A 142,517-nucleotide genomic window follows, 5' to 3' on the forward strand; every position below is an offset into this window, starting at 1 on the left:
CGCCGTTAACCCCAAATTTGCAGCCTTTCCTTCACCCTGGAGCAGTGACGAAGTCTCAGTGGTGCTTTTTGAACAGTGTGGAGGTTGAGGCCCTTTCAGGAACAGCAGTGTATCATACAAGCATTTGTTGAAATAATATCAGCAGCTCAGCGGATTTGGAGATGAAACACAGCCGTGTCCAGTGAACAGTTGGGGTCTAGAAACTGGAGGCAGCAGCAGCTCATGTGAACAGCATCCATCAGGATTCCCTCAGGCAGCAACGGGACCAAATCGCACAATATGGAAGTTGTTGTTTTCCATCTGGAAGACAGCTTCATGTATGCTGTTTATTGGTGATATTCTTCACAGAGTAGAGCAGCTGATTAGAAACATAAAGCAGGAGCCGAACCCCGGCCTGCCGCTGTGACGTGTCTCTGCAGGAGAAACTCATTAGAGCTGAGTAATGAGTCTCCTGCTAATACAGCAGTAGAATTATGCTTTCTATCACAGGCTCTGTGAGTGTTTGACATTTTTCTATTTAATTAAACACGCAATAATCTGGACGCAAAAGGTTCTGGAGTTTCCATCGATATACAGTGGAAAGAAAAAGTATGAGAACCTTTTCATGGTTTTCTACATTAATTTGTCATAAAATGTGACCTGATCTTCATCTAAGTCAAGAGCATGAACAAATATAATGTGGCTAAAATAATAACACAAAACCAGACAGTTCCTGTAGCTATGGATCAGACCTGAACATTGTTTAGTTCCTGGTGTAGCTGTGTGTTCTTTCCAAAAAGATGCTATGGAACAACTCGAAGAGAGTCACACATGAGACGTCCAAAGAATATGGCAGAGCTAAAGCAGTCCTGCAGGAACTTTGTGTTATTATTTTAGGCATGTCACATCACATTTGTTAATTTGTTTGACTTGTAGATGAAGTGTGTGAATATGACATCGGTGATAGCTCAGAGCAACGCTGTTGTTTTATGAGAGGAAGATGTTGTTTCTGCCGTGAACATAATGATGCTGATGGATCCTCAATGATCTGCAGGAAGATACTACTTAACAGATTGAGGTGAAATGCACTCTGGATAATACACTCACTACAGGGTGATTCCGAGTGATTTTCATGCCATGGGAAGCTTTTTAAATTGGAAATTATATTGATTGTTAAGCTCCATGGCACTCGTCAGCTTAAGAGTCCAAACTCAGAAAAACAGGAGGATGTTAAAACTGGAATTACTAAACAGGTGATACACACTTTAACACACCTACAGTACACCTGTAATCCCAGAAAAATGAAACACAGCAAAGGTACTTTACCACCTTTGTTTTCAATTTGGGTTTATTAAATTATGGTGTGTACTGTACTTATGAAGAACCAAAGTCCTACAGTCTTGAAGACTGTGGCGTTCACACTCGCTCACTCCAACCAAACAGGTGTAGACTGTGACAATACACTTGAGAGAGGGGCCTGTGTGCAGCATTAGGCACAGCAGCTGTAACATTATAAATGATTTTAATATTCTCTTTCTATGGGAGACGTATTCACTTAAAGGCTTTTTTTTATTCACCAAAAGGTCAAAATCTGCAGTGAAATTATCCTGCTGTGCTCAGGATGACTGCAGCATCGTCAAAGCTTTCTTCATATCTTACTGACAGCATAGAACAGAAACTGTTTGCTAAAGTGAAACACATTATTTCTTCTGATAAGTTTTTAATTTTTCTTCATAAATGTAAAAAATGTTTGGATAGATACGTGGACTAAAACGCAGACCTAACTATATTGTAGATAAGCAGAAAGACACACTCAATGGAAATAGTCAAAGTATTTGTACAGTATTTGTGGAAGTGGTCCTGGATTTGGGACAGTTTTTTGCCCACACGACTGATGATATTTTAGAAGAACAGATTAGAACAGATTAAGACTGAGAACAGCATGACATATAGACTAGGTTTTTACTTCTTATGTGCGCCAGGTGGCACGCAAATACTGCATGAGTTCCTGTGAGCTCACTGAGATTACCTGTTTGAACACGACAGCTGATGAGCAGGCTAAGGTGGACCGCTAACACACGCAGAGAGTGGTCTCAGGACAGAAACAAGACTCTCCCACTGTGAGTTTCTGATGCCTGCAGCGTCTACACTTCAGCATTATTTTGACCTGACAGGAGGAAACGCTGCAGGAACGACTCCCAGAGATACCAGTTGTAGGGAGGCAGAGTCACAGACTGTGAAATCGTCTGTCGTTTGCTGTCACTTCCAGTGGCTCCAGTCAGAGTCTGGAGGCTGGCAGGTCAACCTGCCTGATGTCACTATCACACCTTGTCCCCACAGCAGACTCCAGCTCCTGTCAGACAGCCAAGCCAAGAAGTGCTGTCATACGGAGCAGAGTGGACCTGCAAGAGGCTTCTCTGTGGGAAAAAATTAGTCAAATACAAAATGATCAATGGTCAAATACAAAATTATGCTTCAAGTATCCATGCAGCATAATAATGCAGCATCCGTGTGGTTCAACCTTTCTAGCAATGAAAAAGGTTTTTTGGAGTTAAAACATCCTGAATGAAGATAAGCTACTAGGTCAATCAAAGTGCCAGAAGGAGCTGAAGAGTTTTATCTTCTTTCAGGTGCTGAATAGAGGAAAGTGGCAAATTAAACTGTGCTGATAGGACCTATTGTCAGCAGAAATGCAATGGATACAGGCCTAATTTTTAAATCAGTGGATGTTGTGGAGCTGAGAAGATTTTATTTTGTGGTCTGTGAAGTCATGAGAGCTTAAAGAGGGTTTTATTTGACGTAAATGATGATGATGTAAATGGGGAAATCGGGTATCAGATGAAGACATGCAATCCTCATGCTCATGCTCCAAACTTTGAAAAAATAACAAGTTAGTATTTAGTATTTTACTTATGTCCTGTGGATGCATTTTATTTTGTATTATAAAAAAGAAAACTATTGAATTAACTAATTAATCCATTAATGACTATTAACAGATAAATTAATATAAAGACATAGACAATACGCTGCTGCACTGGGGTCCTTTGTACGCATGCGCGTTGCAGCAGTCTATCAATTCGAAACCCAGCGAGGGAAACATCGAACTCCTGCTCACGTAAGTTTTTACACTTTTATCCAGAGTCTCGTTTCGTCTGTCACTTTACATCTTCACTGTTAAATGTTGGAATATTAGGATGAAGTTCTGTTTATGACTGTTGTTCGTTATTTGTTAGTAGCTACACGTTTGTTTACCAACAGTTGGACGCTGTTTCTCTGTCGTCTTGTAGGAAGAGGACGCGTCTAAAAATCCTAATATTTTGACTTGCATCACTAATTGGGACAAGTTTACGCCACGTACGGCAAAGTTTTATACATGTTACGATTCTGTACACCCCACTGTAAATTTCGGCCAACATCCAACACAAATGGGAATCTTGTCTCTAAAGTGATGTCTTTGTTGAATCTTCTTTGCCGCAAAAATTATGCTAGTTTCAAACGCTTGCGGTTCGAGGAAATGTTCAGATTTTAAATTAAATAACGTGCGGTTTTATGAATGTTATGTTTTCCGAATTAATCCAGAGCCTGCACGTTTTGAAATCAACTTATATGTTGGCCTCTGCTTTTTGTTTGTGGTTGTAAAGAATCCGTACAACTTAAAACCGAATGGTTTTAGAATGGAGTTTGGCGCTACGTTCTCTTTCTGTCTTATGTTACGACAGAACAATATTAGTTCACGTGGCTTCTATTTGTTCCATTTTCCTCTCAGATTACTTCAACACTGCAGAACTCTTAGTTTATAGTCTATACACGACTGTTAAGTTACTGTCTGCTAGGTTGGTGTTAAACAGGATGCTAGTTAGCTTCTCTGCTTGGTAGTGTGTGCTAACGTTGGCTAGCAGGCTAACTAGCTAGCTGGCTAACAGTTAACTTGCTGTATGTAGGTGAAAATTCTCAGTCATCCAGGTGAAGTTATCTGAAAGCTGGAAGTCCAACTTCCAGTTAACGTGCTGTAGATGAACCTGTATGTGGTGACTGCACATGTTAATTAGTTGTTTGCTAGTCCTCTGTATACTGCATGATATGAACAGTGACAGGTTTCTATCCACTGCTACTTGATGATCCTTAAAACAGTAAGTTGCAATTAGGTCATGCTATGCAGTATTTTAAATTTTGTGTTCAGATCAGGTGTTGTTTTTATGAAGTGATATTGTTTGTGATGTAACTGGAGATGATTGACCTCTTTAGGTGACAGTTTTTATCTGTTATACCTTTGCACTGACAGTAGTGGCATGAAGCATTGACGTACTAAAAACCCTTATTTCAGAAACTTCATACCTTTGGCACCAATGACAGACTCCTGCATAAACTTTGTAGAATATGACTAATGTCTCAGCCCACCTGGGCTCCCTCTGTTCTCCTGCCTGCTCTCTGCTCTGCATGGAGGAGCTGAGCTCTGGCCTTGGTCACAGAGAGCAGACAGAGGAGAGGCTGCAGCAGAAACACAGTAACTATATTTTTTATATTTTTCATATCTACTAATTTCACTCACTGCTCTTTTGAAGTGCCAATAAAATCAGCCTGATGAGTCAGTCACACTGGTGCACCCAAACAGATTTTTCACATTTGTATGCTGTTTTTTTTCAGTTACATAAATTCAAATTCAACCCATGAAGGCTGCAAATCTGTCTGCAGACATTTTTTATTAATTGGTTGGCTTGAGTGCAGACGTCTGCCGAGACTAGTAAATTAGAAATGTCAAAGATCGGCCTGATTATTCAGCAAATCAATCGGTCGACCACTACAGTACACGCCATGTCTCATGTATGTCTACTCTGCAGCATGTCACAAGTGGTGGCAGAGCTTAACACCTTTGCTAACCTATTTTCCTAAGAAAACATTGTACTTTATTCTGTATACGGTTGTCTTATGTTACTAATCAACCTGTGTCTCAGCTGGCTGATTACTCAGCTCGTGGCTTCTCCTCTTCACTGTTCCCCTTGTGTGGAATTGCACATAAATATTTATGAGTTCTGAGTAGCTTACTCATCCTGTCCCTACCTGCGAGAGTTAAAAGACGAGCACTCCCTCCTGCTTTTGAAGTAGTGGCTGCTCGCTGTGGGATAGATCACACGGTGCATGACCTTGGCGACCTCCTGCTGGACAGCTGTATGAAGGGTCCATTGACTTTCATCTAGCTGTGGCACCCTGGTATTTCTCTTCTTTGCCTCGGTGGCTAATACATTACAGAGACCAGCCTCTGCTGCTTTCACCTGAGAAAATGTTTGCAGTAAAGAATAAAACAGAATCCAGTCTCTGCATGGTTTTCTGCTGAAGAGTCTAAGATCCAAATATAACTGTCCAGCAGGAGGCTGTGAAACCTGCACGAGTCTGTTCAGTGTTGGTTTTGCACAGGTTTACAAGTATGTGAACCTCTTGGAATTTCATGGTTCATTCTGTATTAATTTGTCATAAAATGACAAATCTGATCTTCATCTAGAGTCAAGAGTATTAACAAATATGATGTATGATATATGATATATGATCTAAAGTAATAACACACAACAAAAAAAACTCTGATCTTTCACGTCTGTTTCGAGAACAACCCTAAAAACCTCACAGTGCGAGGTCCTAGCATACCTGGATGCAGATTATTTGGAAATGTGGGACTAGAGCTGCTTCGACTGACAAAAACCACTCCAACCACCTCTTGAGTTTGCTCCGTACAAGAAGAACATGCTCACATGAGCCATACCTCACCAAAACGAGCTTTCAAAGGATCTATGATCAAGAATTGTTGATTTACAAAAAACTGGAAGGGTTACAAAGTCTGAAGACGGAAATTCACAAACAATCTACAAATGGACAGATAAAGATTTGAAGCCATCATTGAACATTTGTTCATTAACATAACATTCATGAGTCTACAGTATGTAAAACAATGAACAAGCAGGTCAATTTTGGTACAGATTTGTTTAAAACATTAATGATAATGAGCACTAATTAATCAGATTATATTCACTGAAAAAGAAACTTTGACTTCAATTAATTTTATCTTGTCAACAGCTTCCACAGAATATTGAATTATATCAGTTGAGAGCAAATATTTGAAGTTGATCTAACTAAACTTAATTTAATAAATAAACTTAAAAAAATGCTGACATAATTTAATTTAGTGGAACCTGATGACAAGATATAGATATAATAAGATAAAATATATAAAGATGAGGTTTAATTTTTTTGTTTAATATTTAGTACTGCAGACCACAATAGTTAGATTTATGGAAACTGTCACGATATTTGTAATTAGTAATATCCAAAATCTGGAGGTGTTTGTTCTATTGTAACATGGCAGGTGAACAGTAACGGGTATAGTGAAGATGAAGCTCCAGAACACCATCCAGTCTGTTACCAACTGATTTTTAATGCAGAAACACATCACAACTTACTCTACTATAGATACGTGTACAGTCCTTTTTCACGTTTACTCTGAGCTCGCTCTCTCTCTCTCTGTCATCCTGACAACACATGACAGGGACAAAGATTATGCAAATGTGCAGCAAATAACGCTTGTTCTTGGCAAATTCACAGGCATCGGGTGAAGGTACAGAGAGGACAGTTTATGATTTTTGACACACAGTCGCTGTTTGTCAGAGAAGAAAAAGGTAAAACCCCGCAGACGGCGTCTCTACACATCCGTCACTCTCTGTCTGATATGTTTGTTTCCCCCTCCGCCTCGTTCCGTTCTGATTGGCTGAAGTTTGGCAGGGAGGATTAATTCACATCTTCCTCTGCTGCCTCACTTGATTTCTTGGCCTTGCAAAACAAAATATGGCTGCTAATTTTCAAATAACATTTTACTGTTAATCTAAAGAGAAGTAATTTTGAATCCGATGTAAGTGGCTCCATAAGTCACCATCACTGTCTATTTGTTTCAACTGCAAGAACTAGGCCTAGAACCTGGTTTATATTTATTTGTTTCATATAATGAACATATCTTTTCATATTTAAATAAGAATCCTGCTATTTTTTTATGCTAAAGGTACACAAAATTCAGAGGAACAGGGAGATGCAGATGTTCTTACTTTTGTCACATTAAACTTGTTTATCATTCTAAGTGACAAAGAAACAAGTTTATTGTGTGCAGCATGGATTTCAGCAGAGCTGGAAACGAAACAAATCAAGCTGGTAAGCCGTTTAGTTCAGGAGGCATCGGGGCGGCTGTGTTGTTTGGATTTTGTAAAGCTCTGCAATGGTTGAGATTTTTCCCAATTAATTGTGAAATTGCTGCAGCATGTATTTGTGTTTTTTGTATTTACGTTACTGTTGTTTGGGCATTGCTTTGTTTATTTTGAGGTTGTTGAATGGGTTTTTGTTCCGACAACAATAAACCAACCTTCTTGGTTTTATAGGCAGAACAAACAATAGTGCTTTTCCATTATTGATTTGATGTTTTATTACAGCTGTGGAATAACTTTAGCAATATATCACACGTAGACCTATATTTGATTTGGAAAACTTCACAATAAACACAGAAGAAGTTATTGTGGAACCAGGTTTATAATGTGAAACATCTGTAATAAAGTTTTTTATTGACAGTAAAGTAAACAGAAGTATCGGTTGGAATTAATGGGTGAATAAGAGCAGAGAAGGTGTTTTCAGTGAGTGATGCACATGATTTTCCCGTGTTGCTGTACTGATGGAAATACTTTAGTGCTGTGCGTTTCATATTTGTCTAGTTTCATACTGTAATCGGCTGCCATTTTACTCTCTGTAAGGTTAGGTTTTTCTACCATAAATGTTCATTCAGTATTAATAAGTTGTCATCTTCTCTGCTACAGTAATTACAGGCCTGCTGACTCTGTTGTCTTATCAGATAAATATGGTCCCAAGTGGCTCCCAGCCAAATCCAGAAGTATCACCTTTTTTTCCAATGAGGTGATACTGTTATAAGAGCCCATTAAGATGTGAAACAATCTCCATTAAAATAATAAAACCAGTCCCTGTGGGCACTTTAGTCAGCAACTCACAAGTGTTTCAGTTTGCTCATTTAAACAGGTTTTGAAATTAATCACAAAAAGTTATGTCATAGTCATGCAAAACAATCTTTCACTGCATGAAGATGAGTGCCTCTTTTTGGTGTTGTCATATTTGTCATATTAGCTGATATTTTTAAACTCTATAATATTTTTGATGATTAAAACATACCACAGAAGGATGATTGTTATTGTTGTATGTTTTTCTCGCATTGCAAGAAATGTCACCTGATCTGGTTGAAGGGGGACGCCTAGCTAAAAATGTCTGGGTGAGCATAATAGCAAATCACCTGTATGCTGTCTATATTGTAACGCTGTAATGAACAGCTGACCCTGTTTCTCGGTTGTGATGTTTGTTTTATTGAACCTGTGACAGCTTCTTATCAGCTGCTGGTAGTCAAAGGAGGTTCATTTGTGCCTGCCCTCTGGGAGGATTTATCAGCTGCTCAGGAAAGTCCTCCACACTGCATGGAAATAAAGCTTTTAGATCTGTGTTGTGAACCTGAGGGTCAGGAGATAAGACCGATGATTTGTGGGGATGCATGGTTAAAACATATCTCCACAGCACAGACAGGGTGCATCATTGTACCTCCTCCAGTTCTTATGAATATTTTAAGCCTCTTCTGACAGTGAATCAGATGAAACAGCATGAAAATAAACTGTTCATTCTGGTCTACATTCACCATGTCTTCAACAAGACAGTGACAATGTCAAGAATAGAGGTTAAACACAGTTACTGATCAACCAGTATCTTTCATTTTAATATAACATATATGCCTTTGTCAAGCAGATTTATTGGACTATTTCTAATGTACCATTCCCCAGGTGATAACAAATTGTACATCAGTCTAACTCTTGCAGCTATATTGGTATATAGAAATAAAACTTACACCTACATTAGTTTATTTATTGATTTTAAAAGCCCAATTAACTTGTCACAGATTTGAAATGGCAGCCATCTAATAGACACAGAGCTTAGTTACCATTGTTTTGGAGCTGTGCTTCTGTGCCCATGATCAATGTAAATCCAATATTGCCTCTCCTTTAATCTCTGGTTTGTTCTCCATCACCTCCCGAGCTGTTAGATGTCCCACTTTATTCACCAGCTAGTTAACCTTGTTTGTGTGCAGTTTGATGGTGGGCAGGAAGTGTAATCTAATCATAATAAAATGGATTATTATTATTAATCTGGGTTTATCAGAGAGGGCTGAAAACAGATGCTGCTGCTGGATACGTCCAAACTGGAAAAAATACAGTTAAGGTGCCTTTAAAATGAAAACTAGGAGCTAAAAGACCCTAAAAAACTGCATAGAAAACTTGAGAGTTGGTGATATTTTAAGACTTGTGACTGTGAGGAACATCTTTTACATTGCACCTAGTCATTCATCTATTGCTAATATCAAATGATTGATGACAGCAGGTTTAAACTGTGAATAAGATTTGGATCCAGGCTTTATATTGAACTGGTGGCTGTGTGGTGTGATAAACTGGAGGCTGATGCAGCAGCCTCTTAGCAGAAGTGTTGTGCGGATGTGAGACAGTTTAAACAAGTGTCTGCGTTCATGTTCCCGTCTGTCTCTCTGTTCAGTCGACCCGTCTATTCTGTCTGCTCTCGTCCACAGAGAGCCAGTGACTAAGTGCTGAAGTGTGGATTTAAATGGTTTTTAATATATGGGGTTCTTTGAGCTCTCCAGAGCTGCTCTCCCTCGACACACTCCCTCCACTCCAGCGCTCGCAAGCTGCTCCTGACCTGATAAAAGCCCCTGAAATCACCTGCTGAGCTGTGAGAATTTATTTTTTATTTTTTCAATAGGTGAAACTGCTGGAGCGTACGCCTGTGGCAGCTGGAGGTTTTATGTTGTAGAAAATGAACCCTCAGGTTGTAGCCAACACTTAGCTGTGTGTTTTGGAGTTCACCTCTGTGAATAATTAATGAGTGTACTTTGGAAAATTGGAGATTGTAAAACAGCAATTAAATGTGTGAGTTTAGAGTTTAGTTAGTTTTTTTTAAGAGATGATGGGGTGAGAGACGTGCGCTGTATGTGTGTGTGTGTGGTGCTGTTCACCGACTGTTTACAGCATTAGATTGAAAGATCTTTGGAAGGTTTGTGCTAAATTTGAATGGAAACATTTCTATTAAACAAGTCCTTACACTGGACAAGCTGTAACCAGAATAAACAAAAAATAATTCTGAGAATCTGTCAGTTTATTTCACTAATATTTTCAGATGTATTTTGAAATTAATGAATAGAATATTAAACTACCAGTAGAGATGAGTTTGACTTCCAGAGCTTTATTATGGCTGTTATGTTTATCTGAGTGAACCCTCAGTGGGTCAGGCCGTCTTCTGTGTGGAGCAGGTCAGTTATATTTCAGTCCGTCATATTTCAGTCCACACGCCCCAGCAGTCTTGTCTGATCTGCAGTCCTGACTGCTGCACTGTGTTGGTGGCTCAGCAGTGAGCTGTCCCCCTCAGCCTCTCCGCTCCTCACGAACAAAAGTATTGGGGTGAGCTTGAGTTAGCTTCCGTGTTAATGAGCGTTCAGGAGCTGCCGAGCAGTGGGTTTTGGTGACGCTTGGAGGAACAGAAAGTTTGGCGTCTGCTCATGGTGGCCTAGCCGACATTTGGCAGGGATCAGCTGTCGTCCCACCGCAGGGATCGGCCGACTGTTTACAGCCGACTGGTGGTCTCTGTTATGTTGCTACTCTGTGGCTCATGGGTGGAAGGGTATTTATTTCCTGAAGCTAACAAACAAACCAGCTGCTGCTGGAGGCTACAGGTCAGCCTGCTGCCTGTAGCCTCCAGCAGTTATGCTCACTCTAAATCAGCATTTGAAAGATTTCTGTGAATGATAACCTCAAGGTTACTGATTTTAGCAAAACAGGAGTCTCTTGGAGGATTTACTACAGGTTTAGGTTACAGTTGGTTATGGCTGGGGCAAAGTAGAACTTCCTCTGGAGAAGTAAATCAAATTTTGAGCTTACTGAAGCTGTAACTTTTTCTAGGCCCACTTCATGGGAGAAACATGGAGCAGCAGCTAACATCAGTTGAAGACACATTGCCGCTCAAACCAGAGAAGTAAAAGAACTGAGTGAGGTCTTACATAATGCTCACAGGACTAACCTGACAGTAGAGATATAAAGATTAAGATACCAGGCATGAAAAGGGTGATTAAGTCTTTTAGGCAAGGTGCCTATTAGACTGGAAACAGCTGGGGGTTAAGTGTCATTATCAAGGTCACTTCAACATGTGGACATGTTTGGACTCTAAGCTCTCAGGCAAAGACTGGGCAAGGCAATACATTATTATCATATATTATCATATTATTATCATTGTCTCCATATTGATATGAACATATAAGATTAACATTTTCTTTGTTTGCCTTCATTTACTTATTTTTTTATCGAGTATTTGACCTGTGATCTGACATCAGTTGTTTTATTTAGAAATTTGTTTTGTATTCTTTTATCCCTGTATAATAGATCAGTAACACCAGTATAACTAATTTTGCTGTTGAAGCTGTCGCATTTTCCGGACTGCAGGTGTAGTTGAGTCTGTACACCGGGGGCGGCACACTGACTGACAGTGACTTGTTGCAGCTGTAGGTCACATCAAGAAATCGTCTGTGCTACCTTCACACACAACTGCTCTGAATTCATGAATGAATTAATCCACCTGATCCAATTCAAGCCTTTGGCTCCTCCCTTCTGGTCTCAATCACAGAGGTTTATTTTAGTTTATTTTTTCCCGGCCGGGCTTTCAGCCTCACTGAACAGTTGACTAAATGGTTGAGCGAACAGCTCGACTGCCTTGCAGGCTGTTCCCACTTTGCCATCCTTGGTCAGCAAGGTACCACTGAGGGACTCGCCAGTCAAATCTGGCTGAAATCAAATAAACAAGCTTTGACAGGAAGCAATGTGCTACCTGCTGGGAACATGGCCAACACTTTCCTGGCTTTCTCTCTGAAGCACTTCAAGCGTCCTTCTGTGATGTCGACATGGATCTGGCCTTTCCTGTGAAAGGGCTCATCCTAGTAATGAGCCGTGGAAGAAAGTTACACTGGACTTTAAACTGGACGGATCAGTATCTGTATCCTCATTATTAATAAAACTAAAGTCATTCCTATTAAACTAACATTAAATTCAGAAATTAAAGTTTTGTTTTCATTCATCAGGTCATCTTGACGCCATGCCTGGCTGCGTGTGGTTGGAGGGGGCGGGAACAGGAGGTCAGTCACCAGCACACCTGAGCAGGATTCCCATCTCGCTCATCAGCACCAGCACCGACTGTGCTAACTCAACAGTCAAGGTGTGTTTTGAGACTCTTCATTTTCCAGTTGCTGTGCTGTTACCATTAATCCTACATGATTTTAAACATTTAAAGAAGATTGCCAAGGACTGTCCTTTCATCCGAGACATATATTCTTTTATTACAAGTCACTGTTTCCACACCTGCTGAAATTCTTGATTTCTATAAACTCTGTAAGTAAGTTACAGGTCATCTTTGTTAAAGTTTTGTCTTCCCTGTTGCTCAGAGAAGCTGCTTTCTGTGTATATGAAACAAAACTGTGGAAGTATCTATCAGTCTGACGACAACAGAATCTACAGTAGCTTTTAAATAACTGTTAAAAACATCTCCATAATGCTAAAGGTATTATTCCATTATTTCTGTCCAATTGCCCCAAGTAGTTAATTTATTCCTGTTGCCAAAATTACCAACTTGTCAGTGGTGTGACTCAGTGCCACATATATTCCAGCTGAATTAACTTTCCAGCTGTTTGCACCTGTCCTCCCACCTTTTTCTTACCAACATACAAAGCAGACAAGCAAAGAGGATGTGGTTTGTACTGGTTGATGCCAGAGAAATGCACAATTAATGTCTTTGTGGTTATAGATGTTTGTGCAAAAGTTAAGTGGGAAGAAAATGTAAAATTAAATTAAATGTCCACAAACTGTGGATTGATTAAATACAGTAACAATTCATCATTGCATTTACATCACATTTGATTGTAGTGACTGACAAGGAATTCACATTTCTTAGTCTCACTGTAAATTCTGTAAATAAATCATTTTTTGCTTTGCTTTTATTTTTGTCCAGGGGAAAGTGGTTCACAAAGGTCCGCTAGTTCCATTATCAGCCAACGACTTCATCCTGAAAATTGTCATCGAAGGTAAAACTTAAACATTTTGTTTATCACATTAAATAATTTTTATGAAAAGTCATTATTTGTTGTTAAGACTTTACAGTTAAACTAGTTTTATTATACACCAAGTTTATTTGATTTATTTATTTCATACTTCTTTTTTTAGTCTTTTTAGACTGTGTGTCAGCACTGGCTGTGTCTATATAAGCAGTTCAGAGTATGGATTGTAGAAGCAGATGGAGGCCAGTGTTTCTCATTGTTGTCTTGTCTATAGCCTTCTTATCTCTGCGCAGCCTGATTAAAGAGCCACAGAGAAGCCAGGCTCTTATTGTGGCGGTGACATCCTTTCTTTTATTGTCTGACACGTCTTCTGTGTCCCCAGCTACAGGATGAACAGGTCCTCTTGTCCTGTATTGTTGGGTTATAACCAGGCTGTCAGTTTTTGGCACAGTGTTACTACACTACAGTGTTACAGTGAATTGTGGCATTTTGAGTTTGGTCTGTAAATTGTTTACTAAAGTCTTTCCTTTGACGGTTTCTTTTGTTGTAGTTTTAAAAATGTTTCTTCTCATTACGTTGCAATAAATTAAATCAATCTTGAGTTCCCTGCTGTGTTGTGACAGATTCAATATTACAAATATGTAGCTGTCATATATGACAGAGATCATCACCTGAACTCCTCATTGTCCTGATCTGAATGTTAAATCTTTTCAGAAAGTGATTCCTCCTCGAATGCCTCGTCTCAGAACTCATCCATCAATGTTGTCTTGTTCGGCAAGCTGGCCAAGACCTTCAGTCAAGCTGTCAGTCAAGGGGTACGTTCACTCAAGCAGCAAAGATAAAACGAGAACATATCAAATTGCAGCTTTTAATTTGACTTAAATTATATAAAAAATATATGAACAATGTAATACAAACATGTACAGCATCATAAGCATTGCTGATAGCCTTTCTCTATAGTCCTGACTGTAAATACTTACAGATCTGCTATATGAAACATGCATCGTATGGATCTATATATAGTCTTTGCACACAGATGTTGTTTTAATGATGTGGAAGGAAATGATAATGTTTGTGTGCACTTTGATGCTGTGTAACTGCTGAATCCTAATTTACTTCTTTTCTGTTTCCTGTTCTCTTTTGTGTCTCCTTTGTGTTAACTAATACTGGTGGTGTGTTTTTCTTCATCTTCCTAGACTTTATATGGATGTCCCATAATGCTTTGCAGAGAGGGCAAAATAATACTTGGGTTTTTTTTCTTGTTCCTGTTTCAGCTACCTATTAATACAAAACAAAGCTGATACGTTTACTAGACCTTACATGAAATTAGCATGCTCAAAACTGCAGGGAGTGTTCAAAGGGTGTTAATTATTGAAAGCAACAAACAAGAAAAAAAAAAAAGTAGGAGCATGTTGACGGCTGTGCTGCACAGGCTTTATCATCGTAGGACAAACATTCCCCCCCTCAGTAGCATATTGAGGCTTAATTAAAAGTAAGTATGAGCTGTAATGTTGCTTTTTTTTAATAGAAAAGAAAAATACTTTCCATGAAAGGAATAGTGTTTAATTTAACCAGAGACCACAGTGCAGTGAATGTTTTTTGTGAAGTCTGACACTGAGATGTTAGCATCAGATCCTATAAGTCCTGTCTGTGCTGGATTCATATCGTCTTCGTGCACATGTGGGATTCACATGAAACCATGGATACATGCAGCCAGTGATACTAGTTGATTTTAATTTATCCACAGTATATCAGCCTCAATGTTTAATGGTTCATTCTCCTGCTAATGTCTCAGGGCTACTGTAGAACCCAAATTTGGTTTAGGGCTTACGGGAGTAGATTAAGAATACAGGAAGTAAATTCAGCCTTATAATCACCAAATATAGAAACTTAAATTTCACCGGAGGGAGAACCCTCTCCAAAATAATAAACAGCTAGCTGAAAAAAAAACACAATACTGAATTAACTACCCAAAAAAATCTAAATCTTACTCCCAACACACAAGAAATTCAGCAGTAAAGATAGAGGAACAAAAATGGCAGCTCATCCCGGAAGCGCTTTGTAGCGACAAGTTAAGTTAAGTGTTTTGAAGTTGGTCTTAGTATATTATTGAGGTAGTTTCATGTCTATGTATGTTAAAATATGTTCCTGCAAGAAATCAGAACCAAAATGCACAGCCTTCATGCCCTGCGAAAATGCACTCCACAGTTAAGCTGAGACTCACGAAACAACCCTGCTGTGCTAAATCAAGTCAATGTATTTAGTGAAGTGAATAAAGTGAATTTCTCTCTGTTTGTTCCTCTGAGCTATGGTGAAGGGAGAGTTTTTGTTATGTTCCATCAAAGTCAGTAGTTAAGACTTCAAAATCACTACCTTTCTGACATTAATCTGGCACAAAATATACAACAGACAAAGTCCTGACAAAATAGCAAATGATACCAAAATAGTTGTAGGTAGAGAAGAATAGTAAAGAATTATTCTTTATCACCCCTAGTTTGTGATTGATTGCAGGTCCCAGGAGCACTTAGAAATGAGACCGACAGAGCCTGAGGAGTAACGCAGTACATGTTAATTCATTTTGTTTTACACATTCACCCATGGCGATATGTGTAAACTATAAAATGAATTTTATAAAGCAGCTAAGGAAAATGCAATATATTTCTTATGGGTCTTATGGCTTATGTTGTTTCCATCAGCCCTGTTTAAGGTTGCTGCTCTAGTCGGCTTGCTGTGCAGTAACCACAGATAAAATAATTTCAAGGGACCATACATTTAAAATGACATATTACATTTTGAAAACAGTGTGATAATATAATAATAAAGAGGTCATTTATAGTAATGAACCTAAATAGCAGCCTTGTGGCCATTTATGGTGACTTTTAGCTCAGGGTTTAGTTGTCAGGCCCATATATTTACTGTTTTCAGGTATTCACTGGATCCTGGAGGAGCTGTATGTGAGAACACAAATGTCTGAGTCAGTCGCTCTATAGATTAAATGGACATCACTGTATTAAATCGTCTGATAGAGCCCATGTGTGGAGCAGGTAACAGCAACTGAATGGGTGTTCCCTTTCAGTTGATCCACTCAGCACTAAACCGGAAATGCTTCACTGAAACCAAACTGAGTATCATCTATTATGAGTATTTCCCAAAAGTGAGAACACTTCTTGCACTGATAATTTCTTGTTGGACTTTTGGACAATGTCTGAACCTTGTTCTCCAGAGACTGCCCCGAGTTCGTACGTGAGAACATCTTCTCTCTCTGTGCCATGTCTTCCTAACATCTAAGAATAACTACAAATCTACAATATATATTTACCTTAGAAGTTGGTAGAGACAAAAACAGAGCTAAAAGAGACCTTAACGCCACTCCCAGTGAAGCACTATGTTGTACTGGAACGTCTTTGTGGGTAAATAAGCATGTTAAACAAGTTCACCATGTTTTCAACAAGCGAAGTGTCAGAATTGTTTTTGCAGTTCTTAAGAACAAATAATCCTCAGCTCATTAACTTGTCAATAACTTATCGATGTATCAAGTCTCTGAGGTGACATTCATATCCTGCAGCTCTGTTTAACTTTACAAAGTGACCCGCTGTGACAGTTTAGTTTCAGTCACCTCTCAGTTCTCTGTGAGACTGTGACATCTGTAGCACAGGCAAATATGTTGTTTACAAACAGTGAATGGACCTAAGACCTTGATGGGGACGGTGAAGACATCACGGATAATCCCCCTGTCAGCAGCATCTCACTGTGGTTTTGGTTTCCCTACAGTGGCGTTTAGATGGAACTCAAAGTCCTGTAAAGCTCAGTGAAGTCAGGAAGTCATCACAGCCTGAGCCGCTGTGCTCAGCTGTTGATCACTGAGCCCTTGTCAAGCTGTGTGTCTCTGTAACATGATTATTCAGACTATCTGCTGTCCCTTTGTCAGCCCTGAGCTGAGGCTTTAAAGCTGTCGCAGGGACAGCTGACACACCAAACAAAAGACAATCTCCACTTTTCACACCAGCTTATCATCTGGGGCTTGTTGTGACGTTTTACTTAATATCTCCCCGGATGCAACATCTGCTACTTCAATCAGTCCTCCCTCTGGGAAGAAAGATGTGTATTTATCTCTCTCTGCTCATTTTTAATCCCGATTTCTCTGCTTGTTGTTGTTTATCTTGTGTTTTCCTGCAGGATGTGGTGGTGGCCTCTGGCTTCACTGTCGGCAAATCTCCCACAGTTCATAAGGACAAGCTGCACCCGTGTAACCTGCTGCTGTCTGGAGATGACGCCAATATATATGTGAGGACCTTCATAGATTTTTGCTGTTTTCACTGAGAGGGGGAATTTGTGCTTACTGTTTTGCATATATTAAAGGTAGAGTCCTTGCATGACACATTTTATTTAGTCAAATATGAGGTGGCTGTGGAACGGCTTGTAAAGCAAATGTCCCTGAAACGCAGGGTTGAGCGACAAGACATCAAAACAATGAAACACTGGAGTCATACTGGTGCAGCTGCCCAGCAGATGTTTTGTCATGGGGATTGATAAAATATGAAATACAAAAAAACTCCTGGCTCTTTAAACGACTGTTAGCCAGAGAAGCTCTATTTCTGCTGGATGTGTGGGTAACTCAGCTCAGCTAACGTGCTAGTTTGCACATGTTGCTGTGAGCTACACCAGCTGTAGGTGTGCTTGGAGTTTAGGGCATCAGCTATTGAAGGAGAGGGTTTATTTGTTTGGCTGTTGAGTGTAAATATCAGCTTTTCATTGTGGGTTGTTTGAGCTGTGTAATTCAACTGTGTTATATTAATAATATGATAAGGAATCTTAACCGGGCGGTTGGGGACATTCTGCTACCTAATGAGCACTTTTACTTTTGGAGACCCTCAGTAAGGTTGTGACCCTGTTGGAAGGTTCACTGCTGATCTTCTCGTATGAACTGATGCATCACAGCTTCATTATCTCTATCGGTGTTTGTGTTTGTGGCATCTGTGAATTCAGTGTGCAGGCTGCGCCAGTCTGTCAGAGCATGAGATCTGCTTTTTGAGCTGTAAATTGAAGATGACTCATCTACACTCTACGTCATTGTCAGACAGACATAACACCAACAACACCTGGAGACATTCTGCTGTTTACCTGCTGATAAATTTCACATCCTCCTCGTGTTGTATCTGCAGGTTCAGCCTTCACTGTAGAGACTCCTCAAATAAGACACTGACTTGTCTCTTAATGTTTGGACAGATAAATGCATTATTGTGCAAAAAAATTCTGTATGTGCACACACACACATCAGTATGTCGCTCAGAGATACAGCCAGGCTTTTGTTTCCCTGTGTGTATCCTGTCCGTTCTGTGGAACTGATAACCTACAGCAGAGAGGAGCTCCTGCATCTGATGGGGTCTACATCAGTGTAGGAACTTAAAAGAATTTCTTTAACTACCGAGAAAATCTTAATTCAGTGGATGGATAGTGCTCACATCATTGGGGGGGAAAAGTGAGCTGCAGGCAGAGACCCTGATGAAGGCATGATGGAGTGCTTGGCGCTTGCCGACTGAGATGAATGCCGATTCAGGTTTCAACCACTGCTGCCCAGTCTATTCAATCTTTAACCAACAAAATTAACAACCTGCAATTACTGGCAAGCGTAATAACACACCTCTCTGCAACATCTGATTACTGTTGTCCTGAGTCATGACTGAATGAAACTATCCCTGACATGTCTTTGCAGCTGGACGGTTTCTCACTTCATAGAGCAAAACATGAGTGTACGCTTTCACACAAAACAGAGGTGGGAGGGAATGTTTCTATATTAACTAGAGATAGTGTAGCAGTGTATCAGTACTGAACAAGCCCTGCTCTCTAAAGCTGGAGTGTATGATCCTTAATTAACACAGATCATTTCACTCTGGAGCACTGGAGTTAAGAGCGTTGTAGAAGCCAACAGACACAAGTTGCCCTGCTCTGCATTATGCTGTATGGTGTTGTACTGCCCTCCCTTTCCATCATCTGTCTCCACTCCCATGATCAATATTTTTGTGGTTTAGTCTTTTGAAACTAAACTTGGTTTGTAATGTTTATAGCCTGCCACACTATTGACCCGGCATTAATTGGTTTCTAGTGATGCAGCTAAAACTAGAATGACCTCCTTGTGGTTGTATGCATCTGCAAACCAGTCATGTTGAAGCTTCATGCATGCTTTTTTCAGACTCATATCATGCAGTGCATTAAGTCTCTGCCATTTTCAGTGTGTACATAGTGCACTTAAAAATTTCACTCTGGAACATAAAGAGTAGCGTATACAGCATTTACACTTATTTGTTCTACCAGTCCCAAAATGCAACACATTCGATTTTACAGATGAGAAGATAATTGTGGTGCAGCGGTACAGCTGTTGGTGAATTACAAAATTAGCAAGTGTCGGAAATGTTAATTTACTGCTCACTATTGATTGAACTTCTGAGTGAAATTGAATGATTTCCTTAGACAAATGAAGAGTTTAAAGATGGAGGCTGACTATGTGAAGTTAAATGTATTAGTCTGAGGTGGTGTTCACTCAGTTTTATGTAACTTTTATTTGAGACAGTAAATACTCCTCCTCTCCTCTCTAGTCCTGTCATTTCACAGGTCTTTTTCCTCCAGCAACAGTGGTCTCTGCTGTGGTGGCTGTTCACTGAAAACACATCACTGTAACACCCTCTTTCTGTCTTTATCCTTCAGGTGTCTCGCCAGCCGCCTCCTCCTGACCCCAGATCCTCGCCAGCCACAAAGAGGAGCACCACGAATCCCACCGAGGTCAGAGTCAGAGGACTGGTTAGCTGAATAGGCTGTTGGAGTGTGTTGTAGAGGACTTGTATGTGTCAGGATGTGTCATGTCAGCAGGTGGCTGTGCCAAAGTTATCTCTGCTGAATCAGGGTGTCTGGTTTAGGGATGATGATTATGATGCAGGGGAGGAGGAGAGTCACAAGTCACAGCTTTTAATAACTGCTGCTTCTCATTATTTAGAAATAACTTATCACTTCTAACATGTAGAAATCAGTATCCAAAACCTGTTACAGAACAGAACAGGAAGAAGCTAGGAAGAAAACCTGACATTGAAATTCTTTATAAGTTTGGAGAATACATTTTTAAAAATCTTTATTTTGTGCAACACAATTAATCAAATTGTAAAAGGCAGCAGTGTCATTAAATATATTATGTGTATATATACAGTATATATGTGTGTGTGTGTGACTAGAACAACCTTCTCCTCAGGTCTCCATGAATCCCAAGACTCCAAAATATACGTACATCCGACTGGGTCACCTGAAGCCTGGATCTGTAGTCAATGTGTTCGGTGTGGTTGTCTTCTTCAAACAGCCGTTTAAGAGCCGGGGAACAGGTCAGTATCAACCCCAGGACAAAAAGTAGGACATGGTGTCATTAGCCGACTTCAGCAAGACAGGAAGGCCTGAGGCTGATGGGGAATAATTTATTTTGCAAGGTAAAGTAATAGCGTTGTAGAGCATTAGGTTATGATGCAGAAGATTTTGGTTTGTATCCCACCCCAGGTGTGACCCTGCCCCTCGGTCCTGGACCCAGATAAAAATGGGCGGTTGTAGCAGCAAGGGCATCCCCCATAAAAACACATGCCAAATCAATGTTCGGAACCTGTTCTGCTGTGGCGACCCCCGAAGGGACAAGCTGAGAGCCCTTTGATTATACATTTGAAGTCATAAATATAATATTACTCTTATCAGTGTTGAGGAACATTTAATAAAAGTTTTGCAGAAACTTTACTAAGACTTTTTATGAATGAAACTAACGATGTACAAATTCTGGACGGAAAAGAAGCTTCAGAGCAGTTACTGTTAAATTAACACTAATAGAAGGATTTCAGGACCACGGACAGAGACATTAAAGCTGGACATAGACAATTTAGAAGAATGTCTAGAAAAGTTTTTGGTTAATAGGATATAAACTATAAACCGCCTCTGAGACAGAAATGAGCTGACAAACAAAAGAGGAGAAAAACTTTGAAGTGATAAAAGCTGCATCAGCGACGGTTTTGCTTAGATGGTTATGTCTCTGATTACTCTTTTAACACACTCGGAGGTGGAGGTAGAGAGTTGGAGAGGAGCGGAATGGCAAAACATATTTTTATTTTATGTGATGATGGCGTAGTAATGGATGTCTGGGTTTGAACAGGCTGCTTGTCCGGCTTTAAAAGCTTAAGTGCTTGTCATCATCACACAGGAAGCTGGGCTGATCTAATCCACTCTTCCACTGGAGCGATGTTTAGTCATTTACTTAATTTGTCTGTTAACACACTGCAGCTGATACTATGAAGTAGAAAGGAAGCAGTTACACCTGAGGAGCACGCAGAGATTAGCGGTTAGCGCTCAAACGAGAGGAAAAAAGAGTGATGGAGATGATAACACAATCAACACCCGACTGTTCAGTTTGAGTCGACCGGCAGCCATGCAGCACAGAATGATGGAGTGTGTGTGTCAGTGTGTGTGTGTGTGTGTGTCAGTGTGTGTGTGTGTGTGTCAGTGTGTGTGTTTTGGAAAGATAATAAAGAGAAAGGAGTGTCTCAGCTGCAAACTGTCCAGAGTTTGTCATCATCTTTGTGGATCCTTGAGGCGTCTTTTAAAGTAGGCAGAGATATTAGAAAAATCCATCTGATCAGACACTGGAGAAACACACACACACACACACACACACACACACACACTCTGAGATGCAGTGCTGTAAAAAAATTAAGATTCCACCCCCTCCTGATTTCTTCTTATTTTGTGTGTATCTCATGCTAAACTATATCAGATCTAACTAAATTTAACTTTAAACAAAGGCAACCTGCAGTAAAGTATTAATGCTAAATGTGGTTTTTGAAGCTAAATGGTGACATGTAATACAAAATCACAGGGTTGAATATTTTATCACTGCTTTGTTTACAGTCGGACGCATGAAATTCTGTCCTATAGATAGGATTTAGGAGCTAAACTTAGCAGTTCTAAACTTAGGATAGACTCAACTCCCTATTTCAGGTCAGCTCAGGTTTTTCCCAATTTGGCCACTTCCAGCCTCTGTGAGCCTTGTGATGTTGTGTGAATACATCCCTGTGTTTGTCTGTCTTTCTTTCCAAAGACTTCTGCTCCAGCCTGAAGATTACTGATCAGTCCAACCAGAAGATCAGCTGCACCATCTTCTGTGAGAAACTGGAGGATCATCCAAAAATCTTCCAAATTGGAGACATCATCCGAATGCACAGAATGAAGGTCCACACTGTTTCTTTTAGTAACCATATGTTGTTGCTGAATTAAAAATGTAAATGTTATGTTGGAACTTTAATGGTCGATAATATATAAAACACCAGAAATGATCAGGATTGTTCATAAACTTGATCTCTAACTTGGAGGTCAAGGTACGCTGAGGATAAACTGCTAAATGGCGCCACATGTCTCTACACAGACCCAATTCTTCAACGACTCCATCACGCTGATCAACACCCATGGTTTTTCTGTGGTGACGTTTGATGGATCAGTTGGCAGAGACGTGGAACCGCGGACGTCCAGCCGGTCCTTCCACTTTGACCAGGATGATCGCCGGACTGTGGAGGAGCTTCGATCCTGGGCAGCTAGCCAGGCATTGTTGCCCCCTGTTCTCACAATCCCTCTGTCTGACGTCCAGCCCAAAGCTTACTTTGACCTTACCTGCCAGCTGCTTGCCAAAGCACCCATCGACACTACTTGCACTCTGCTCAGGGTAAGTACCAATGCAGATTACCGCCGTCACAGATGCCTTCATTTTCAGACTTAGTGCATTTTTTAAATATTCATTCATGACCTGTAATAACTGTATAATAACTGAATAGATGATTCACCAAGTAAAGTACAACATTCTGAGATATAATTTATATTTTGTATTTTATATCTAGTGTGACAAAATAGTCACAATAGAGATTTCAAGTGATGATGGAGTTCAGTCAGTCAAGTTAGGGTAGTTGGTTTATACAGCCACTAGTTATCACGTGACTGTTGTTCCATACCTAGGGATGCTCCAGAGTCTTTAACTTGGTTCTTACTTTAAGTTGATTAAATATGTATGTGGCACTTTGAAGTAACAGCTGTAGAGTACTTTATCTGTCACTGTAATTTTTATGAGCTGCATGATTCACATTTGGGATGGCCTGGTTCAAAACATTAATTTATTAACATGATAACAATGACAGTGTCTGTGGAAAGTGCAACCCCTGAAATTGAAGTGACGTGATCTGCTAGAGAGAAGGAGTAGCTGTATCCTGTAGCAGTATTCCTTATCTCCTCAGACAACTCCCCCCTTACTGACACCTGTCATCATTCAGTCTAGTGAACACACTGATACCAAACAACACAATGAGAAACTTTCTTTATTCTAAATAACACTAAATGACAGTTTTTGATGCACTCAAGTAACCAGGTTACTGGTATTTACGTATTTTTGATAGTTGTCACAGACACAGTGCTCCTTTTACAACACAAACTGTTAGAATTAAAGAAATCCACGTGTACAGGCCACTTTAGGTGGATTTCCGGTGGACTAGATTTAAAAACGAGGCAGCATGACACTGTGTAATGTGCTTCTGTGCTGACAGTGATAGAGTAGAGAGTGTCGGCAGCCTTTGTCCTGCACATATGCTCTGTAAAAATACAATTTGAAAACCCGGTTACATGTTTACATGGAAGCATTATCGGAGTTCTCCAGGAGAAATCTACTTTTGGAATCAGGTTTCTCTAATCCCCTACCCTGATTACGGTAACCAGGTTTCCCGTTTACATGACAGGTACTAAATCAGCTTTCTCGAGTTCCACTTTACTGTTTCCTGCTAATAAACAACAGGCCATGGTTTCAGGAGGCTTCCCTGACGGCTGTTTACTGATAGTAACCTGTTGTTTTCTTTTTCTTCATCTGTGTTAATGTGAGTTGTTCTCCTTTAAGGAACCTGCTTGCTGTTTGGTTGCTCCTTATTGCTCCAGCTGCGTTTCCTTTTAAAACCACTGTAAACCTGCATTGATTTGGAAAGAAGTAGCTCATATTGTGCTTTGTCCCTTCGAAATAATGGAGCTGTTTGCCTTCAGTCTTAATCTGTTTTGTAGTAAATCTACTTCACAGTCTAGTGGCCTCAGTGGGAGGAGGTCTCTTGTATTTTATCTTGGTCCCTAGCTGTTTCACCTGCCACCTCACTTTTCAGAACAGAAATGAGACTGTAAGTGATGCCTGGTTTCCTGCCAGTGATGCTGATAGAGGAGATAAATTTGAACAGGATTTGGCAGCGGATGCTGGTCTGCTGCCAGTCTGTTTTCAAAACCAGCTCTGAGCTGTAGCAGCTTGCTGTTACACAACAACACATACAGGAGAGGATGTTATCCAAATCATAACAGCTTTTAGTTGAAGAACAGATTTTTATGCCTCTCAGTAAACAACAGGGATCATCATTAACTTAAAAGTTTGATAATGTTCCCTGTTCACAACTGCATCACTGTATAACGACCAAATCGCACATAAATAAACTGAAGGATGAGGCACAGTTCACTTCTTCAGATCCTTTGCACAAAATGCTGTCTGTCTGTTCACAAAGAATGCATGAGTTGGAGAAAAAAACGCTAAATATGTGGAGAGCACTTTCAGATCTTCACTTCTCTAATGTGAGCTTTTAAACTTTAGTCTTTCTTTGTGTTTTTTTTTTTTTTTTTTTAGGTGTGGGATGGGACCAAGTGTCCTCGGACTCTACTGAAGGTGATAGTTGAGCCAGACGTCACAGAGGGACCATCCTCCTTCTCCAAGAAGAAAGAGAACCTCATTGCCAACGTCTTCGTCTATGACAACCACGTGGAGTTCGCCAGGCAGCTGAAGGTCAGAAACAAATTCCTAAAGGAGATTATTGCAGTTGTGCCCAAGTCAAGCGTATTCACTACTATTATAATTGTTTTGACTCAAAATTCTTCTGTCTTGCACTTTTCAATGGCCTGGGAACAGTCACTAGGAGTTTGCAGTACTACAAGTTGCTGATTGGTCAAACACAAAGCTGGGACAACTTACTTATATCAGCACTGGCTGACTGCAGTACCCACAGGGGATGTTTGACGAATGTCCTTGATGTTTGTGTTCAGTACTACAGGCCAATCAGCATCAAAATGTGTAGTTGGCATCAAGAATCCTAAGGGGGTTTACAAGGTGGCTGTCGCTTAGATGGTGGAGCAGTTGTCCATAAATGAAGAAACGAACCACATGTGGAGGTGTCTTTGGACAAGGCACTGAAACCCTGAGGTGCACAAACTTGTGCTTTGGCTTTTTTATATTCTAAATAATGTATAAAAATATCGTTTTGACATCTGTACTGAAACATTGGAAACCAGGCCTTATGAGATTTAAAGTAATTGCATTCATTCATTTATATTTAGTCATTTAACATTCTAACCTCACCACCAAGATTGATAAAGCTTGAAAACAAGTAAACTTTATTTAAATTATATCAAACTTTGCAGCTATGGAAAATACTACATTATGACAAAATGCAATCTGTTTACTGTTTTTTCTCGACCTCGGCCTCGTTACTCTGCAGTGTAGCCTTGATCTCTTTCCTGTATTTATGTTAAACCGTCACTGTCTGTTCTACAAAACAAATCAGTTAGTTTTCTGCAGCTCAGAGTGCCTCAGGCTTAGCTCAGATCAGACTTCACACAATAATCACTGTGCATTTTTAAAAAGGAGGCAATCTGAGATCTCACTTTGCTCATTTCCATCTTGTTCTTGCTTTCCTCCTCTTTCTTTGTTTCCCAGCTGTTATCGCTGCTGCAAACGGGGGCTCGTTAACATGCAACTGTCAAACACTCATTTGACTTTTTTCTTGTCCTAGTACCTGCCGTGACTCATGCTGTGGATTAATGCAGTGGTCTTGTGGTTCATAGCCACCCTGTGTTTTAAAGTTGGATCTGAATAGATGTGCAGTGACTAAAATTAATTCAAATTTCCTCAGGAAGGTCTGCATTAGTGCATATGTGAGTGTCATTCACCTTTTATATAGTTTAACTTGTAGATGTAATCACCCAGTTTACCCAAATATTTAGAAGACATAGAGTGCTGTGGTAGTGAGTTCAAAATCATTTTAGCTCTTCTGGTTATGTTATCACAAATTCTATTGGTTCTTGGTTAAATTAAGTTGAAACACGTCCCCTGTAATTGGTGTTGTAGTGTTTTAGCCTTAAAATGTGAATTTAATTTGCTTTTCCTGTAAAATAATCAACATTGTCACCAACATAATAAAAAATATTGTACAGTACACAGATCTGCCAGAAACGCATGCAGTCAGCTCTGCAAACTCCCCAAATTACACTCATCAAAGTCTTTAAATATTCGCCTGGACACGTGCTCCACCAAACTTTTAAAGACTCTTTCAGAAAGTATTTTAGCCGATTACGCAGTGCATTTCGCTGGATTGTGCTGCTCTTTAACAGTGCATTTTCTACATTATTTTAAATACTGTTGATTTTTGTCTGTGAAATTACTTTCCAATGATAAGTCCCCTGTAAGTACCTGAAAAGAGAGCAGGTAGGTCGAACAATTCTATTACATACGCCACTTTATCAAATAAGCTTTGTGTAATGTTTCACTGCAGGGTAAAAGCTCTCTTTCTTCAAATGATTATATGTCTAATAATTCTTTTTCTTTTTATTATTCTTGATGTCTCAGCACCCCAAGGTCTTTGATAATCAGTTTGCGTGGCTGTACGGTGGCTGAAGTATCAGAAAACCAGAAGCTCTTTTGTCTGTTTCCCTACAAGGACGTCTACCCTGTAATAACTGTTCGAACAGCAGAAATGACTGAATTATAGCTATGGAAACCACATTCCCTTACCTCCCGTGGCAGAGATAATCCCACACAGCCACAACCTCAGTTTGACTTTACACACAGGACTTTGAATATGTTTAAAGATAAATGAGTTTTCATTGACCTCGAAATAGTTTCAGCACCTTGCTGTTGTTTCTTTACTCGCGCTGATACATCTTTTATACCATTGTTCTCTCTAGGGTCCAACACTCTTGTTAACACACAGCAGTCCTACCAGAATTGTGTTCAGAAATTTCTCCTTTGTGTTTGCTTATAGAAGTCTTTTTATTTCAACCTTGATTTCAACTACTGAAAATAACAGCCTCAGATGTTTAAAGCCTGGAGGACTGGGATGTTGAACACTGGAGGTTCGCTGGTTTTGGCTTCACTCCAGTTCTTAGCAAAAGCTTTCAGTTGGTGTTTTCATTTCTGTTTGTGGACGTCTTATTTAGTGTAGAACCACCAGGTGGGTGCAGTTTCTTCTTTGTATTAAGTACTCATTCACTTGTGAGTCCAGACTGACAACTCCAGATTTACTGTCTTATCCAATCAGCTGTCCCGAACCCAGAGAGGTTCTAAAAGAGAAAAGCAAAGAAACTTATGATACTTGTAGTACTTACTATGCTTCAAAGAGAGAATTTAAAGCAAAAGTAGGTGGTTCTTTAGGATTGTCCAAAAATACAAAGCAGGGTTCTTTTCCTTCAGTTAAACCTAACACATTCTGGAGTTTTGATAATAAAATTGGAGTAGAGAGAAATGGTAGAAATGAGCACCAAGGTGTGGGATTTGCTATTGGAATATAATAAAATGGTATAAAGAGTCTACTTTTTGGTCATACACATTAATGATATGATGATATGATACAACATGAATACAGTAAATCCAAACACTATGTATAGTGGAAAAATATATCTGTAAGCCAACATGAAACCATCATACTAACAGTGAAGTATGCTGGGAAGAAGCTGGGTGATGCAACAGGACAGTGACCCTAAACATCAAAGTAAATCTATTACAAAATGACTTCATGATCTCAAACTAATAGAGATACTGCCGTCAAGAGAATATGTTGGAGCTGAAACAGTTCTGTGAGGTAAATCCTGGATGTTATGCAGGTCTAATCCACAGCTACAGGGAGCTGGTTGCGGTTATTGCTGCTAGAGGTAGTTTAACGAGTTATTAAAACACTGTTGTCATTACAAGTTTTCATCATCACTCTGTATATTTAATGGGTCTGTTCCTTAGACACGTGGATCATTACTGTTTGCATTTTATTAGCTTAGAAATATTGTGTTTATTGATATTTGTTACTTTGGTGAAGATCATATCACATTCCACAACCAGCATATGCAGAATACCAGGAAATTGCAAACAGTGCCATTACCTTTTTTTGGGGGAGCAGCTGTATTTATTTAATTAAATCACAGCCATTTGCAGTTAAATAATTGCACAGCCCGATATTGCTATTGTGATTAGATTAACCATGCTGCACTACCTTAGACTTAATGAGCTGCTGTGGACAAACAACATAACAAGATGTTGATGATGTGGAGACACTCGATATTAAGCAGTCAACATATTTGTGATGTAAATTTTTAATTCTGCCAAATATCAGTAGCTGAGAAGAGGGGAAGTACCACAGACTCTGTTTATTACCTGAAGCATTGCCTTTTAACAAAGCAAGCAAGTGCAAATGCTTAAGGGCAGCATATGACACACATTATAAAATCTGCATCCATTGTTTTCTTCGTATGTGGAATCTATCTACAAAAGACCTACCTCACCTACCCAATCAAATCAAAGCGAAGAGAGCATCTTCATATTATAAATACATCTCCTAGAACAATAACCTTTTCCCTAACACAATAAATCCTGCAGAAAGTGTAGCATCTACTCATTTAGGTCTACTAGTATATTTAATGTCATTATTAAATCCCAGCTTTCTATATCTTAAGTAATATAAGTCTGCAGCCTATGTCATAAATCAATAAAAGGAAAATTCTGGAGGAATTTAAGTTGTAAATTTATAATTAATATCTATAATGTTTTGAAGTTGCTCAGAAAAAATAGTGGGAGCTTTTTCTTCCTGTGGAGAATTCATCAGTGAGTTTACACTTAATGAGGATAGACGATGACTGTAATGGCTCTGATGTTGTTCATTATTATCATCTGCTTCATTTACCAATCTCTTGCCCAAGTGAAGTTAATTTCTTCTTGTTAATTTGCTTAATTATCGCTGTATGAAGTTATCGTCTGTCAGTTGCTGTTACAGAATAATTTAAATGTTGAGTCTGAGGCCGAGCGGGGTCTGTTTTACAGTTTCACTGTATAAACAGCTCTCTAGTCTGTCCTCGTGCCACACGTCTCCCTTCAACCCTGAAGGTGTTAAAGAGCTGTTCACAGTCAAACTGCGCTGGTTCATTACACAAAATATCTTTAGTCACGTCGAAACCCTGTAAATACACTTCATCGACACATTATTTAACACGAAACAGTCTGAAGTAATGAGTTTAAAGTTGTTGGTGCTAAATGAGATCGTCTGGACATTACCGGCTTAATAAAGTTTTATAACATGAAAAAAAACACATCATAACCAACTTAAAACCTCAAAACTAGTAGTTTTTATACCACACTTTGGTACCACAGTTCCAAAAGTTGTTTTTCATTGTTTATTGACCTACGTTGTATACATATTGATGACAGACCGAGATCACTTTAACAACAGAAGTAATGACACAGGTCAATAACAGTAACAGGAAATTAATCTTCTTTCTTATACATGACAAACATTTTCCCTGTAAATTAATAAAACTTGGATCCACTGCCAGCTGCTCTGCCACAACTCTCCCTTCTCTCATGTCCTCACCAAAATTGGCTAAACACAAAACCAAAGATGGGGCTTTGGGATTCTTCCATGTAAGTGTTTAGAATCATGGTTTTTGTATAATGACTGGAAAAGTATTTCTGGAGAACCCCACTGTGTATGAGATTTTAGTATGTGTATCCTACTTATGACCTGGCTTTTAGAGTATCTAGGGTTTGGTGTTGGGAGGAGTATCCAAAATCAAAAACACAGGATCAGGATTTTGGAGTATCCCTCCCAAGATTGGGCTTTGGGAGTCGAGCTTTTGCAGTGTTCTTTACTCTCCGTCTGTCTTTCTTTCAGTTTCTTTGTCAGAAGTGACCATACATACTTTTGTTCATAAATATATATCGGTGTTTATCTAGTTGTCATAATATTTGTAATTCTTTAATCAAATATCTAAATATGAAATTTGTCATTTTGAGAACTAGGAATAATTTCACTTGCTTTGACATCAGCAGTCTTTAGACTGGACAGATGGCTGTTCTTTCAGGATCTGGTCTGTTTTCAGGATCTTGTTGGACTGATCAGCTGTGTGAAAAGTCTGTTGTCAGTGCTGAGTCAGCCGCCTTCACTGTTGTCAATAAACTACTACAACATGTCTACAGTGGCGAGAAAAAGTATGTGAACCTTTTGGGATTTTCTGTTTTTCTGCATTAATTCGTCATAAAACGTTAACTGATCTTTATCCAAGTCAACAGTATTAATAAAAATGATGTGCCTAAAATAATAACAAAACAATTCTGCACTTTTTTCTCTTTGAGAGCAACCATTAAAACATCATAGTGTGAGTGGAAAAAGTGCATTAATTGCAACTGTAAATTGATTTTATGTCCTTATGTCCACTTTCAAGTTGTATCCCAGTACGTTAAAGAGTGTTATAGAGGTGATTAACAGTTGGAAGATGCTCAGTTTAAACACAATCGGCTCTGTATAAAATATCTTCTTTCATCAACTAAAGATGAAGCTACAACTCTTAACCGCAGCATAGTCGGTCACGAGCGATGGAAGTGGAAAAGGTCATCGCCGTGACCTTTGTGTTGAAGGGCTCAGGCTGACGGGTTTGTAACCTGCAGATTAGAAGCTGTTCTCACACGTAAAAAAGTGTGGGTGGGTGTGGGGGTGGGGGTGGGGGTGTGTGTGTTTAGCTGTCTACTGATCACTACTTCAGATTCCATGAGTCAGAAGTGTTTGGATTTTATTCTGTGCTAGAAACTGAGGTGTGTGTGAAAACTCATCTGAGGTGTAACAATTGAATTAATTTAATTTTAGATTCTGTTGTTCAGCTTTAATGGAGAACTTTCATGGCTTTTCAGGAAATGTTGTGTTAACTAATTTAATTTAAATGTAATAATTGTAGAAAAGAAAAACAAGTGATGTAGCTTCTTATCAGTCACACTTTCTAAACAGGTAAACAATAAAATCATTTTAGAAAAAACATGACTGAGCCATTACACGTAGACACAGCCTAAATTGATGAGCCCACAAGCTAGAAAGGGTTTAGAAAAACTGCTCTACACCAAAAGTGAAATCCTTGAATTTGCTTTGTACTTTATGCCCCTAAAGTTCCAGGCAACAGGTTGGACCAAAGCTAATTTAAGCTAAGTTAATGTTGGACTGTTGTCATACAGGTGTGTAATGTTAGTATTGAACGTAAAGCGTGGACACTTTTAAAAACAACAAACCTAATAAGAACAAAAGCAAATCAAAGAACCCTAAAGTGAGATGACCACCCTGGGACACACCAGGCCAACTGTTGGCTGTCAGTGAACTTCAGATGGTCAAGTTTTTGTGCCATCCCCCTCATTGTGGGCATTAGCTAGAGCCCTGTCGGCAGACACATAAGTGACAGCAGCAGTTCTCCTTGGTATACTTGTGTTCAAGGTACTTGACTGGTAGGTTGCTTCATACACGCTGGAGAAGTTCTGTGGACTGATGCTGTCTCAGTCTTTTCTGTCTCCATATAACCTCAGACTGACTCTGTGATGTTGAGATCAGAGCTCTGTGGGGGCTGTACCATCTGTTGCAGGACCCCATGTTTTTCTTATTTCTAAAGATAGTCCTTTCTGACTCTTTCTGTCACGACCATGCTGCAGAATGAAGTTGAAGTGAATGGAGACACCTCGAAACGTTATCTAAACTAGTGCATTTTTTTTACACTTCACAACTTCACCTTTCCTTCTTCACAATAGTTTTTATAATTAGCTTCTTTAAATAAATTAGCAGTTTATTGTATATTTTATCATAGATTTTCCAATTGTGATCAGAAGAAGACATGTTGGCGATCACTGAAATTCTGTTGCACCTTTCATAGTGTTCATCTATGAACAACTGCACATGTGTGAATGTATCAACACATGGGCTGTGATATCACATAAATACAGTATTCATGTTGAAGCATATCAAGACTCTTATTGTGCTCCAAAAACCTCTAGAACATTACACCTGCAAGTTCTTCTGCTGCAGCGGCTCTCATCTGTTATCAGTGCTGTGTCATCACATTTGGCTGACAGGAGGGTCCACACGGTCACATGAAGCCTAATCTAAGAATTAATTCAAAACACTTAGGCCCTGTAAGTCGACAAATGGGGTGTAGGTAAAATGTCACTTTGATTTGAGTTTTTCTGACAGGTGTCTCTTAACACCCATCAGTCAATTCACTTCACACTAACGCACACAGAAAGCCTTTCTAAAGAAGTGTTTGAACAGGAATATTTCCCCCAATTACCAGGCTCCTCTGGTGAATCATCGGTGATATTGTGTGAAATCGACTGAGGCGTTTCTGTGAGAAGAAGGCCATTAGGAGAGAAAGGAGCCCATTAAGATGAAAAGAGAAGCTGAGAACAAGAGAGCGAGGAGGAGGTGTGCTGCAGTCAGTGTGTGTTGCTGCTTCTGTCGCCGATTCCTTCAGAAGCACACACAGATGATAAAACATTTACTTGAATGATACTTGTTTAAGAAAGGAAGGGTCTTTCTGAACACTTAATCGAAACAACAAAATGTTAAATTTAACTATTAGTCTGTCACTCTGTCTTCATCAGCAGAAACGCTCATCTGCATGTATAAGGAGAACATGTTGATTATAGCATAGAGAACACTGTATCTCTACAGTCATTGTGCTTGAAATGATGAATGATCTCTGTCCGTCTGTTCTGCTGCTGGAGCGTTTCGTTTATGTCTTGTTCCACTTTCTGGTTAACTCAATCTCTCTGTGTCAATCCTTACCACACTGGGTGTTACTATAGATAGAAAGGTGCATTAAATAATTGTTTCTTACATTATGCAGTGATATTTTCTCAGGTAAGTTTAGAGATGCCCAAAAAACCTGGTACACAACCACAGGAATGTTGGCTGGGTGGTGGTCTCGACTGTCCAATCCATCAGCAAATGATCATCCAAAACGAATCCATTTTAAAAAAGGGTCTTCAAGCAAAACACACAATGCACAATTTTGGTCCCACAAAAATTAATAGACTTGTTTCAAACCAAACACGTGATATTAAAAACAAAGTGATGTAAAAATTGGTGATAATATTAATGTACTTAGATTTGAAATTTTAACGTATTATTTTCCTAAGACAAATTTTTGTTCTTCAGGCTACGTACTTCTGTAAATTCAGTTTGAAATAAGACGATGCATATAACATCAAGGTTTATCCTTTTTATTAGATTTACATAAGCATAAAACAGCAGTGTGGGAGACACAAGCTTTTTTCACATTCAAAACTCAAACTGCAAGAATTCTGAAGTTTTCACACAAATAAATGTAAAATTAAACAAAACCAACATGTATATTATTTTGTCAACAAGTCTTCGACCAACACACGTCTCCAAACTCTTTGTATCTTCCAGTGTGATGTTCTCCCAGGCCTTCAGTGCAGTCACCTTCAGCTCTTTCTTGGGATATCTGTGAGGGCTTAGGCTGCATATCCATCGGGGGAATGTTTGAGTTGTGCCATTATATATATATTTTTTCTATTGAAATATTGTGGAGAATTTTTAAGCCATTGATTGTTGTTCACATTGCCACTGTGATCTCCTCTGTCTGTGTTTAGATGTGAAGGAACAGCTCCGACGGCTTTCACTCATTATCTCATTTTTAGCACTCATGCTCGACCGAGTGCACATTTCCATGTCACTGAATGTTTTTGGGGAGGTCGTGCACTAATGCAGCGCTCTCTTTACTCCCACACTGCTTCCTGTTTAGTGAACACAGCTCTGAGGAAAATGAGACTTTATGTTGGCCCGCAGGCTCAAATCAAACAGCAGAAATGCTGCTTCTCCTGGCGCTTAAGAAGGCAGCAGTGCATCACTCAAACAACCCCAGAGTTCAGATCCAGATTCACACTACTGCTTCATTACACAGCTCTCATCTGAGCCTCCACTCATGTACAGATCATTTATGTAGATAATACAACTTAGGACAGATTTATCCCTGGGTAGGTGTAATGTCTGATGCTTTTATTTTCCAGCATTTTCTACTGTTGGTCTGACAGTCAGTTATTTTAGTTATTTCAGTCCCTGAATTGTGCTGAATAATGCAGTTTTTTTTTGTGTTGTGTTGAACTTGACCTCTGATGGCTGTCTGACCCCACAGTAGCCTTGAGCACCACCTCACCACCTCTTTTCTTATTATTTATGAACCAGAAAACTGAGAGAAATAACCCAGAACCTCTCTAAACACTGTTCCATAGGACAGTGTATAAAAATACATACATAATGCAATAAATGGCCAAGTGGTTTATTTAGTAGTTCAGTCCTGTTGAGTATTGATGAACAAGACAGACCTCAGTGACTCTTTGTGCTAATGGTTGTCTGAGTGTCAAAGAGACTTCTTCCTAATTAGTCTAGAATTCTTCTCGGTAATTAGTTAAGCCTCTTTTAATCAGAAAGTCTTATCAAGCCAAAAGATCTTTTACAGGAACAACCTGAGAACAAACACACCAACAAAAGAAGAGCTGATACGATTCAATCGCATAGAGCAGAAGTCACCAGTTAGTGTATTCACAAGTATTAAAAATGTTCAAATCAGCAGATCTTTGTGGTTTGACGTTTGGGCTCCACTGTACTAGTATGGTAATGTAAGGGTTGTTGGCACAAAATCAGCAGTGCCAAGATCAAAATTTGGCTTTTAATATACCACTAGTATAATATATAATATGATATAATATTCACAATATACCATATACCAGTTTCTTCAGCAGTTCATGTTCTTCTGTGTTAAACAGTTACACAATTAATTAATTGAAAATAATTATTTTCTGCCAGTGATTGTTAAATCTAAGGTCTTAGAAATCTCTATATAAATATAAAAATATAAAATAAGGTTCGTGAGTCACATCCCTGCTTCCCATCACATTATGTTTTAGCTCAAAGAGCCCCGCTGTCGAGTCAGGCTGTATCTGTTTGGCTTTTAAAGTCCATTTCCTGCAACTCTATAAAAAAGCCAGTGTGAAATGAACGTTTCTTCTTCTCAGCGAGAGCACAAGTTCTTTTTTTTTTTTGTGTGTGTGTGTGTTGGCTGTTTTATTGAGCCTCAGCTTCACGAGAAACCGTGGAAGCCCACAGCAATCTTTTGAATTTAAGGAATCCCTTTTTACTGAGCAGCCAAGCAGCACTAATACCACGAGACAGCTGCAGCATCGTCTTGGCTGTCGGGTAGTGGGCGGACGGTGGAGTGTTTAGTTTTTATACAGATCAAGTACTTACAGAAGCCGCCACAGGGTGCTCTACTCTGTTCCCCCAACCTTTTTAAAAAGAAAATGGTTTCTTTGCAGGGGAAACTGCATGAAGCCATTTTCTGTCAGAAAGGCTGATCACTCTGCGTTGGTGCTCTGTGAGTCCTACAGCCTCTATGTGCCTCCTGTTCATATGATGACAGTGATAAAGTGCCCATAATGTTAAAGGTGGCTTCAGCTGAGTGATCTGTTTGGTCAAAGAGCTCAAAAAGACGTTCACAACCCTCCAACGATACCACTGTTTCTCCTGTTGGTTGCTATGCCAACTCTTGTAGTAATGATAAGAGGTGAGCTATGAGGTGAGATGCTCTTTTGTTCTAACTTTTCATAAAAAAAAAAAATTCTCAGGTACTTTTAGTCTAATATAGACTTAGCAATAGAGAAATACCTAGAATTCTGGTTCCCAGTGAGAACTAGTTGAAAGAGGGATTCGAACAGGAAGTTTGACGACAACAGCATCATCAGTGAATAAAACACGCAAAAGGAAAAAAATTAAAAATAAAAAGTTGCATAGTTCTATCTAGAGGCTGCTGTAATGTGGACGGAAGTTAATTTACATATGGCAACAGGTAGCCCACTATTAGCACTGCTAAACAGTGGTCTGACCTTAGAAGAAAGACCTGAAATCCACCAGGAGCTGGGGAGGCGGAGGGCTGGAGTAGGGGGGCCCACTACCATTAGACCTACCCTCCAAAGCAAGTCATTTTCTTTTTACTCTGCTGCTGTGACGTGAATTTCCCCTTTGGGAATCAATAATTGTTTTTTCTAAAAACACCTACAAGTTGCTGCCAATAAATATTATACACCCCCAGCAGACTAGGTCTATAGCAGCATAACTAAAAGATGGTCCAGGGTCACCTGAGCCAGCTCTGACTAAAAGTTTTAAGCCTAGCTACTGGCGCTTATGTGGATTAAAGTTTGTTTCCAACAGAAGGTGAAGCAGCTCTAACTTTTGCAATTTGCAAAGCATCTGCAAATTCACCTGCTGTAAGCTACTGTACTTTTGGATGCACAGTGACCTTTGTCCTGTGACCAGATGACTTAGTTCAGCTCTAAACTCGGGGCTGCTTCTCTCAGCTGAATGTCTGCTCATTATTATCACACCTGGCCTCTCACGGCTACTGGATTTAATGTGCGACTACAGACAGGAAGCTCACCTGGTCCAGATCAGAGTCGACTGCCCTGCAGTCCGTCCACCTGTGTTTTCTCACGGACTCCAAGAACTATATACTCTCTACATCTGTTTCCAAACACAAACTGAGGTAAATTCTGCTAACCTCACATGTAGCTCTAAGAAAACACAGCCAGACTCCCAAGTACTTAGGGTTGTTTTCTTCTGTCTCATTCTGCTAAACATCCAGGCCCCCAGAGGCGAAATAAAATCCTGGCAGAGTCTGGGATTCTGCAAACAAAAATACTGTTTGGTCTCTTTGTTTGCTTCCTGCTGCAGTGGGACTTATATGATCTCAATAATGATTCATATTCAAATAGCATGTTTTCCTGTGTACTTTGAAAAGGCTGCTGAAGATGAAGGGAAATGAATTGTAAACATAAACCCAAAGAAATAGACGAGAGTGCCACGACTGGCTTTGCTGCAGTACATCTAACCAATATTCCTACAAATGAAGTTAAATAGTTCACTAATAAGATGGCACATACAAGGGTCAAATATTTAAAATCTTATATATAATCTGATATTTTTTCATTTTCACTTTTATTTAGGACAATATTTTGGGAGTGGGGTGTTTTTTGTTTTTTAACTTCAGTTTGTGTTGGATTCAGAAAAATCTAACACCATGTATATTTCCATTAACACCATTATTTATAATTTTATGAATTAAACTTCCCTTTATGTTCAGTCACCTTAAGAATACAAATACATGAGAATCTTTTAGAAGTCCGTATCTAAATAATCAAACGACCCACATATACAGGTGTTTTATGATTGACTCATAAGCCATTGCCCCGGTTTTTGGTTTTACACTTTCCTTCTTTCAACTTCTGAGGTAACTTGCTATGGTATGGCTTTGTAGCTACTCGCTGCTCCCCTGTGTTTACCAGCTAGTTGCTAAATGCATCTGTCTGCCTTTTGTGGCTGAGATTTTTTTTTCCTTCTTAAACTAGCTATCAAACACACTATATATCACTATAAAGCTCCAAAGACCTGATTCAGCTGCTGATTGTCTGTGGGTTCATCACTATGTGCAGCCCCTTTCATATTGTCATTTGATACATTGACTATAGATGATTTGCTGACTGCAAATTATTTTTCACTGTGGAGTTTACAATGGCCTTATATTGTGTTCAGTTCAGTTTGTGTTCTTCTGCAAATTATGTTTAGAGCTGAAAAAAAATATCTATGCAGATATGAAGAACCAACAGAATGTGAGTCCCACAGTCTAGACTTATGATCGGTCTTTTATATTCTGAGATTTGTAAATTAAAGGTCCACATAATGATACATAAGCCAGTGTAAGCACCAACTCACATAACCCCCAGTTCCAGACGGTGTAAAGGTCCATATGTGCTGATGTAAGCTACAATGACGATTAACTCCTATCTTTATGGTCCTTCACCACATGATGTGCTGTGGGCAGTGGCATCTTGCACTGTGTGAGTCTGCCGTTTGTTTTTAGTACCACTCTACTTCTCATCTGTTGTGTAGTTGGTGAACGAGATCAGTGGAGTTTGGCTTTGTTGTGTGGACCAGTCAGCAGCATAATTAACTGCAGTTCAGGTCAAAATTGACTCAGTCATTATAGAATATTCTGGTTCTTTACCTGAAAATCTTTGCTAGTCCTTATTGTCTACTTTAACTCAGAACCAGGCTGCTGAAAGTGTTCAGTGTGCCAGTCTCCAAATGCTTTAGGGACCTTTAGGGAAGCAGAGCTTCTCCTGTTTGTCACTTTCAAAGTTCCATCCAGTTATGTGGGAATGTTTGTGGATACAAGAATTATCCCAGATGATAAAATGCTTCCCTGTGGCTGTTGGCGACTCTCCAGTCCTCCCAGTGTATTTGTCCGCTCATCGTGTGCCTCTTTAGAGGAGAGGCCTCAGGAGATCAGCTGTTAATCCACCCTGACACTGACTCAAACTTCACTCAGTAAATAGAGAAAGTGGATTTATAAGAAGCCACCACCTATATCGGACTCACTTTCTCTGTCATGCTTCTGCCCTCCAGCTACAACACAATTAAATCACATGTATATCTGTTTGTGTCAGGGCCCTGCATCGACTGCACTCTGTAAAATCACCGTGAAGGTTCCAGTGAAATTTCCCTACACAGTGAATCTCTTCGACACTCGATCAGCCAAGCGTTTGTTGACGATGAGAGTGAGGACTGATTTCTGTCAGCTGCAGGCTCCTCGTGATGGAGAGCTGACGGAAAAAAAAACAAAAATGACAAACCCTCCAAAGCCAGTCATTTGAACAGCTGTTTAATCACTGTCACTGCACTGAGTGCAAGTTTAGTGCAACAGCGCCATCTGCTGATTGTTAGACCCTGATAGACTCCACACTGACAGAACTGAACTTGTGCTCCAGCATCTTCCTGTTTGTCTGTTAACTTATGAAATATCTCTAACATTAAAATAGGAATAACTTCTTATCCTTTACTGAATATTATCTTAACTGTCCCATTAGCCTGGGGCCTTCCTGAGGATCTACAACTTGCGAGCAATCCCAGGATCCAATAAGGCACCTGGCCTCACCAGCAGCCCATCAGAGGAGGGGGATCACCTGGGTTTTCACTTGCATGGAGGGACAGCATTCGGCAGGGGGATCCGGGTTCTTCCAGAAAACAGCCCAGATGTGCAACAGCTGAAGAGGTATGGGATGAAAATGTGCTCAGGCTAAAATATACTGATGAAAGCAAACCTACTTTACGCTGTAGCCTCATCTGATACACCTGTTATTTATTAGCTGTCGTTTATTTGTCCTAAGTAAAACTGCCACCACACCCCTGTTCTTTTTTGGAAATCCTTTACTGTTACGTGTGTTTGGTAGCAGCAGGTCTGGTGATTAATGAAGAACTGTGGCAGTATTTGAGGATGTTCAGTGAAATGATTTAATTTGTTTACAGTATTTGTTTGTGTGTGAGTCTCATTCTGTTTGTCTTCTTGTTTTTATTTCATCAGGGTCATTGAGGCCTTCTCAGAGGATGAGGAGACCGACATCCCAGAGTTGAATGACTCAGAGATGTATGAAGTCTGGTGCACTCCACCGGAGTCTCTAGGTATGAAACTCCTCTATCTGACTTTCTGGTGCTCTGACCAATCAACAGTAGTTGTTTTTTGTCGGTTTACTACTGACAGCGATACTCTCAGGCTGAGGAGATGATTTTTACAGTTCATGTTACTGTAGCTGTTTGCTTAGCATCAGCATATCACTGCACTGTAGCCTTGTCCTTCCACCACGTTACCATACCGACATTAGCAGGAGCCAGAAACACCACTTAGCCTAAGAACACTGTTATGGGTTTGTTTGCATTGCTTTAGACTAGTCGTGTCAGTAAACCTCCGCTTCATGTTGCTTATACTGTAACTAAATACCAAAAAGAAAAGAAGACTTTTTATACAATAAAAAAATGCCGGACAAGAAGAAGGAAAAAATGAACATCCTGACTGCTCAGATAGACCAATCACAAATGGTTGGTTGGACTGAAGGGTGGATGGACTGAAGCTGCAGGAAGCTGCTTCCATTAGCAGGGCCTTCTAAAAGCCCACGCTTCACTGGAGATAAAATAAAAAGTCCTAACTTTGACTATGACCTGATTGTTTCCACATAGACAACCAGCTTCAGCTTCAAAAGAACTCTGCAACATTACAAAAAGCTCTGTGCTCAGACCTGCAGGCCTGATGTCTGTTGTGTAACTGTGAGTGAACGGAATACTATATCTGGAGCCCAGTTTCTTTACAGGAATCCAATCAAACTTAAAACGAACTAAAACAGTCAGGTCTGTGAGGAAGAAAGATAACAGAGTTAGCAAGTGAAAAAATTATCTCCTTTAAATGTTACAGGCTTGCCTCAATTTAAAAAATATCTTTGATAAGGCAGCATCTGTTGTAGTTCAGCAAAGCAGCAACCAGCATTTAGTCAGTGGAATGTATTCTTAGAAACTGCTGTCCAGAAAAGTATTTATTATAGTATATGTATGAAGATTATACACAAAGGCAGCAGGATATGTGCGCTGAGGGATGCTGCTTGGTTAAAACCTTCTAATTATGGGTTTTCAGATCAGGTGATCTTTTTTCCTCAGCTGGCAGCAGGAGCAGCTCAGCAGTTTGTTTCAGCCTGTGTTACCTGTTGATTCATCAACTCCTGTTTCCGTCTCTAATGGTTCCCTCTGTTTTGGTTTTTAGATGGTGAGACGGAGAAGAGCAGCACAGGTATGAAACACAACACACTGCAGCTGCTTTAACTGGTTCAACACTTGTGTGTTTAGAATAAAACAAATGGAGAATGTATATGAAGCTTGTCGCCACTTACTGTCTTATTTATTTAGCACCAAATTACAACAAAGATCACCTAAAGGCACTTTAAACCCAACAAATCCCTTCGATTAAGAACTAGGCGACAGCAGAGGAGAAAAACTTCCTTTAACAAGAGCATCCTGCAAAGTTCCTCACAGGAGGAAACCATTTGGTCATTGTCAGGGGTTCCAGACTTCAGGCAGCAATTTACTGCAAAAGACTGAGCCTCCAGAGACGGTGATGTCTGTATGAAAATAGAATTATTCCTAATGGAAACAAAAACTGGAATCCTGAGTGCAGGGTGTTTAAAATAACTTTTTAATTCTAATGATGTCTGTTCAGATTCTAGGTCAAATCTAAACCATCAACAACTTAGAAGTGTCAGTGCTAAGTTATCAGTATGTATGTAATGTTTTCTGTGCATAGAGAGGAGATGCAGTCATGACATACAGCCAGTGACGCTTTCCGAAGTGAAGCAGTCTGAGCCTGGTCAAGTTCATCACGTGAGAGTCCAGCTGAGGTCCTATGAACCCCACAGACTCCACCAGGCTCTCAAACTCTACTGCAGCAAGTGCACGTCGATGTAGGCACACACACACACACACACACACACACACACACACACACACACACACACACACACACACACACACACACAGTCGGCTAATCACGCTATGCATGTTTGAGTGTTTTCATGTACACGTTCAGTCTTTATCATATTTTTAATGATCCTAAATTCTGCACTGGGATCTCAGGCAGGACGTCCCAGATGATGAACTGGTGGCGGGTCTGTTCTCTGAGGCATCCAAGGACTCTGGACCCTGTAGTCCCCCACCATGGGTGCTCTCTGGGCGGGTTGACGTCCCCGGAGATTCCCTGGGATCCTTGAAACGAGCTCTGCATATTCACCTGTCCAGTCAGCTTATTTCTGAGGGGAAAACTAAGGAGCTCATCTACCTAATGGGTAACTGGACCGACATGTTGAGCGTCTTACATAAGAGTCTATCTGGATCTGAAAAGAAAAACACAGCAGTTTTTGGTGTTTCACAGGTTCCACTCTGGAGGAAACATGTCAACTAGCAGACAACTACCAGAACATCATCCCTGTGAGGTCGTCAGGAGGTCACCTGACTCTGCTCGACCTGGCTGCACCTTTCCTTTTCAGGGGGGCGAAGAGATACTACGGGTCAGTCAGGCGTAATCATGGGAACAATTTAATGTTGGATAATGTTAGAGTGACGATGCAAACCGGTGTCCCCCATAGTCTTTTTGTCTGGGACAGCACAAAAACTCAGTGTAAATCTGACTTTAAACCACAAGCGAAGTCATCTCCAAGCATCAGATAAATTAAAACTCAAAGTGGCTCCTCGACAGACGGGTAACCTGAGGCAGAATCTGAAAAGATGAGAACCGTTAAATAGCTTTTAATACAGTAAGTGCAACAAAAACTGTTGTTGAGATAGACAGTTATTATGTGCACACGGGCATTTAAACCCCCCCCCCATCACTGCCTCTATTATGATGAAGACGTCCTTTATGTTGAGACGTTGGTTAATGAGCCTTTTAAGAGCTCTTACTAAACCTGTTTGCTCTCGGCCTCATTGTTCAGTATTACGCAGTATCTCAGACACTGTCAGACAGGTTTTGTTCAAACCTGTCATCACATTTTATTTGGAAAACAAAAGGCTCTGGAGCTATTATAAAAATTAAACAGTTATCCTTTTACTGAACTTTTATTTCTCAGTACATTGAACCTCTGAATTTCATAATTGCTGCTTGTCATCAGATCTTCAATTTAAAACACTGTGTTCTGTGATTACACCGTTTTAGTGGATCAACAGCTTCCATGAGACTGTTGTGACCTTGATAGTGATTTAGGCTTCATGTTTCTTAGATTGTCAATAGCATTTAGCAGCTTTCAGTCAGGGAATACAGTCAGATAGAGTCTGCTGAGTAGACATTCACAAAGTCACAAAGAAATCCTGCATGTGTCTCATCAAACCTACTGATGAGATTGTTTCTACCAACAACGTTAAGATGATTACGTGTTGTCTCATTGTAGCATGTGTGGGAATGCTGTCGAGATAAAGCGGGTTATATTTCAAAATAAAGGCACTGAGATCACACAGAGGCTATAAATACAGGCTTTATTTTATCGTTCTCACACTTGTGATGATTTTCTGTGTGTGTGCGTTCTAGGTGTAAGCGGTGCTCTGAGCCTGCACTGAGAGAGCTGTGTGCTGAAAGAGTCGAGGTGATTGATGAGAAGATCGTTGCCGAAGGTGAACAAGAATTAGATTTGTGTCTGTGGAATGTCAGAGGAAACAGTGGAGGTGATAACAGACAGGAAACGGGTCGTGCTAAAATGCCAGGGTTCACTGTTATTTCTTCAATGGTTTAAAATCACTGAACAGCTTTCTGTTTAACCCAGTTTTATGTGTTTGTCCTCTTCCTTCTGTATTTAGCAAGTCATGAGGGTTTCTCTGAAATAAATCTCGTCTCTCGTCTTTTGATCTGCAGCTCTCGGGGTTCAGCTGCTGCAGTTCGTCCTGCTCATGAAGCTCGAGCTGCAGGACGCCACAGACACGCTGGAAGCTTTCCTGTGTAGAGACGCTGTGAGTTTCAGATCATATTTAAAATCCTCCTCACTCTGGATCAAATGAGATTAGATCACAAGGAGAAGAGAAAATCTGAGTTCATTTGTCATTTCTGTCTAAAAATCATACACAGCACAGACTTTTGGAAGTCTGTGTGTTTATTGCTGTGTGAGCAGTTTGACTTTCATAAGATGTTATTAATCCCAGAGGGAAATTTGTCTTGTTACAGCTACTGTCAGCTCAAAAAGAAGAGAACCATAATCTGAAAAACATAAATACAAAAGAAATTCAATAAGAACAAAAGAAAATATAAATAAACGATAAAGGAGGTAAAGAATAGTTGGTTTGGAATGCAGTGCAATGAATAATGATTATGATTCAGCTTTGATTTATTAAGATAGCACCAAATCAAACCAGCTAAAGGCACTTCACGTATGGTATTACGGAGCAAAGGAGAAGCAGCCGGTAGGCTGATGTGTCGAAGGAATACAGTGAATCTCATAGAAAATACCATCATCTGTAAGTACGGGGGGTTTTAAATTCATTGAGAGTGAAGCCGACCCAATGACCAAGGATTGGTAACGGGTAGAGTCTCTGTCGACACAACAGAGTTTCAGGATTTTGTAGCTTCAGTTTTTTCTGACATCAAATAAAACAAACGATTAACAAGTGAACTGGGGAAAAACAATCAGCAGAATAATGGAAGTGACAACAGAGACGACATCACATTCAGAGAGGAACTTAAATTAAACTTAAAACATACAAGAAAAAAAACAGGTGAGATGTAATGAAACAACCTGTTGGTAACTTGTTTGAGTCTTTTCATAAGGAGTTGTTCTTCAGCCTGTTGGCGGAGGAGGCAGCGACCAATCAGGAGGCTCAAAACAGCATCAGTCAAACGATGGAGTCCCTCTGTCCACCAGGGGGCAGCACAGGTCTGTTCACACATGAACCAAACCATTTGACTGTGAGAGGTGTTGTAGTACAAACAGACATGATTACCTGTATTTATACTTTGTTAACTTGAAAATCTTCAGTATCAGAATAAAATATAAACTTTAGGTACAGTTCTGTACTTTACCTGTTGAACTGTGTCCAGGTGAGCGTCCGTGGCTCGACGTGTGTCTGAGGTCATACCAAGCAGAGGATGACGACGACGCCCAGAAACCAACCTGCTACCAGATCTGCCACACCACCGTCACCAAAGCCTCGTCCCAACAATCCGACCCTGAACCTGCCTGAACCGCCTGCAGGTTAAAGGTCACCAGTAAACAGAAGTTCAGCAAGAAAACAACTGTTTGTACCTGTTCTTGTTTTGGTTACTTCTTATTTCTTCTTCTGGGTTTTTATTTTTATTTATTGTAAAAAGATTTGTACATAAATGTATAAAACGTTTGACGGATTTGTACAAGTAGAAATTTTATATTTGTTTATATCTCAAGGAGGCTTTTAATGACGCTTTCAAAATAAAAGACTCAATTATGTTAGGTAATTGGTGTTTTTGTTTGTTTTGCTGCACGTGGTCACTTTGTGTGAATGTAACAGTATAAATGTCTTTAAACTCGCTCACTTTGTCCATGGCCAGACCTCCTCTGTGTGGTTGTGCTGTGCCATCTGCTGGTCAACTAACAGCAGGAGACACTTGATGAAGATTTGTGTTGATGCTTGTCTGCGGTTAGTCAGCAGAGGGGAACACATATGGTAAGTACAAAACATAAACATGTTCAGTTCTGTGCAAACGTTTTACGCCAATATCAGATGTGTTATTTTGACAATGGAGGGTGACTTGACTAAACAGGCCGCTGAAAAGCCCGAGGCCATTGGAAACTACAGATCCAGGTGTTTGGAAACTAAGACACAAACAAAGCCAGCACCAAAGTGGTTTACAGAAATGTCTCAGTTTCACTGTTGTTATCAAAACGAGTCAGACAAAAACTAAAACAGAGGTTTAGTTCGAACACTGTAAAACCTACATTTAGCATCAAGACCTGAACATTCAGTGAAATTCCCCTTTAAAACTTCAGTTCTGACGTTTTTCCATCAGGAATTTAGAACTAATCTTAACATTATAAAGATTTTTATAGAATCATTACAAAATACTGGAAGTGCATAAATAAATTCCTGCAGAAATATTAAAAACATTTAGTTTTATCTTCTTCTTTTCTTCGTCGTTCAGTTTCTAATCTTTTTTATTTTTACATTTCAATAACACAGATTACTGTAAATGTCTGTTGTCATGAACCTTTTTAAGAAACTAAAAAAGTCTTTTACATAAAACTTTAAAGTCCTTTTGGTTTAGTGTGTGTGTGTGTGTGTGTGTGTGTGTGTGTAAGCAGCAGTAGCAGTAGCAGTGGTGTGTGTGTGTGTGTGTGTGTGTGTGTGTGTGTGTGTTACTTGTACATGTTATTATCGGATCAGAGTCTCTTTGACAGATCACTGCCCCCTTTCTCTTCCAGCCCTCCTCCTCCTCCTCCTCCTCCTCCTCACCACCGATCCTCTTTCTCAGAGGAGCTCGGCCTCTGTTCCGGTCGGATCTCCCCACCCGGTCCCGCACTTCGAGCGATCCGAACCGTCTGTCCGTGCAAGAACTTTGGACCAGACTTGCCTGGGATCCAGTTCTCCACCCCTACCTCCACCCTCTGCTGCGGAGGATCTCAATGGTTAGTTCACAGCTTCCAGTCTAGTTTGCGGACGGTGTCCGGGGTCTTTGGTGATGCCTGCAGACTGGAGCCGCTCCGGGACTCACCGAACCCCGTGTTCACCTGTTTGATGCTTCTAAAGACTTGATGAAAGCTGTTTATGGCTGAAAAGAAGGAGAAACTGTATTTTACAGACGTGTAAAGTTGATAATTGTCGACCGATCGTCAGAACCCAGACATGGATCGATCATCTTGGATCACACGGTTCCGTTTACCGGGTTAGACAGAACCACATCATGCTGTTTCTGTTCTTGAGGTTACTGTGTTTGTGGCTGTGCAGTGAGGCCGTTGGGAGTCAACTCCACTGGCGGAAAACAAAGACGACTTTCAGTCCTCATTATGAATCCACCGCCGCTGATAGGAATGCGCACAGCCGGAGATGGCGCACCGTCAGCGGGGAGGACAATGGGGGGGCGCACGGGGTGAGTGCCCAGGCCTCGTGGCTAGAAACGGTAAACCGGTCACCCTCTGAATTACTGGGGACGCAGACATCCCGACCCGCTGTGCGTAAAAGCGGCGCGCAATTTGGACAGCACATCCGCCATGTATCCCAGGGAGAAGCTTTACGCACGGAGGAAAAGAAGGTTAGAGAGCCGCGGGGACGTGAGTGCAGTGTGGGAGAAGTGGTTAAACACACCAAGCATGGACTCATCTGCGTCCCCGGTTGGACCACACACAACCGGCAGCGGCGTCGGAGACGGAGCGCAAAACCCGGGAGGACGAAGCGGAGCGATGCGCCGCAGAACGGAGCCGCGTGGGAGGTTCTGCCCGCAGTCATGGCGCAGGAGCAGGAGGCCGGAGCCCCCTTCGGACTCAACATCAGCGACTTTGATGAGGATTACTCTGTGCCGGACTTTCCCGACTCCACGCCGTTTTTCCCGGTCAATACGCGCCCCAGACGCAAACAGATGAAGAACCCGTTCTACCCGGTGACGGCGGAGTCGTACGGAGCCTACGCGGTCCTGATCACCGCCGCAGTCATCTTCAGCGTGGGCATCATTGGCAACGTGTCGGTCATGTGCATCGTGTGTCACAACTACTACATGAGGAGCATCTCCAACTCGCTGCTGGCCAACCTCGCGCTCTGGGACTTCATCGTCATCTTCTTCTGCCTGCCGCTCGTGGTCTTTCACGAGCTCACTAAGAACTGGCTGCTGGGGGACTTCTCGTGCAGGATTGTTCCGTACCTAGAGGTGAGCTGGGGGGGTCGGGGTCAGGTTTTGCAGGTAATGCTGCTGGTGACATTATCTTCTTCGGTCGGCCTGTGTGTTACTTTCTCATCCCAGAAACCTCTAGTCTGGGATTAGACTCATCAGTTAATCCTCAACTACTCACACACCCTGAATGTTTCATATTCTGGCTCCGAGGTTTGGCTCTAAATGCTTTGAGAGACAGTTTACTGACTGAGGTCCTGACTGGTTGGATGATGTAGGAGGTGGTTTCTGCAGGTAACTGCAGTTCTTCGCCCAAGTAGCCAGAATAACTTTTATCCCTGTGTAAAAACCTAAATCAGTGCTGGTGGAAACAAATTAAAGGTGATTTATTAACATCTTCACCTGCCTCAGGCTGTTTAGTCTGAGACGTTAAGGTTAAAAACATGCACTAAATGATGAGCAGCCTGGGAAATACTCTCTTCTATCTGAGAGCATAAAACCAGTGTGCATCAATTGAGCCGTCCACCTTCCACCTCCCATTTTAAACCAGTTTAAAGGACTAATGTTCATGTGAACAGGTCACGTTGGAGTGGAATTAGGGGGCGGTGGCTCCAGACTGCAGCCGGGGCCTAAATCAGGTTTAATGTCGCTTAATGTGAAGGGTCCTTAATCTGATCTGTGTCACATCAGACTGTGGAGAGCACCTGCTGAACATGTGACGGCCTGCTGTCCAATCAGAGTGAGGATAGGGATTAATGAAGAGTCCCTCAGACTGAGATTAGACGATGAGGGGGACCCCCCTGTCTTGATCAGTCTAAATAGGACGAGGAGCTCTGAGATTAGATCAGGATAAATAGAAATAAAGAAATATGTTTGTTTGTTTCACAGCTTCTATGGAACTGACTTCTACAAACATCCTTTGTTGGACGGATGTTCTCGGTCTGTTTTCTTTCACTAACACTTCGTGTTAATCTCCTTTGTTCTGTAACTTAACAGTGTGTCAGTGCAGAAATATAAAGATCTCAGCCCCACGTCTGAATGAGAGCTAATCCCTGCAGCCATGTTCCAACATCTGGTAGAAAGAGTGAACCCCCACTCCCCCGGGGCTGTGCACGCCCTGTAACAAACCTCCCATCTTTGCCTGTCTGCTGTCCTTCGTGTTGACAGCTGCTGAAACACAACACGTGGTTTGTGAGTGTGTGAGTTATTGCAGGAGGGTGAAGAGAGGTCGCTACAGTCACAGTAATGTTTTAGTCAGTTTTAGTTGTTGATAAGATGAGATTATTATCTGATCATTCCTAGAAAAATCAACCCCCAGAGTCAAATCAGAGCTACAGTTTGGGAAGATCTGGTTGTTATATGTGGAGAATACATTGGTGATTTGATGAACTATTTATTTTCCATAATTTTAAACACTCACATGAAACGCATGATAATAATATGAAAGGCCTTGAGGATCAGGTGTTGTAGCACACTGTGCACTGAATACTACTGTTAGCGCTCAGTGTGTCTGTGACAGGGCAGCGAATGAGTCTGCAGACAAAGACCAGAGCTGTGAGGGTTCAGTCCAGACTCAGGAAAAGCAAGTAAAAATAGAAGCAGTGTCTGCTCAGTAAAATCAGAACATGTTGTACGTTAGACTGTAGGAGCTCTGTTCAGTGGGATCATCAGTTTTACATATGATTTAAAAAAAATGACATTAATGAAGTTCATTTTACTGCTTTTAAATATCTTTAACTTTTAGCAACTTAAATTTCATTGATAACTAGCTGCAAGGAAGTGTGTCCAGTATCTTCAGTAGGCTTAAGGTCGCAGGTTAGAGGTCAAACTTGAAAGTCCATGACAACAGGATGGGGCTGACTGTAAGCTGCATATCTACACATGAAACAATGCAGACTAATCGGTGCCGTGGTGCATTAGAGTGCATCAGTCTGTGTCTCACAGCTCCAACTCTGTTAATTGTTTCCGTCATCACAGAAAGTTGTTCTTTAGTTTCCTGGCTTTCTTTTCCCAGATGAAACACTTGAACAATGAAGAGTGTTGAGAATTGTGAGAACTTAACTTTAGTCTCTTCTTTCCAGGTGGCATCTCTCGGGGTCACGACCTTCACGTTGTGCGCTCTGTGCATCGACCGTTTCCGTGCCGCCACCAATGTGCAGATGTACTATGAGATGATGGAGAACTGGGCGTCCACCACGGCTAAACTCGCCGTCATCTGGGTGGGTGCTCTGCTGCTAGCGCTGCCCGAGCTGCTGATCCGACAGCTGGTCACAGAGGACGGCGACCCACCAGATGTGACGCCGTGCGAGCGCTGCGTGGTCCGGATCTCCACCGATCTCCCAGACACACTGTACGTCCTGGGCCTCACCTACGATGGCGCACGCCTGTGGTGGTACTTCGGCTGCTACTTCTGCCTGCCAACGCTCTTCACCATCTGCAGCTCGTTGGTCACTGCTCGCAAGATCCGCCGCGCCGAGCGGGCCTGCGTGCGTGGTAGCAAGAAGCAGATCCAGCTGGAGAGCCAGATGAACTGTGCTGTGGTGGCACTGGCCATCCTGTACGGCTTCTCCATCATCCCAGAGAACATCTGCAATATTGTCACTGTGTACATGGCAGCTAGTGTTCCCAGGAGAACCCTGGACATCCTCTACGTGGTCAGCCAGCTGCTGCTCTTCTGTAAGTCTGCTGTAACACCGGTGTTGTTGTTCTGCCTGTGCCAGCCCTTCACCAGAGCCTTCCTGGACTGCTGCTGCTGCTGCTGCGACGAGTGCGGCCCACCCCGATCTCCAGCCACCGCCGCCGCCAGCAACATCGACAACGAGTGCACCACCACCGAGCTGGAGCTGTCCCCGTTCAGCATCGTCCACAGGGAGGCATCCACCTCGGCCTCCTACTCTGCTGTGGGGACCCACTGCTGAGGTCAGAGGTCAAAGATCAACAGCGTTAAGCTGGTGGCGGGTCAGTTCCTTTCTGGATTGGTGGACATGTTGACATATCAGGCTACAGAGTCCTGAGATTCTTTATTACTGACAGACTAAAGACGCCACTGTCTGTTCATCCACTGTTTACAACGTTCAGAAATGAAAGAACACACAGTCAACATTAGTTCATAGATTTTATTTTAGTTTCACGGTTAACTCGAGTGTTTCTACTGACTCTGCCCTCAGAGGTAATTTGTCTTCTTTTTTCTGCACCTCTTTTATTTTATGGGTCAGTTTTTACTTGGAGTTAATGATGTTACATTTATGAACAGGTGGCGTTTGGTCTTGAAATCATTGCTTCATTTATTATAAGTTCATATTTGGTGACTTATACAAATTCCATGTAGACACATTCCACATTCATCGTGCCCCGCTGACCTGACATGCTCTCACTAAAAGACTTTATTATCTGTGCAAGCAATTAATTGGAAGGTATTAATTGGATTTGTACCAGTCCACCTTTGTGCCTATTTTCAATTACAAGGTTCTTTTCAGGAAGCTTTCAAGGAAATAATGTCAAAATAAGAGGCCATGTGATAATGTGTTACCTCAAATAGTTGCATCAGGAAACGGTTTTAAAAAGTAACTTGAGCCACAGCTGCTATCGTTATCTACAGTTTAGTTCTTTGTGTTGTTTTCTATCTCTGTGTGAGTGAGTTAAAGGGAACGTACAGTAATATATTGACAGTGGCTGTTGATGGTGTGTTGTGTCCGTGTACGTTCTTGTGAATCACCTCTGGTTAGAAAAGTGTCACTGTAATTAAAAATATTTTAAAATACCTTTTTCTGACCTCTGATGAGCATTCAGGTCACTTCAGTGTGGTCTCACAGAACAAGTAGCTAGAAACCAAACTAGAAATGTCAATAAAAAAAGATGAATTCTGATCAATAAGAACAAATGCATCATTTATTTAATTAAAATAACAACATCATTTAATTGTCCACTCTATATAGTTCAGAGGCCCAAAGCTTTAAGGGGACGTGTGCTGCATGCTGGCTGGTGGTGTAACACTCAGGTCTTCTTAATCTGGTCAGTACGATTAGTTTCTTCAAAAGGTTATTGACATGAATCTTTGTATAAGTCCACAACTGGCAGCAGCAAGAATGTCCACCCCTGCATGAACATTCGAACCAGCACCAGTCAGCACATCAGCACTAGACTCTCCAGAGGTACATGGACCTCCACACAATCACCACAACCAGCACCCGCCGCTCGGCTCACGGCCTCCACAGCAGCACTAGTTACTTATGGAAGGCGTGCGTGAAGCCGCTGGTCCCAGCTCAAGTTCCTGTGCAGACATGTCTCACATAATGGAAACTGAGGGAGAGAAAAGGGGCGGTGACGTGCTGCAAAGGTCCTGAGCCGAAATCGAAACAGGAACGATGTGGATATGTGTCCAGACCAGACGTTTTTATCTTAATTACGTTTGCACCTTTGACTTTTAGCATGGCAAATATTTTATACTCATGCTGAATCACTTCCAGAATCAGTGGCTTCCAAAATAACTCCTTCCACTTTGCAACTTATTGTTATTTTGTGTCATCTTTTCATCTGATGTCAGGTACCTGCTGTATGAAATCCTGCAGAATAAAAATATTGCCTTAGAAAAAAAACAACAAGTCACATTTTAACTCACAATTTTATTTTGGCAAAAGAAGAAAAACAGTAAAAGAAACATGAAAACCCTGAAGAAGAAGAAAAGAAGCAGAGTGAGGCTTGTTCTTGCTGTCCGTCCCGAGGACACAGTGACCATTGTTTGTACAGTTCAGACTCAACATGTCCTCATGCACTGAGAGTTACAGTCAGCACAAGAGACAAGTGAATGTTCTTCTGGAAACCAGCACTGACGGTGAATGAAGATCGGGATTCATGCACGTTTTAAAATTACTTTTCGTCGCTCCAAACACGTAGAAACATCAGATCGAGAAACAGCCTCTCCCCCTCCCTTGAGTGTCTTTTGCTGAGTCATGCTCACCACAACTCTCAGCTGTTTTGCCTCTCGCCATCGCTTTCATCATCATCATCATCATCATCGTCGTCGCTGCTGCTGCCCGCTGTGGGGAGGACACAGCACGCCATTGTCCTCGCCTCCTGTTGTCATGACGACAGAGGGAGTCTGACTCTCAGTGAACAGTGCTACAGTACCACCAACAGCACATCAAGGCTCGTTTATTCAGAGAGAAGTCGTTACTGTGCAGTTCCATCCAGATCTCTGCTGTTTAGTACATAACGAACCTGTAACTGAACCTGTGTGAAGGTTTGAACATGCAAACTGCTGACACCTCCCTAAACTGCTGCTGGAGCTTCTCTTCACATTATTTCTGTACAAGTAGTCACATGTTTCTGGTGGGAACTTTTTATCTGTGCACATTCTCTGCACTCAACACGCTGAAGGTTTGAAGAACCAGTGTGGACTTGTGAATATTCCCTGATTTGAACCAAGTACGTTGACAGACATTTACAATCTGAAACCAGAGGCTCATAAATAATGAGCATGTTAAAAATGTGTATATTTTATCCTGAATCCTGTCATGTACACGGGGTAAATCTTGTAAAATCTGGTGTTCATATAATATATAAGATGTTGATTAATTAACATGTTTGCATGGTAACATTTGCACAGTATGTAAGAAACTATATTAATCATTTACAGTAAATTAATTAAATCAGTCATTAGTTACTTGAATATATGATGAACATTTAATTTGTAGGTGTCTTTGTCCCACAGGTTTAAACATTAGCATGTTTAATAGTCTCATTATTTTTGTGTGTAGAAGTGTAGAAAACCGGATTTAATATTTTCTACATGTCCTACATTTGTTAGTTAGTGTTACATATATATATATAGATAGATATAGATAGATATAGATAGATATAGTTAATTTACCATGTTAGGCTTTGTTTATGGTGTTTGTGCTGTTAGCGTGGCTCACCACCAGTCAGCGGTCACAAACAGATTCTCGGCCTCGGATCAACGTTGTTGATCAGATCGACAGATTGTTGATGATCTCTGCAGCTCTCAGTGTGAACACATCTCTGAATGAGTGTGAAGCTTGAACATTATGATAAGAGGGAGAATAGTTGAAATGGAAGCTTCCAATCTGTTGTGCTGTTATCATCTAGACCCTCGAGAGGCACAAAACACAAAAACACTTAAACTTATAACTTATGTTATTTCATGTAATTGCATTTTCAAAATGAGCCTGTGTTTGTATTCATGCCTCTGCAGAACGACAGAACACTGTCGCCTAATAGAGTTCATCACAGAATCACCCAGAGGGGACGCTTTGTATGGAAACCACATTCTTCTCTAATCACCAGTTTGGCATTGATTTGCTCTCTGGCACCAAAGTTGCGTGTTCGAGTCTTTTGTAAATGAGGCTGGCGGACCCAGTCGCTGCTCCAGTAATTAGACAGCCCCATTCATTCAAAAACAATGGGGCAGCGGGTACACTGAGTCTCGGCTGGTGAACAAGCTGCTTACTGACCTTCTCCCAACTGCTCCCAGGACCGTTTTCTGGGATGAGACGGACGTCCTGGGAGGGCTGGGACCGCAGTGCCTGATTGGTGGACCAGGGCCAGGCCTCCACAGTAACCAAAGTGTTCGCCTTGGATGGTGCAGGCTCCATAACTTTTCTCCTGCTGGGATGTCTAAACACCAAAACAACCATAACACAACGTAAAAGGTTTTGTACCAGCCCAGTCGATGCTAGATAAGAAGTCACTAGTCAAATATCAGGCCCTCATCTTCTCACCCCTCCAGTAAAGAACAGTTAACAGTGTGTAAAGATAGAAAAAAGGTCAACATATTTTTGAACATATTTTTGGAGACAGGGTTGTGATCATAGTAAATCCTGTAACAGAGTCCTAACAGGACACTTCACTGAATTGAACCCAGACCAACGACGTCCCGGATGTGACCAGATAAGTGTTGACTTCCAAAGTCATGATGTAGCTGAGGTCCTGTGCACTGGTTCCCATTTGACTAGTGCTGTTATTTGAAAAACAAAGATGAACCAGGACCCCATTTCCAGTTTGAACCCAGTCATCACTGTAAAGGAGCTGAACTCATTTCTGTACAGTCAGTTCAACTGGCTGTTAATAACAAATAAAACCAGACAGCACATAAATAACCAGTTAGTGTTTTATTGTGGAGTTGATTATGTAGATGATGTGATTGTGCTAATTAATTGGACCAGTTTGGTCCAGATCTGGGTAAGCCGACTGATTCTTTTTCCAACATTTGTCACTAATATGATTTATGTGTTGGACCCACTCCCCCCTCCTCTGCAGTCTGACAGTGTCTCTGCTTCTAACCGGCTCTGACTCTGCAGCACTTCTTCGTAGCCTCGAGTGAAGAGTTTTAATGGAGGCTGCTGTCAGAGAGCTGCAGTGATCTGATTCCCTCTAAAGACTCCCTCCAGACGTACGCTGCAGCTCCCTCCACAAACTCTTCACATCCAATCAGCTTCTTCACATAACAAACTGAAACTCTGCAGACTGAAGTGTCACCTCCTTACGCAGTCTCACATCCAGAAAAGACAAAGAAAAGGAACTTCAGGCTGTTTCTAAGGTCCTGGTCCGCTGGAAGAACAGGATGTTTATAGTTTAAAAAGCTGCAGACGAGCTCGGTGTGTCAGTCTGCAGAAATCAAGACATAGTGTAGAGACGGATGGATTAAAAAACAGCTGGATGGCTTTAAACCTAATATGACTTAATGTAGTTCACCGATGTTAAAGACTAACAGGAAGTAGACACAGGAGACGTGGAAGTAAAAAGGCAGATTATGTATGTCAAGACTATTTTTACACTTTATTAAGTTGTCTAAGGACCTTTATTAAAGCCTAAGACAGCAGTACAGCATCGTTTCACTCAGCCAGATACCATCTATACCATCAAAGCTTCTGATGGCAGCATCCAAACCTCCAGTGAGAACTTTAAAATGTGTTTAACCCCCCATCAAAGATAATTATGAGGAGAAATGTGAATTGTGGGGGAACAAGGATCTGAAGGCCTGTCCACCCAATTATCACCATGAAAGAGCCTTTTGACAAACAGCTTGAGTTAGCATCCACAATGTGTTTGCTCCAACTGAAAACAGAAGCTGGGATCGTTTAGCAGATCGCAGCCCGGCTGTTGTTTGCTGGGAGCACATTTCTAATTGTGTTCCCCCTGACAGTCCTGGGTGGAGCATGGGGAGGGGGTGAATTCCCTCAGTGAAGCATTGGTTTGGGCAGCGGAGCGTTCAGTCACAGCCGGTGACCTAGAAATGTTGCTGCGATCTCTAATAAAGGAGAAGAATCAGGACAACAAAGCTCTTATTCTCCTCCCGGACCACAGAGGAGATTATACAGGCAGGACGACCGCGCCGGACCAGGATGCCAGAGCACAGAGGGGGACGGGTCCACCAGGAAGTGACTGTGGCTCCGTCAGGAATCAGCTGCTGGGGTGTGTTTACTGTGAGGCCTCAGGGTGGAGATGCAATCAGTCCATCTGTGATGAGTTGGACGCCCCTGATCTTGTGTCGAGTCGAGTCGCAAGTCACAAGTTTCAATCTCAGCCACCGTTAGACCCCAATAACTCACAATTACACTGTTACTGACATGAGACCAGACTCACACTGACTGTTGTAAAGATCTCTGACTGTTGTAAAGATCACTGACTGTTGTAAAGATCTCTGACTGTTGTAAAGATCTCTGACTGTTGTAAAGATCACTGACTGTTGTAAAGATCTCTGACTGTTGTAAAGATCTCTGACTGTTGTAAAGATCAGTGACTGTTGTAAAGATCACTGACTGTTGTAAAGATCTCTGACTGTTGTAAAGATCTCTGACTGTTGGAAAGATCTCTGACTGTTGTAAAGATCAGTGACTGTTGTAAAGATCTCTGACTGTTGTAAAGATCAGTGACTGTTGTAAAGATCTCTGACTGTTGTAAAGATCTCTGACTGTTGGAAAGATCTCTGACTGTTGTAAAGATCTCTGACTGTTGGAAAGATCAGTGACTGTTGGAAAGATCAGTGACTGTTGTAAAGATCTCTGACTGTTGTAAAGATCTCTGACTGTTGGAAAGATCAGTGACTGTTGGAAAGATCTCTGACTGTTGTAAAGATCAGTGACTGTTGTAAAGATCTCTGACTGTTGGAAAGATCACTGACTGTTGTAAAGATCAGTGACTGTTGTAAAGATCTCTGACTGTTGTAAAGATCACTGACTGTTGTAAAGATCACTGACTGTTGTAAAGATCACTGACTGTTGGAAAGATCACTGACTGTTGGAAAGATCTCTGACTGTTGGAAAGATCACTGACTGTTGGAAAGATCTCTGACTGTTGTAAAGATCTCTGACTGTTGTAAAGATCTCTGACTGTTGGAAAGATCACTGACTGTTGGAAAGATCTCTGACTGTTGGAAAGATCACTGACTGTTGTAAAGATCTCTGACTGTTGTAAAGATCCCTGACTGTTGTAAAGATCACTGACTGTTGGAAAGATCTCTGACTGTTGGAAAGATCACTGACTGTTGGAAAGATCTCTGACTGTTGGAAAGATCTCTGACTGTTGTAAAGATCTCTGACTGTTGGAAAGATCTCTGACTGTTGGAAAGATCTCTGACTGTTGTAAAGATCTCTGACTGTTGTAAAGATCTCTGACTGTTGGAAAGATCAGTGACTGTTGTAAAGATCAGTGACTGTTGTAAAGATCTCTGACTGTTGTAAAGATCACTGACTGTTGTAAAGATCTCTGACTGTTGTAAAGATCTCTGACTGTTGTAAAGATCTCTGACTGTTGTAAAGATCTCTGACTGTTGGAAAGATCACTGACTGTTGGAAAGATCAGTGACTGTTGGAAAGATCTCTGACTGTTGTAAAGATCTCTGACTGTTGGAAAGATCTCTGACTGTTGGAAAGATCTCTGACTGTTGTAAAGATCAGTGACTGTTGTAAAGATCTCTGACTGTTGTAAAGATCTCTGACTGTTGGAAAGATCTCTGACTGTTGTAAAGATCTCTGACTGTTGGAAAGATCTCTGACTGTTGGAAAGATCTCTCTCTCTCTCTCTCTCTCCATCATTCTGTGAAAGCTGCACAAACCCTGAAGAGATCGTAGACATGAAATATTCATACAGCACACAACAGTCCAGCTGTTCACCAGAGTTACTCGGACGCCGGATTCTGAAAGACCAGCTGATGCTGATGAGTCCTGAATATGGATGAGGGGACGTGGAAATAAGTCAGACATACAATCTCCCTGTGCTCTGGTCATCAGTCAGTCATCCTGCTCCACAATGAGCGTGTTTCAGCTCTGGACTCTCACATTCCAGACACCACTGTGTTGTATTTTACTACTCACACTGTCGTTGAATGAAACTCGACTTTTTTGTGTGTTTACTTGCACACGGAGTCCTGTTTCCCATTGTTTCTGACTGGTCTGACTCACCTGATCCTGATTCTGTCAGATTTCAACAGGTCTTTGAAAGAATTTCTCCAAATGTCCTGTATCTGGTGCCAGACATCGTTCTGTCCATGAAACCTCTTAGACAATGAGAACAGCATTTACTCACAGAGTGAAATGAATGAATGAATCTGTATTGAGTTGATTTATTTTTGGTGAGTATTGAACATCACAGTCTGAGTTGCTTTAGATTTCTACGTGTACACTTGCAGATATTTTCACCATATACTGTAAGTCCCTGTTCAGAAAAGCCAACGTATTTAATGTAATTGATATTAGAATAATGTTATCTGCGGTGTTGGTGAGAGCTCAGTGCTCAGGAGCCGTGTCTCAGATCCCTGTTGTGTGAAATCTGAAACAGCAGCAGAGACACGACGATCACAGGCGGCCGCTAGAGGAGGAAAATGTTTCTGACAGCAGAACTGAAGACAGATGGAAATCCTGCTGCCTCGAGGACACAGAGACACAATCAGAGACAGTACGATCAGTGACAGGCTGACAGGTCCACAGCCCACACATCATCATATCAGAAACATAAACTCTCAGATTCCTAGTTTCATTTGTACATGCAGGGGAATTGGTTTTAACATGATGTGAAATAAAACACAGCGTTCTCATGTAGCACTCAGAACAATGTTCTGATCTCTTTGACAAAGTTTTTAAATGACTCAACAGAAAACAGGAAGAGTGTAGTTCCCTGTGTTGAAGAGTCAGTCGAGTGGGGTCAATGTCCACTGATCATGTGTGAATGAAGCTGAAACTGAAGGAAAACACAGCAAATGAAGAATTAAATAAACGTGGAGACATGAGTCCATCAACTTAAGTATAATTATGAATGTGTGTGTTATCTACTGCACATTGATTTGACCTTAGACCCTCAAATGGGGTTTGTAACGTGTCACTACAAGCTACAGAAATAACACTTGATTAGATCGGATTTGATTTCAGGTACTGTTACTTTCATTCTGTGTTACTGTAACTTCCAGGTTCAGTCTCACTGTTGTGCAGCTCAAACATTAGTTTGAGGACAAGAAACGAAACAGATGAGTTTTCACTGTAGTTACTAATAAACGTTTTTCTCTCTTTGATTCTAAACAGGAGATTTCTGCAGAAACCTCATGCCTTATACCTCATATGTTACAAGTGATTGTTCTCATGCATCAACATGGTTTGACGCTGCTTCTGCAAACTGTTGTTTCACTCAGTCTGTATTAAAGTTCAGTTTAATGTTGTGGTGATTGAATCAGGAGCAAAGATCTCAAATCTTTTCAATCATGCAGGGAAAACTCTGAAGTTCTTCCTGGTTGCTGATCATGTTTCAGCCTGCTGAGTTCAAAGACGCACCTCCGACCCTGACAAGCACAGGAGTAAATAGGTGAGTATGTGGAACGATTGGTTCTTCACTGTGAGAAACGTCTGTTATTAAGTGAACCTGTAATTATGAAACCAGCCAGGAAGGAGTGTGAGAATCTGAAGTGAGAGCAGAGCTCTGCCTCCTCCTGCAGGACAACAACCTCGACTGCAGCATGACTGAGTCTGACTGTTTTGCAGCTTCCTGTTTTATTTGATGGACGAAAAAACTCTCACGGCCTCGAACGCACCCACTTATAATGTGTGAAAATGTATTCTCTGTTTTTAACAAGCCTCTAGTGACTCCAACTGTGTCGTCCTGAGATCTTAGAATCTCGATGAGCATCCTCTGCTGGCAGGTTGGTGCTACAGTCTGAGACCTCTCTAAATGATTCTATCCCATCATTGTGGAGAATACAGTGTGACTTTACTTTATACATTTGTTTTAAAGTAAAAGTAAACTCTTACTGTATCTGATCCGAGAAGGGCCAGAGTCACATTTACTGGTGTCATTTGCAAAATATTTTATAATATAAATAAACTGTTTAACGTATAAGATGACATCATTTTTGTAATTTCTTTAATGCAGATGAACACATCATCAAACCCATTAAACCCAGATCAGTTTGATGGTGGTCGGATGAACCAGTCTGGCTGAACATCTCGACCCCGCGTAGCACTGACAGGTGAAGTTTTCAGCCCAGTCGTCCAGGTCGGCTGCAGAGGGGAGACCCACCGCCACGTACTTCCTGTTGGCCCGCAGGATGCTGAAGTAGGCGGGGTTCAGGTGCAGGTAGTGGTTGGAGTCGTACCTCTTCCTTACACACCGGCCCTTCCACTGGCACAGGACCTCGCTGCAGAGCATGGCGGCCGCAGTCACGTTGGCGATGTAGGGGTTGAAGGTGGACGTCAGGTACTCGGACAGAGACTGACAGGCAGCCTGCAGGGGGCGGGGTTACAGGTGAGACTCAGGTGTATTAGAGCAAAGAGGAAAGGTCATTTGGGTTGAGCTTAGTTTAAATTAGGACTTGTAGGTCTGACATAGTAAGAGGTTACATGAATAGAATGTTTAAATTAATCTTTTGAAGGTGTTTTGAATATATTAATTCTTATTTATTTAGTAGCTTCTGAATTTCACACTGGATAATAACTAGTAGGTTTAGTTATAATAAACGTGATGGATTGACATCAGGACAATATTTGAATTGTGTTGAAATGTCAGAAAATGGAGGTTGGAAGTAGAAACTCTTAGTTCTAATCAAGTACAATCACAGAGTTTCCTGTGGAAAAGTGATTTGAGATTAAACACGTTTGTCTTCACAGCGAGGAGACACTGCAGCGACTGAAGGAAGCTTTCCTGTTGGTGTCATGACGGGTGCTACATGATGTTTCTACTCCACAGTGACTGAGGGATTTGAGTTGTCGACAGGGTAAAAAGACCAAACTTCATCGAACCCTTTAAGACAACACACACACACACACACACACACACACACGGAGGTGAAGACACATCTTTCAGCAGCGATAACACGTTTTCTCCTAAAAGAGGAAACGAGGGCAGTTGAAGTATTTGCTGATTAAAGCCTGGTCACTGTGGGGAGTGATGTGCACACAGCATTTTACCACAGCTGATTCTATCATTTCAGGTTACACACAGTTTGTTATCGTCACCAAGGAATCTGGGTCCTGGAAAACAGAAACACTTTTGTACTGAGACGATTTGATCCCTGTTTCTTCTGATGATGTTATGTCATGAAGGGATCACTGTTCAGCCACTACAGACAGAGGGAATCACTCTCACCACCTTTAAAACAAACAGTCTGCTGTCACCTTGTTGTTGTAATCTTTGGTTCCTCCCCACATTACCACCCCTGAAGCTCCCAGAGCTGCCGACTCTCCCACGGTGCTCACCAAGTCTTTCTGAAACACACGTAGAAGCTCTGTCACTTTTTATGACAAACATTTATTTTAATATATAAAATATGTTGACATGGAGTTCCTGTTCTTTACTTTTGTTATTTGTTCAGTTCCAAGTTGTCTTTTAATTTGCTGAGAGAGAGAGGATGATAGAGTTACACAGTCAGGACTGTCTGAGCACAAAGCAGGAGAGGCCACGGGACCCCAAAGTGGGCACTTACTGGTACCCAGGGGTTCTGACGTCCAGGTGAACGAAGCCCAGCAGCATCTAAAGAACCCTAAAATACATCAGCAGAGCATTCTGAAGGGAATCCTCACAGACTGGTTTGCAACAGAAACCAGAATGAACGTCTCCACTGAACTCCACACTTGGAATCAGTCAAGCAGGGACGGACCTCGGTCCTCCCAGCAATGGACTCTTCTCTCAGCTTCTGTTTCCTGCAGTCCATCCGACCCAGAGAACCCAGAGAACCCAGAGAACCCAGAGAACCCAGAGAACGTCTGAACCTGGATTTTTCTGGACTTGTCACAACACTCACTACCTTTTTTTTGGACATTGCACATTGTGTAAATCAACATCACGTTACACATGTCACCGTGTGTCAGCGTAGACTGTGTACATTGTGTATTGTGTGTGTATATAATAATATAGACTTTATATATCAACAGTCATCATATTCTTCATGGTAAATTTTCTTTCCCTCTATTTTTATCTTGTACAGTTTCTAACAAAGTGCATTTTTACCCTTGTATCGTTCAATTTCTGTTTGTTTAGTTTCAAACAGTATTTTCAGTATTTTAAATTTTCTGTCTTTTTTTAATCTATATTTTTATCTTTTCCACACAGACGGCCATAAAAACATCTTTCAACATCTCTGTGCATGAATGTGACAAATAACCTTGTTGTTTGGTATGTTTGAAGTGGCTGTACGTAAGAACTTAACATTATTTACACCTTGTTCAACGTCCTAGTGTTTTCTAATATCAAAGTTGTGTGTTGCACACATCATTCTATCTCTCAAAAAATGATTGTATGTAAATGTCCCTCTGCCATTTGCATGTTATGTATGTTTGCAGTTGGTTATTTACTGTTACTCATTGATTACAACTGATGATAATGATTTCTTTCTCTAGTCTGTTTTGTGATGTAGGCGGGATAAAGAACGGGGGCGTCCTCTTCCTGCAGACGTTCATCCAGGAAAGAGAGATTTCCACTTTCTACAGGTTTGTAAACTAACTTGCAGAAACAATTCTCAGATTTTATTTGTTGGGTTGAAATGTTGAGAAATGTTTTTGTTAGTAACCCTCGTCCATGGTTTCAGACGACACAGCTGCTGACTCTCAACTCTTAGAAGCATCTGAACACAGTGACCTTTGAACCCTGTCCCCATCTGGGTTTCAGTAATACTGGATACTTTATAAGCAGTTTTACTAATTTTGAGTAATCAGCCTCGCTCACCTGGCTCTGGAACTTCTCCCTCTGGTCTCTGTACAATGGTCTGGAGTAGACAAAGACTGGCATCACGTATGGACGTTTAGGCAGCGCCGCCACCCTCAGTGCCTCCTGGACACGGTTCCTAACAAAAAGTGCGGCTCGGGGGGAGTTCCTCAGGCCCAGGTGGAGGTAGACGGAGGGGAAGAGGGCAGTGCTGTGCTCCCACAGCCACAGCATTTGGTTATTCTGCTTCTGGGTCTTCACAGAACACTTTCCCGTGTACTCGGGTTCATTCCAGCCGTAGTTGAAGCAATTAGGGAACAGGTAGAAGCCCCAGCGGCGGCTTGGACGCTCGCCCACGCCGAGGCTGAGGGTTCTCTCCATGAAGCGGCGGCTGGCCTTCTGGAACTGATTCTTCGCCAGTTCAAAAATCTGCTTTGATGATAGAAATGGGGACATTTCTAGAGCATAAGCCAGGGACAGCTTCTGATAGATACGTTTCGATCCCCAGTTCTGGTCCCACAGTGGACGCCAAGACTCCCAGTCGATGACAGCCAGCCCAGGAGAGGAGTCCTGGGAGATGTAGTAATCTATCTGGTTCTGGGCCTTGGCCAGGTGCTCTGTTAGGTTACTGTTTTGGGGGATTTCTCCTCTGTAGCGCTTGCGTTTGATGACATCAACCTTCGGGTAGAGTCCGAGGCGGTCTTCGTAGAAGATGGTGAGAAACTGTCCAGGCACAGCAGCAGGCGTCGTGACTGCCTGGAAGGCCCCGGTGTCCAGCGGGATGTGGAGCCGTTGACAGCGTTCTGTAGGGATGTTCCAGATGGCCACAAAGGGGTGGTTGTGGATCAGCGGCGGCTCGGTCGGTGGTAGGGCGAGAACAGTAGTGATGGAGCCGATGGTATATACGGCGACCAAAGACAGGAAAGGAAGGACAATCATGATGGTTCTGGACAAACAAGAGCAGATCTTCATATTAAATTAAACAGATTCATTAAACTTTACGTAGCAAGAAAGACTCAAACCATCTGATGAGGAAAGTTCAGTCCACTGAATGATGATGAAGAATTCTGACCCGTTTCACAACTTACTATATTTTTAAATCTAGTTAAAGATGGAGGCCAACTAACTACCTGCATGTGAAGCAGAATAAACTTTCTTTTCACTGTTTCACCAGTAAAATCTTTTTTAACCAGATGGTTGACGAGTCTGAAAATATATTAAAATAGATAACACATAAAAATCATCTAAAACTAAAAGTCAGTTCTAAAACTGAATCGTCCAGATGTTCAGGAGACTTATTTCCAATTATTTTAATATAATAGTGAGACGACCGTGTCTCGGTTGGTAGGGGAGTCGTCGATGAACCCCAGGATTCAGCTAGATTGACTCCTGGTTTGTCCCTGGACCAGAAACTAAACCACAAACCCTTGGTGCCTTAATAACAGCCAACTATTATTATTATTATTATTATTATCATTATTATTATTGGTATTATTTGTGAGGTCCTACCTTTCTTCGGTGATCTGCGAAGACTGTTGAGTTTCTGAACTTCTCAGTTTTTCTGTTTCTGCTGCTTCATGTGTCAGAGGAAATGGTTTCTTCACATCAATCGTTATCTGATCAGCGTCCTCGTTTCTGATCTGGACTCATCGTTAGTGAGTTTGAGAAATGATGGATCAAATAGGGCAAATACAAAACCTTTTAAAAATGAAAAATTCAGTTGACATTGTCAGTTGTTCATGTTAAATGAAGTTTGTTGACTGTGCTGTGTCTCAGTGGAGATAATACAAAAACAGATGTTGTAGTGTTTCATACATACACAACCTGAATGAGGTACTTTTTTTCATTTTGGTACATTTTGCATTTCAATGTTTTCTTTTGTGCTTCCAGTGGCAAATTTTTAATGGATTCAAATCCAGTTCTTGCAAAACCACCAACAATTAGCAGAGTAACACAGTGTTGGTCAGAAACAGCAACAATGCATAAAGAGTAAAGATGACAACTCTGATTATTACAGTAAAAGTACATTTTATTTCAGCATTTCCATTTCTTTTTGTTTAAGAGTTTCTGTTTTGTTGTTGAACTTTTTCTGTGCATCCTTTTTCTTCTTTTTTTTATGCTAATGAGGGTTTATTCCGAAAGGTGGTTGACTTCTCTTCTCCATACCACACATTATTAGAATCAGTTTTTGAATTCTGTTCTTTTGAAACTGTTTTCAAACCATTTAATAGCAAATCGTGCGACGAGTGACCGCTCTGCCAACCAGAATCTGTGTTAGACCTTCAGTTTGTTTCAGGTTTTCAGCTGTTTCATATTTTTCATGTGTCATTGTTGGTGGGGAAGCAGAGACTGTCTCATCACTGTCCTCACCTCTTCCTCTTCTTAATGCATCTTATTTAGACAGAAACATGCAGCTTGTGGATCACGTGGTGAATCGTCTGTTTTCATCACGTTGTTTAACAAAAACACCACGAACATGTTGTAATAAGTAGAAGTTGGTTCTCTGCAGTCAGCTCCCCCGACATCTTCTCTTTGTGCACAGTCCAAAAGAAAACGAGAGACCCAGCTGTACTTTACAAGAGTCTTTACTTGCAGTGCATTTACATTCAGGTAACATTTTGTATGTGTTGCATAGGAAATGTTGCATATTTAGTTTCATGTTAAGAGAACAATAAGAACACAGTAACATCAAACAGTTACTGCATCGTGTGAGACCTGAAATTCACCTGAAGTCATGATTCACTTTAAACCAGGATTAGAGTTCAAGAGCTGCTACATGTTTAACTCGAGGGACCAGAAAGTTCCCAACCTGACCTGAACCCCTGCAGGTCCAGTCTGGATTAGGTTTGACCTAAGATGCCCCATGTGTCCGTTTGTGATAGTGTTTAGCAACAAATTACCTTGAATGTGCGTCTTCCCCCGAGTCCACAGGCCTTTTCTGCAGGTTCCTGGTCAAGTGTCCAATGCTTTTGTTTACTCACTGAAACATTTAGATATGTTTGCACTAACCTGAGTGAAGGATTTGCACTTTTCCTCAAGTCAGCCCTCTATTCTAAACCAACAGCTTCCATAAAAAGTAGGCAAAGAAAACCAGGTCATGTATGTGCCACATTTTCCATCCTGTTCAGTGCCTCGTCATATCTACAGTACTGTACGTCATATCAAGAGGAAATATAATGACAAACTAATCCCAGGCCTCCATATAATCACTGAAACACACTTAATCACACACTTACAAAGCTTTTAAAATAAATCAGTCCACAGTTTAACACTCTACAGTATCTCAGGTGCAGTGTGTTTGGCTGAAGTTAGTCTAATGGCCACTAGATGGGGCTCAAAGCAAACTGCTCCAGTAAAACCACTGGTTCCCAGTTTGTTTTTGGTTGTCGTAAAAACCTGGCACTGCACATTTCATAAGCATCATACAGCACACAAGATTTTCTTAATGTCACAACTTTAGATTGTGGCTGCAGTGTTTAAAAAGAGCAGCACACCAGTCGAGAGAAACTCTTTTGATGAGAGTTTAGAGAAACTCTTCTCGTTTGCAGTGTTTCTTTACACCTTGTTTGAAGAAGAATCAACTTTTGAATTGAAGAATCATGAATTTAAAGATAATTTCTGTATGTTTTCTTACTAAATCTTTTACAGTTGACTTTCTAAACAGACGTTAACGAGTGCAGCACCAGCTGAATGATGCAGAACAAACCTTCAACACATAATAATCTTTACTTGCAGCCATACTGAGAATTTGATAAGTGTTTTAAAGGAGGTGCTTCTTGGACTATCCAGGAGATAAAATGACAACGTCCTGGGTTCAAGTCGGTCTCCATCTTAAATAAAACACACAGCATCATATGACTGTCTTTACTAAATAGAAGTTCATCAGCAGCAACGCCATCAGGAGCTGAAGGCTGCAGCTGGTTGAGGGTGCAGTGCTCTCCTCTCCCTCACACTGTTTGCCCTGCTCATCCTCCCACTCTATCCTCTTCTTCTCCTTTTCCTCCTCCTCCTCCTTCCTCCATAGATCGTCCTCCCTCACTTTGTTGATGCTGTCACAGCGTTCACCCTCGTGGCCTTCGTAGCAGTGGCAGCGAAACCTTTCAGTCAACAGCTGCTGTTCGTGCAGAGAAGTCCACCCAGTGACGGTGAAGTCTGCGTTACCAGAGGAGAGGATCTGATAGTTGTCGGCACTCAGGTGGAGGTAATGGCGGGCCTGGGGGTCCCGGCGGACACAGCGGCCATTCCCTTGGCACAAGAAGTCACTGCAGACCTCAGCTGCTCGTGTCACATTGATAATGTACTGACCCAGGCGGTGGCTGAGGAAGGACTTCACCCTGGTGCAGTTATACTGTTGAAACACAGCAACACATCATGAGACTGACAGTAAAAGATTCTGTGTTGGTACCAGGATTATAATAGTTCACATCAGGTTGCACTCAGTTTTTAAAAAGCATCTGCTGATCTATCTACACTCTCTGAGATCATAATTAATGGTGTCAGATGCTGTTTAGACGGACTTCTTCCATGGAGACTGGATCACAGCAGGTTCTACAACACATGAATTATACTAAACAGTGACCACATGATGTCAACTTTCTATTGTCCAACTATTTACAGGAGCGGTTTGGCTGCAGGAAGGTTTTTACATGGAAATACACAGTTTGACAGCAGAAAACAATACACATGACGTGGATTTAAATATTCTTTGGGCGTCAGTGAATCATCAGCTGACTCACAGCCTATGAGGATCTTTTCCTTCTGTGAATCAGCTATTTAGTTTCATGGAAAGTGAGAGTGAGAAAGTGTGTTTTGTCTGATTAGAGGCAGAACAAACTAACCCCTACCCTGGATGAAGTCAGGTTTAGGTCGCCCCAGATGACGAATCCAGCAGCTCCTAAAGCAGCACTCTCCCCAATGGTGTGGATCAAATCTTTCTGCAGGAAACACACAGACGTCACATATTGAACATGAAACATGGTATTAAAACACACAACCTTTGAACATTCAGCTCGAAGAGGCTTAGGGTAAGAAAACACAGCAGTTGATGAGCTCTGTCTCCACTAGAGGACAGTAGTGAATATTACTAATAGTAATTCAGAACACCGACCTTCAGTCAGCACAAACAACCTCTGTTATCTAGTTTATTATCTATTTATTTGTCCTATACCATGTAAAACTTCTTCAAAATGCACAGGTAGGATTGAAATGTTAGTCTCTGCAGTTCTTAATTAATTTAAAGGAGCAACCTCTCAATCTAATTACCTGTCACTGTAAAGATGGGGGCCGGCTGTAGAGACTAGACTCATATTAACACGGGGTTATACTTCCTGGTTGGGGATTAATTTCAGTCTGCAGACAGTAAGTAGATCTGTTGTTCATACTGTCTAATCATTTAGTTTTGTATATTAGCATCTCCACAGTGCTAACATGCTCTGTAAATGGGGGGAAACACTGTGGGTCAGGTAATTACAGCTAAACAGCACAACAACAAGGAAGGTACTGTTCTACTGGTTCTGCACTGCAGAGAGGAAATCCCACTGCATGTGAAACACTGTATCTGACAAATGTTTGCACTGCTATTTAAAAGGTTTTCTGCCCCAACACCAACCATCTGTTTTCACTGATGAAGCACCAGACTACAATCTAAATTTCCCCAGGACCACTGCAGTAACTTAACACCTCCTAGATAGTAAAACAGCCCCTCTTCACTCTTACTGTTGTGAGGAAGGACAGGGCCTCTTCTCGGTATCCCAGCCTCAGGTATACATAGGTGGGGAGCTCATACTCCCTGGAGGTCAGCGAGGCAACACGCAGTGCCTCTCGGATCCTGTGCTGGGAGAAGTGCAGGTTGCTGATGCTGTTGCTGTGTTTTTTCCTGATTGCCACAGAGGGAAACAGAGCAGTGCTGCTGTTCCACAGCCACCGCAGCTCGTCATTCCTCAGTCTCTCCAGCAGGGGGCACAAGCCCGTGTAGTTCTGCTCATGCACATTATAGTTATGGCAGTCGGGGTAGAGGTAGAAACCCCAGAGGCCACTGGGGCGGAGACTGGTCCCCAGCTGAATGGTCCTCTGCATGAATATTCGGGCGCTTTTCTCAAAGCGGCGTCGTGCCAGCTCCTCCACCTGCTGCTCCGTCACGTTCATGTAGGCCCTGGCTGTCAGCTCCCTTGACTTCTGCCGGTAGATGTCTTTTTTGTGCCAGTTCCGGTTCCACTGAGGCCTCCAGAACTCCCAGTCGATGACAGCCAGGCCACGAAAGTCCTCTCGGGGTATGAAGTGGGTGATGTCCCGGTAGGCCTTGAGCAGGTGCCGGTCCAGACTGCAGTTCTGCGGCAAGCCGCCATGCACTGGAGCACCCTGCAGGGTGTAGTGGGGGTAGGAGCCCAGCCGGTTGGCGTAGAAAATGGTCACATTCTGGCCTGTCCAGTCTGCCCGTGGGCTCCCGTGAATGTGGAAGAGCCGGTCGAGGTTGGTGGTGATGTTGTACTTGATAGTGCACATGTCCAGAGGAGCATTCCAGGCGGCGATGAAGGGCTTCCGGCCAATCAGAGGCAGTTTGGCAGGTTTCTCACTGAAGGTGGTTTGGAAGAGCAGCAGCAGCCAGCAGCAGGTGAGGGCGACAGGTAGGACATGGTGGGAGGAGGATGCCCTGCCCACTGACACCACAGGCATGCTGGGCTTCAGGAGGGGCAGCTGTCGATCATCCTAAGAGAGTCAGACACAAAACAGAAACTCAAGTCAATGCTTTTCTAGTTTTCATGATCACAGATATTGAGGAACCAGGTCTGTGATTGGTTGAATTATACGTGAAAGGTCATTAGGGTTGAGGTGTTTTTAGCTTTGTCACCTTTTCAATGAAAATACCTGTAACACATCTTCCAAGTGATGATATATGCATTTCTGAGGGCCCAGCAACGTAATCATTTGTGCTGACGAAACACAGAGTCACATTCATATTCCAACATCATTTAGAAAATAATAGCAACATTTTCCCAACAATATGTGTTTCGGGGTTTATACAACCAAATGGCACAAGATAAACTAAGACTGGAGTAGCAGTATCATTGATCTGTTGTATCTGGAAGAAGAAACTAGTAGCATCAACATCGAGGAGTTTTTGGTGAACATCTTTATCTCATCTTCCAATGTCAGTGTTTCCACTACAGTCAAAATACTGGACTCATAAATGGAACCCATCTCCTGTTTATTCCCTTCTTCCTCTAGCATGAGTAGAAAATCTAAACCTTACACTAACTTACAGGTCAGTAGTGAGGCTGAAGGCTGTTTAAACACATACAACACATAAACTTCTGTAATAAAGTTTACATTGACCCTCTGTCACATCTCCTGCAGCAGACAGACTGAACCAGGGCTTTTAGTGACTGTGAAATGTTTCAGCCTGTCGGCAGAAGTCTCTTCCACTTTATTTGACCTTCTGACTGTTTTTATATTTTATTTGCTTGATGACTTCATTGAAGTTTGATGAGCTCAATGGTTCCTCTGCATTTCACTTCAATTGGTCATCCATAATTTCTCCATATAAATAAACATCTGTTTTACTGTTTTCTCTTCTTTACTGAGCTCAGTAGTGGATCACAAACGTTTTAGCTTTAGTTTTTACACGTGCTCTTAGTTTTTCCATGTTAAAGTCTGAAAAAGCATCTGGGATGTGTTCAGCATGCTAAATCTAATTTATCTACTCCTCCAATTCAATAGACAGATACAACATCATCTGTCTGATGTCTGTTTCCTTGACAACCATTTTGATAACAGATTAGGTGTTTTATGTTTCTAATTCAGTGTCTAATCTTTGGGAGCATCAGGGTAAGAAGCGAGGTGGTGAAGTGATGCACCCATCATGTCTAGTACCTACTGTGGGGGAAGTTCATATATTCCAATACGACAATGTCAGGACTCATCAGACTCAAATTGTGAAAGGGTCCAGACGTTAACCTCATTTAGCATCTTTGGGATGTGCTGGAGAAGAATTTGAGCAGCAGAGATCTGACTCTCCATCATCAAAACAAGATCTAGGTGAAAAATTAATGCAACTCTGGACGAGAATAAATGTTGTGACCCTGCAGAAATGTATTGAAACGATGTCACAGTGAAGGAGTTCAGTAATCAAAGCTAAAGAAACAAAATATTATAGTGTGTGTGTGTGTTTGGACGGGCAGTGTAGTTCATTTACATAACACCCAAAGGTCAGAGGTCAAAGAGAGGAAACCAGTTGACACCCAGAGATTGGAACGAGGACTTTAGCTCTACAGGCCGTTGCTTTCCTGTCCACATCTAGTCCTCCTCAGACCAGAGCCGAAGCCTCAAGCCACAATGACAGGCTTCACTGCCAAATGTCTTTGTGAGTTTCAGTGTTTGCTATGTCTCTGTGTCCCAAATATCCAGGCACAGAGCAAACAGACCAATCAGATGTCTGACTTCTGTGTTTAGTCAGTTTCTTTCTGAGTCAATCAGTGGGATTCGACATTTTATTTACTTTCCCACCAACCACTGCACTGGTTGGCTTTTCATTACCATACTAATGGCTTTAAAGGTGAGACAATCTGATGGCACTATTTGGACTTTGATAACCTGTTAATGTTTCTTCTTAGTTGTAATAAATAAATCTACTGTTAAGGATAATATCTTGATCATACACAATGTCATTTTTGCATCTTATTCGCTACGAATTAGCTAATGCTAACAGATCCTGAAGTCACACAGTAATCACAGTCGAACAGGGAAGAACCAGAGAAGTTGTTCTAATTTCAAATCCAGACATGCAGAAACTAGTTAAACGTTATTTACCTGATGATCCAGTAGCAGGTTAATGTGCAGTCGTGCGTGACAGCAGCACAGATGCAGATGTAAATGCATTTTTTAAAACAGTCTGGAGGATTCTTGAGAAGCACGATAAGGCATCTGTTGTTCTTTGAATTTTATAGAAAATTTCTGAGGTATGTTGGTTTGGAATCAAGGTTTTTTTCCTGTCTTTGTGTTCCTGCCAGTTTCCCCCTGTAGGCTTGGAAATAATTTGACTGCTGCACTGAGAGCAGATCATTTTTCAGAGTTGCCCATATTGAAGTAGTAAATGCATACATGTGGGTTAATGCCTGTCAGAATCTGAAACCACTTCCATATGAAGTCTGGCAGAGAGCAGAGCAGATAGGAACATGTCTGATTACAGCCAATCCCTCTAACACAACTGACATTTAGATATTTTGTTTCCTTTTTAAGTTTCATTACTGATGATTTTCAGTCTCGGCACTTACATCTTATCCTGGCTGGATGATATCGAGGTGTGACAGCTCTTTGTTTGCCATCATATATCATGTGGAGAGTCAAAAGAAACCTCACCGTGGATGGACTAATTAAAACAGCGTGACAATCATTAGGGTACCATACGCACAGAAAAGCCATGTGGCCACAGTGTAGGGCCTCCTGGGAGTCGTAACTGGGTTCTCGTGTTCCAGTCGATGGTTCTTATCACGATAAAAGATAAAATGAACGGCCCCTGGTTAAACATATTGTAGTTCATGTTTAAAGTTTGGCTTCGCGTCTGGATTATTTATCCAGACGTGCTTGGAACCCTGAGCCTGGTCTGGCATCGATTAAGATAAGAGTTTGTTGACGTCTGTGGCTTTCGTGGAATGGCTCCATTCATTTGACAAGGAATAGAGACACCATCTAATTTTAAGTGTCTCTGTTGGAAAATGTGGGGTGAATATGAGCCACAGCCTTTGTCTGAAGTTTAGCATCTTCAGGTTTTTAGCAGCTAATGACGATGCGGGTCACAGGCCTGGGCAAAAGGAGATTCAAGGCAGGAATGTTGGCACACCACCTCACGTTCTCTGCACAGTCGATAACAGGGAAGTTTGTGATCTTTTATCTGTGTGTTCACGCGAGAATGGGAAGAAAGCCAGTTTCTATCTTTGGCGTATGGCTCAGAGTGCTGCTGTGCAACCTCAACAACCTCAGCATCCTCAAAAGGCTCATTTTACACAAGTTGCTCCTGGAACATGAGTGAATTTCATGCTCAAAGAAAGCATTTGGAATTCAGGAGTAAATGAGGCCGACGGCTTGATGGAAACATTTCTAAGAGGATCAAAAGACGAAAACACTGAGCATATTCAGAGATGCCAGGAGAGGGAGAAGCATGTTCTGGATCAAGCTGAACCCCTGATGGAAGACCAAAGGCCGGAAGCCAACTTAACAGATTCCCTCACATATGCCATCTGTCACAGAAACATGCACCAACCCCAACCGGACATTACCGAGAACACACTAATTAGTGTGATTCTGTCCATTTGAATGTTTTACACCATGAATGCATTCTAAATTCCATACTGTTATTTATTAATCATTAGCAGATACACATTGTTTAAGTCTCTGCAAGAAAAAAAAAAACACTTCCTAGACGGAGGGAAAGCAAACTGAAAACTGATGGTATGATTCAAACTTGCCTTAACTTCTTGTCAAATCTTGGGTTGTGGGTTAAACATCACGGCTCAACAGCAGAATCCACAGACAAGTTGAGCTTGATTAATTCTGACAAGTCTACAGTAACAGTAGGATAGGAGAGGTTTGGATGCTACACAGAATTTATGGCTGCAGACAGATTAGTTTTAGTTTGTGCATTTTGGTAACTATTTGGTAATTATTCATGGGAGCTGTCATTTTTGAAGTACTTATCATTTTACTTAGTTAAAGTCCACTTCCCTGCTTGTTTTCCAACTATCCCTTCCCTATCCACAGCTAATTACCTGGATCAGGTGTGTTCAGTCAACCCAGAGCTCAAAGACACCATCTCAGATAAGGATAGGGTGAGGGAAGACACAGGGAATTGACATCTTCAGCTTCTGAATGACTGAACACACCTAGTCCAGGTAATCCGTAGGGGTACTGTACAGCAGGGATAGTTGGAAATCCACTTTTCCTTATCAACAATTATCTGCTAGGTTTTGTAAAAATGTGGAAATACACAGTGCTGAGTAGATATCTGCTGTCAATCCTGATCTTATGCTGAAGCTTATTGGCTTCAGTTGGATAAAACATGTGACAATGTAGTAAAGAGTTTATCAAACAGAAAGTGCTTCATCAGATCAAGAGCTCAGAAGAGTCCGTGCAATGCTTCAACTGCAATGGGAACAGAAATCCTTTCAACCAGACTCTGTCTTCAAACACACAGGAACATGACTCTGCATGAATCACACACAAAGCTGGTTGAACCATGTAAACCAGACCAAAGAGAAGCATTCTAACAAATATTCCGGGTGCCTCAAAGTGGTCACGGTCCGTGTTCCTCACGCAAGAGCCTGAAAACAAAAGCTGGAGAACGGGAACCACCACGGCTGAAATCTTTCCACCCAGCAGAGCCAAAGCTAATCACAGTGCCTGGTGAGCACAGAGGCTCCAGAAATCACTCTGCCAGGACAAAAAACATTGGTGAGTCTGGCTTTGTGGTGGATTCGTCAGATGTAGAAAACAGATGGATTACCTCAGAAGAAGAGAGGAGACAAACCATTGGGGGTTAAAATAATGAAAGGGAGGCAGAGAGAGTATTTTCTACACAATGAGCCTCTTGACTGCTGATGGATCCTTATTCACTCTTATGGGGTTTTTCCCCACAGTTTCCTTTTTCGTCTTTATCGGTTTGTTCGGCCTCTGCTAAGATCTGCATCTAACTGTATGTCAAATATTTGTTTTTTGCACAAACAATTCATGATACATCGAGTGTGAATTAGAATCAAAATGTTTTAAATGTTAATGTCTATTATCTTCAAACATACTGTAACTAAGATTAGCAAGCAAACCTGACATGTTACAGTATAACAATAAACAGTGCTCTCTAGTGGACAAATGATAACAAATGTACCACATATACACTGATACAGTACCAGTGGAAAGTACTGTAGGTGGACAATGTCTGTCTGATCCAATCAGATGTATTATTATTATATATCATACACACACATATACAGATTGACCCTGTTCCAGAGTGATGGGAGCATCAGACTAAGAAGAGAGGCAGGTGAAGTGATGCTCCCATCATGTCTAGTGTCTACTGTACAAGCCTGTGGGGGCAGTGCTATGATCTGGGGCTGCTGCAGTTGGTCAGGTCTAGGTTCAGCAACATTATGTGTCCAAAGAATGAAGTCAGCTGACTACCTGGATATACTGAATGACCAGGTTATTCTAACAACGAGGATTCATTGAGCTCAAATTGTGAAAAAGTGGTTCAGTGTCGACTCTCCATCATCAAAACAAGATCTTGGTGAAAAAATAATACAACTGTGGACGGAATAAATGCTGAGCCATTGCAGAAGCTTATTGAAACGATGCCACAGAGTGTGTGCCTTTTTTTTGTGCGTATATATATTTATACACACACACACACACATATACATATATATGTGTGTGTGTGTGTGTGTGTGTGTGTGTGTGTGTGTATGAGAGAGCTTACATATATGCAATATATATAATATTTCTCGTCACTGCAGAGCTTGGTGCACCTCCTCCTCCCTGCTCCGGCAGATCTTTAACCTCAGATACTTAACCCTCGGTCTCTCTGTGGAGGACAGGCTGCAAAACAACATGCTCCTATAAACAGGAGAGAACTTTTTATAGCAGGCTGTGATGAACTTTAATCCTCCTGCTCTCACTGACATTCCTTGACGAACGTGCTCTCATGCTGTCGCTCTTCTATTTACTGTAGAACCTCATAAGTCCGAGCATCTTCTAATTGACTGAAACTGTATATTAATGGGATCTTTACGTCTCTGTGATGAGCAGCGTCTGAGCAGACAGTTGATGCCTGTTGGGTAAAAACACCACTGCGTGACTTAAAAATGTGCTGCTGTGCACCCAGTTTCTAAATGAGAAAAACCTTTTCCATTGTAAGGGTATTGTTTATGGTGAGCCAACATTCTTGACTTGAGCGTGCCCCTCTCATCCTCCCCCTTCCTGCATCACCCAAAACAGACTCTCAGTCCATCCTGTAACACCCAGGGTTGCCGCCTGCCTCAGGGTTTAAAAGACTTGTCTCATGCATCTCGTGCTTTGTGCAGCAAAACAAAAGCTTTATAAAGTCAAGCCTGATTTTTTTAGACTGATAAAAATTAAACACACTGTTAGAAGCTTAGCCTCTCACCTGTCGATGCTACAAACTGACCAATAATTAGCAGTCCGAGGTGAGCTGGGGGTCTCTCCTTTTGGGTCACCGCAGGGATCATGGTGGCCCTCAATTCCATACGTCCAACAAGCCAGCATTCATTTTCTCTGTCAGTGTGAAACACAAGACATCCACACTTATATACGGCCCAGAGAGGAAAAGAGAGGGAGGAGAAAGCGTCACCACCACAACACAGCGATTAGGGAGCAGAGAGGGAGGGAGGGGGAGTGGAGAGAGAGAGGGAGATTTTAAATCCCTGTGAGTTTTCTGAGCTCCTCTGAGGTCTGATCCTCTCTGGAAGAAAAGTCTCAACTCATCCACTTTAGTCAGCATCAGGATGACAGATGCCAACAAAATCCGTTCACTGTACAAACTGCACATATCGTGTGTGTGTGTGTGTGTGTGTGTGTGTGTGTGTGTGTGTGTGTGTGTGTGTGTGTGTGTTAAGTATAACACTGTATATTCTACAATTCAGCATAAGAGTGGGAAAAGTTACCGGTATTCAGTTTTAACTTATTACTTTTACAATTCTATAAATATCATGTGTCAACATGAATGGGATACTGAATAGGTTTACTGGGTACAAGCTCAGCAACCCAGGGTCTGTGCCTCTGTTCATATTAATAAGTCAGTTAATAAGATAAAATAACCACAAGAGATACAGAACAATCTCAAATACAGTCACAATAATGTAAAAACTAGGAAACACTTCCTCAAATTACACAAATGGCCAAAATGATTAAAAACAGACACAAAACAACCAAAACCAAATAAAAAACAACTGAAAATAGACATGAAATGACCACAAACACACAGAAATAATCCAAAACAGGTGCAGAACGGGATGGATAACTGAGCAGGTTAATCAATCATTAAAGTCATGTCAGGTTCTCTCTTTGTAATAAATTTTACCTGCACATTCAAATGAGAAATAGAAACTGTGAATTTAATAATTGAAGCTACATGAACTCAATGACCCTGAGAAAATATGTGCAGCAGAGAGAGCAGGAAATCATCAGGGTCTCAGAACTGTCACATGTCAACATACAGATATTCATTTTCAGAGTTAAGTAGTATCTTCATCTGGATTTCTTAATTGGTATCCTCACTCCTGGGTGCAGCAGAGTGTCGCTGTGCTGATTAAATTACATTAAGTGTGGACTCGACACTCAACCCAACCCGAGCTGAGATTCCAGTGGGTAACCACACATATTTACAAACCAGAAGACAAAAGTCGCAGAGAACCAGATCCCTCTGTTAAATATACACATGGATTTTCCCTTTTTAACTGTGTTTTCATACTCAGTAAATATGTCACTTCAATAAACAGCATTTAGGAATGAAACAGAGCAGACTTTGGATTTTTCCATGTTGCATGTCTGTGTGAGATTATGAGAGAAAAGTAAAACTTGTGTTACCTGTAATTAAAATATTAACATCTTAGATCTTTTGTTGTTTATTCATTCATAATAAGCTTTAAACAGAGGGGGGGCATGTTTCCATGCTAAGACGCTTTTAGTGGTAAAAAGCTAAAAATAGACAGGTTATGTCTTTAGTTTTTACTTTACTGAGATTTATAAACCGAAGCATTTCACATTAGCTGCTGACATGAAATTAGTTCAACATAAACCAAGCGGGTCAATATCTTCATATATTACACACAGCAGTACAAACTACTCACAGTGCTCAGAGCCACAACAATAAAACCAGGTAGACCAGTGTTATAGTGGCATCAGTCAGGGGCTGGGACATCAGCCTGCTTTAATTCTAAGGACGTCAGAATCTCACGTACATCTCTACATTGGTACGAGATGCACGAGGATGTGAGTCAGTTTGCAGTCGTCATTATTCCTGTGGTGTCCAACAGTTACGCTCCCAGTACCAGTACCGACCCACCTGGTGAACCAGGAACATGGCCAGGGGAACCCAAGGCTCACTGGTGCTTGCAGGGTGGCCCGTCTGGTCCTGTCTGGTCCAGTTCCACAGAAGAGCTCCTGTAGCACAAACTGTTTTAAGTTTTAAGATCTCTCAGGAGAGCGACCTGACAACAAACTGCAGGACGTCAGTTCAAGTTAACATAGTAAATCACATTTCAATCACACAATCATCAAATCCAGTCAAACACTAGTTTCCCTCAGTCCATAAAACAGCGACACCCTCGAACCGGATCAAGACAAACTCCCTAAAAAACCTTCAGTGGAAAAAATTGAAGAAACCTCAGGCAAAGCAGTAGTAGAGGTTTCCCTCCTGTGAAGACAACGCCAAGGAAGGACAGTGAGCCACCAACAGGGTCGACCCACAAAAGCAGTACAGTACTGGAAACCAGTGCTGCCTAGCTCACAGCTCAGAGTGGGGAACTTTTAAAGCCAGTCTCTCCTGTGACCCGGTGTCACGGCTGTGGGTTTGGACTTGTAGCCCACACTGACCACTGACCACTGCTGACAGCAGCTGCACTGAACCGAGAGCATCAGCACTGGATGGTGGAGCACTGGAAGAATCATGTTTTCTTGTACATCATGTCCCGTGTGTCATAAACCTGGCACCAGAACATACTAAGAGAGTCTGAGCCATGGACGCCCCACTTCCCAACTTCCAGGACTTAACAAATACGCTGCTGACATCTTGGCACCAGATACCAGAGGACACCTTCTGTGGACACCATACCTCGACAGACCAGCACGATATTAGACAGGTGATTTTAATGTTGTGGCTGGTGGGGGGGTAACTGTCCTATTTCCCTTATTTTATATAAGAAGAAGAAGAAGAAGAAAACAAAGAAGAAGAAGAAGAAGAAGAAGAAGAAGAAGAAGAAGAAGAAGAAAGGCTCCAACCTAAACATGAAACCACAACTAAAGGTACAAATTTATCATGATTCTGAAACTGCCCCATAGAAACCCTACGTACACTCAGACATTGATGTCCTAAGAATGAATGTTGAAGATTATATTAGAGGCATTAGACATAATCTATAATTATGAATTGATCCCTTATTAAAGCTGTTCCAGTGGAGTCGATGGCAGTGATAATAATAGTAGATGGTCATCCAGGCACCTGTCTGTATTAGACGGACTATTCTTTAAAATAAGTGCTGTGGTGTGTTTGCTTTGTGTGTGTATCCTTTAAACCTCAGTTTATTGGAGCTAACGTCAGATATTTTTCCTCTCGCTTGGATAATCAGTCATCAGTGACTTCCTCTGATCTCCCTTCTAAACTCAAACGGTACACGTTTCTCTAATTTGCTCCCTGAATGCACCTTTTAATTTTGTCTTTTCAAAACAAAAGCACCCAGTGTGTGTTTCAGCGTGTTCCAGTGCCAGAGCAGGCCAAGGTGCAAATCGACAGCAAATGTGATTCTCCATCAACTGCTATGGACGGGGGCTGTAATTACAGATGAGGGACACGAGAAAGCAGTTTGCTGAAGTGTGTTTGGTGAAGTCATCTGTGTTTGATTACTCAGCAGGAACGGCTCAGTTTAGATTTGTCATCCAGGGAAAGTTTCCTAAATAAAGGCTGTTTCCATCCAGAGCCAGAGGAGCTGAAGAGTTCAGCAACATAAATGTTTCCCAACTGTTAAATTCGACTAATGATGAGGAAGTAAATAAAAAGGCTTTAATACATTGAGTTACAGAACTACAGGGTTCTTTCGTTCAGTTGTCGTTCAGTTCTTATTGCTGCATTTGTTCATATGGAATTAAATCATGTGATGTGTGATTAACATTACAATTAATCCAATCCAATAGTGATGATGAACTAATTAAAATTAGTTAGTTTACAATTTCCAGAATATGATGATCTAATTTGTTTGTTTAGTTTTTGGAGAGAGGTCTTGAAACGCTGTGTATCCAGACTTTGAATCATCTCCTCCTCATGTTCTCACTTCCAAAATCAAAGATAGACAAATCAAATATCTAAAGGCAACATGATGCTGTAGCAGTCGAGTTGATGATGGTCCCTCTTTGTTTCCTGCAGAGTTACAGAGGAAGGACAGAAACACAAAGGTAGTAAAAGGGTTGAACCTATAGAAAAAATCCAGGTTGAAGCCCTTTATTGTCTTTTTAATATATTTCTGCGTACATAGGTGAAATAAAACCATCAGTGGAGTTTCCCTAAGTCGTCCTTACAAGTGATTTTGTCAGGGAGGGGAACAGGAAATGACCAACACTTGTGGTTATGCAGGGACAAAATCAAGACAGGACAAAAGGTATAAAACATTTTTTATTAATTAATCACTAAGTATATGAAATGTTTTACAGTGACATGAAGTGTCTGCACCTAATAACACAGTGAAGTACACATGATAGAAAACTCTGCACACACATTTGTCCTTAGTGTGTGGGTGTGTGGAGGAAACCACAGTCCCACAGAGGGTGGAGAGGGGGCTGGTGGTGGGGTGTGTTTGGATTCCTCTGGCATGGCATTGTGATCCTGACTGCAGATTTATTTCCACCACCTCCGTGCATGAAAGCCCCCCCACCCCCTTAACCCATACACACACACACCCCACTCACTTCTTGACCTCTGTACCCACTCACCACTCACCCCTGCACGGAAACCTCATCCTCCCCGACTGTGGCGGTCGAAGTGTCCTCACGAGCATATGGACTGTGTTATGGCTCAGACAGCACAAACCTTCCTGCTGCTTTAACGGCTGCAGCTGTAATGAAGCATCGAGACGCCCGGAGAGGAAGTGATGGTTCAGGATCGGCCTGCGTTCAGCGTGCACGGTTTGATGTCGACGTGCAGGCGCCTGCTCCAGCAGGATGTTGGTCGACAGAAATCAAATTAAGTGGGTGGAAAACTGATTTGGGTGGTTTAGCATCGACTTTTTGAACAGTTGTTTCCCTCGAACGGCCATTTTCTTTAGTCTCAGTCAAACCAAGCAGGTAGTTCTACATGTTTTAGAACATATACAACAAACTCATAACATCATTAATTGAAGCTGCAGCTGTTACTGTACACACTTCGGTTGTGTCAAGAGGTCATCAGGTTAAACTGTCCTCAGGTGAGTGGGCCGTGAGACAGAGCAGTACACACTGACCTTCGCCAACACTGTGAATGAACGGTAGCTGCTGTTGAACAGGGCTTTTGAATCCATTTGTGTGATCGCTCTCTACTATCCTCTATGTATTCCAGGTGTTTTAAACTCTACCTGGACGATAAACAAACCTTGGATCCCGTTTTTATTGATGATGATAAATGATTTGACAGATTTGGCCTCTCCAAGATTCTCTAGGGACTTCTGACTATTATCGACATCCTTTGTTCTGCAGACTCGCAGCTCCCAGTCTGTGAAACTAGACACAATAACCAGTGGAGTCCTTTCTCCATTTAGACTAGTGACCTCTGCAGAAGTCTTATCTAATCTGTAGAATTATATTGTGTTTACACTAAAGCTGTATTATCATTTCCTGTTCAAAACCACATCAACATAACTCTGCTTTCTGGGGTCTCTGATGTTTTTATCAGACCATCACACAGACGGAAATGCACATACTGTCTTTCATCACAGTTTACTGTAGCTTTGACCCCTGACTCCCATGAAATGAAGCTTTGTGTAGTCTCACGTTAAACAGGGTCCAGTGACCTGTAGGAGTCCATTAGCTCTTGTGTAACCTCTTGAGGTTTCTTTTCCATATGTCAGTGAATGTGTGTTTTACTGCAGGGTTGCCAGTTTTCCCCGGCAGCCATATTATTGTTTCTGATGCCATCTTTACCCACCGACCTAACTCAGCATTTCATATCCCTCAGTACCAGAACTTCACAGAGTTGTTGTGTTGATGTGGGATCAGGATGTGAGAGGTCAAATGCATCCATGAACAACAGACTGACGCCGGGCTGCTTGAACAGAAGCCATGTTTTTATTGGACGGGGCGACTTGTACTCACTTTCAAATGATTCTTTTCATACAGCGTTATAGAATGGCTTAGTGTGTTGTAAAGTAATAGAATTCCTTTACTTTTAAAAACTCTCAAATGATCATTTTGACTTTTTGTCCCACCTCATGAATATTAATGATTTTGATGATGCTATGACTTATGGTTCTAACACCATGAGGCCACTTAAACTAATAACTAACACTGGTTCATGACAAGTGCTACTGGAATTTGGAAGTATTTATTTTTAGGAGATGAAACTACACAGATCTGTCTCAACAACTGCTGGATGGTCGCAATAAAATGATAGAGAATCGGTCCGGTTCTCATTCTATTCATTTCATTTCATTTAAATTTTTATTTGCATGCCGCCAAATCACAACAGACGTCATCTCAAGGCTTTTTAGAGTGTTTAGGGTTCAAGACCTTACAAATATAACTGTATACAGAATTATATAGAAAACCCAACAACCTGAGTACTGGGCAGCACCAGGAGACAGTGGGGAGGTGGGTGGCCATCTGCCTCGACTGGTTGGGGTGAGTGGAAAGAGGAGAGAGAAAAGAACAGCAGGCAACAACAACAACAACAACAAGCAACACTGGACAGGTGTCAACCAGAACAGCAGGAACCATGACGATATCTGCATTTAGCACAAAAAGCAAAATGGAACAAACTCTAATGCAGAATGTGGAGATACTGCACCTAAAAGCTTTAAACTTTAGCATCATGCTTGAAAAAATTGTTGTTTTTTCATTTATTATTACAGCTGTTGTCAGCATAAGGTAAACGCTGGTTTTGGTTGTGTGGAGTGAAAACGGAAATCATGAGAAAACACGTCTGGACCTGTTAAGTTATGAATCCAACTATAACATGTGTACAGTAACTCTGTCTACCGAACTAAATCAGAAACGACTAACTGACACTGACTTAACTAGGAATAGACGTCCGCATTAATGTAATCAACAGGTACTTCTACTTGTGGTGGAGTCATTTTATGGGAAAGTACCTGAGTATTGACTTTGTGTACTTTATAAACCTCTGTCAATGTGTGCATAAGAAATAAAAACAGATAATAACATATTAATTCTTCTATCAAAGCTCAAACCTGCCGAGTTCATATCCAACTGTAACACCTGTTGGATACTTTCATTTTCTTTTCTCAGGTAAATTACGTGTTTTCTGCGTTTACAGTCGGAAGTGGAGTTACTTTACTTTTTTTTGAACATCTGACGTAGATTTGGACGTGAGACGTTCAATGCATGTTGATCATCAGCCGTCTGTGTTTAGACCTTGTTAATTGTTTGTGTACCATGGCCATAAATGTTTAGCTACTCTCCCTCGCAGCCTGTAATCAGCTGATAAACAGCCAATCAGAGCTGCAAACTGAAGGCAGAGGTCAGACTCTTTTCATTACAGTTCACTTTGAGCTTTAAGAGAAGTCAGAAAGTATTAAGAGACAAACATGTTGTTGGTTTGGGTGTTTTCTTGGGATATGATGACAATAAAACACGAGATGTGACTTTATCTGTTATTGGACGACAATATGTAAAAGTGGTGTTTGGATCTCAGTGTGAGAGGAAACACTGCAGACTTCAGACCAGCTGAACGTCCAGAGTGACTGCTGACACTGGCATAAAGCTGATTATGGTTATTAGTCAAAGTACAGGAGCTAACTAAAGTTTGAGGTTTGTAAAATTACAGGTGTTTGTTTAAGATTTTCTGAACGATGAACCTCAAGTGGAGATAAAATGGAAACAGACTCTGTCTCTGGATAAAAACAGCTGAAGGAACAAACGGCATGAAGGTCACATACATGTTCTGATCTGACATCATCATTTGCTCATTGTGAGGTTGGTGTTTAAAAAATAAATACAGCTCCACCGCTTGAAACTTAGAGGACTGTGAACAGTCGCAGTGTGTTTACTTCCCCGGCTGTCAGTCATCATAATCCGATAATAACCCCAACAGAAACTATATGAGAAGTGTTCAGCCGCGTCAGCTTCAGCTCTGCCAGCCTCACGTTTGCTCATTAATGCTTTGAACGTCGTGACTGGATCCTAAGGACCCTGGTGATCTGAGCATTGACTTACAGATTTCTCCACCTCAATCCTTGGGCCTTGTTTACAGGTGACTACTCATCCTCCGATCCTTCTTTTGACATGAGCTCCTTCTTTTACATTTTTAGGTTCATCAGGAGGTGAACTGCAAAGTAAAGACAACTCTTTACTTGTTGAAGCAGTACCCTGACACAAAGACAATGGTGTCTGCTAAATATGATCAGACAATGCCGTGTTTTTTTTATGTCCATGGCAACATGGCAATTATATATTTACAGTAAAAGCAATTATCCATTCTCAGCCAAACGGCCATAAAAAAGAATAATGCACACCACAGAAGATACGGGCTTAATGCTTCTGTTAATTCAAAGTACTACGTCATGTATTAAAGTAAAGAGATGAATGACACACAGCTCCCGGTGCTCGACCAGCATCTATAATCCTCTTACTTCAACACTTGAGCCACAGTTTACTCTGTTTTGACAGTTTTTACTAGGATCTCTAAAACTCCAGTTGCAGCAGAAGATTCTCCTCCTTCTCCTCCTTCTCCTCCTTCTCCTCGGTCGTCCCTCCCTTTCCCGTGGGACAAACTATTGTTGAGTTGTCTGGTCACGTGACTGTGATCCGCCGCAGCTCGCTGTGACTCATTTGACCGAGTGCGCTGTCACCACCAAACTGCAGATCAAGTGCTGGCTGTGATGTCAGCTTCATTACAGTCATTATCCCAAATAAAACAAGTGACTAAGGCTGTAAACTAACTGAACAGTCTTCAAAATGTCTGCGCTGATTTATTGATTGACTACTGTTTAGTCTACTACTGCTTCAATTTCTCTCTCGGGTTTCTCTGTGAAGATTTTTGCTCAAACTTGACTTTTACAGTCTACTACTGAACTGTCCAATAAAATGTAGATATTCATTATTAGTTACCTCTGCATATGACATGAGCTTGCAGGATGTTTTGCTGCGTTTAAAAATGCATACATTTTTCAAGCTACCTCTTTTATATTTACACTGAATCATCCGAATCAAATCAAATGTAAATGAAACAGACAAATGAAATGAGCGCATGAGAAGTTGTTTCCATGGAAAAGAAACATTTCTTCTAAGAAAACCAGCACATTTTAAACTGGAGTTGAACTTGACACATTGCTAAACCCATCTACTGAACAGCAATTGTCCAAATGACAGCTTAGCAGCTCTGTCTCCATGTGTTGAAACGGTGCTCATGTAGTTCTGTTTTGTTTTGTTTCTTCCAAAACCATCAGAGCTGAAATGTGAGGACTGGAGCAGCACATTTCTTTTCTTTCTTCACATTGTCATTGACTGAGCGTAAGAAGTTACACGTTTCCCACAAGCTTTACACACACAGTGACCTCTGCAGACCTCTGTGTCACTGGTCCGCTCCTGCAACTTATGCAGAAAACCAACTGCCAATAGTTCACTTACTTTTTCTTGCCACTGTAGTTTTATATAAAGAATTCAATGTTACAGTGAGAGTAGATATGGTTCAGAAGAATTTTACAAGATTGAAACATCACAGACGTTTGTGATCCATCCTCTCCCTCTGCTGCAGTGTGGTCACGTCTGTCAGAGGTGGGGGACGAACACTAATACAGCCGTAAAGTAAAAGTACCACTTCAACTTCTTTCCTCAAATGTAAGTTTCCCACTAAGACAATTTTATGCTGTAACATATAAGTCTAGTTGAGATTTGTTGGTGAAAAATGTGACAAAGAAAATATTTTACGCTAAAGAGTTTACATACTAACAAGTGATTGATCCATAATAATCATTAAACATTCATCTGCTAAAAGTAACTAAAGCTGTCACATAAATGTAGTGGAGTAAAGAAGTGCACACAGACTACGACTTCTGGTCTCATCACTTAGTTCCAGCTTAGAGTTCCACCACTCAGCGCCCTGTGGGGCCTATTATATGGTACATTAACCTGTTCATTTAAGTGCAACATCTGTAATTATCTTCTGTCTTTACCTGTCAGATGCTGCATAGAATAAAACACTTGAAGACCAGACGCTGCTTTTTAGCTGATTATGTTGCCTCACGTGTTTCTTCCAGTTTTCTCTAACAACAAACAGAAGAACTGTCTTCAGTTATATTTTAGTGCTCAGTCATTCAGATATGAGATAGTGATAGAATCAACTTTTGTTATTGAGAGTAGATGGAGTAGTAGATGTAGTAGTAGTAGTAGATGTGGTAGCAGTAGATGTAGTAGTAGTAGATGTAGTAGTAGTAGTAGTAGTAGTAGTAGTAGTAGAGGCTTAGAAGGAGCCAGATGATGTGGTTTTGGATCCTAGTCAGGACTTTTCCTGGACGCCTTCCTTCAGAGCATGGCTCAGTATTTAAGTTCAGTCATTGGTCATGAATATTCAGACCTACAGTATACAGTTAACTTTTGTTTTGTTTTTTTCTGTGAATTTAACTAATTATTTAACTATAAACTACTATTAACAATTTAACACAGAGAAACAGCATTTTATCGTAATATGTATTTGGCAAAAAAATAACCCTTCATGCAACACAAACTATGTAACTGATGGTTGTTGTATCTGTGGTTTATTTTTTGTTGAATGAAAAGGTTTGTTGTTCTTGAGTTGTAGGACGTGGCGTCTGTGGACAGAGACATGGTTGGTGCAGTGTTTGGAGGAGTGTGTTTGGAGGTTTTAATACTTTTTTACTGTGAATGAGATTCTGATAATGAATCAGTCTCATCTGAAGGAAAAAACTAATATTTTTCCAATAAACTTTAAAGTCTCCAGGATGTGATCACTAAAAATCTGCTTTCAGTGAGATAGTATAAAATTATTTTAAAGGTTATTACTAAAACACCAGGACATGAACTCAGCTAGCTAAGAAGAGCTAACTCCAACGGGAGTTCAGGTGACGCCCAGCTACACCTGCTTTCTCTACAGACCTTTCTATCTACAGTATCAGACACTTGATAATCAGACAGAGTCCTAAGAACATGATGATGCACAGACAGGAGAAATGGAGGGAAAGGAGGAGCAGGACATCTCCCAGCAGGCTGTTCTCGTGGGGGTGAGGTGCAGGGATGGCAGGCTGAGCTGGGGGCGGTGGACCGGAATGCACAGCCTGGGGCACCTCGCAGTAAACGCCTGTCCAACCCTGATAACACTGACAGGTGAACTTGTGTTTCATGTCCAGGATGTCGTGGTTGTTGAGGTGACCGCTCACATGGAAGCGGGGGCCCTTGGGTGCCGGATTGCGGTGAATGTGAAAGAAGCGCGGGTTCAGGTGCAGGTAAGCGCCTGAGTCCAAGCTCTTTCGAACGCACCTGCCGTTTTTCTTGCACAGTGCTTTGCTGCACAGCTTCGCGGCTGAGGTGACGTTGATGACGTAATGTCCCAGAGGGCCGTCGATGTACTTCTTCACTGTCAGGCAGTTCCTCTGAAAGAGGCAGGAACAAGCTCATCATGCTAATCATAACATTCAGAGGCTTATTATAGGAAAGAATTTGTAGGTTAGGTAGAAATCAGGTGAGCTTTCTTAAACCAAATAAACCCTGGGAAGGGGTTGTTAGTATTACCAATGTTAGTAATAAGGTAGTTATAACACTTAAAATAATAACATTAAGTTATAGGTTACACGTTAGCTATGTTAACAGTAGTTTCTTGTATCAGGGCAAACAACCACATATAATCAGTTCTTCACACTTTTGCTGATGTTTTTTTAGTTTTTGTTTAGTTTAGGTTATTAGAGTTTGATGGCAATAGATTTAACTAATCTAGCCACAGGGGTTGCAAGCCAGTGATTTCTGTGCCGGTCCCAAGCCCGGATAAATAGAGAGGGTTGCGTCAGGAAGGGCATCCGGCGTAAAAATTGCCAAAATAACCATGCGAATCATCCACAAAACTTTCATACCGGATCGGTCGAGGCCTGGGTTAACAACGACCGCCACCGATGCTGTTAACCTACAGGGTGTCGGTGGAAATTTGACTACTGTTGGTCGAAGAAAGAGGGGAGGCAGAAGGGTTCGTGGGCAGAGAGAGAAGGGGAAAGGCAGGGATATAGATCTGAGAATAGGGACTCTTAACGTTGGTACGATGACAGGGAAAGGCAGAGAGCTGGCAGACATGATGGAGAGAAGGAAGGTAGATGTACTGTGTGTACAGGAGACAAGGTGGAAGGGCAGCAAGGCACGTAGCATTGGAGGAGGATACAAACTGTTCTACCATGGTGTGGATAGGAAGAGAAACGGGGTAGGAGTGATCCTGAAGGGGGAGTTTGTAAACAGTGTTCTAGAGGTGAAAAGAGTCTCAGACAGGGTGATGAGCATAAAGCTAGAAATTGAAGGGGTGATGGTGAATGTAGTCAGTGGGTATGCGCCACAGGTTGGCTGTGAGTTAGAAGAGAAGGAGAGATTCTGGAGTGAGTTTGATGAGGTCATAGAGAGTATCCCCAGAGGACAGAGAGTTGTTGTTGGAGCAGACTTCAATGGGCATGTTGGTGAGGGTAACAGAGGTGATGAGGAGGTGATGGGCAGGTTTGGTGTGAAGGAAAGGAATCTGGAAGGACAGATGGTGGTGGACTTTGCTAAGAGGATGGAAATGGCTGTAGTCAACACTTACTTCCAGAAGCGAGAGGAACATAGAGTGACATACAGAAGTGGAGGTAGGAGTACGCAGGTGGACTACATCCTATGTAGACGAGGTCATTTGAGAGAGGTTAGTGACTGCAAAGTGGTGGTAGGAGAGTGTAGCCAGACAGCACCGCATGGTGGTGTGTAAGATGACTCTGGAGGTCAGGAAGAAGAAGAGGGGGAAGACAGAAAAGAAGACCAAGTGGTGGAAGCTAAAGAATGAAGAAACTTGTGAGGAATTCAGACAGACGTTGAGACAGGTTCTGGGTGGTCAGGATGAGCTTCCAGATGACTGGGAAACTACAGCAGAGGTTATCAGGGAAACAGGTAGGAAGGTGCTAGGTGTGTCATCTGGAAAGAGGAAAGAAGGTAAAGACACTTGGTGGTGGAATGAGGAAGTACAGGAATGCATCCAGAGGAAGAGGTTAGCTAGAAGGAAGTGGGATGTAGAAAGGACTGAGGAAAGTAGACAGGAGTACAAGGAAGCGCAGCGTAGAGTGAAGAGGGAGGTGGCAAAGGCCAAACAGAAAGCTTACGATGAGCTGTATGACAGGTTAGATACAAAGGAAGGAGAGTAGGACTTGTACAAGCTAGCCAGACAGAGAGATAGAGATGGGAAGGATGTGCAACAGATAAGGGTGATTAAGGACAGAGATGGAAAGGTACTAACAACCCAGGAGAGTGTGCAGAAAAGATGGAAGGAGTATTTTGAGGAGCTGATGAACGAGGAAAATGACAGGGAAAGAAGGGAGGAAGATGTGGATGTTGTGGAGCAGGAAATAGCAGAGATTGGAAAGGATGAGGTTAGGAAGGCTCTGAAAAGGATGAAGAGTGGAAAGACTGTTGGTCCTGATGACATACCTGTGGAGGTGTGGAAGTGCTTAGGAGAGACAGCAGTGGAGTTTTTAACCAGTTTGTTCAATAGGATTCTAGAGAGTGAGAAGATGCCTGAGGAATGGAGGAGAAGTGTTCTGGTTCCGATCTTTAAGAACAAGGGTGACACGCAGAACTGCAGCAACTATAGAGGAATAAAGTTGATGAGCCACACAGTGAAGCTGTGGGAAAGAGTAGTGGAAGCCAGGCTTAGGAAGAAGGTGGAGATTTGTGAGCAGCAGTATGGTTTCATGCCCCGTAAGAGCACCACTGATGCTGTTTTTGCTTTGAGAATGTTGATGGAAAAGTACAGAGATGGTCAGAAGGAGGTGCATTGTGTCTTTGTAGATTTAGAGAAGGCGTATGACAGGGTGCCGAGGGAGGAGCTGTGGTACTGTATGAGGTCGTCTGGAGTGGCAGAGAAGTACGTCAGACTAGTTCAGGACATGTATGAGAGAAATATGACGGTGGTGAGATGTGCTGTAGGTCAGACAGAGGAGTTCAAGGTGGAGGTGGGAGTACACCAAGGATCAGCTTTGAGTCCCTTCTTGTTTGCTATGTTGATGGACAGGCTGACAGATGAGGTCAGACAGGAATCACCCTGGACAATGATGTTTGCGGATGACATTGTGATTTGCAGTGAGAGTAGAGAGCAGGTGGAGGAACAGCTGGAAAGGTGGAGGTTTGCTCTGGAAAGAAGAGGCATGAAGGTCAGTCGTAGTAAGACAGAATACATGTGTCTGAACGAGAGGGATCAAGGTAGAAGCGTTAGGTTACAGGGGGCTGAGGTGAAGAAGGTACAGGAGTTTAAGTACTTGGGGTCAACAGTTCAGTGTGATGGAGAGTGTGGAAAAGAGGTGAAGAGGAGAGTGCAGGCAGGTTGGAGCGGGTGGAGGAAAGTGTCAGGAGTGTTGTGTGACAAAAGAGTGTCAGCAAGACTCAAAGGAAAGGTGTACAAGACAGTGGTGAGACCAGCTCTGCTCTATGGGTTAGAGACGGTAGCAGTGAGACAGAGACAAGAGGCTGAGATGGAGGTAGCAGAGATGAAGATGTTGAGGTTCTCCTTAGGAGTGACCAGGTTAGACAGAATAAGGAACGAGTACATCAGAGGGACGGCTCACGTTACCTGTGTTAGCGACAAAGTCAGAGAGGCCAGACTGAGGTGGTTTGGACATGTTCAGAGGAGGGATAGTGAGTATATTGGTAGAAGGATGTTGGAGATGGAGCTGCCAGGCAGGATTTAGACTCTAGGTTGGGTAGAGATGACAGGTAATTCGCGTACGATGGCAATAGATTTAACTCCAGTGAAAATACTTTATTTTCCACCATTTTTGTTTGTCTCTTTAAAACTAGACATAGTACTAGATATATTCAGCATTTTCTTCAGGATTTATAGCTGTTTCTGCTTTAACAGGATGTAAAACAATCCACAGTCACCAACAGAAATCCTTTCACACATAAATCAGATGCTTTTCTTCTCTTTTTTTAAAAGTTCAGTCAGAAAACAAACTATTTTTGAGTTGTGGAGGAGAGAATGTCGTCTGCTCAAACTTATTGCAGTCAAAAATCACAAACCCTTGTTTTCTTTTGTTGTTAACATTTATAGTTTCCCAGTGCTTTGAGGTTTATTTTCTGTAATTTATGCTGTAATATAAGGGAAACATTTAACATAGAGGTTTTTTGATTTGAGTATATACAGATTTAAAGCTTTTCTTTTAAGGCTGATGAATTTAGTAGTATCTGTAGGTAAAGTTAGTCAGATCACAAGTTTGTGTAATTTTTATTGTTTCTACACCACCAGTTTTATTTTTTGTTTGTTGCATTTCTTTTTTCATTACCTGTGATCGGGCGTACTCTGATGATCCCCAGAGGACAACACCTGACACTCCCAAGGCTGCGCTCTCCCCGATGGTGTGAACCAGGTCACTCTGAATTGGAATAATACACATTTTAACCAGTAAACAAGTAGTTTTCATTACCTTATTACACAAGTATCAGTCTAAATACTGTCAATGCTTTTTAGAGAAAACATATTTACTCACACAAACACAATCATTAGTGCGACTATCAACACCTCAACACACTGATCAGGTTTACTCAGAAACGTCAGTGCTGTAAAGATCAGAACTGAAAACATACTGTACCTCTGAAAGAACCACAAAGGTGTAGGCATAGAAAGGTCTTGAGTAGACAAATACAGGCAATGTATAGTCCGTACGAGAAATGGATGCAATCCTCATGGCTTCCTTGACTCTATAGTGGACAAACTTGACAGTGTTGGGGGAAGACTTGAGCTCATAGTCCAGGTAGATGGATGGATAGAGGGCAGTACTCTCCTTCCAGAGCCACATCAGATGGTCATTGCGTATGTGCTCAATGTTGGGGCATTCACCAGTGTAGCGCTGCGGGTGCTGCTTATACCCATAGTTGTAGCAGTCTGGGAACAGGTAAAAGCCCCAGAGCCCATCTGGCCTGCGACCTTCAGCCAGGGCCAAGGTCAAGTTCATGAAGGTCTGCCCAGCCCTCTCAAAACTTTCCTTTGCTTCCTTCTCCACCTTGCTCTCCGGCCAATTTGGGTGAAGTTTCCGGATCTGTTCCTTGGACTTGTTGCGGTAGATGTCTTTGGCTCCCCAATTCCTAACCCATTGAGGCCTCCAGTTTTCCCAGTCAATAACACCTAGGCCTCGAAAATCCTTGTGGGGAATCAGCTTGTCAATGTCGGACCGGGCCTTACTCAGGTGCTTGGAGATGCTCTGGTTCTGTGGCAGTCCACCATTGATAGGGACCCCGGAGTTGGAGTAGTATGGGTAGTATCCTAGATGGCTGTGGTAGAATATTGTGACGTTTGGTCCACTGAGGGTTTCGTTCAGGTTTGCTATGATGTCAAAAACACTTAGGTCCAGGTCCACCTTGAAACGAAGGCGACATGACTCTGTTGGAGCATTCCAGACTACAACAAAAGGCCGGTGCGGGATCAGTGGTGCTCGGGTTGGCTTCATCTGGTCGCCCCCAACTTGGAACTTTACTCCTACGCCAACCCACAAGGCCAGCACCGGGAGATGGAGCCCAATGAGCGCCATGGCTCCCAATTCCTCATGGAGCAATTAGTGGTCCTACACAAGCCGAGAACAGGAATGTTTAGAGAGAAAGGAAATATATTTTGAGCTTCAGTGAGCAGAGATAATCAGACAGGCCTATGAGGGGATACATGAGTGAGGAGCAATGTAGATAATGTTCCAAATTCCACAACACAACAAAACACAAAGCTGCACTGTTCTCTGTGGGAGCAGGACTTTAATGAAAAGGATGTTGCAGAGCACCAGAGACATTGTGAACATGGAGATTAGTAAGGAAAAGCTCTCTCCTTTGCCTAATTGTTTATTATTTAACACCCATTACAACTTCAACCAGTGAGTTAGAGGCACTTCTATGTCCAACTATGATGTCTACTGCACAGCTGAATTCATATATTTATACTGATCCAATACATTAAAAACATCAGAGATAAAAATGCAGCTTTAGTCCATCTACTGCAGTTTTCCTTTTCATAATGTGCACTTTTCAGCTCTTATGGTACCGTGGTGAGAACAGCTGATTGAAAATTGTAAGTTGACTTGCAATAGTTAATTTTACACTGACATGACAGCAGTTAATTGCTCCTGAAAAATTAGATTTTGTGTTGACTTGTTATCAAGGTAACTGTTGCCAGCAGGTTGTTTTGATGTAAGCTTAATAAAGGAAATGATGCTCTTAATAAAGTTAAGATGTTAAGAGATCTATATGAAAGACTTCTTTGGGAACTTCACACACGTGTGGAATAATGAAGTGCGTGTAACCCTGTAATATGTGCGGAAACATGTCCCTTTGTACCTCTGTCTTTTATTTTCTTCTTGTTCATTCTTCGAAAATTGTTCTCTCCAGCTTTTTATGTAAGAACCCCCTCACCCCATCCCATGTAATTGCTGTTGGCGCCTGAGATGCAAGTAAGTCATTTTTTAGTTTTTCCAAACTCAAGGGAAAGACACTGTGACCTGGGTCTTGGGAAGCGTGGCCATTGAGGTTGCCTCTAAGGACGCCATGGAAAAATATCCCAGCATTCACTTTACACTGTAACCAGAGGAGGGGTACAGAAAAACCACCAGTGGGCTGAGGCTTCCTCGATCATTTCAACTTTTCATTGATGTGACGAGGCGCTGGCCTGGAGCTGATGTTTTCGAATGACTTTAATGACACGAGAACTTTATGATCAGACTAGACTAGACTGGATGTAGATCTGTGAGTGGAGAGCTGGAGAAGATGGTGGAAGAAGGAACGTTTGGGGTTTAGTCATAAATAAATTGCCTAAATGTTTCCTTCAAAACATGGTAAAGAGGCTATTTATCAGAAAGGTTTCTTCATGTCCTGCTCGACTGAGGAAAGCCTTTCTCTGGACTGTGTGTCTCGCACCAGTTTCATAACTCTTTCAGCGTGGTGGTTTTTCAGGGGATGCCGATCCAAGACAAACAGTGCGGTGAAGCCACTCAGGCCGTCCTCCAAACCACCAAAACACTGGAACCGCCAGGAGTCCAGACCACAAGAAAGACCCCCCAAAAACAAAGTCTGAGTCCAAACTGACACAGGAGACTCCGTTTTATGTTTTGTCTCAGACAGACACAATGAAATGATAGAAATAAGCTGAGCTCAACTAATTGGATCCAGATGAGGACGGGGCTGATCTGTCAGTGAGCTAGCTCTCATAAGTTTTAGCCACGATAGCGGGTTTGCTCTGGGGATGGCAGTGTCAGTCAGTCGGTCAACCACTACAGACTGAAGGATCTGTAACTACTATGGCCTGGCATTAAGTTCTGAACATTCTTGTCCTCCACAAGAAAAAATATTCCACTAACTACTCTTGTGATCCTTTGGCATTTCCTCTAGTGCCATTATCAAATCACATTTGTGATTTAGAGACAAAAAGATTGAGTGAATGAACTGTGAAGAAATGTGGCTCAACTATTCTTTGCATTTTGCTATAATTAGATAGAATTGCCTAGAATGGTTCCCACGCTGAACATTATATAGTACCTGCTTAAATTAGCATTTAGTTGAAGGATTGCTGTCTCTAAATGTGGCCTCAACAAGTCACAAAGCAGATTTAAAGTCTTGTGAGATCAATATTTTAAATGCAATTAGTAAATTGTGGAGTGCAAAAATTCCACTTCACCCCCATTTCAACCATTGTGAGGTTTGACACCACTGGCCTTTGAAACAACAGTTGCATATTGTACATGACATTGTGCTGAAAGACTAAGGCTAGAGCAAACACATCTGAGGCAGAAAATCTTCACATGTAATGATCCGTGTACAATGTGTGTTTGGCAAATGAAATTTAAAGTCCAGTAAAATCAGGAAAGCTGCTAATGTTAATCTAAACTCTGACAGCATCCAGGGCTGGCTTTCATGCAGTGGGGAAAACGCTCCACAATGCATGTGCTGCTTTTGGCCTTGGAAGTACCATGGCTACTACCACTGGAGTGTAACTTTGCCTGGACATGCTAATATTTACAGCTTACATTAAGGTAGATGAACACTGTTTAATTCATTTCTAACATTTTGGGTTTTTGGTTTTGGAACAGCTTAAGATAACCCTCACCCCCCAAACCACCACAGTCTAATACACACTGTTTCAACATGGGGAGATAATACTACACTGACAGACTTGATGTGCCTCGTTCGAGTTCCTAAGCTATGATTATTTTTACTATATCAGTGCCTGTGTTGGCTGAATTTTATCTGTGGTGTTTGGGCGGCAGAGTGTGCAGATGTGAGGGTCTCGGGCAGATTTTTCTGAGTGGGTATGTTTGATTCATGACCAACTCGTACTGTGATCTGGAAAATATGAAGCCAGCCCTGAATTACAGTTAATGATCCGCCGTTAATGTCCGGAGACAGAGTGACTGTCATGTATTTAGCAACACCACGCATCATAGATTGTGTGTGTCTGCATGTGTTTATATCATTCTCTGGACAAATTTGTTTTATCCCGTCTTTGTGGGGACGTACTGGCCGTGCCTCACAGCTTGGGTTTATAGTTAAAGTTAGAATTAGGGTTAGGGTTAGGGGCATTTGGCTGTGACGTGCTCTGTGGAAGTATTCTCATAACTATAGAAAGTCTGAGTCAGACTGATTATTTGATTCCCAACATATGTAGGTTTAACAAGAACAAAGCAGCACCACACAAAGTCAAAACAGCAAAGACAAGATTACAATAATTTCATTAAACATCCAACAGTCATAATAAACAGTCAGCAGTCATCTTCACATGACCTTTTCTATGGCATTTCCCCCAAGACAAACTCCCTGCATGCTTGTCAAAGAGGTTTTACATAGGTCCTGTGAATGTTGCTCCACAAAGTTCAGCTTCTGCATATTGTGGCTGCAAAACAGTGAAGCATCATGTTATGCTTTTCATATTCTGATGTTACATATATAGTTTTGCGACGTTGGATATCCATGTTACAAACGGTCAGAGCTTCAAAGCTTGAGGTGAATGTGTGTTTGCATATTGGCTGGTAGTGAGACACTCAGGTTTCAGTCTGGCCAGTTCAGTTTTTTTCTAAATGCTAAAGTGTGTGATGACAAGCATTGTGGAATACCTCGACTGACAATGTTCTGTGCCGCTAAGTACACCCAGCCTCTCAGGTGAGCTGCCATCGCTCCACTCACAGCTAATTCTAGTTTAAGAATTCATGCAGAATACAGCTCCTGTAAAGTTAGTCAGTAAAATGACCTTATATTACTTTTCCCAAAGATAAAACCACAACAATTACAATGGACACCGTTCATCTGCTAAGTGTTTTCCAAAAGATGGAGCTGTTTCAACTGGGCATAGTTTGGCCCACAGGAAGAAGTCAACAAGCTGGCCAGTCAGAACAGAATGAGCTTTAAGAGGCCTTAAAGACAGGTGCTCAAATAAGCAGCAAACAGGCATTATAACATGTTTTTGCACACTTTAACTTAAAAATCATGTTATTTTGTGTCAATGGATCCAAGATTAATAGAATAGAGTTTGGCATAATATGACCAAACTCTAAGGTTTAGAGTTTATGTCACACAAAAACAGATCAAATGTATGGCTACTGAGTTTGTGCTTTTAATGTGCCTTGAAAGGTCTGTGTCACACACAGTAATTATATCTGCTTCATCTTCAGGTTCCAGTGGAGTCTTGATTATGTTACTATGTGGTTTTCAGGCTGCGGTCTCTCTCCTGCATTTTCCAGATGTGATTTTATGGTTTTATTAACACAAGCACTCAGACACTAAACTGCAGCAACAACGAGAATCTGCATTTTACATTTTACTTTCACAGTTTAGTCATTAAGTCTGACTGTCCACCCATGTGTTCTTCTATGTTTTTATCCTTCTAGAGCACAGTATGTTGCTGTTACTGTTCACCTAGAGCTTCAGTGTGTCAGGGCTGCTGCTAAATAATTCAAAAGTCTTCAATCAAACATGGACTTTACATGTTAGACAAAAGTGCATATTTCAGATTATTTGAAATGGAGTGGGGTGGAGTTACGTTTAAATGTTTTTTTATTGATAAAAAGCTGTATCTAATTGTTAACTCATCAAACAGTATGGCCTTTGAATGTGTCAGTGCAGGACTTTAGTTCATACTGTGGACAGAACAGTCCACCAGACTGGTTTTGTGTCAGATTTAAAGTCCATGTTATCAGAACATTGTGACAATCCTCTAATGAAAGGTGGTCCCCAAGAAAGAGCAGGAAACAACTATGGAAATACAAATGCAGGTACTTTGGTAGAACTAAATCCCATCCTGTGTGCAAACTGTGACTAAATCTGCCATTTATGGTTCAACAAAGTACCACATTATAATACAAACAATTCACTAAAAAGAGTTTTATGATGAAGATGACATACCGTCCTGTCCCCGCTCACTGTGTTGAGGATCAAGGCCTCCTTGTTGGTATCCTCATCCTTTAGGACACAGTGGTTTATCTGAAAAGCTGCTGGGTTGTCTTCTCCGCTCCGGGGTCCCCTGCATGTTATGGACTCAGAGATGTCCCACTATTGTTGGTCTGGCCCCTCCTCATCTGTGCCCAGACTCTCATTTACTGGACCAAGCTTCAGATGAAGCCCTGAACAGTAAACAAGCTCGACACCTTTCATGGTCCGACCACCAGTGGACTACAGTTACATGAGAAGCTTTTGATATAATGCAATAATCAACATCTGCAACAGACATATTCATATCAGAGAAGGGCATTCATTTGAGTAATTAATTGTTTTCTAGACTGAGCCACAGCCACTGAGTTTTGGAACCGCTGAAGTAATGAGTCCATGCAGCCTTCAAAAAACCCTCTGGCATGCAGGGGTACCATGTCATGTGCAGTTCTACAAAATCAAAATCAGATCAGCCACACATGGCAAGTAGCTTAGCAGCTAGCACATCATTCTGAGCTCATGTGCTGTGAACTAGTAAAACTGATACTTAGGATACTTTTTAATGGGACTCTAGGTTTTAATTAAGAACACACAGTGCTCCATCAGAGTCCCTAACCAAAAACAAAAAATAGTTATTTGGATTTTACACATTTTATAGTTCAACTTGCCAGTGACAATAAAAACATTTTACTATTTAATTAGTTGAATGCTTGGCCTAACTGTTCAGACAGATCATATACATATGCATTTCCAGAACCTGCAGAGGACATTCATTGAAATTAATAGTCTTCAGTAGTAGTCACCGCTCTCACTCCTGACACTGTGTGTGACTCTGGTCTCTCAGTCCTTGCTCTCTCTCCCACCTGTGGCCATCCAGCTAAGAAAACATCTGTAGGATTATAAACCTATAAAATTTCACTCAGCCGCACCTCTGCATCCACATAATGTTCAGAGTCATCTGTTTATATCTGCACACACTCGACACTGTGAGTGATTATTATATGATACTTCCTTACAGCCTCAGCATATATCAAGAACCTATGGAGTGGCTCACATTACATGAATATTGTATAAATCCAGAGTACGTTCTTTCAACTTCTTCATGGAGAAACAGCTGAAAAGATGTGACAGAAAGAAAAGTTCAGCTCTTTTTATTTTCTACAGGAGGAAACTGTGGAGACATAAACCACGCAGGTCCGACCAGGTACACAGAAGCAGTCATACGTTTCCATTAATAATCCACTAATAATTTCTGTAGGGATTTATCAAATGTTTTGTCTTTAGCTGCTGGGAAAGGTACAGCACAGTAACCTCCTGCTATGTCCCACAAAGATGACCTCTGACATCATATTGCCTAGAAGGATGTTGTTTCGTTGGAGCCTAGTAGCAAAGTATCTGTGTCTCAGGTTTTGGAAACCTGGGAACGCTGTGCAGACTTTCAGACCTCCCTGCATTAAGCTGTATTTTAGTTGATCAGACAGCGAGGAACCTCAGAGACCTTTAAGTAACCGATCCTTTCAAATCCACCGTGAAATTGTTCAGACACATTCAAACATTGTAACTGAGCCAGAAATACATTAATGGATAATGTTGTATGTATTGATCCACTATTGTCTGCTGCTGCTGCTTTGAGTCTAAATGTACTTTGCATTTATTTATATTTTCATGGTAAAGAGGCACTATCTGAGGATTTTGTTATCCACCACTTTGGTTCAGTCTGAAGAATCTCACTGAAATCTCCTGTAGTCTACTGTTATGATCGGACTATGCTGAAAAATCGGAGCACAGTTTGTCTCCTTGAAGACGTTGTTGATGTCACACTCTATTCGATATTCACTGAAAGTGAAATAGCTGTGTGAAGGAGAAACAACCTTCGTATTCTTGGTCAGTAACTGCATTAAGTGTAATGTTTGTGTAATTTGTGAATGAACGTCTGAACAGGAAACAACACAGACAGACATGAAGACTTCCTTCAGGTTTTTATTAGATTACACATATAGACTGAAAGGAAGGGGTCTGGGTCACAGAGGAGAGTTCTGGGAAAAGGATGTGTAGTGAAGGTTTCTTTAATTGAATCTAATTTAGAGGCACAATAATTCATGAAAATGTGACACGAGAAGCTTTTGTCTTTTAGGGTTTTTGTTTAATATTAGAGTTTACATTATGACCAGACCTGTTTAGTAGTTGTAACCACCCAGTGTCTGGTTCCATCTAGTGGTGCCCTCAGTGAAATACATTCACATAGAGAACATAAATAAAGTGTTAAGTGTATTTCTTTATTTCTTAGCTGATTTTCTTTACAGATAAAGGATCTTTTTGTGCTTATTGAAATGAATTCTGGTAAAATGCAGGTATCTCAAAGCAGAGCACTGTACACACCTTTACATTTCCAGCTCAGGCTGCTGACCAATCAGATTCAGACACAATCTCTGTCAGCCAATCACGTCATAGCTGTCAAACTTTAAATCTGTTCCTCTCTCTGCTGCTGCCAGCTTTCATTTCAATGTCTCATGGTACTGTTACGTTTTCCATACTTCCTCAGCCATCACCGCTTCACGCTCATCATCAAATCCATCTCAGTCTAGCAGTAAATGTTCCACTTGGAAATCTGCTGCTTGTGGAAAAAAACAAGTCCAACAACAACTCCCTCCCAACACTTCTCCTCCCCATTTGTTAAAATGAAGATAATCATCCGTGGGTCTGTTTCACACATGTGTATGAAACTAAATAAAAACTTAATTTGAGTGGAGCATTAAAACCTTTAATACTTTTATCCTGTGTTTCCATCTCTGTTCTCAACTTTATTAAAATGCTTCTAACGTTTTCATTTTAGTTAGTTTTCTTACTCTTTAATGTATTATAATAAAAAACAAACTGCTTGTCACAGTATGATGGCATTTTGTTGTCCAACAGTTTAGTGAAGACATGAGCCATGACACTACTTACAGCAGTGATCTGAGCTAAATGCTAATTAAGATCATGCTCTCACACGCACAGGTTGTAATACACAGCATGGCAGTAAATAAAATTACAGTTGGAGTGAATGGAAATCTGGGGTATTTGTTAGGTATTAGCTACAAACCAAAGTACAGGACACAGTGAATGAATAGTGGTTCACCTGCCTGAATAGATTATTTTGACTGGAACAACAATGTGTTCACCAAAACTCTTCCTATACAGTCCAAAGACAAATCATCAGTAAGTTTGTTTGTTCTGTTTGTAATAAGCGCTGCAGGTTGTGGTGGTTGTGAATGGCCCTTAACAGTATTTACACAGCAGACAGCAGAAGCAGCTGGTCTACAGATTAGTGTTGGTTAGTTTAATAATCCTGACGAGTTTTAACCCTTCTGCAGGCGAGCAGGACCTGCGGGACGCCAACATCCTTTGCCGTCTGTCCATCTGTTATTGTACCTTTATAACCCTCCTGTTTTAATTGGTTTTGAATTTGGAAACTTCAAGAACATTTCTGTTATGTTGCACAGGGAAGCAGTGAATATTTCTAACCAGTCAACTGCAGCCAAGATACAAGATAGGATATATTTTCCTGAGGGTTTAACACATACAGAGCAGTTTTCTTGTCAGCCACGTGTCAACCTGTACTCATTAGCAGCTAAACTTCAGTATATTACTATAAACAACTCATAAGTGATCATAAAGAGCAAGGTTGCCATCATGATAAGATAAGTCTCAATAAGATTTGATTGTTTTATTTCAGTCATTGTTTTTTAGGTCTAAAATGTGATAAGTGATGTTTACGCCACAGTGACAATAACAAGTTTCTTATATCAAAATCAACTTTATTTACTACTATTTGACTATATTTTACTCTGACTTAATATAGTATTTGACTCAGATTTCTAGTGGCTGTCATAACATTTGCCTTAACATTGTTATGTTAAGGCAAATGTTTCCAGATTTCTTTGTATTGTTCTTTTGTTTGTTTTTTTGCTTTACTATACATTTTTTATTTTTGTTGTCATTACAATTATTTAATTCGGTTAAGTTTATTTATGTATTACGAGATACCTAAAGTGTATTTATTATTAATAATTATTTTAATTACTACTATTGTTGTTATTTACTTACAAAAGTTATTATATTAACAACATATTCAACTTTTTTATTTCTTTTTTTAATCAACGTCTTATTTACATTTCTACGTCACCCGTAGGCCCCTCCCCCTACGTCACTCCACCCCTCTCCACGCGCCACCCCCCCTCCTTCCTGCTCCCTGCTGCATTCCTGCTGCCATCGGACGGAACCATTTTCAGCCAGCAACGACAGTTCAGCTTCACAGCGAACTGTAAACGCTCATAGCACACGGGTTGTATTTGAAGTAAGGTAACACGACATGTTGATGTATATTCGTTCGTCAGCATCACTTTCTGATTCATATCACGGGACTTGTTTCTAGAGTTTGCCCAGACGAACTCCCCCCTCTCCCGTGTCTTTAAGGTGGTCTGCTCCGCTTCCATGTTGGATGTGCGCATCGCTGCTGCAGCTGCTGGAGTTTCCGAATGAAAGTTGATCGTTTGTCCGTCTACAGACACACAAAGCGTCTTTATTTCACGTTTTACACTGAACGGAGAAGTTAAGGGTCTTTCTCAAGCAGGAGCCAGCCTGAGCCACACTCCCCGCCCCCCTCCGCCCTCCACACCGGAGTCGGACTCAGTGGAGATGATCCGGTTGCAGGCCATAGCAACCGGAGCCCGCATGGACTGTCTGTAACCAGTATTGTTAGCTGAGCCCGTCCGGGGAGAACCGCATCGTTTCGGGGTGAACTAGAACAATTCGAGGCCATGAACAGCCACCCGCCGTCCCGCAGGGTCGCTAACGTCGGCTCCCTCCTCCTGACCCCGCAGGAGAACGAGTGCCTGTTCGGGTACCTGGGCAGGAAATGCTCGGTGAGTTCCTCCGTTTGTTTACCACCTGCAGTTTCTAATAAGGCACCGGGACATCACCTAGACGAGCAGTAAAAGAGCCCAGAGCTGCGTCTTATTCCAGTTCATCACCCCCTCCTGGTTTAAAGCACCACAAACCTGTTTAGACCCCGATGTGGTTTTCTAACCGGGGCCCCGGTGTTACGGTTTTATTTGTGACCCGTCCGATTCCCTACCGGTTTAGCTGTGTACACATTTTAAAATAGCTTTAAAAATACTGAAACACCCTCTTTTTAGGTTTGTTAGTTTGCTTATAGCCATAAATACATTAGTCAAGTATTAAAGTCCAAACTTTTAACACTTGACTTTTGTTAAAGTCCAAACTTTAACACTTTAATTTGAATTCAGCCTCTTTTTAATTCATTGATTCATTTAATTCTAGGATACCAGATGTTGTTTCCTCTTTTCGACCAGCACAGCCTGTGGGATAGTTCTGGTCTAGTGCCAGAGATGGTTAAGAGACAAATTGCACATATTCTGCTTTTCCCTGGGCTCTAGAGCCATTAGAGACATTATGATCCTTTCTGTACTGTGTAGAACTGGTCCTCTGATCTTTTCATGGAGTTTGCCTCTGTAGTCGGATGCTGACGTTTCCTTTGTCTTTTCTCTCTCTGCATCTTGTTCCAACATTGTGATTTCCCTCCGGTGGTGACTTTTAACATGTACTTTTAATATCAGTTTGGGTTTTCCTTTTGATTACGACGACACAGATGGTGTTACCTGTGCAGTGGTCTGAAACCAATGTACTAAGCAGTCTGATTTTCTGAGCAGACATTTTCTTATAGCCCGTCTGTGTTCACAGCTAATCTGAAATAGTCCCAAAGCTCCCAAGTTTTCTCCCTGCACCTGTGAATTCAGTAAGTTTTTGTTTTAGATAACTTGGTGCCTACTAGTTAACATGACCGTATGCAGTTCAGACTTGTGCTGTGTTGAAATTGGCAGCTAGTCAGTTCGCCATCGTGACGTTTTGGAAAAATGACCAGGATGTTCATTCAGAAATAACTGTGATGTACGTGTCACAGTCAGATGTTGTCAGATTAATGGGAAGAGTGCATGTCTGAAAGGAGGGTTTGAGTCGTCCAGGTCTCCTCTTCTTCTCACTTGAAGAGAAAAATCACAATTTGAGTTACATCACAGAGTGAGTCTACAGTTGAACTGGATCTGTTTAGGTTGATGTAATGCGATGGTTGCAGGACAGCTCAGCAGGTTCTAATGTCAGCTACTGCGGGTGGAACTGCAGCTGAGCCTGCAGGGTCGACTGCAACAATCAGCAGCATGAATGCAGAATAAAATACCTGAGCTTAAAGGTCAGAACTGTAGACTTTAGTCTGTATTATATTTATACAGTTCCTGTGTGACTGCTTGTGCTTTGCTGTTTTTGTGAGGAAACATTTCTCAAAGTAGGATATCAGAAAAGGTTCAAGGTTCATGTTTGTGGACATAATAATGTTACAGAGCCTTTTTACGTTATGGAAACTCAGCCTAGCACCTTGAGTATTAAAGATTAAAAGCAGGAGCATGTTCATAGTCTGAAGCTAAGCTACGTGTTTATTTTAGGTATTTTTGTAGCAGCTACAGCTTTCCACTGACTGTGCATTAAAATCACCAGTATTTACTGTAATGCCCCCCTTTCATGTCCTAAACACAGTATTTGACCACGTCTGAGCAGTTAAGTGAAGTGTAAATTAACTCGACTATTGTTTTGGTCACTTCATTGAGGACAACCTGTATTTCTTATTCCTTCCTGGTCTCTTCCTTAACACAAACACACACAGATGGATGGTTGCCCCACCGGGTATTTTACAAATCAGGGTTAGAAAGTTCAACAGATATCTTTGAGAATAATAAAGCTAAATGTAATGATCCTAATTTAATCTAAATATCAATCATAGATCTAGATATTGTAGAGCAGTTATGGAAAGTGATGGTTTCTAAAAGGGGAAAAAAGAAAAACATAAATTCAGAAAATCTGAGATATAAGCTTCCTAAAGTTATGTGGCTAATTTGCTAATCCAGCTTCGTGGAGTGCCCCACTGCTCTTCAAGCGGCTCTGAGGTGGGTTTATCTGGAGGCAGATTGAAATAAACAGTTGGAGAAGCACCCAATTAAACATTTTGGATTTATGACTGACGGGTGTTTTGGGAATTTCTTTGCCTTAAATCTAAAATTTGAATTTCAAAGGTTGACATAAGGACTTATATAATAACTGAAGACTGAGGCTGAAAAATATGTCGAATAACTTTCAGCATTAAACAACAGTATATTACAGTAAATCTGAGTAGAGATGTCGTGAGAACATCTGGAATATAATAAAAGTTAATGGTGAAATAACTTAATTTAACTTTACTGTGATATGAAAATAATAATATTTATATCAATGTTTATATAATATAATAACTTGAATTTGTGTTTTCTTATTTATTAAGGCTCTAAAACAGTAAAAGAACATGAGCATTACAAGTCCAAGGTGACACCTGTAAATGGTATTAGTTATTGAACAGTACAAAACACACAGATATTCACAGGCTGATATAAAATGGAGTAGTGTTGGACTGAATGTCAATACTAAAAAGATATTATAATGCCATGCTGTTAAAAACTGTAGTATACCCCATTTTATTAAGTGTTTCCTGAGTTGCATAAGTGTGTGACAGCAGGATAGTGATTCTGCACTTTCCTTCTCCTGCATATTTACCTTGCCGACTGGCTGCAGGCAGCTTTCCTGGTGAAAGAGAGGCATGTCTGCAAATACAAGTTCTCTTTCCAGCAGTTTACGGCTTTTAGTTTATGTAGCCAACATTCACAAGCTCACAGGCTTCAAGACCTGTTTGTGAAAGGTGTTTCAAATCTATATGCTGCTGCTTAGTGAATGAATTAGAAGACATTTTACAACAACCATGTTGTCAAATCTAAGTGAAATGATTGTGATTTAATTTCTCTGCAAGCAAAACCACAATACCTTGGTCTCATGTTCAGTTTTATCCTTTGGACCATGATTCCTGATGAAAATGGTCAAACCCCAAAATATGAAAAGTAAAACAAAAACTAAGGAATGAGCTGAACTGTGAATGCGATGAATTGTTCCAAACCTTCTAGTTTGTTAATAACTTCTTAGTAGTCTCTTTCCAATGAGGTGTGTTAGGAGTTATTAAACATTATCGAGATATGTAGGCAGGTATGGCTATGAAGTCAAACAGTGTTCTGTCAGTCAGTACATCTTTGCAACTCAGGGCAGTTGAGAGCACGCACAGTATGAAGACTTCCTTTTGTGGTGAGATTGAAAGTTCACCCTTGACCTTGGAGACAGCAGTTGACAAAACAATCTCACCATCACATGAGAAGACCTTGTAGTGAGATTGTTTTTTGTCAAGGTCATTAAATAACTTTCAGACTCGACTCAGCCAGCAGGGGCGAGAAGACCTCAAAGTGCTGAGAACAATGAAGATTTCAACATCTCCGACTCAGTGCCAGCTGAGAAAACTTCAGCTAAGTGGATCTTTTGGTGAGACTGCTTGAAGGATGGCATGAGAATCTGACCCGTTTATTCATAAGGTAAAAGGCCAGTTGTGCTTTTACCTCACTGTGTTTTCTTTCTTTTTTTTTTTTTTTTTAGAAATACAAAAGGTGACTAAATGTAGACTCTGTAAATTACTGATCTGATTATTTATTATCATAAATTATGTGACTGAAAGTAAACTTTCAGTCTATGTAAAGTCAATGTAAACTCAGTAACTTGTGGTTATCAGATGCTTCGATGCCGAGTGTCAGCGTCTGTGTTTATTACTGTGTATGTTCCTAAGTGAGACTATATGAAACCTAAATGAGACTTTTAACAGGCGACCTTCGACCTTTTCTGTGTGATGCTGAACAGTCACTCCGTGGTTGAAAGTGTTTCCTGCTCCTCCAACCTGTGCTCATTAATCACAGAGGAGGAAAGCAGCCTTGTGGCATTTCCTCTTTTCTCCACCAGTGGTTGGAGAGATGACTCCTGGCAGAGGATTTAACACAACATGACCTCAGCAGAAACCTTAAAACCACAAACCAGCACAGTCCGAGGACAGGACGGGGGCTGACAGCAGCTCAGACTCAGCTTCCTGTCCTGCAAAAGTGAAGGTTAAACACTGGAGAAGTGGCAGATGCATTAGATTTACAATAAAACAACAACTCAGAGGTTAAATAGCTGATGTTTAACCTTAGCAAAAAGCCAAAAAACACTGCTGAAGACCAGAGTCTTGGCTGAAAACCCCTGAAACTAGAAGGTAGCAAAGTTGTTTGCAGACATAGCTGAAACAGAGAAACTTGTTTGACCTTGTTTTTCAAAGCCAAGCTAAGATTTTATTCATGTTACTCTGCACATATGGGAACCTGCTGATAAGATATTTGCATATGTGACTTGTAATCTGATTTCCAAATGTCTCAGTGTTGCCCCAATGACTCCTCATTTTTCAACAGGTCCAGCTGTTGTGTTCTGTCTCTAGTCTTTATCGCTGCTCAAAGGTTTTGCATCGTGTAGATTTCCTCTTCCTCACTGGCTGCTCTGTTGTTGCTTTGTCACAGGTTGAGTTTTGCTTTTAACAAGGAACCAGATGTGTTCCTGTTAAATCTGGACACACGAGCAGTTAACAATCAGCAGTTTCACCGTCACTCAAACTATATTTTTTACTCGCTGGACAGTGTCATCCAATCAAAAGGCTTCACAGCTGACTAATTAGCTGATACTAACATGGAACAGCAAAAACAATTTGAACTAGATGAAAGACAGTAAATTAAATTAGGGAATAAATACGTGAATACAACAAAGGACAAACAACGCTCTCTGTTTTTATAGTTTTACATCAACCGTACAGATTTGACAATAGCTGTTCTTGTCTTTCTCTTTGTCTGCAGACTCTGTGTTCGGCAGTTGTTCAGGTGTACGCGGCCGAGCGGAGCTGCAACTGGGTGAAGAGATGCTGTGGAGTGGCCTGTCTGGTCAAAGACAACCCCCAGAGGTCATACTTCATCCGAGTGTTTGACATCAAGGTGAGTGAGACTATCCTGCAGAGATAACTTCGTAAAAGCTGAATGAAACATGTTGCAGAGATGTGAAATAAAGGTACTAGTGTATGATTAAAAGGTCTGTGTCTGCAGACATGAGAAGTTTCATTTTTCTCATCTGACTTTTAGCTACAAAGCAAATAAAGATACTGTTTTCTTTTCTAAATGTCAAACTTAAGCTTTTTTCCTATGAATCTGTTTTATTCTCCATTCTTCCACTTTGTGTTTTTCATTGCCTCTACAGTGGATTGTGGCCATACTGCATCCAAACACTGTGGGCAGTCACAGAATTAATTAATACAGTGCTTTAAAGATGATGTACAACCTGTTGATGTAAAGTGAATTACCAGCTACTGATCTGTGTTAATGTCTGATGCTCTCAGACTCTTGTCTGAGTAAAACATACCACCACTTTCAAGCTGTATAGAAATTATGACATGGCACTCTTTTGTTGTTCTGGGGTTAATAATGCAGGTATCTCCTTGTTGGCACATTCAGGAACACTTGCTATGAAATAAGTTTAATTCTCTACCGGTGATGAGCTCCATCATCAGAAAATCAGAGAGAATTGTGTGTTTCTTGCTAAAACACAGACTCTCTCTACAATTTGACTAACAGAAACTTTCTGGAAATAAGGAATACACTGAAAACTCTGTAATAATCTAAAGTAGATGTGATCTGTATTCAGTCTGCAGACATCTGCAGAATGACTGATTCCCCTAAACACCAAGGGAATCTCCTCTGTTTTCTTTTCTTATTCTTTTGCAGGAAGGAAAAGCAATGTTTGAGCAGGAACTCTACCACAACTTCTCCATCAGCAGCTCCAGATCCTACTTTATCTCATTTGCAGGAGATGTAAGTATACAGCTCTTTTATGAAGACTTCAAAACCAAAACACTACGTCAGCTTGTTTCACTGATTGGGTCCTCCTTTTAATAAACTGTGATAATGACAGAGTGTGTTTACACCCAGTTAGGAATTCTCATTAGCTCCTGCTCATGTTGTTTTATGACTGCAGCAGGACTTCAGGATGTGTCCGCCCCTGAAGCTGTTGCAGTTTTGGACTGAACTGAGTGTTTTTATGCAGAAAGGTAGCTGACCTGAGCAGTGTGCAGCAGCATTAGTTTTTTCTTCCCAAATACCACAGTGCAGTATTTTACATTCAGACACTGTAGCTGTCTCGCAGGTGACAAACTCTAACTTTGCTTATATTTACAAAAAAACTGTCAAATCAGATCTTGTCTTTGTACATTTGTCAGATAAATTAAGTTAAAAGCTGTTGTTACATAAATAAATATGTGATTTTAATCATTTCTGGCTCTGTTTCCTCTTCCTCTCAGACCTGTCAGATCGGTCTGAACTTTGCGAGTGAAGAAGAGGCTAAAAGGTTCAGAGTTGCCATCAATGACCTGCTCAACCGGAGGCAGCGCAAAACTGGTGAGTTTTACTGTCCTGGCTTTTCAGTCTTTGCTCCTTCGGCTTCTCTGCCCTTTCTCATCTAAAACTGGAGAACCTAACGTCTACTAACACAACCATGACCTGGGTCCCAAACCTTTCTGCCTCGCTCATGTCCGTGTCTGTGCAGAGCTTATACAGGGAAATCTTAGGTCGAACAAGGAACTAGGAGGTGATTTTTCCGGGTTTGTTTTTGTCATATTAAATGTGGATGATTCATATTTTTGTTGTCATTCATTGTTTCTCACAGTTTGACTAGTTGAAGGTTTCAGGACATTTTGGTCCCAAAGGGGAAAATGGATACCAGCACACTGAGTTTGACTCAAAAGTTCTGCCTGAGAGCTAGAAGGCTTGAACTTGTACTAGATAGCAACAGCTCTGTAGGCATTTTTGTAATGGAAAGCACCTATGAGCAGGAAACCAGTAAAAAAACAGGTTTTATACACATTGTATTTACAATTTAACTGTATTAATATAATATTCCAACAGGAATCCTACGTTAAGACTAATAACACAAACCAAATATTTCAGAATTGGGGTTTTCAGTTATTGGATAGTTATTAACTTTTCTATTTCGATATCTGGATGTTCCTCCCCACCCACATCATCCAGACTAAAGCTCTGATTACTAGAACCTATGCTCCATAGTTTTGGAACAGCCCTGTTAAATAGAGGTGTGTTCCATTCTAAACTATTAAAGGATGGATCCTTCAACCCCACGTGACCCATTAATAATTGATCTGATAAAATCAGTCATGTAGCTCAAACTTAAGACTATACTATATATTTGCACTTGTAGTTTTCACAACAATACTCCTTTAAGCAGTACTAGGCGACAGTGGAGAAAAAAAAACTTCTTTTAATGGAAGAAACCTCTAGTAGAACCAGGACCAGGGTGGGGGGCCATCTGCCTTGACCAGCTGGGTGAATTGGACAGTATAGAGAAGAGAATGGTGGATAATAACAAGCAACAGACGGGCCACGATCAGGGAGAATGTCTCCTGGTGCAACCAGCCAGTGGGACCTGGAACATTCAGCCTCTTCCAATGATAAGGAAATAAGGTAGAAGGCACAAACGAGAATAGAGAGAGAGAGAGGAGCACAGCCTCTCTCTAGTACCACATCAAAGGATCTGAACACTTTAGTTTTTTTTTTTTTTTTTAACATTTGCAAAAAAGTCTGACAAGATGTGTAACTTGTCAAAATAATGACCCTATTCAGACACAACAAGGACAGTTACACAATGACATCGGTCATTCAGTGCCAGCACTGAACGGATGAACACACATCAGCTCAGCCTTTGTCTGCGAAGGTGTTTTCTTAATCGTGGGACATGAGCTGAGTTTGCAGGTTTGGGACACTATTCTTTTCCCTGCTGCTGCGAGCTCAGTGTGTTCCTCTGTGCTGAAGTAAAACTGTCATCTGTCTGTGTAGTAAATGTCTCTGCAGTGAGGCTCCTCTCTGGCTTCCCTCCAGCTCCTCTCAGCATGCCGGCCTTTTGAAGTGCACAGCACTAAACTGTGATGGGGCACACAAGGTTTTTTTCTGGGTGGTGGTGTATGTCAGACGCAGCTCAGCTTTTTGCTTCTCCTCCTTCCTGAACCGTCTTTATGACTCTTTTGCCCACGGTGTAGAAGACGAAAGGCAGCTTGTTTTCTGTCAGATTCTCGACACCTTGGGGCTCTTCTTCTTGTCATACTAACCAAACTTCAGCACACCTCCTGACTCTTGAACAGCTCAGCTTCCTCTGTCGCCTCTCAATACCCGAAATATCTCTTATTTCATTAAGTTACTTCAGTGCTGTTTCTTTTGTTCTGAAACTATAACTGTGTTAATTTGTCTTTTGCAGAGAAAAGAGCTGACCTTAAAAATGGTATGTTGAACTCTTGATACTGATTGATCTGATTTTCAATCTTTTGGCCTTTTCTCAGATTGTTTGATTTCTTTTCAAATGACACTAGATATGGACCTATAACATGAATACGAGATAAGATTCTAATACCAACACAAAGAAAGCACTAAAGGTCACACTAAAAAAAACAAAAGAACCAGTAAATAAGTACTGCATATAACGATAATTTCTGTAACACTAAGCAAATACAGATCCTCTCAATCGTGCCAAAGCCCAAGAGCAATAAAACCAGTTAGTCTGAGGAAAAATATGTTTTGTTTTTTTTTTTCAATGGCACATTCATAGATCTGTATTAAGTATTGAGAGTGAGATTTCAGTTTGGTTTTTTTATTTTTTGTGCGCCCATGTTTAGTTCTGTTAATAGACTGAATGGATGTTAGCAGTCTTACACTAGTCTGTAGAGAGATATCTTCACCAATGATTCCTTTCACCTGCGTTTTGTTGGTCTACCTTCCTCTTGGCTTTTAGTCTGGGAGCATACTTGGCCACGTCATAGTTTAAAGCTTTTTCATGAATTTGTAGCACAATAGATCCTTATCATGAATGTTTAATCAGTGTTGTGTTGCGGTTTCAATGTTGTGTTCAATGTGTGAGTGACATCTGATGATGAATTCTAAACCTGCATCGAAGATGTCTGTGACAGCACTGCCATAATCCTTCTCATTTTCTGCTAAATCTAACTTGGTGTAAGTGCAAGTGTAAGCTGAGCCTATTGTTGCCTGGCTGGACTGATTTCTAAGCATTGTTACTCTACAATTCAGCATTGCCAGATCTTTTCACACCCAAGCCAACCCTAGGCTGTTAAATATGACAAAGATCCTTAAAAAGGATGCAAATACATACTTCAGAAGCACTCACATATACACCATGCTGTGCCCCTTTCATAGCTACAGCTTCATCCAGAACTTTATTTTTATTTTGTGCATAAAATATACACAGCAAAAGCAAAAGAGTGTTACTGGGGACCACAGTGCTCCGGATCATTCTGACCTGGATTAACAAACAGACACTTATGATGGCTAAAGTGACTTTGAGTAAGTTCTGCTGGTTCATTTGGGCTGAAATCATTTTGTGAATGAGTTTCAACAAATATAACAGATATGAGTGAAATGTAGTGCAGAACAGAAAAAATAGTGAGTTATTTCCTGACACTTTGGTGACATTGTTTCACAGACAGTGTGACTCAGCGTCAGGTTAATCTGCCAGCAGGAAGCCCATCTGTGCCATATGTAGACCACATGCTCTGTGTTGCTCCCTTTAAACCCTGTTGTGATGCCCACTAGGAGGATGCTCATAATCTGTTGTACACATAGTTACAGCTCCTGAATTCCTTTTAAAAAAAACATTTAATCAATTCTTTTGGTGAAATTCTTAGTTTGTGTTTAGTCCATTTATAGCATGTGTAGTTTATATCAGCATCAAATGCTTTTCTGTGCAGACTAAAACTTTACAAAAGTAGTAGGAGCTGAATCCCAAAGAGGGAGAGGAAGACATTTTCTTCTTAAGTAAGAAGACGCTATGTGAAAACATAGAGAACATAATTTTAGAAAACACGATGATAGAAAGTAGCAGAAGCAGGTTTTTGCTTCAGGGTGGTGAAGAAGTAAACACAGTAAGCTCACACTTTCTGCAAGTACGTATTTCTATTCAAGACATTGATCCCTCCCTAGAGTTGTCCTCAGTGTAAGCTAAAATGCGATTGTACTGTTTATTTGAACAACTTCAACAAAGTAATGATCAAAGTCCATCAGAGATTCAGTTCTTTTTTGCAGCTTTCTGCCCAAAAGACTGTTTACCTTCATTAAACTCTTTGACTGTTGGCAAATACAGGCGCTGTAAGGAGCAGGATTAGCATATACAAAGTAGATCAAGTCGTCTCTTCAATCAGTTCCATGGATTCGTGCCTGAGATCATTCTTTCACTGAAGTTCCTCTCCAGTGGCACAGATTCATTCTGACATTTTAGCTGTGAAACATTAGACAAACAGTTTGCTGCCCGGGATCTGCCTCTCTCTTTGGGAGATGGAGGTTTGTCTCCTCCCTCCTCTACGGATGTATTGTTCATTGTGAACTGATTTTCGTATCAAACATTATATGTTGAACCCAGATCAGTAGCTACAATTCCTTTGAGCAGGAAGCTGCTAATGTTGGTACTTCTGTGATTACTCACATTGTTGGAGAGTTACGAATGCACTGGCCCCATGCAGCTCTGCTTGAAAGTACTAAGCAGCTATGAGGATTGTCCTGGTCCTCAGGAGACAGCATTCGAGGCGAGCCTGCTGGTCTCGTCATAGACATCCAGCATTTATGGGGAGTCCAGGGATTTGGACTTGGGGATTAGCAGTGGATTAGTGGTTATGTCAGATGCTACAGTTTGCAGAGATTATGAGGAATTTGAGGACTGAATGACTTGAACCAGTGTGAGGACAGGGTGGGACAGTCAAAATTCATATTAGAAAAGGTGCATGTGAGCTCATGTGATTATCAACTGGGGAAGGTACAGTGTGCTGTGAAGCTGTTCAGCCATTTGTGAAGAGGTTCGTGGATTCTTTTCAGACCTACAGCAAGAAAGCAGAAAGCCACAAGGTCCATGGTTTTAGCCCCTCTCTGCTACTGTTGCTGTCTTCTTAGAGTCGATATTGACAAAGAACAGGAACCTTTTCTTTTTTTCACATTTTATCAAGTCAAAACATTACTCAGATATCCATTTGTACATTGAAATTGCTGTTGGCTGCTGTAATCATTACTCTGCTCTATGTTTACCGGGAAGATCCTCTAACTCATCTCCAAAGCAAATACAGGGAACAACCTCCACAGTCCTCTGTTTATATAAAAATACTTTCTGAAGCTAATATTCCTCCTTATCCCTTTCTGAGCAGTGGTGGAGCGCAAGTAAATGAGAAACAATATTTTTTAGTTTGATTCCCACATGCAGACCTCTCAGCTTTGGCTGAACAAAGAAAGCCACAAAGTTTGTTGTTTTAGTCCCCCATCTCTGAACCTAATGAGAATCAGCCAAGAAAACAAACTCGGAGAGAGAAATGTGTTCACTGTCTTGCGGTTTAGCACTGAATCAATGTGTTTATCCTGTAGCTACTCAAACACTTGGATCCGTAGTTCTGTTTGTCACATCTTTTGTGCCCAGGTTCAAGGCTGCAGTCAGTGAGTTTTAGTTCTAACTTGTATAAAAGTCTATTGAGTGTAGTGGTCAGACGATGTGGGTTTTCAGTGGCAGTATTTCAAGATAAATATGATTTGGAAACATGGATGACCTACACACCATAATGTCCCTGAACGCCTCACCAGTGCTGCTGTGATGAATGCTACATGGTGTATTGGAGATTTTATATCATTAGCAGGAGTAAGGAAGCAGCTATTAAATAGTGGGATACTCACAGAACTATTGGGAGAGGACTGAAGTTTAAATTATGAAAAACTTTCATACGGAAGCAAAAAAGTAAACGCAGTATAAAAGGCTCTGTCCTGTACCTGTGAAAGCCGACAGTATGTTTATGGATAATTAATGCTATGAGATAAAACTTACTATGCATCACTGAACAACGGACATTGGATCATTGAAAAAACTAGTGTACAGAAAAACTCTGGAGCAGAAATGTGACTGGAACATCTTCTGATTACACTTCAGTCTTTATGGAACAGTTTTGTTATCGGAAATCGTCCACAGCTCACCGGCGTTTCACCCTGATTGATCTTTCTACCTTCTCTTTCTGCAGGTCCAACTCTGCCCATGGCCACAGTGGACATCAAGAACCCAGAGATCAACAACATCCGATTCCACAACTCCTACAGCCACCAGCAGCCGTACCACCTCAACAACATTCTGAGCCACAGCGGCCTGAGCCGCAAAGATAAGAAGACCAAAGGCAAGAAGAAGAAGCTGACCAAGGCTGACATCGGCACACCCAGCAACTTCCAGTGAGTCACATGTCACATAGTGTTTCAATATTGTACTTTTTTCACCAGGAATAACAATCACAAGTGTGTTCACACTTGATTGAACTGAAATAACAATTAAGCAGATATTGACCTCCACTCCTTGACAGAATGAGTGGAGGTGTTGAGACATGTAAAGTGTGCGTAAGCTTTCCTCAAGTGTCCTGTCTGATCGAGCAGAAACAGTCTGCTTCATGGCAGTGAGGTAAACATTTTGAGTCTGAGAGCATTCAATGGCCGGACTGTCTCTGTGCCTGATGGCTGAGTGTGTGTGTGTGTCTATGTCTGTGTGTGTGTGTGTGTGTGTGTGTGTGTGTGTCTGTCTGTCTGTGTGTGTGTCTGTGTGTGTGTGTGTGTGTGTCTGTGTGTGTGTCTGTGTGTGTGGGGATGCAGTATTTTGCATTTACACGTGGGAGACTGTGCACATGCTAAATAGTCCATGTTCTTCTGTATATCTATGTGTGCCTATGATCTCACCACATATCTGTCCCATCTTCTTCAGGCACATTGGTCACGTGGGCTGGGACCCAAACACAGGTTTTGATGTGAGTACCCCCTTCTCTCTCTCACACACACACACACACACACACACACACACACACACACACACACACACACACACACACACACACAATAGTGACCTGTGTGGTGGCTGCAAGATGAAATCACACAATAGGCTCTTGTTGGTTTGGTCTTGTTGGCAACAGTTTGCCGCATCTCAGAAGCTGCATAGACACAGAACGTTCCAGAGGCTGCTGCATACTGCATGATTAATTATTTCATCTATTTATTTATTTATTAAATTTTTTTGTCTCACATTTATACATAATTGTGTTAATTCCAATTCACAGCTGCACTGTTGATGAATGAAATAGTTTTGACCTGATGTCATTTTTCAATATTAAGCACCTAATGGATGTGGCTGTGAAACCTCTGTGTTCATCGCCACAACCTGCACCTGTCAAGAATCTGCTCTTTGTGTCCGTCATTGAAGATGTTGAAGTGAAAACCTGTTGTATGTTCAGAAAGGGCTAACCTTTTGGTGCCACAGCAGAAAGTAAAATCACCCTGCTGTCATCTCATTTAGTGATGTGATGTTTCGTCAGGTTAGACTATTGGAAGCATGTATTTTTGGAGCACAGCTCAGAAAGATATTACCATCAAAATTAAAACCTGTAACACAACTTTTCTCCACTACACAATGCTTTTTTTTTTTCACCCTGTAAGCTACAGTATCTTCCATTCATTGTAGTGGTCTCAGAGGCAGTTTCTACAAAGCACTGGGCTTTGTGTTTGTAGATGGTCAACATCAGTGTGCTGGAGGGTTTAAGTCAGATAATGGACTGTTATTAGTTTTAGCTGTAGCAGGGAAGCAAAGAGAAACAGGAACGAGGAACAGCTTCAAGTGAAATAAGCATGAAGAACGACATTATAATACTAAGTGGAGCTGTAACAATAGCATCCAGAGGAAAATCAGTAGGGTGGCAAACAGGCTGTAACATCAGTGTTCTCATTTAAAGCTTGACAAATGTTTGTCACTGTGAAATGGTGGCTGTTTAGTAACCCAGACTGGTTTCTCATAGCAACCAGAGCTGCTGATGCGTGTTGCCATTGAGTTTCTCTGCTAATGAACTCCCGACTGATGGCTGATTAGTTTCTATTCTCTCCCTCTTAATTGGCTTTTTTCCTCTAACATGACATGAACATGTGAAACCGTCCTGAACACATATGATCCCACATGCCTGTCAGTCCAGAATTCACTGTAGCAGAACAGAAACAGGTTGTCAGGTGAGAGGCAGCTTGTATTTCTGCCTCACAGCCACCAGGTGTCGCACTAACACTGTGTCTTTTCTGTGCAGCTGAAACTGAGGGAAACATTAAACAGTTAGTTTTAATTTAATAACACTTTGTCTAACCTAAATACCTAAAAAGAAAAAAAATAGTAACATATGTTCGGCCTGATTGCAGCAGTATTCGTTCTAGAAAGCAAACAAAAGCGTTTCCTTAGCTCACCAGCTGAGCAGCAGATTGTTTCTGTACCTGTTGTCATTCCACAGCAGTGTTGTGTATGTTTCAATCTGTGTAGCTGAACAACCTGGACCCCGAACTGAAGAACCTGTTCGACATGTGCGGCATCTCTGAGGCCCAGCTGAAGGACCGAGAGACGTCCAAGGTCATTTATGACTTCATCGAGAAAAAGGGAGGGGTGGAGGCCGTCAAGAATGAGCTGAGGAGGCAGGGTAAGATCACACGCACGGGATACCTTTAGATGTGTCAAACTGGTCTGAAATATTCATGAAACACTGCAGTTTGTTAGAGAATCAAGCTTCACTGACCAGGATTCTGCTGCTAAATGACTGAATGTGCAGACAGCATTTCTGATGCTGATACATAGATCTACACTGTTCTCGTTTGCTACAGGACGAGCTGCTCTTTATTTATTTCTACAAATAGCTGACAAATGGTGCTAAAGGTGACGAGGTGGATTGTCTGATTTATCTAAAAGAAATGTTACTTTGCTTATTATTGATTTTAAGTTTTGACAGAAAAGAATAGAAGTGTAATTTTTATCTTTTGCATCAATAGGAAAGTTCATTCAAAGATTTATTGTTGAATTATGTATTGGTTAGTTTGCAGATGCCTAAAAGAACAAACCAAATGTCAAAGCTGAGAGTTCAAACTGAGCCATTGAGTAATAGTTTCATTCATAAGAGATTGATATATTACTGCATTTTCAAAATAGTTGCTGCCGCTGGATCATCAGATGATCAAACCGGGTTTCTATGTCTCATCTGCTAACCTGAAATGGTTTTCAGCATGTGGACAAAATATACAAACACAGAAAAGTATCAGTGGTATCACAGTGATGTGAAATATAGAATACAGGATTATCACCGTTAACACCGTTAAATACCTTCTTTTTATAAATGAACATGTTTAAATTCCTCACACAGCTTCGACTTGAACCATCGTTTCCTTCTTTCTTTTATTTTTCTGTCAGATGGCACATTTGAAGGCGTGCAGATGAAAAAGTATTCTGTGTCTGACTTTTATGATTCTCTGTGACAGTTTTTATCCATGTTTTATTCATGTTAACCTGCTCAGGTTTGAAATCAGGAGGGAAGAGTGTCGAGTGATCTGAATCTCAATTTAGTTGTGTGTGTGTATTTCTATGTAGTTGAAATACATGAGGCTGTCTTCTTTTGAGTTTTAGACCTTGGCAGGGAGGAGGACATCTGTACTGGTCTGTTTCAGGGTTAAGATTTGGTTTAAGAGTTGTATTAGGTTTGTTTTGTTTCCACCGTCCAAGTTTCAGTACCTCTCAGGCAGTAGTACTAAATCAAGCAAAGATCATTATCAAAGAAACTGGACTCCTTTGTCTTCTTTGACTGGACAGACAGCAGCAGTATTCTCCGTGTCAGATGCGTTCTCACTTGGGGAACTCGTTTTTTAGATTTAGACGCAGGTTTCGATCAGAGCACGTAAGAAGCACAATGTTTACAGCACATATAAGCCTGGTTTTGTAAATAAGAGAAGCAGGAAAAGCGTTTCCTCTACTTTCTGGTGTAGTGATGAGCAGATCGACTAAAGGGGAACACGCACTCACTCAGTGTGAATACTCCAGACGATTACACGTGTAGAAGAGGTTTTTTATTACAGACTCCACTTCAGGGTGAGAATGATGTATTTTCAGATTTTGTGCTTGAGGTTTCTCTGCTCGCCTGTGTTTGTGTACCGAGCTCAGTCCCATTCTCTCTCATCACCGGCAATTAAAGCAAATGAATCAAATCAACAGTAACTTTGACCAGATCTCCTCTGAATCCTGTGTCAGAAGCAGCTGACGTCTCTGTGGACGGCGTGATGTCATATCTCATATGATGATGTCATCTTAAGGTGTTATCTCCCTCATCTCCTTCCAGCTCCCCCTCCACCTCCTTCTCGTGGGGGCCCCCCTCCCCCTCCTCCTCCGATTCACCACACTTCAGCTCCTCCACCTCCTCCTCCTCCATCGAGAGGCGGCCGGGGAGCCCCTCCTCCCCCTCCTCCCTCCAGAGCGCCAGCTTCAGCTCCTCCTCCCCCTCCTCCCTCCAGACCAGGAACTCTAGGTGCCCCGCCTCCCCCACCTCCTCCCACGAGAGGAGGTCACCAGCCTCCTCCTCCTCCACACCATCACCACCACCAGCCTCCCCCACCTCCTCCTCCGACCCCCTCACACGCTTCCATCACCCACCAAGCCCCACCCCCTCCACCTCCCCCACTCGCCCAGCACTCTCAAGTAGACCGTAGTGGCGGCTCCACCCCTGCCCCGCCTCCTCCCCCTCCTCCTCCGCCTCCTCCCCCAGAGCTGGACAGCATCAGCGGAGGCGGAGACTCGCCTCATTCACCGAGTCCAGGTGGAAAGTCTGCGTTGCTGGAGCAGATCAGAGGAGGAACCCAGCTGAAGAAGGTGGAGCAGAACCACCGAGCACCACCCTCCACCACCGGACGTGACGCCCTGCTGGACCAGATCCGACAGGGAATCCAGCTCAAGACTGTAAGACGCTCACAAAATCTGAATGACATCACGTCTGTGTAACTGTCACAGTTTGGTTCACGCCTCATAAGTACAGGTTAAAACGAGGCAGCGGTTCTGATAAATGGTTCTGTGTGTGACTGGACCTGTTTGTGTGGCTCCAGGTGTCAGATCTTCCAGAGTCTGGACCTCCAACACCAGCTCCTGCCACGGGCATCGTTGGTGCTCTCATGGAAGTGATGCAGAAAAGGAGCAAAGCCATCCATTCCTCAGGTAACTACTGATATCTATCTGGGAAATGTTAGCCGGGGGGGGGGGACTACGCCCTCATTATCCTCTTCTGTGACGCAGCACCTTGTGTATGAGTCGTGTTCATTTCTGATAATGGGTAAAAACAACACCTCAGATCACAGGTTACGTGAGGGCACCATGTTACATTAGCAGTAATTATATATAAGTAGAATCGCGGCCTGTTTCTCTTTGAGCACTTTCATCTCAAAGCTCTTTAACAGATGCAGGCAATGATTTCCCTGTTTCAACTCCATATGCTAAATTAAGTTAGGTAACTGCTGGCTCTAGTTGTACTGATGTTATTCTATTTTTGTGTTGGTGTATCCTAATTTATTAATAAAGATTCTTGAATCTTAAATAGTTTTATATAAACTGTACAGACATTAGTAGCTGATCTTATCTGATTAAAGCCAATACGCAGTTATCAACATGTCGAACTCTTATTCTTTTGGTTTAAACTCAAGGGAACTAAAGGGTTTTTACCTTTTCTTTCTTTTGTGCTTTCTTTTCCCAGACGAAGACGAGGATGACGACGAAGACGAAGACTTCGAGGACGATGAAGAATGGGACGACTAGTCCCCAGCCCCACCTACGCACATAATCCCTGCACCTACCGCTGACACTAAAATATCTTCTAAAAATCTTCCAGAATCTGACAAACACTAATGTACATGTTGTAAGAATTAGCATTATATTTATTTTTGCGTTCGTTTTTTTTTTTTTTTTTTTTATGACCGTTATAATAAATCTGTGCAATACATCATCAGTTAAACATAGGTCATGTACCCTCATCGGTAAACACCCCCCATTTCCCCTGGTTTGAAAGCACTTACATTTGTCGTTAGCACAATGCGGTGTCGCAGCCGGTTACATTTTATTATTCATATTTTTATTATTCCAAACATTAGCGGCTCCACTCAGAGGGTTGGGGTCCTCGTTTGAGCCTTGGGAGATATTCCACGTGTTACTTTTCTTCATGTTTTCATTCCTTGTTTGAGAAACCTTAAAGGGAAACGTGCGACCAAACAGGCAGGATCCTCGTTGTGTTTGATAGCAGGTCGGTTTAAATGCGAGATAACACTATTTTCTTACTTCTTTTTCATACCTTCGAGTTTCCTAATGAAGTGTAGTTTAGTCATGTTATTTTTTTCATGAAGGCATCCGCTGACCAAAACTGTGGATTGGTCAGCTTTTCTTTTTTTAATTGAAGACATTTATTTGCACAGCTTTGTGTTTTTCTGGTGTGTTTATCAAAACGTGTTTTTTTTTTTGTTTGTTTGTTTTCTATTTCAAGCACCAAACGGTGACAACGGACACTTATAAAACTTTAAAGTTCTGCAGCATCGTAACTTGCGATTACAAACGACTGAAGGTGTTTGCGAATTTGTCAAAATTTGTCTACGCAGATTATCTCTCTCTCTCTCTCTCTCTCACACACACACTGTGGCATTTGTGAAATGATGGGAGTTTTGTTGTTACGTGTGGTTGGGTTTTGATTCCGTTATTTCCTGCAGGAGGAAGCATCAACAGCGCTCTGGTCAAGATCCCAAACAAATATAACATCACTCAAAATAGCTAAAAGATAAAAAAAATCATCCTCTTCTGTCCTTCTGTTAACAAACTATAATTTTATGCAGTGCGACTGTAAATGCCTCCTTACGGAGAATAATTTTAAAAAAGCAAATAATAATGAACCAAATGTGGCATTTGCGAACAGCTTGTGAGTTTGGCGATGCCTGTGATCCTCCGCGTGTTAACGCTGCAAAGAAATAATCGACGTTTTAACTGTTGGTCTTAGAGTTTTTACTGTCCTCCAGCGAGGCTTAATGCTGCACCAAGAAGCCGAGATACTGACAGCGAACCTGTGAACGGGGTTGGGAGGGGTGGGGGGGCAATGAGAATACAAAATTGTATACTTAAATAAATGTTAATATTTACACAGAAGCTTTGTGTCCTGTTTGTTCAGTGGGAAAAGTAATGTGTGCGTCTTGCCTTCCTGTTTTTCAGTCTATAGTGGCTTGAACGAGTCGTGACTCAGTGTGGAGTGGCGTCCTGTCTGTAGGGAAGCAGCAGCCACCACTCGGCCACATCCTGCCTTGGTCCAAACCATGCAGTATCCTGTAGCTGGAAGATGTTGAGAAATGGCATCATGATGACTTAAAAGGCTGCAGAGGGGAGGTCCACCTTTACAATGGAGTTAGACCAAAGTCCAAACTCCAGCACACTGTGAGCCAGCATTAAGTCTTTCATCACAACATTCAGACCACCAGGTGGTGTTAATGTTGCGTACAGAACGCATCCATACTCCATCATGGAGTGTTTGAGTCGAGCTGATACACACTGATGTTGCATGATCACTGCATGATGTAGTGACCTGACGCTGCAGCATCAGTGATTTCATCAGTGACAGTAATTTACTGAAATATGTTCAGGTCATGTACCCTCATCGGTAAACACCCCCCACTTCCCCTCGTTTAAAAGCACTTACATTTTCACTTACAGATGTTTATATATTTACCAATTGCTGTAAAGACAAATCGGGTATTTAGTTCAAACACATTGACTAATAATTAATCTTATTTCTTATTTAAAATGTAATTTTATGAAGATAATATCAAGACAGGTTGGAGTAAAAAAATTAGAAGCCAAGCTGGACATGTAGAATACTTCACTGTTTATATTTCAAATTAAAGCTGACAAAATAATGTGTTAATAATAACTTAAGGTCCATTATTATCTTTTTTTTGTTTGTGCAGTTGTTAAAATTGGCTCCATCTTAAGTTTCAGTTCTCACATGTTGCTTCATGTTCAGTAATAATGATTTAACTCCAAAGAAGAGGCGTCTTCCATAACTGTAGTCTACATTTTGACATTTGCTTTTCTTTCTGCTGAAAAACATGTTGTTAGCGTGTCACTGATTATTTCTGCTCCTTGTCCTTTAGTGAAGGGTTTAAATAACTTTGTTCCTCTGACATTATTCAACAGATGTGTTTGAAACCCGACTCTCCACTTGAAAGTTTCACTCTTCTATAAAAATCTATTATATTTTTGAAATAATTTCATTTAATAAGATTCAGACCTGTTTTCTTAATCAGTTGTCAGTGGTTCAGAAAACATATCGTGACGCATTTCACCAAGAACTTGTTGAACTCGTCTCCTCCTGTAATTAAACACGTGAAATGTTGTAATGAGGAATCACTTGGATTAAAGTGACATATTTATTTGAGCAGCTGTGTAATGAACGTCGGTAACTCTGTGTAAGCAGACGGGATTAGAAACGGACTGATGAATGTTTCTCTGTCAGCTGAAGTTGGATCATGTGAGGAAGTGGAGTCACTTACTAGTGATTTGCTGACACATTGATTGTGTCCTTTTGTTCTTAAAGTCAAAGATGGAGACAGTGACACTTTGCTTAACTGAGGTCTACAGATACCTTTTCTCCTCTTTTTCTGTGTTAATGATCTAATGTTTCATGTCTCATCAGTTTAAGAGCTTTGTGTTTCATGAAACCTACAGTTTGAGCTGTAGTGGGACAAATCATCCTCGAATACAGTTTGTGTAAATCTCTGCCCTCTACCTGTGATGGGTAATAAACAGCTGCTGCTGTGATTTGATGGTTTGGCCACGTAACCCTCTGAGAGTTTGTAGCAGAGTTTAACTCCTGGATGAGCTGCTTCTTTATTACAGAACATTTTGAGTTGTCTAATTGAGCCAAAAGCAATTTAACCACACACTTTCTACTTTTACTTTTAGCTTTTGTCAAATCAGTTTCATCTGCTATCAAGTACAGTGCGTCCAGAAGGTATTCACAGTGCTTAACCTTCCACATTTTGTAAATGTTACAAAAAAAAAACATGACCACATAAAAAAATTTAAATCTTTACAATTTGATTAATAATAAAGAACAAAGATTCACACGTACGTAGGTATTTACAGCGTTGGCTCAAAATGTTAAACCACCTTTAGCACCAGCTACAGCCTCAGGTCTCAGTATGATGCTATAAGCTTGGCCTCTTTTGGGGCAGTCTCTCCCATTCTTCTTTGAGGAACCGCTCAGGCTTCATCAGGTTGAATGGGGAGCGTGTTCAGATCTCTCCACTCTTCACTTTGACATTACATAAAAATAATAAATTGAATCCACTGTGGAATAAGGCTGTAACGCAGCTAAACGTGGAAAAAGTTAAGCACTGTGAAAATGTTCTGGATGCACTATAGGTACAACTTCAGCAGTGCACAAATTGCCTGAAAGAAAAACCTTTTTCTTTGAAATGGACCTTTATGTGATGAATCTGTGGACAGAGCAAACTGTGACCTCTTAACAAAACCAACAAATAGCATCTCACAGTACCAGTGTGAACAAAAGAGCAAACCCTCCACGCTGACGCCTTTTTAGCTGAACCTATTCAAATAGGAGGGAACATTTATTTCTCATTAAAATCAAAAGCATCTGTTTCTCTGTCAAAAGGGAGTTGAGCTCGGATTTCATGACCTCATGACTTCAGCTTGGATGAACACAGACTGAGGCAGAACATACATTTTTATTTCTCTACACACTAGTATTCACGTTAGGTTTCACACTGTAACAAAACAGAGCGTCAATAAGTGAAACGTGAGGAAATGTACGGTGGCCCTGAGAGCTCAACGCACTGCAACTGAAAACAAATACAAAAAAACATATGAAGGAGCAGTGAGCCGCCAAGGTCACCGTACAAACGCAGTCTTATTCTCCTCTGTGAGACAAGATGATTTTAAAAAGGTGGCCTGGTGAAATAAACATCAAATATTTCAATGCAACGTGGGAACAGTTCAAGTGTGATCAGTCGATGAGTTCAGGTCTGCGACAGATCCACCTGAAACGACAAACGTCACACACGTTAATCAGTTGACAAAAGATTTTCACAGATTGCTCTCAAAAGGTCGATCGGACCTTCACAGATCAAGTCATCCATGCTGTGGCCACCGACTGCACCACCATACCCTCACAGGTGCCGGCTTTTGCACTTTGTTTTTCTTGTTTTTGTCTTTGACACAGAGCACCCGGCTGTGTTTCTGCACAGAGTCGATGTATGGTCTAGCATGATGTTTTTCTCATATAATTCTGTCAGGGGGCATGAAGGTCACAAATACAGTCAACATGCTTCTGCCCTTTCCCCTTTGCACATTGCAAAGACTGATGCTTTGAAATCATCTTTTAAAAACTCTATACGAATAAAGTCGACTACCTCCACCCACAAAAACTGTCTGGACTTCTACTCCTGCTAGAAATACACTTTCTCCAGCTCGTCTTCTCTTCCCAGCAGCCTTATCAAACAGCCAAGAAGATCAGACTATTTATAACTTAACATAGAGTTGAGGAATTCATGACTGAGTGACAGAGGCTGTCATCTGATGACAGCAGCCAGTCACACTGAGGACATCTAATGGCTTTTGAAATCTAAATGATGTGAAGCTTTCACTCAATCAAAGCCAAATTCCCTCAAACCCTAACAAAGATCAGTTAATGATGCCCTCACAGGAAGCCTTACCCTTTTCAAGGACCTGATACTGCTCCCTCGAATTGCGGCCATCAGATCGTCACGGCTCGACCTCGGTAGTGGGGGGAGGCGGGATGGTTCATCTCGTCTCTTCTGCAGCGACGGCTTCAAGGCGTTTTTCAGGTCTTTGAGAATATCTGCACTTTCCTTTTCATTGACGCCGTTCTTGAGCTTTTTTGACTTGGGCTTTCTCTGGTTCGACTGACTCTTCGTGCTGTTCAAACCTTCGTGCTGTTTAACTGTTTCTGCGATCTTCCTTGACGGCAGGTCCGGACATGGAGGAGGAGGATTTCTGTTGTGGTTTTCGACAGTCTTAGAACATTGTGGCTTCTTTGGTGGTTTGTTTTCTGCAGATGAACCAGAAATCTGCCCCGATACCTCGGGAGTACTCTGTTCCTTCTTCTGTTGAAGCCTCTTCTGTCGTTGTTGGTCCTGGTTACGTGTCAGGATGCTCGTCGCTGTCATCCTGGGGCCTGGAAGGTCAAACTGGTATCCAAGCTTGAGCAGAGTGGTATTCTCCCTCAGCAACTGGACCATCTCCATCTCCACCTTACCCCCACAAATGTGTCTCTGGTTGTGGAACCGAAGCTCCACCAGCGTCCTGTTGTGCTGCAGTGCCCCCAGCAGAGCCAGGATGCCTTGACCGGACACATAGTTGGACTCAATGTTCAGATTTCTGATAGAACGGTTCTCACATAGCATTTTGGAGATGGCGAAGGCGACCCGATCATCGGCATGAGTGTTGGAGAGACTGAAAACATGCACATGAGTGTTTGTGCACAGTGCTTCAGCAAAACGAAGCAAGGTCTCCTGAGAGATGTCTTCAATGTTATTGAGGTTGACTTCGTTCATGGTGGGATCGTCAACCAGAACCTGCTCCAGAGCTTCGTCGATGATGATTGGGTTTCCGCTCAGTCTGTCGGGGGTCGTGTTCGTGTTCTGCTCTGTGGTTTCAGTCTTCCTCAGTTCACTCCTCGAGCTGTTTGGAGTCTTCTTTTGAGGACATATACTCCTGATTGAAACTTCCTTTTTACACTCGTCTTTCTTTTCTGTCCCAACCAACTTTGCATCAGTTTTGCAGAACACTTTCTTCCCCTTATTTGAAATCTTTTTGTCATTGCTCAAAGTCCTGCTGGTGTTGCTGCTGGCTGCTGACAATTGCTCCCCCCTGCTGTTGTCTCGACACTCCTGTAGATGATAGACATGACAGAAAACTGGGTTGAACCCTGACATTCTCCAGCCTCTAAGTTTTAATTAAGAACCCTCTCCAAAGCTGGCACATAGTCATTAAAGCTGGTATTTCTCAGACATATATTTTTAGACTGTTTCCAGCAACACATTTACATACACTGGACACAAGTCGCACTATAGACATAATTCAATTTAATATACTCGTGGGTTTAGGTTTGAATATGAGAACAATGAGACATAAACAGCACAACAGAAACATCTAAGGATGATTCTGCAGAATATACAACATTTAATTAACTTCACTTCTATGCAAATCATCTTACAGTAATTTACTACAGAGCTAATCCATCATCATATAGTGCATGTGTAAGCAGGGATCTTCATCCCTGTGACATCTATGACTGAGTCTTGACGTATCCCCCCCTCACCTGTCCAGGACTGGATTCCACCTTCTCATCCTCCAACGACTTCTTGTTCTCGTCCTCCCAGTACTTCAGCAGAGCGTCCCTGTCAAAGAACCCTGTTGGGGTTTTGTTGGTCTGGTCTTTCTGCCTCAGGCCGATGGGAACTTTATTATCTGGGTCGAGATCATCCAGCTCTCTTTCCAGCTCCTGGAGCTCCTCGGGGGACAGCGTGGCCAGCAGCTCGTCTTCATCCAGCTCCTCGTACTTCTTGAGTTTCTTGCAGTACCCAAAGGTACTCATGGTTTGGTGATTTTAAAACTCTGAAAATACCCGAGTCTCCGACTCGAACTCTTGTTCTACCTCTTTGTAAATTTGATAAAATCTTGATTAAGTTGTTTTCTCTCTCCTGGTTTTGTTCATTGACTTTTACATCAGATTCCTTTAGCTCAGGGATGCTGTCGATGACTGCGAGTCCTTGTTCATCTGCTGGTCCCAGCTGCCAGAGCACTCTGGTGGGGAGAAAGGGAGGGCTACCACGCCTCTGATGGTCCTGTCTTTTTTTAGGGTGTTGAGTGGAGTGTCGATGAGATAGGCTTACTGCAGGAATGCAAACCCTCTGAGTGGCCTGTGCTGAGAGCTCAGCAGCGACTCGTGCCTCAGAAGAAACCAAGTGAACAAAACACCGTCGAGAGTTTGGAAACGAAGCTCTGCAGCATTATGTAACGTGTGAGGACACAGAAACATGATGTGGTTGTGGTGTTGTCAAGAACGCACTTGTTCTCCCCGAGGATGAGGGATTATGTACAGTGCAGCTCTGGCTGGCACTGAGTACTCAGAACTGAGAGTGGACACTGAAGCTGTTTACACAAAGAAACAACACTGAGCCAAGACAGATGCATTTTTAAAATGAGTACACACTAATAATACTCAACTTTCCTGTGGAAGAAAACCAGGCAGCGACCGATTCCATCTGCAGTCTGTCATATCCAGTTTAAAATCTTCTGCCGAGGCAACTGTGAAGGGTTAACTACAGCGATGAAAGACGTGCTCTTAGCGCAAATGTCATAAAAACAGCAGTCTAACCTCCAAGTCCATTTAGTAGCTTTTAACCATCATCTTAATCAGCAGGAGGTGGTTTGTTGTGCTGTTGTCAAGTCAACCATCACAGCTCTGTAACAACACGCATCTGTTACAGTGCATGTTCAACAAGCTGCATTATGTTACACGTCTGAAACAAGAAGACTCTGATGTGACATTTAACATCACCATTGATCATTACTCGTCCATCTGTGCAGCTCAGTCTTTAGCAGAAATGTCCCTGAAGGCAGATGTGCTAAAATCTTTACTCATGACTCAACAATGGAGGTCGTACATTGAACTGAGAGAGAGGTTCAAAGATCTTTCCCAGACCAAAGATGTGACTGTCCGTCTAATAACAAACCAACAGGAATGTGACGCAGTATCCGACATTTGTATTTGTTCCTGGTGAAGTTTTTATCCAAAGCGACTTACAAGTGAGGTACAAGGCAAAAACATCTAAGTTGTTCTGTGACTGTTGCTGCTCGGGTCTGTTTCATGTTGGGTGTCAGCCACCATTTCACAGGACACAACAGGAGGCATTAGTGCAGAGTAGCCCTTCAATTTGTGAGTTGTCATCATGTCTGGCGTTGCCTGTTTGATTGGCTGAGCTCGTTTTGCTACAGGTGAAAACAAGAGAAAGAAATCCACGTCAGAGTCAAAGCCAGCAGGATGAAATTTCACCTTGTATGTGTTGTTCCATTAGGCTTAATTCTTTCATGTAATGTAAACTCAGTCACCCTAGAATTGCTATTTAATATTGATGTACGGGTTGTAAATACTACTGTAACACAACTCAGTCAGTCTCTACTGGCTCCTGGATGAAGAGTTAATACACCTGAAAACCCTGTGATGTGTTCGTCCTCCTCGTTTTATGGTCTCTTTGTCTCTTTCTTTTATTAGCATTAGCAGACTGTTACAGCTCCCGCCAGCCGGAGTCAGTGATTCAAAACAACGTGACCTCTTTCTGTTATCAGGTTCTCTGGTGACCTTCCAGGATGTGGAGCCCTGTTGTTGTTTCTGCAGGTCAGGGGGTTAAATTTAGACTCAGTCAGCTTTCAGACAAAACAGATCCTGACTGTTCACTGTGTGTTGACTTGAGGTCAACAGTTCAGTTTTTAGATGGATATTAATATTATATTATTAGTAGTAATTCAGACCATGGCTCCAAAAGCTGCTAATTGAAGCCAAGTGAACTGACTAGTTGGGATAAACAGTTTAGATAACTGATGGATGGGTTGGCACAAAATCTGGTACAGACAATAACTTTTTACAGACAATATGTTGTAATAACATAAAAAGTTTAATACATTTCAGTACATGCACATTTACAACTTATTTCTCAGTACTAATACCTCTCAAATAATATCCAGGACCTTTACATGTTTACTGCCAATACATTTAATGATCTTAATATTAAAAACATGACCTCTGCTCCTGTTCCGTACAGTCTGTCTTCATAAATTAAATTTCTGCAGCACTAATTCCATCAGTAAAACAACAGTTGTGCTCTCTGTTTAACAATGATACTGACTTCACTTACTAATTGTTACCTATCATATCTAAACTCCATTTTACTGACACCTACTTATAAATACTTGCTGCTAAAATAACAGCAGAGTAAAGGTGTAAATATGGAATGAATCAGTGCTGACTAGTAATTAAGACTCAGTGCAAACTTTATTCATCATGTAAACGTCCTGCTGCAGGTTACGTAACGGTATGAACTTCCTCAATGTTAGAAATTCCTTTACATCGATGTACAGTCAGTACTGGCATTTCTCAGTAGATCAGAACCAGAACAGAACCTCTTCTCCTCAGTCCTCCCTGCAGATGATCTTTGTGTACAAGTCGTTGTCTGTGAACAGCAGGTAGTTCTTCAGCCTGTTGGGCAGATGGACGGACGGCACGTTGCTGCAGTTCAGGTGTTTCCTGATCACTACTCTGCTCAGGTGAGACAGAGAGCGAGGGTTACCTGCATCACAGAAAACTAGTTTGTACCAAAGCGACAGGAAACTTTCACTTTGTACCTGCACACTGAACTCACGTGTGGTCGTGTGGATGTGAGGCCACTCTCTGTGTTTCTCCAGGACCTTTGTCAGTTTACCACACAGAGAAACCTGACCGACGTATTCGAGGAGGATCGACACGACTCGGCCCACCAGGTTCACCAGCCAGGAGACGCTGACAAAATCACAAAACTGGACAAAGGAAGACATTTATTTGACAAAACACATACAGGTAGTGAAAAGCCAGCAATTACTCTCTTACATTAGAGCAATCTGTGCATTTGCTGCTGTTACAAACCAGCTACAACATTTCACAGGACCGTCTTACTCATATGCAACTGCAAATGAGTTTTTAAAGTAATCTACTGAACTGGATGGTTTATGTTCCTCTGCAAACACATTATTAACATTTGTTTAACATAAATAGAGGATGAGGCGGGGATGGGTGATGGGCTCCAGAGTCTGGCCTGTGGTGAACTTTAGGCAAGTAACTGTTAAATTTTAACCTTAAACAAGAGCAGGGAGCGCCTCAACACAGTTTAAAAATGCTCAATAACATCAGATGAACTGGATGATTTGGTGAGAATAAAACAGACCGGGAACATTTAATTCAGTATGAGTCACATGCAAACTGCATTTACGTTAATCAACATTATGTTAATGTATGTGTGTGTCAATTTCAGGAGAGGAGGTTCATTTATCAACATCAATTTTTATAAATTCTTCTTCTATGATGATTTTCTATCTCATGACTTTTAAAGCTTATTTAACATTTTACTTTGCATTCACTCTTGATAAGGTCCAAAATATCATCAAACAGCTGTAATGAACAGATGGTAGAAATCAGCAGCAGAGCTTAAGTTTCATCACCAGTTAGTTCATTCATTTCTCCATGAACTGATTGTTTCACCTATAAAATGTCAGTGATTTCCCAAACTTAAACACGGGCTCGTGGAACAGGCCGGTAAAAATCAAAAGGTGCTTTACTCACTGTAGGTGAAGCAGGGTTAGTAACGGGCAGGTACAATGTACATAGATATAATAGATAGATAGAACAATAGATAAACAAAGTAATTCTGATAAATAACTAGAGAACAGCAGGTGAAGCAGGTGGGCGGGGCGTTCAGGTGTCACTGCAGGGAAGTAGGAGAAGCAGGGCCTGGACAGAAGTGACCCACTTAACAGAGACTGACAAGTTTAGATGTTTGTTCAGAGTTTCGTGCTTTTTTACTAACTTCTAACAAACTCACAGCAACTCTTTCCTGTGGATGTTGGGAGTAAGACTCACTCAGGTCGTCCCAGTCGTCACCATGGTTACAACAGAAACACTTCTCGGCGTCATAGCCGTTGTTGAGCAGCAGCCTCATCATCACCTCGTCCTTCAGACAGTACTGCAGCGCCGTGGGAAACACCGTGTTGTTCACCACCGTGAAGAAACAGTTCACATCAGCTCCGGACGCCAGCAGCAGCTTCACAATCTCATAGCGCCCGGACCTGACGGCCACCAGGAGGCAGCACAGTGGGTCCAGGTCGGGTTTGGCTCCAAACCTCAGGAGCATCTCCGTACATGTTGCGTCCCCGTTAGAGACAGCAAAGTACAACGGGCTTCTCCTCATGTCTCCGTAGTTTTCACATATGTGAGGAGCCAGCAGGGCGTTGACGTTGAAACCTTTCTGCAGCAGGAGCTCCAAGCAGTGAACGTGGCCCCCATCAGCAGCAGAGTGGACGGGGCTTTGACCAGAGAGGCGCAGGGCCCGGCGAGTGGTGACTGGAATCAAGATCCTCAAAATTCTGATGGAAAAGAACTGCAAATGATTACTAAATGAATCAGTAGGATCAAGACCACAAACATGGATTAAACAGATGTGAGATACATTCAGGGCTCACTAACAGTCCTAGTGCTGCGTTCTCCTCATGTCTCCACATGTCAGTGATCCTGTGCAGGGGAATCATTGATTACTGGTTCATCCCTGTTTTTCTGTTTTTTACTTGAGTTACGTCTCGTGTGTTATTAGGGTCACATGAATCATAGTGTGAGGGCTGCCTGGGAACGGATCCCAAGACTGTATTATACAGTATGTGGGTGATAATAGTGTCTGAGTCCGATGGACTGTGGTAAAACTAATCCTGTGGTAATTTCTGAAAACTGAAACTCATTTCTCTCTCTCTGTCATCATCTAGTCATAAAGCTGACAACAACAAGTTGTTTTCAACATGAATAAAACAACAACAACCCCCCTTTGGTCCAGAATTACTGCCAGTCGATGCGCTTCATGCTCAGGTGTCATAGTTAATGTATAACTCTAATAACTCTGTGACATCGACCCACTCACAGGTAGTGTCCTTCGTATGCCGCTCGGTGGATGGGAAGCTGAGAGCTCAGGTTGTGAATGTTGGGATTTGCTCCATGCTGCAGCAGGACGTCGATACAGTCTGGATTCCCTGAACCTGCAGCATCGTACAGAACGCTGTCGCCATTAGGCGCCTGAGCGTTCACATCAGCACCTTGAAGGGAAAAGCACCAATATTTACTTCAGCACAGATGGAAGAAGTCGAGATGATTTAATCCATTCGTTTGATATAAGAACTGCTTCAGTTTTAAAACCATAAATTGAACCTTTTATCCATTATTATATTAAGTTGCACTGACAACTTAAAATAGTGGCCACATTTTATGTATTTGAATGAATTGTGTGATACTGATGATTCACCGTTTTTAATGAGGAGCTCCAGGACTTCAGCGTGGCTGTACTCTGCAGCGATTCCCAGAGGAGTCACTCCATGCTGGTCTGTCTCAGAAACCTGACCTCCATTCTGCAGCAGGAGCTCCATCACATGGATGCAGCCGGCTCGAGACGCCTCGTGCACGGCCGTCCACTTCTTCAGACACACCTGCTCCACTCGAGCTCCTCCAGCTATCAAACAGGAAACCATCTGCTGGGACCTGGCTCTGACTGCTGCTGGTAGGACGGGGGGGGGGGGGGGGGGGGGAACGATAGTGAGGATGGAGAAAACAACTCAAATCGCTTCTTCTCAGTAGATGCTACACATCTGACCTAAAAGCAGAGGGGACTCGTTCTTGCTGTTGGTCGTGTGAGGAGAAGCTCCATGTTCCAGCAGCATCTTCACATTTTCCACCAAACCAACTTTGACTGCTGAAGTCAGGAAGGTTTCACCTTCTGGCGTCTTTTCCTCCAGAGTCAGATTGAAAGACGCTGGAACACACAAAGACAGTTGATGACCATGATGTAGCTTCTGCACCAGCACGTACTGACACTTCAGACCATCACAGACTGGGTCACGTGTTGAGGAGTAATCTTAAAGAATACGATCCTCTCATTTGGAGGGAACCCTACTTCCTGATTAGAGAGGAAAAATAAATAAATACAAAAAATAAAACTCATTAAAGAATCATTCAGTTATATAAATAGACCACTGCTGTGTGGAGTTAATAGTTTTCCATGCGCTGTTCTGCTCTTGTTCAGCTCTGTGAAATGTGTTTTACATTTAGGATTTAATGTAAACCAACTGTTCTAATCTGTAATAACTCTTAGTGTGAATATGTTTTTTATACATTACAACATTCAGCAGAAAGTAAACGAATAAACAGTCGTTTGTGCTGCCATCTAGTGTTTCATGGAGAGAAACAACCAGCATCGGGCTCGTCTGGACCCATCTCTCACCGTACAGCACCATCTCCAGGACCGCGGGCAGAGGCTGGACCGCCGCCCTGTGCAGAGGATACCAGCCGAGCTCGTCCAGCTGACTGAAGGCTGCTGGGAAACCGCAGAGCTCCTGCAGCATCAACACGTCACCTGCAGAGACAGTTTCAGTGAGAAGTCTTTCATATCTGTGAACATAGAAACTGTGGGAGATGAATCAGCAATTTCATTTGATCTCTGTCTAACTTCATCTAGAAACACAGACTCATGTTGAACAGTTTGAAGATCAACTACATTTACTTTAGTTTTACTGCACATCAGTACTTCAATACTTCAGTACATGAGCAGATGGCTACATGTGCAGTTTCTGCCAGAGCTTTGTAGTGTTGATAATGTTATAGTGATAATGATGATAATGATGTTACCATGTTTGATGGCGTCCAGGAGATTTAGAGCTTCACTCCTAAACGTAGAAATGGGGACTTGTTAAAAAGAGGAAGGTGTTTTCTGAAACTGATGGTGAAGCCGGTGTGTGTTGTACCTCCCTGATGCTGTCAGCTGTTCCCTCTGACACGACTCCTGAATGATCATCTGAACACTGTGGTCCAGAAGTTCGTCTTCGTCCAGGTCGTCAGGTGTGTCCATCCTGACGTCACACAGGTACAGTAACACCTTCACGTCACTTCAGTTCCTCCACAAGCAAAAGTCTTAACATGAACTGTTGACGTTGTTGTGAGTTGATAAAACATTGACTTTGACTCTGCAAACAGTGGCGAGTCAGCAGATCTTCATTCATTGTTATAGTTACTGGAATCTTTCACTTGTATGTGAGAGTACGAACTAAATATCACTGGACAAATCAGCCACAGCACCGTAACATTATAAACTGACGTCTGAACCAACATGAGCACAAGACTAAGAAATCATTTTAGTTAGTAGTTTATACTGGTGTGAAAATAAACAGCTGTGATCTATTATGTGAGTTAAAGACACAGCAACAAGTTGAGTAAAAATTTAAAACCACTTATAAAAAATCTTGCACTTATATCCCATGAAAGGTGTAATATGAGTAAAACAGTCAAAGTCCCTAAAAACTCTATAAAAAGTAAAAAGATAAGCAGCTTTTAAGATGTTGGAACCATGAAATGTTTGATTTTTATGAGTAAAAACTCTTTAAATATTCATTTAAAATCCTCCTAACTTCAGTTGTTGTGGAGTCAAAGTAACGTTTCCTTCTCATAGTAGAATTAATGAGAACATATGAGGAAATCCTTCCCTTGGTTTTACTTATTTACCTTCCACCAGCGTCTGAGCGTCAGTGTCAGTAATAAACTGGGTCACAGCTCTCGGATCTCACCGACTACTCAGAGACACGTTTTCTAAATGTTCAGAGGAAACTGCCGGGTCCACACTCAGATGAACTGCTGCTCTGTCCTGAGGTTTTTGTTATGAGCTCTGTTTTCAGGTCACTTTGACACTGACCTCTTCACCATGGATCACATCTAGCTGGCACCTCACGGAACACTTACAGTGTTTTATCCTCCGTGAGAGACTCTGTAAAATCCACGTGGAACAGAAATAAAGCTGTATTTGATTATTCTCACCTGATAAATGTTGAGAAGTCACAACACGAAGCGAAGGCAGCACAGTGAACGGGCCGAGCCTCACTCACACAAACACACACTGCACGAGTTATTTATAGGCGTCACCTGTTCCAGTGGATTTGACACGAAGCCAGTCGAGGAGTGAAATGTCACCACGTGCACATCTTCCTCAGCAAATAACAAACAACAATGAGGCCGAAGGTTGTGTGAATATTTGTTGTGTTGTCAGGAAGTGATGATCTTTTCATGGCGAGATCAATCCACATGCAAAAATGAAGAGGTTTCAGGAGTGAAATGACTCATGTTCTGACCTTTGACCTCTCTGTTTTGCTGTAACAGTCAAATTATATCTTTAAGTTAAAATTAAGTTGTTAAAAGTTTAAAGTTTTTGTGCCTCAGCAACAGCAACATCTCAAGAACGTCTTTAGGGAGTTTCTCCAAATCTGCCTCCACTATCCACTTGAACGCAAGAATGAACTGGTTAGATTTTGATGTTCAAAGGTCAAAGGTGAAGGTCACTGTGACCTGTCCTGCTCAGACTCATGTATAAACTTATTAGAATGAGTCTGGACAAACATGCATATGAGCTTTTAATTTCACACTGTAGAGGCATCAAACATAATGCATATTTTAACTACACCAAAACCAACAACCAAGTTTGTCTCTTCGTGACGTCTCAACAGTGGTTCTAGTTCTCAGCACTGGTTGGAACCTCTGAAATATAGTTTCAATTCTCCGTCTCAGTTATATCTCAAAACAGATGAGTAGTTTTCAGCAATAGTTCTTAGACATGAGGGAATTGTGCATCTGTTGGGGACAATTTATCCACATTTTGTGCTTCAGGGAGAATTTGTGGAAGCACAAGGGTTTATGTGAAACAGATAAAGTAAAAAAACACCTATAGACTAAATCTAGAGACTTGTAACAGGCAGAAATGGCAAAGTAAAAGATTTGAACTGATACAGTGATTATAAAAAGTATAAAGTACATTTGACTTGTTGTAAATACACCAAAAAGGTTTGTATTTACTTTATTTATATTTAAAATAATCAGTAAAAACCAAGATTCCGTCAGAAAACTCTTAAAATATTACAAAGATCTTAAATAATAATATTTACATCCTTCCTTAACAACAGGACTTCTGCAGGGAGTCGACAGATTTTCACATGATGCGTTCAGGGTCTTGGCTGTAAAGGTCGAGCTCCTGGTACAGAATGAAGCTCCTCAGTCTGGGAGGGAAGACGTGTGAGTTCATAACTTCAGAGTTTTTCAGCCTCTTCAGGGTCAAACACCTCCTGACCTCCAGTCTGCACAGGTGTCTGAGGGAGCGAGGACTGCCTGGAGAGCAAGGTTCAGAATCATTTTTACTTTTTCTTACAGCGATTAATAAGACAAGTGAGAAGATTAAGAAGATTAATCACATACAATTTCCTCCAGCCGCTCTATTTGCTCTACGACCAGTCAGTACTATTAAGGCTGTAATGAACACTGGAGCCTGTAGGGGGCACCAGCAGAACTTTTCCATTCACTTTGTTGTGATTGAGGAACGGAAAAGAATCTGGATATTTAATTGAAATCTGACTGGATTCTGATTTGTGTACTGGACAAAGGGCAAAGGTCACTCTATTGTGAATTGCCCTCTAAATCTGCAGCTCTGCTTTACAGAGCTTCACCATTAATTTCAGCTCGTAGTTCAGCAGTCAGAGAAAAACGTGGTGGAACATTGTGCAGGTCAGGAGCCAGATATTTTCTTCAGCAGTAAACACAGTGAATAATAGATCTAGATTCATCAGGTGGCACAAACACCACTCCACTGAATGATCAAGGTCCTCTGTAACTGCTGTAACTCTGTGTAGCTCATTCTTTAGTGAGGTGCTCGTCAGATGCAAATCTCATTTTCAGCTGATTCAGCACGTTGGACCAGTTGGTAAGAGATCCCACTCCGATTGGCTGTTCAGTTCAGCCAATCACTACACAACAACAGAAATCAACTCTAGTTCCTTTTACAGCTTCTTATCAGACAGAAGTAGTTATAAACCATCTGTGGTGAGCATGAATCAAGTGACAATAAGAAAAACATGCTGCTTTTCCTACATCGTCTTCTTCTACTTTTTACATGATGAATACAAACTACTGCCACCTGCTGGTATTGACAGTTATTTCCTAAAGCCATGGTCTGAGCCCACTCACAGCCCTTTTAATGAACTCACTCTCCATACAGTTGGCTCCTCTGTGAATATATTAACTCTTCAGTGAATAACTATGGAAATATCATGAATGCACTCACTGAGGACTTCACATATTTCAGGCCACTCTTTCTGTTTCTCAAGGATGAGTCTGAGTTTAGAGCAGATGCGGACATGGCTGACGTAGTCCAGCAGAATCCGGACCACACTCCCAGACAGATGCATGAGGCAGCAGAGACTCATGAACTCACAGAACTGAAGGGAAGATGGATATTCAGGAGGTTAGTGATGTTTTAAGCACAAATAAACAAACTCACTGTGAAACATTCAATTCAAATGTTCAATTCTGATTTTAAAATGTTTCTTCCTAGAATCATCCAGATCATCCTCACCATCTCTCAGTCAATGGTTCAGTTTGCCTTTGGACAGACCTGCGCTAACTGTTTCCCCTGCTTCCTGTCTTTTTGCTAAGCCAAGCTAATGGTAATAAATATCAGCCATAACTTACTGGGATTTTTCCCTCCACTTCATCCTTAGCATCAAAAGTGTCGTCATGGTTACAGAGAAAACACCGGTCCACCTTGTAGCCGTTGTTGAGCAGCAGCCTCATCATCACCTCGTCCTTCAGACAGTACTGCAGCGCTGTGGGAAACACAGTGTCGCTCACCACCGTGAAGAAACAGTTCACATCAGCTCTGGCCGCCAGCAGCAGCTTCACAATCTCATAGCGCCCGGACCTGACGGCCACCAGGAGACAGCACAGTGGGTCCAGGTCTGTCTTCGCCCCTGCTTTTAGCAGGAGTCTGGTACATTCCACGTCCCCATTGGAAACAGCGAAGTACAAGGCACTCCGCCTCATGTCCCGGTAGTTTTCCGAGTTTCTGGTGTTCATGCGGTAGTTGACGTCGAAGCCACAGGCCAGCAGGAGCTGCAGGCAGAGTGTGTGACCTCCCTCTGCAGCAGAGTGGACCGGGCTCTGACCTGCTTCTTTAATGGCCTTCTTAGAGGTCAGAGGTATCAGCATCTTCAGAGCGCTGCAGGAAAATAAAACAAACAACCAATCATGACTAAAGATCCTGTCACACCTGTCTCTGTCACTGTGGTATTTCTTAAGACAGCTACTGTTGTTTGGTGCTACAACCTCTCAGAGCCTAAGTTGATATATTCAGTTTATTTTTCTATCATATATCATGATTTGCAACTGTTGATGTAGCCAATCGAGTTACCTATTGAAATGATGCTCATTCCTGAAAGGTACCTGCCTAGTGCTATTGATATTGAGTTTCCTACAGTAGCTACTCTGTTAGCTGTTACCAGCTACACCGGTTTATCAACCAACCCTGTTACTATACTGAAAAACAGCTCCCGCTGCCTCTAACATGAAGATGTGGATGAATTTCAGAGTCCGACTTTCTGTTTGACCCGTTCAAGCTCAGACTGCTTGACTGTGTGAACTCACTCATAGTGTCCGGCGTATGCTGCCTTGTGGATGGGCAGGTGTCCAGTGATGCTGGGCAGGTTTGGGTTGGCTCCGTTGTCCAGCAGCAGCTGAATGCAGGCAGTGTTTCCTGATCCTGCTGCGTCCAGTAGGACACTTTCTCCATTACAGGCCTGAGAGTTGACTTTGCTACCTGAGTAGGGACAAGAGAAAAACGAAAAAGGATTGTCAGAAATGTTTTCGTACAGGAATCAGACATAAGCAGACTGTGTGTTTTCCTTATTGCCATTGTTCAGCCCAGCTGACTTCAGACTGACCACAGTTCAGTAGGATCTCAGTGATGTGGAAGTGTCCGTGCTCAGCAGCCACAGCGAGCGGCGTCACTCCCGTCACGTCCTTCTGATTTACACGCCCACCGTTCCTGAGCAGCAGCATCAGGATGTCTGCGTTGCCAACTTTAGCGGCCTCATGCATCGCCGTCCACTTCTTCCTGCACACCTGCTCCACCCAGGCACCATGAGCCACCAGTGTGTGTGTCATCTCATAAGAGCCACCTCTCACCGCTAGAGGTGTGGAAAACCACCAAGAGTAATGTTAGCTATTCTGTGCAGTGTATGAGGAGCATGACGGGGATATCTAATGTATTTTTTCCAACCAGGAACCACTTATCTAACATGTTTACCCCTCTGGTCGTAAAGATGAACAACAAAGAAGTCTCTACATTTTCTGTATAATGACCATCACTGCGTCCACATGTCTTGTTCATCACTATCTCCCTGCTCCAGCGTATTACCCAGCAGCAGCGGTGACTCGTTCTTGCTGTTGGTGTTGTGGGGTGAGGCTCCGTGCACCAGCAGGCTCTTCACATTTTGCACCCGCCCGGCTTTAACAGCCAGAGTGAGCGCAGTCTCTCCTCCCACAGCCGTCCTTTCCTCCAGGCTGAGTCCCTGAGCTGCCACTAACACAAACACAACAACACACAGAGGAGGTCAACTTGTACATTCCTGGAGTTCATATCGTACAAGCAGGCAGGTGACCCAGTAAGCTGTGGACATCCTGTTGGTTGACCTCCGGACTGAATGCGTGAAGAGCAACATCACAGGTTATTTTAGAGCAATAGGACTGTAGACAATGGCTGTCATCAGCTGGAAGGCAGCACTGGTTTCAGTGAATTGGAATTTATTGGTGTCACCTTACAGGTCGGAGGAGGCTCTATTTTCATCATTGTCTTGGTTTCTAACTGGTGGTTTTGTGCCAGGATGCAGTCGATCAGACCTACTTCATGAAACACATTATCCATCTATGTCAGTCATGGGCTCAGGACATGGATGATCTCTCATCACATAGTTAGCAGTTGTCTCCTTTTTGTCTACATGTCAACAAATGTTTGTGAGCTAAACACTGAACACCAAGTTCCCCGTGATCTGCAGCTCCTCCACCATCAGTGTGTGATTGTTAGTTCTTCATTGAGATAGAAAAGCTCAATATAAGAACAGTGCTGTTATCATCAAAGGTTTCTATTGTTGTGGTCACTCTGCACAGTCTCTCCTGGAATGTGCTATGTTGCACTTGGTTGCTCACAAAAAAGTAGACGGAAGTGTTTCTGCTAAGAATGAAAAAAGAACCGAAAGAGAGGCGACTGCACATGACCATTAATAAAACTCATGGGCAAAGTGTGGACAGCTGTCAGACAGTACATATCAGCACTCCTGCCGGCCCAACTGACCATAGCAATGTGAAGTATGTGTGTGTGTGTGTGTGTGTGTGTGAATGTCAGATTATCTCACAGACACTACACAGCCCTCCATAGTCTGAAAAGTGGGAAGGGATGATGTCGTAGTATAGAACAAAGAACCCTCTCAGCTGGACCGGATTTGCCGCCTTCAGCTGAAGCAGTGAAGCAAAAAACTTCTTTGCTGCCCTCAACTGGTCAAAAATATTGTTTTTCTTTTTGTTGTGAGTTCTAGACACAGGTGAGAGACGTTTCCAGGTGTGGCTCATCCTATATTACCAAACTGACCTCCTGCAGGCACTGGACCTGTGATGCTGCATTAATTAAAACGTTGTTCTAGGATCAACAGCGCTATTGTAGATGAGGTAACACATCTTTATGTATCTATACAATATTGAACTGTTTGCCTTTCACACCTTCATAAGATCCTACATGTAACTTTTAGATGATCTGAGAATCTGCACATGAACTCACGTCTCAGGACAGTCTCCAGAACCTCCAGGACCGGCTGAGACGCGGCTCGGTGGAGGGGAAGCCAGCCGCAACTGTCCATCTCTCTGAAGGCGAAGGTGTGTGTAAGCATCTCCCTGAGCACACACACCTCACCTGGCAACGAGACCAGAGCCCAGCATTTTATTAAAGAGAAGAAGAAACAGAAACATTCAAGACTCACTGGAGCTGCTGTGTTGGATGGTATTCTGGACTTTTGCTCTTTTCTGGAAACCCTTTCCACCTGGTGCTTCTTTCATGCTATTAACTGTCCCTCTCGTCTCTCTGCTTATCTCCATGTCTCTGTTGGTCTGCCAGCCTCCTGATGCTTGGCAGTCCTCACTTACAGCTGCTGAGCATGTGATTTTTGGCTGCGGGCCTCAGAGGAGAGGCAACAGAACCAAACACGAAGACAACACTCTGTAGTGATGATGAAGGTTTTTCCAGTGTGGCGTCTGGCCTACCTTGCTCAATGGCAGCCAAGACTCTCAGATTTTCATCCGTCGCCGCTGCTAAACTAACAGTCAGGAGCAGAGGGAGCACAGAACAATCAGCTGACTTTGATTATGTGTTTTTTGGAAGAGGAGGTGAGGTTTAGCTGTGGCTTCCATACCTGGCTGCAGATTTCAGAAAAGCATCCTGACAAGAGTCTTGAATACTGAGCTGGATGATGTAGTCGCTGAGCTCCTCTTCACTGTATTCATCATCATAAGTGTTCATCACTCTGCAAACATCACAAATCCAGGACTTCAATCAATGAACTTATATCACCACATTGGAGATTCAGGCACTTTTGTGTTAAGTTGTTGACCACTAAGCCCACTAATTATATAATAATGTCGAACGTGTAATGTAAGACCAATAATTCCTTTACTCTCCAAATATCTCAAGTTTCAAACAAGCAGAGGTGTTACTGTACACTTAATGACAGATTTTTATTTCTCAATTGTAATAAAAAATTATGTCTTGTCATTTCTTATAGATTAGAAAACAACGATCCAGCAGCAGAAACAGCTCCAACCTTGATTATTGCCATAAAAATGACCACAGAGCACAAAACATCTTTCAGCCCAGTGTCAATAAAAACAAGTGCAGCTTCATTTTATTGATTTGTAATTTGTTAAATCAGTTTCCTGGTCATTTGATGCTAAAACAGAAAAATGCAGACAGTGTTTTATTTCATTAATTACCAGTGTTCCTGAGACACAGCAGGTAAACTGAGCATTTAAAGTAGAACATGTGTGACTATAAACTCACTAACTATAGAACAGTATCAACTTTTCTCCAACCCACAGTTACTAAAAACACTACAACACTACAAGAGAACAGCAATGACGCCAAACACACAACACACAGCACTGACTCCTGAACTCGCAGCCAAACAAACCTGTGCAGACGCACCTGAAACTCCTCACCTGTGCGGTACGTTGGCGGCTCAGACTGATGCTGAACCTCCGCTAAATGCACAGTCCGAGTATTGTATATTTTGTTGTGACCTGCTTTCTGCTGCTTCACAGCCCTGCCTGTGATAACACAGTGTGCTGAACACCTGGCCCCGCTGGTCTTAAATATAGCCGGGTTACGTGTGCTATTGTGTGAGTTAAGCCAGGTCTTTGCCACATTTGGCAAGAACCCCACATTCAAGATCCCACAAGCCTGGGGGGCTTAGGCCACGGACGCGTGCAGATTGCAGGTTTACCATTTATTGTTTCATGGAAAGAAAAATCAATCAGGTCTATTTTTCTCCCTCTGCTGCTTTGTCTAGGAAATGTGATATGATGGAGGTCTTCTGAATTGTTGAGTTAAACCACAAGCTGGTGGAAAACTGGGCAACGAGGCGACAGCAGACATCTGTGCTGCAGTGTTTCAGGTTTATGAGTAAACGTATGGAATTTGATCCTTTTTGTAAT

At 41.6% G+C, this 142,517-nt stretch overlaps 9 protein-coding genes across 12 annotated transcripts; 3 read left to right on the forward strand and 6 right to left on the reverse strand.

The window, feature by feature from the left end:
* Positions 1–3,035: 3,035 nt before the first annotated feature.
* On the forward strand, positions 3,036–45,134 carry pot1 (protection of telomeres 1 homolog). Its single transcript, XM_026366141.1, has 20 exons — positions 3,036–3,094; positions 12,188–12,321; positions 13,111–13,183; positions 13,871–13,971; positions 17,333–17,440; positions 19,859–19,933; positions 20,394–20,520; positions 22,269–22,399; positions 22,593–22,886; positions 24,858–25,013; positions 39,231–39,415; positions 39,725–39,822; positions 40,949–40,975; positions 41,486–41,642; positions 41,815–42,023; positions 42,110–42,245; positions 43,259–43,341; positions 43,580–43,674; positions 44,486–44,591; positions 44,756–45,134. The coding sequence occupies exons 2-20, from the start codon at positions 12,202–12,204 to the stop codon at positions 44,896–44,898; spliced, it is 2,424 nt and encodes an 807-aa protein (XP_026221926.1). The 5' UTR covers positions 3,036–3,094; positions 12,188–12,201; the 3' UTR covers positions 44,899–45,134.
* Positions 45,135–45,231: 97 nt separating this feature from the next.
* gpr37a (G protein-coupled receptor 37a) lies at positions 45,232–52,851 on the forward strand. Its single transcript, XM_026366142.1, has 3 exons — positions 45,232–45,357; positions 46,113–47,548; positions 49,591–52,851. Exons 2-3 carry the CDS (start codon positions 46,592–46,594, stop codon positions 50,425–50,427), a joined length of 1,794 nt encoding a protein of 597 aa, XP_026221927.1. The 5' UTR covers positions 45,232–45,357; positions 46,113–46,591; the 3' UTR covers positions 50,428–52,851.
* A 7,004-nt stretch (positions 52,852–59,855) lies between these two features.
* Positions 59,856–64,204, reverse strand: spam1 (sperm adhesion molecule 1). The gene is made up of 4 exons (XM_026364705.1): positions 64,157–64,204; positions 62,669–63,593; positions 61,123–61,212; positions 59,856–60,232 (listed from the first exon to the last, which is right to left on the reverse strand). Exons 2-4 carry the CDS (start codon positions 63,584–63,586, stop codon positions 59,903–59,905), a joined length of 1,338 nt encoding a protein of 445 aa, XP_026220490.1. The 5' UTR covers positions 63,587–63,593; positions 64,157–64,204; the 3' UTR covers positions 59,856–59,902.
* An 880-nt stretch (positions 64,205–65,084) lies between these two features.
* LOC113165341 (hyaluronidase-4) lies at positions 65,085–75,912 on the reverse strand. 4 transcript variants are annotated; one of them, XM_026364760.1, is made up of 4 exons: positions 75,816–75,912; positions 68,363–69,352; positions 67,486–67,581; positions 65,085–66,995 (listed from the first exon to the last, which is right to left on the reverse strand). In XM_026364760.1, the coding sequence occupies exons 2-4, from the start codon at positions 69,317–69,319 to the stop codon at positions 66,498–66,500; spliced, it is 1,551 nt and encodes a 516-aa protein (XP_026220545.1). In that variant the 5' UTR covers positions 69,320–69,352; positions 75,816–75,912; the 3' UTR covers positions 65,085–66,497. The 4 variants fall into 4 exon arrangements, with proteins under 4 accessions (XP_026220545.1, XP_026220544.1, XP_026220543.1 ...); XM_026364759.1 differs by having other exon boundaries at positions 75,795–75,906; XM_026364758.1 differs by lacking the exon at positions 75,816–75,912 and adding an exon at positions 71,453–71,531 and having other exon boundaries at positions 67,492–67,581.
* Positions 75,913–86,685: 10,773 nt separating this feature from the next.
* Positions 86,686–92,316, reverse strand: hyal6 (hyaluronoglucosaminidase 6). Its single transcript, XM_026366146.1, has 3 exons — positions 91,381–92,316; positions 91,075–91,164; positions 86,686–87,171 (listed from the first exon to the last, which is right to left on the reverse strand). Exons 1-3 carry the CDS (start codon positions 92,314–92,316, stop codon positions 86,686–86,688), a joined length of 1,512 nt encoding a protein of 503 aa, XP_026221931.1.
* A 9,122-nt stretch (positions 92,317–101,438) lies between these two features.
* Positions 101,439–121,156, forward strand: wasla (WASP like actin nucleation promoting factor a). Its single transcript, XM_026366274.1, has 11 exons — positions 101,439–102,084; positions 107,008–107,142; positions 107,926–108,012; positions 108,498–108,594; positions 110,462–110,485; positions 114,258–114,459; positions 114,980–115,022; positions 116,564–116,717; positions 118,398–119,011; positions 119,155–119,263; positions 119,796–121,156. The coding sequence occupies exons 1-11, from the start codon at positions 101,980–101,982 to the stop codon at positions 119,855–119,857; spliced, it is 1,632 nt and encodes a 543-aa protein (XP_026222059.1). The 5' UTR covers positions 101,439–101,979; the 3' UTR covers positions 119,858–121,156.
* A 2,840-nt stretch (positions 121,157–123,996) lies between these two features.
* On the reverse strand, positions 123,997–127,082 carry lmod2a (leiomodin 2 (cardiac) a). The gene is made up of 3 exons (XM_026365458.1): positions 126,435–127,082; positions 124,807–126,003; positions 123,997–124,131 (listed from the first exon to the last, which is right to left on the reverse strand). Exons 1-3 carry the CDS (start codon positions 126,708–126,710, stop codon positions 124,111–124,113), a joined length of 1,494 nt encoding a protein of 497 aa, XP_026221243.1. The 5' UTR covers positions 126,711–127,082; the 3' UTR covers positions 123,997–124,110.
* Positions 127,083–128,813: 1,731 nt separating this feature from the next.
* Positions 128,814–134,896, reverse strand: LOC113165751 (ankyrin repeat and SOCS box protein 15-like). Its single transcript, XM_033326010.1, has 10 exons — positions 134,763–134,896; positions 133,700–133,804; positions 133,584–133,621; positions 133,180–133,311; positions 132,553–132,711; positions 132,208–132,453; positions 131,830–132,001; positions 130,747–131,287; positions 129,535–129,688; positions 128,814–129,462 (listed from the first exon to the last, which is right to left on the reverse strand). Exons 2-10 carry the CDS (start codon positions 133,801–133,803, stop codon positions 129,305–129,307), a joined length of 1,704 nt encoding a protein of 567 aa, XP_033181901.1. The 5' UTR covers position 133,804; positions 134,763–134,896; the 3' UTR covers positions 128,814–129,304.
* Positions 134,897–135,883: 987 nt separating this feature from the next.
* Positions 135,884–141,116, reverse strand: LOC117152862 (ankyrin repeat and SOCS box protein 15-like). Its single transcript, XM_033326011.1, has 8 exons — positions 141,072–141,116; positions 140,593–140,724; positions 139,180–139,344; positions 138,704–138,949; positions 138,408–138,579; positions 137,457–137,982; positions 137,050–137,203; positions 135,884–136,100 (listed from the first exon to the last, which is right to left on the reverse strand). The coding sequence occupies exons 2-8, from the start codon at positions 140,699–140,701 to the stop codon at positions 135,925–135,927; spliced, it is 1,548 nt and encodes a 515-aa protein (XP_033181902.1). The 5' UTR covers positions 140,702–140,724; positions 141,072–141,116; the 3' UTR covers positions 135,884–135,924.
* Between the last annotated feature and the right edge of the window lie 1,401 nt (positions 141,117–142,517).

Source organism: Anabas testudineus, chromosome 6 (genome assembly GCF_900324465.2).
Source record: "Anabas testudineus chromosome 6, fAnaTes1.2, whole genome shotgun sequence".
In the NCBI taxonomy this organism is placed as follows: Eukaryota; Metazoa; Chordata; class Actinopteri; order Anabantiformes; family Anabantidae; genus Anabas; species Anabas testudineus.

Coding starts and splice junctions, on each gene's coding strand:
- pot1 (XM_026366141.1), top strand. CDS start 12,202: ATGCCTGGCTGCGTGTGGTTGGAGGGGGCGGGAACAGGAGGTCAGTCA. Junction 25,014..39,230: donor AGTTCGCCAGGCAGCTGAAG/GTCAGAAACAAA, acceptor CTGTCCCATTAG/CCTGGGGCCTTCCTGAGGAT. Junction 43,342..43,579: donor TGAGAAGATCGTTGCCGAAG/GTGAACAAGAAT, acceptor TTTGATCTGCAG/CTCTCGGGGTTCAGCTGCTG.
- gpr37a (XM_026366142.1), top strand. CDS start 46,592: ATGCTGTTTCTGTTCTTGAGGTTACTGTGTTTGTGGCTGTGCAGTGAG. Junction 47,549..49,590: donor GGATTGTTCCGTACCTAGAG/GTGAGCTGGGGG, acceptor TCTTCTTTCCAG/GTGGCATCTCTCGGGGTCAC.
- spam1 (XM_026364705.1), bottom strand. CDS start 63,586: ATGATTGTCCTTCCTTTCCTGTCTTTGGTCGCCGTATATACCATCGGC. Junction 61,213..62,668: donor GGGAGAAGTTCCAGAGCCAG/GTGAGCGAGGCT, acceptor CGTGTGTTTCAG/AAAGACTTGGTGAGCACCGT. Junction 60,233..61,122: donor CCAAAGATTACAACAACAAG/GTGACAGCAGAC, acceptor CGCCCCCTGCAG/GCTGCCTGTCAGTCTCTGTC.
- LOC113165341 (XM_026364757.1), bottom strand. CDS start 71,521: ATGCATTTACATCTGCATCTGTGCTGCTGTCACGCACGACTGCACATT. Junction 69,353..71,452: donor ACCTGCTACTGGATCATCAG/GTAAATAACGTT, acceptor TGACTCTCTTAG/GATGATCGACAGCTGCCCCT. Junction 67,582..68,362: donor CCCTGTCCTTCCTCACAACA/GTAAGAGTGAAG, acceptor TGTTTCCTGCAG/AAAGATTTGATCCACACCAT.
- hyal6 (XM_026366146.1), bottom strand. CDS start 92,316: ATGGCGCTCATTGGGCTCCATCTCCCGGTGCTGGCCTTGTGGGTTGGC. Junction 91,165..91,380: donor CCTTTGTGGTTCTTTCAGAG/GTACAGTATGTT, acceptor ATTCCAATTCAG/AGTGACCTGGTTCACACCAT. Junction 87,172..91,074: donor CAGAGTACGCCCGATCACAG/GTAATGAAAAAA, acceptor TGCCTCTTTCAG/AGGAACTGCCTGACAGTGAA.
- wasla (XM_026366274.1), top strand. CDS start 101,980: ATGAACAGCCACCCGCCGTCCCGCAGGGTCGCTAACGTCGGCTCCCTC. Junction 110,486..114,257: donor AAGAGCTGACCTTAAAAATG/GTATGTTGAACT, acceptor CTCTTTCTGCAG/GTCCAACTCTGCCCATGGCC. Junction 115,023..116,563: donor ACCCAAACACAGGTTTTGAT/GTGAGTACCCCC, acceptor CAATCTGTGTAG/CTGAACAACCTGGACCCCGA.
- lmod2a (XM_026365458.1), bottom strand. CDS start 126,710: ATGAGTACCTTTGGGTACTGCAAGAAACTCAAGAAGTACGAGGAGCTG. Junction 126,004..126,434: donor TGGAATCCAGTCCTGGACAG/GTGAGGGGGGGA, acceptor TATCATCTACAG/GAGTGTCGAGACAACAGCAG. Junction 124,132..124,806: donor GTATCAGGTCCTTGAAAAGG/GTAAGGCTTCCT, acceptor TTGTCGTTTCAG/GTGGATCTGTCGCAGACCTG.
- LOC113165751 (XM_033326010.1), bottom strand. CDS start 133,803: ATGGACACACCTGACGACCTGGACGAAGACGAACTTCTGGACCACAGT. Junction 133,312..133,583: donor CCTGGACGCCATCAAACATG/GTAACATCATTA, acceptor CTGTCTCTGCAG/GTGACGTGTTGATGCTGCAG. Junction 131,288..131,829: donor GCATACGAAGGACACTACCT/GTGAGTGGGTCG, acceptor CTTTTCCATCAG/AATTTTGAGGATCTTGATTC.
- LOC117152862 (XM_033326011.1), bottom strand. CDS start 140,701: ATGCTTACACACACCTTCGCCTTCAGAGAGATGGACAGTTGCGGCTGG. Junction 138,950..139,179: donor CGAGTCACCGCTGCTGCTGG/GTAATACGCTGG, acceptor CCACACCTCTAG/CGGTGAGAGGTGGCTCTTAT. Junction 137,204..137,456: donor AAGTGGAGGGAAAAATCCCA/GTAAGTTATGGC, acceptor TCTTCCCTTCAG/TTCTGTGAGTTCATGAGTCT.